General features: G+C 37.6%; 3 protein-coding genes and 1 pseudogene across 5 annotated transcripts in view; 2 read left to right on the plus strand and 2 right to left on the minus strand.

Moving 5' to 3' along the window:
• The window catches only part of LOC149834032 (large ribosomal subunit protein mL101 (rPPR4) pseudogene), a 6,485-nt pseudogene extending 6,391 nt beyond the window's left edge, over positions 1–94 (minus strand). Inside the window, exon 1 of the transcript XR_016432427.1 lies at positions 1–94. This exon is cut by the window's left edge and continues 122 nt beyond it. The product of XR_016432427.1 is annotated as a large ribosomal subunit protein mL101 (rPPR4) pseudogene (transcript).
• A 34,509-nt stretch (positions 95–34,603) lies between these two features.
• Positions 34,604–81,951, plus strand: LOC149834033 (uncharacterized). The gene is made up of 3 exons (XM_090009935.1): positions 34,604–34,934; positions 55,711–55,986; positions 80,465–81,951. The coding sequence occupies exons 1-3, from the start codon at positions 34,722–34,724 to the stop codon at positions 81,758–81,760; spliced, it is 1,785 nt and encodes a 594-aa protein (XP_089866061.1). The 5' UTR covers positions 34,604–34,721; the 3' UTR covers positions 81,761–81,951.
• Positions 81,952–88,215: 6,264 nt separating this feature from the next.
• Positions 88,216–97,561, minus strand: LOC149834034 (AP-1 complex subunit mu-2-like). The gene is made up of 11 exons (XM_090009936.1): positions 97,100–97,561; positions 95,134–95,280; positions 94,829–94,891; positions 94,054–94,230; positions 93,856–93,959; positions 93,250–93,357; positions 92,838–92,934; positions 92,657–92,754; positions 92,410–92,551; positions 92,153–92,275; positions 88,216–88,555 (listed from the first exon to the last, which is right to left on the minus strand). The coding sequence occupies exons 1-11, from the start codon at positions 97,226–97,228 to the stop codon at positions 88,457–88,459; spliced, it is 1,287 nt and encodes a 428-aa protein (XP_089866062.1). The 5' UTR covers positions 97,229–97,561; the 3' UTR covers positions 88,216–88,456.
• A 9,969-nt stretch (positions 97,562–107,530) lies between these two features.
• Positions 107,531–130,523, plus strand: LOC149834035 (Transducin/WD40 repeat-like superfamily protein). Of its 2 annotated transcripts, XM_090009937.1 has the most exons (11): positions 107,531–107,655; positions 107,760–107,837; positions 108,508–108,608; positions 109,904–110,013; positions 110,102–110,168; positions 110,250–110,349; positions 110,510–110,626; positions 110,703–110,840; positions 111,816–111,897; positions 115,506–115,555; positions 129,992–130,523. In XM_090009937.1, exons 2-11 carry the CDS (start codon positions 107,763–107,765, stop codon positions 130,151–130,153), a joined length of 1,002 nt encoding a protein of 333 aa, XP_089866063.1. In that variant the 5' UTR covers positions 107,531–107,655; positions 107,760–107,762; the 3' UTR covers positions 130,154–130,523. The 2 variants fall into 2 exon arrangements, with proteins under 2 accessions (XP_089866063.1, XP_089866064.1); XM_090009938.1 differs by lacking the exon at positions 107,531–107,655 and having other exon boundaries at positions 107,743–107,837.
• Positions 130,524–144,179: the final 13,656 nt, after the last annotated feature.

The following is a 144,179-nucleotide window of genomic DNA, read 5'->3' on the forward strand; positions in this document are numbered from 1 at the left end:
CGGCGCTCCCTTCCTTGAAAAGCCGACGGTAGAGTGCCTCCCTCACCGCCGCCGCTGCTGGCCTCGCCAGCCTCTCCGTGGCTTGTGCCGCCATGCTCAACCTCTCTCCCTGCTGACGACTGCTTATAGTTAGAAAGGAGGCGTGTCCTGTTAAACGTAAATAGAACGGCAGAGGCCAGACCATTATATTTATCGTATTTTTATCAAAAAAATATCTGGCGACATAAATAAATTAAAGATAGGAAAATATATGTAAAAGAATAAAAAAATAAATTATACTAAAATATTTAGCAATTGGTTTTTCCAGAGTTGTAGTTGATAAAGAAATCAAATCAATATATGATGATAAAAACATGATAATAAAATAACAATACTAAAAGATATATATAGTGGCAAACCAAAAGAAATGAAAGATGACGAGTGGAAAAAGCTAGACCAAAAAGTTGTTAGTTTCATTCGGCAATGGATTGATGATAGTGTTTTTCATCATATCTCAACTGAAAATTCAGCACATGGTCTTTGGACCAAACTGAAGAGTTTTTATGATAAGAAGACGACACTGAATAAAGCTTTCTTATTTTGAAAGCTTGTGAATCTCAAATATAAAGAAGGTACTTTTATTGCAGAACATTTGAATGAGATTAAGGGCATTGTGAATCAATTGGCCACCATGAAAATTACTTTTGATGATAAGTTACAAGCTTTGTTACTTCTTAATTCACTTCTTGAAAGTTGAGAAACCTTGGTGGTCACTGTTAGTAACTTCACTCTTGATGGAATGGTAACTATGATCCAAGTTACCAGCAGTCTTTTAAATGAAGAGACAAGAAGAAAATCATCAAGGGGAGATGAAGAAGTAAGAGTAGGACTCCGCACAATCGTGACAAATCTAGAAGTCATTCAAACCCGAGTTCAAAGAAAGACGTCGAGTGCTATTATTGTCATAAGAAAGGGCACATGAAACGGGAGTATAGAAAACTCAAGTTCAAACAGCAGAACAAAGAGAAAAATCAAAGAAAACGCAAAATGACACAGTTGCAGTCACAGATGATGAACTCATGATTATCTATGATGGTACTAGCATTAATTTGATTGAACAAGAGACAGATTGGGTAATTGATTCTGGAGATTCATTTCATGTTACCTCGCAAGCTGATTTCTTTACTTCTTACTCGCAAGGTGATTTCGAAAATGTTTGAATGAGAAATGAAGATGTGTAAAAAATTATTGGTATAGGTGGCATTTGCTTGGAAACAAATATTGGTTGCAAATTGTTGCTTAAAGATGTGAGGCATGTACCAGATATTTGACTAAATTTAATCTCTGCTGGAAAGTTGGATGATGAAAGCTACAACAATAATTTCAGTGATGGAAGATGAAAGCTATCCAAAGGTTATTTGGTGTTAGCAAAAGGAAAGAAAACTTGCTCTCTTTATACTATACAAGCAAGGATTTGCAAGAGTGTTGTGAATGCTGTGAAAAATGACTCATCCACTGATCTATGGCATAGAAGGCTCGGACATATGAGTGAGAAAGGATTGCAAGTTTTGTTCAAGAAAGAGCTTCTAACGAGGATAAAAGGTACGTCTTTGAGAACATGTGTTCATTGCTTTCATGATAAACAAAATAGAGTATCATTCTATAGAAACATTTCATCAAGAAAATCTTATGTTCTAGATTTGGTACACTCTAATATATGTGGTCCTTTAAAGGTTAAGACTCTTGGTGGTGCATTATATTTTGTTACTTTTATTGATGATCACTCTAGAAACGTTTATGCTTATACACTGAAAACTAAATATCAAGTTTTAAATATATTTAAGCATTTTAAACTATGGTTGAAAGAGAAACTGGTAGACAGTTGAAATGTGTTCGCTCGGATAATGGTGGTGAATACATTGAGCCATTTGATCAGTATTGCACCAATCATGACATCAGGCATGAAAAGAAAGTCAAAAAGATACCTCAACAGAATGAGGTTGCAGAGAGAATGAATCACACCATTCTTGAGAGAGTAAGATGTTTGTTATCACATTCCAAATTGCCAAGATCTTTTTGGGGTGAGGCAATGAGAACAACAATTGATCTTATCAATTTGTCTCATTCTATTCCGTTAAATGGCGATATTCTAGAGAAAGTTTGGACAGATAAAGAAGTCTCTTATGATCACTTGAGAGTATTCAGTTGTAGAGTTTTTGTTCATATTCCAAAGGATGAGAAGTTCAAGCTTGATCCTAAAGCAAAGCAGTGCATATTTATTGGCTATGGGCATGAAGAATTTGGCTATAGATTATATGATCCAATTGATAAAAAGGTTGTCAGAAGCCGAGATGTTGTTTTCTTGGAAGATCAGACTATTGAAGATATTGATAAGCTTGAGACAACTAAGTCTAGCGCTGGAGATCTTGTTGACTTAGATCCTCTTGATTCACATGTTGTTCAGAATATTAGTGAGGAGATGCAAGCATCTTATGATAATGTAGAAGAAGAAAATGTTGAGACAGAGATTGAGGGGGAGCAGTTACCCCAAGAGCCACCTCTACAGTCACCATTAAGAAGATCTACCAAAGAGAAACAACCGTCTAGAAAATACTCTTCACATGAGTATGTGATGGTAACAGATCAAGGAGAGCCAGAGACTTATCAAGAAGTTTTGGAGCATGAAAACAAAACTGAGTGGTTTAAGGCGATGAAAGAGGAAATGAAGTCATTGCATGAGAATCACACTTATGATTTAGTGAAACCACCTAAAGGAAAGAAGATTGTGAAAAACAAATGAGTCTTCAGGTAAAAAAATGATGGGAACAACTCTCAACCTAGATTCAAGGCACGATTAGTTATGAAAGGTTTTGGTCAGAAGAAGGGAATTGATTTTAATGAGATCTTATCACCAGTTGTGAAAATGTCCTCCATCCGAACTGTTCTTGGTTATAACTGCAAGTATGAATTTAGAAGTTGAGCAGCTTGATGTGAAGCCCAAATTTTTACATAGTGACTTAGAAGAAGAAATTTATATGGAGTAACATGAGGGTTTCATTGACAAGGGTAAAGATCAGTTGGTTTGCAAACTAAAGAAGAGCTTGTATGGATTGAAGCAAGCACCAAGACAGTGGTACAAAAAATTTGATTCTTTTATGACTGAGCATGGGTATTCAAGAACCACTACAGATCATTGTGTGTTCGTGAAGAAATTTCTAGATGATAATTTTACTATTCTCTTGCTTTACGTTGATGATATGCTAATTGTAGGCCAAGATATAAGCAAGATTGACAAGTTGAAGTTAGAACTGAGTAAGTCCTTTGCCATGAAGGACTAAGGTCCAGCAAGACAAATTCTTGGGATGACAATTGTTCGTGACAGATCACATGGGCTAATCTGGTTATCACAAGAGAATTATATTAAAAATGTTCTTGACAGGTTCAATATGGATAAAGCAAAATTTGTTAATTAATTGTCTACTTGCAGGCCATTTCAAACTTAGCTCAAGTCAAGGTCCTACAAGTGATAAAGAAGAAAATGAGATGCAGAAAATTTGTTATGCTTCAGCAGTTGGTTCTTTGATGTATGCTATGGTTTGTACTCTACCGGATATTGCAGTTGGGGTTGTTAGTCGATTTTTGTCAAATCCGAAAAAAGAACACTGGGCAACAGTGAAATGGATTCTAAGTTATCTTCAAGGCACTTTAAAGATGAGTTTGTGTTTTGGAAAAGGCGAGTCTATTCTTGATGGGTTCACAGATGTTGATATAACTGGTGATGTCGATAGTAGGAAATCTACTTCTGGTTATTTGATTACTTTTATAAGGGGAGCAGTTGCATGGCAATCGAGATTACAGAAATGTGTAGCTCTCTCCACCACAGAAATTGAGTTCATCGCCATCACAGAAGCAAGCAAGGAATTACTATGGTTGAAGAAATTTTTACAAGAATTTGGCTTAAAACAAGAAAGGTATGTTCTTCATTGTGATAGTCAGAGTGTAATCCACTTGAGCAAGAATTCCTCTTTTCATTCAAGATCGAAACATATTGATGTTAATTAGATACCATTGGATTCGTGATGTCTTAAATGATAAACTGTTGCAACTTGAAAAAGTTCACACTGATGATAATACTTCAGATATGTTGACTAAGGCATTGCCTAAGGACAAGGATGAGAAGTGTCTACTCTTGGCAAGAATGGTTGAGGCCTCGACATAAGTCGAGAGGGAGAGAATTGTTGGGTTTTCCTCTTTAGTGGGGCCCATTCACAAGATGAAATTGCTTTTTGATTGAGTGACATTAATAACAGTCATCGATACAACCATATGCCTTTATTACTTGAAGGATTTTCCAGGATACGACTTTGGAGGTCACTATGGTTGTTCATATTCCCTCTATTCATTAAATGTTATTGCTATCAACTCTTTAAAGAGGGAGTATGGACCATGTGCGCATACAGACGTTGCAAGCAAAGCAACAGTGTACTTTGTTTTTCTGCAATAGTGCAGAGTTTTTTAGCCGGTAGCAGAGCCATGTCGTGTGTGTGCCATGTTTTGTTGTAGAGCAGAGAGCGTTTTTGCTGCATGTCGCATGTGCGTGCCTTTTTAATAAAAACAACATAGTGTTATTCAGAAGGCAGCAGTGTGTGTGTTTTCTGTAGGAGTGCAGTACGAGAGATTCTGCTAGCACGGAGTGCTTCTTTACTTCTTTTGGATTGCTTCGGTTGGTGATTCTTCAGAACATTCAGTGAGGTCTTTCCTCTTGTTTTTCGTTACACCTTTATGTGTTTGTAAGGCTTATGTCTTTTGACATTTGTAATCTCTTGGTTGATAATAGTGGAAGGTGCTAACCTATCGGTCGCCGTGGACGTACCTCAGTTTGAGGAAACCACATAAATCTTGTGTGCATCTTTATTTTCTGTTGTCATATTTACATTTCTTTCATTGATTTATACTTGGAAAAAGACATTTTTCTCAACACCATCTCCAAGGTCCCCTTCTCCTTCCGAGGGTGTTGGTGATGAGCTTGAGTTTGAGGTGTTCTTGAGCTTTAGATGGCAAGACACAGCCAATGGCTTCTATTGGAAACTCAATGAAGCCCTCAAGCAGCGAGGAGTTTGTGCTTTCTTCGAGAAGAGAGGTTGAATAGGGAGAATATGATTGAGAAGGCGTTGTGGGCCATTGAGAGGTCGGAGATCTTCATACCCATCTTCTCTAAACAATACGGAGAGAGCACATCCTACCTTGTTGAGATGGCCAAGATGGTCGAATGCAAAAGATTAATGCTTCCTGTGTTTTATGATGTTCATCCCCGGGAAGTCGGGATTCAAAAGGGATCATTTGAAGCGGCCTTCAAGAAATATGAAGGGGATGAGCGATTGGGAGAGAAGGTGGAGGGGCAGAAAGATGGTTTGAGAGAAACAGTGGAGATCAAGGGATATGATGTGCAGAACGAGGCTGATGGTTATGCTCTCTCTCTCTCTCTCTCTCTCTCTCTCTCTCTCTCTCTCTCTCTGATATTATACTTGATCTTAGCCAAAAGCCCCGGAGCTCTCAGATTATACACACGTCTCCATCATTTACTAATCTTGAGAACGTATGGTTGCACAGAGGACTTCATATGAATAGGCTCATATACGGCTTGTTGAGAACTTGTTTTCTTCTATTTTAATTCTGTATGCTTCGTTTCACTACGCTTATTTTAAGTTGTTGGGGTTGTTTACTTTTGACAGGCAAGAGGGAAAGCTTATACAATTGATCGTTAAGAGGGTTTTAGATGGAGTCAACACAAGATCTCTTTTAATGTGCCAAAGTACCCAATTGGACTTGATTCGCGAGTGAAGCATGTGCTGAAGTTGTTGGATCTAAAAGAATATGGCGTTCGAGTGGTTGGTGTATATGGCATCGAAGGAGTTGGAAAGACGACTGTTGCTAAGGCTATTTATAATAAAATCTCTTCCAGCTTTGAAGCTCACTGTTTTCTTTCGGATATTATAAAAAAAAATCACTGGACTTGTTTCCTTGCAAAAGCAACTTAAAGTTTTTGGGTGATAAACATATATCTGTAACTGGCATCAGTGAAGGAATAAACGTGGTAAAGAGAAGACTTCATTGCAAGAGCGCGCTTATTGTTCTTGATGTCGATCACTGTGATCAGATTAAAGCATTGGCTGACAGTAGGGATTGGTTTCTGTTGAAGATCCCATTTGATCACGACGTGATCACATTACGTGTATTATCCTTATCACTTACCCTATCAGTCGGTTTCCTCATATGTCGCACACAGCGTGTGTTATCCTTATCAAGGATAAGGTGTGATAAGCTTTATTCTTATCAAAGATAAGGACTACCGATGCTCTCTTATGCCTTATATATACGTGATGTACCCTGTTGCAACATCAAGTGAATAATAAGTGTTGCTCTTTTTTCTCGTGGACGTAGGCTCAAAGCTGAATCACGTAAAAGTAAGTCTCCTCTTCTTTCCTCTTTCTCTTATTACTTTATGTTTTATTATGGTTTTGAAATCACCTTTGTCCATGCCATAGTCACCCAAAGCTTCTTTCTGCATGGGAAACTAAAAAAAGGAGGAGAAACTTTGAGAAACCTTGCTTTTAAAATATGAGAGTCGATTCTCTTTAGTGAGAAGCTCGTTTCCTTTACAATTTCCAAATCAATTTCCTTTCACTTTCTTAATGCTCTACTCTTGCTTCTCGTTCGTTACTTCACACTCACTTCTCTCTCATTTCCTACATTTATATATTTAAAAGTTATAATATTTATATAACAACCATGCATGTTGGTTTTATATCTACTTATATTTGCGGTTTTCTTGTTTGCTCCTGCCCATGTTTTCTAAATATTTTCTTTTTATTTTTTTATGCACTTACATAATAGCTTCACAGCTATATCCCGTTTCTTGCTTCACACCACTTTTTAACACTAGCTTTCCAGCTTTTGCTTCACGCATCACTTCTCGTATCTATTTTGTTTTCTCATAAATATGCAGTCAGGTTATATGTTCTTCCCCGGAACACGCACTGTAGCTACAGTGCTTGTTCTTGGGTTTCCACTGAGCGCAGCGTGGTGCTCAGTGAGGTGTAGGGGGAGTCATACACCGCTGTAAATCCTGCAGGCTGATCTCTCTGGTGTTCAATGGAGACCTAGGCACTGTAGCTACAGTGCATGTCGGGGGTGCACATGCAACACCCTCATGCCCGTCATCATCACCATTCACTGTACAAACATTGCAGCACCACGTAATAATGTTGATGCATCATTACAAAACAAATGATCGTGAAAAAGGGCATGGACGGTTTGGATTTTAAAACATAAGAAATTTGTGCTTCGATGTATAAAAAAAAGATGGTGTTTTATCACCTGATTTGGCCATTGGAAATGGAACTTGGTAGCAGATGCCAACTACCGAGTCCTCATAGTTGGAACTCCGTTTGAGAAACTGACGTCAACAATTGTTATGTTAGTTCTTTCTTTTCCATTTTTGCCCACTTCCCAAATGAGATAAAACACTAGAGCTTTTGTAACTCCTCAAGCGCCTGCCTCCCAAATGGATTCGACTGCCCGAGATTCTTCAACTCCTTTTGAAGCCAGCACCTCAAGCCAAGCAAGCATAGCTTGGGCTGTTTTGGCTTGACTGGTTAAGGATTCACTCCTGCCCAAGCTCGCTCGTGAGCTTGTCACAAGCTGAGCTATAAGCCCAAGCTCGTTATGAGCTGATCACTATGAGCCAATCATGATCTGACTCGTTTTTATAAAAAATTGTTTTTTAAGTATTTTTTAATATTTTGATAATATTATACATAATATACATATAATATTTGTATAAAAATATATAATATGCATATATAATATATACAATATATGTATAAAATATATGTAATATGTAAAACGAGCCAATACCAGTGGTGACGAGCTGAATGCATGGCAAGCTGCTCCCAAAATAATTATTAGTATTTAATAATTATTTTGATTTTGATTTTTAGGATTTTTTTGAATCTTATTAAGTAATCAGATTCGAATCTAAGTGGCTATTAGAGGGTGTAAGGAGTATTTCCGATAGTTTTACTTCATTTGAAACGGGATCCTCTTTATATAGATCTGAATCTTCTTTGATGGTTTGGAGCTTTAAATTCAAATTTTGGATCCAAGAAAACTCATTGGCCCATAGAGGAAGGGGCTGGGTCTATTGAGCCTGTAGGAGGTGACTCATCTCTTATTGACCCAAGGGCGGCAACCACCACTATTGGCCCCAATGGGGAGTGAACACTTGCCACATTGGGCCAAGGGGCCTCAACCCTAGCCCCTTCCTTCTCATGTTTTGGTCACTTTCCCCTAAATGAATGCTAAGAAAAAAAGATAAAGCAACATGTTTTTACATAGAAAAAAGGACCCAAGGGTGTGCAAGGTCTTCCCCCTCTTTTTATCAAAATCTTAGAGGTCATCTTTGGACAGAGCTGCAAGATTTTGTTTGGCCATGCAAAAATAAGTCAATGGTCCATGCGTGAGTTGAGAACCAGTAGAAGGATGCCTTTTTTGCCTTGGCCAACATCTCATCATCCAAGCTAATAGATTTGGACGTTTTCCTCTCCTTATTGATTATAGCTTGTTGAATATTGTATTTGGCTCTCATGAGAAGAATCATATTTGTAAAATTTGTTTATGAAAACTTAATAGATTGATTTTCTTGTTTAATGTAATTCAGAACCCGGTTTGGTAGAATATACTGATTGAATATATGTTGAACTTCATGTTTGATTTATAACTGTTTTAAAAATAGGATTGGTCGTCTCATATTTTCCTTCAAACCGACCTTCTTAGGTTCAGTTTGACATCCTCTTGACTGAGATCAAAATGGTTATTGTTGTTCCGAAATGAATGCATTTTATTAATATGTTTTGTTTTATGAAATTTTTTTAGTTGCACTGCTTGGATTTTGATGCAGCATTTTGTTTGTTTGGTGATGCCCCTGTTAAGGTCAATCTCTTCTAGACTCGTTCAGACAACCATGATTTTCTTTGTGCTACTTGTGTTTGTGTTCCTGAAATCTGTCTGAAAATAGATTCATAGGCGTTTTATGTTAAGCGTAAACGATGTCTAACCCTGGTTCATATTGAATTTGTTTTGTGTTAGCAGAATAAGGTTGCTGATTGGAATCTATTTTTGCTGTTGTTAATGCTTGACACACGTTTTAGCATTAACAAATTTTCTTTATTATTGTTGATGCTTCTTTCTATACTTTTTTAGCTAGTCAAACTCCATATTGAATCTGCGTTAAAACTGCATTTTTTTCTTCTTCTTTTTCTGTTAACGTCTAATAATAAATTCTACATCTGCGTAATCGTTACAGAATATATTTTTACGCACTGTTTTTAGCTAAATTTGCATTTAAATATCCCCGTTTACCTAAACTAATTGGCAGCATTTTATGTCAGCTACAGAAGTGTTTTTTTTTTTCATTTTTTTGTTCTGCGCAGAAATTGAAAATCCAAAATCTGAATGTACTGATGAATTAATCGTCTCATTATTATATTCAGTTTATGTTATTGGCCTATTCACATTTTTCGGTTTTCATTGCTGAACCGTATCAATTCGATCATAGCCCAACTCTTGAGTGTTGTTGTTTTGTGGGACGTCCACCACATGTTTGGTGTAACGTCCTAACGAGGTCAACTAGGCTGACACAACCTGGTTGCGTAAATCCTCTCTATACCGTTTGTCTTGGACTCCATTATCGTAGCCTTCTTATACCTTCGTAGATATTAGGGTCTAGGGTCACCAATAGGGTGTTCTTTAGCGACACGCGCCCATTTTCTTTTGCGTCAAAAGGAGGTTTGCCATTGGAGATGGTTAGCTACTACTACATCTAGATGGAGAATGAGAGAGTTGGATAGGTTTGGGTGCTTATAAGAAATCTCTCTCTCTCTCTCTCTCTCTCTCCCTAATAATGGTTTCTTTGATCTTTTTTTATTTTATTGGCAAGATGGGGTTAGGTAGACTCCTACCAGTACAAGAACAAGATATTACAACATAAAATGAAGGAATTTTCAGCTATTGAGGTGAATCCAAAGTTGGGAACCAGTCAGGTGGTTTCTCCTTCCCAACTCTGTGTCCATCATGCAACCCATACGGGTTAATTGTCTAGCTTAATAGTTGCTCTCTTTGTCCACCAGAACACACCTAATTTTGTTAAACCCAAGAACGAATTAATCTCATAGGCCTTCTCTCTACCATTGTGCTTTGTGGGGAAAAGGACCAGTTGTGGTGGAAGTCTACTAGAAGCCCCGATCTTCGTTTGGCACTTTCATATGATTTTATTTCAGACCCAATGGTACAATGGCTTCCAAACTGCACCTTATGGGGTATAGTCTTCCGATCAGGGCATTTTTTACTGGATGGTTGGTGGTTTTAGACAAGATTCTAACAGTGGCAAACTTGAAGAAGAGAGGTTTTTGCTTCCCTAATCGTTATTTATGTTTGGCTCACGAGGAAGACACAAACCACGTGTGTTGGGGGTGTCACTTTGTTCAATGTATTGTTAGTAATGCTTGGGGGGGGGGCAAGGACTTTCTATGGGGACCTAATGAGTCGCTTAGATCCCTACTTGTAGAGCAGGAAATAAGGGACTAGGGGTCAAAATGGTTGTTCATGTGGAGATGTTGGATTCTCACTATATGTGGAGATGGAGATGCATGTGGTTGGAAAGGAACAACAGAATTTTTGGAGCCAAGCATGTTTCTGGGGTTGCTTTGCTGCAGGTAATTAGAGGGCTGTTGCTGGAACGTGTGCAGCTCAAGTGGGCTGGTTCAAATATTAATTGGATTGGCGAAAGTCGCATTGGCCATCCTAAGAGAGCCCCACTTATTTGCCAGTTGATCCTTATACTTGTTCCTACTATTTTTCTGCTCTGTTTTTATGTTTTACCGCTATATTTGCTGATTTGTAAATGGACTTTTCATCACCCTGCCCTTATATCTATTTGCACTGTATGAATGAATGATCAACTTTCAACAAAAAGAGTCACATAATTAACGTTGAATGAAATTTCAAGACATGAAGTAGTTAGATACTGAAGTCTCCAATTAAGTTGAGATAGAAAATTAGATCCTCAAATTTGTCAGCATCCTTGTTGCTTCTCTGGATTTTTTAAACTATAGGAATAGAGATCGGCTTACGGCCCTACATATGTGCTCGTTCAAGCAGGTCACGAGCATATTGGGCATGACAAAGACATAAAGCCTTTTTCTTATAGTCAACTTGTATCCCAAAAAGAATTTGATGATAAAATTGTTAACAAGTTTGGTATTAGTGCTCGTTAAAATCATCTTGTCAAAAATAAACAAAGACAATAAGTGTCACGAGCATAGATTTTTTTTCAAACCCGCGATGTGCCAGACTGAGCAGTCTGGCCAGCCTGACAGTCAAAGGTCACGCACCAACACTTTTTCATGTGCTGAATCATTTTCATTTGTCCTGCGTACCACCTTGTGCGCAGATGCCTAATGGAAGCTAATCAAGCATATTTTCAAATGCGAATTTGATCTAATTCATGTTGCTTAGTGTATAACTGTCTCATACCAGCTATAACTTCCGAAAGAGGTACAAACTTATCTTAGCCTTGTGTGCCATGGAGCGTATTGCGACTCCATGCGCTTGCCACAGCAAAACCTCGCCACTAAAGGAACAAGGCCTTGCGGCTCCCAGTTCAAATACCAGTTGATGATTGAACACAATAGCGAAGAGCACCACCCAGACTCATTCGCCAACACTTAGGCATTCACTCGACTAGCCCCAAGTCATCGTATTCAGTTAAAATCACCTAAGGTGATCCTTGAAAGAATTAGCCCTAACCCACACGCACCCCCGTACGTCCAACCACTATGTGTGGGATACTCTTGCAAGCCGAGAGACCCTTAACCAAATCTCCAAAGGCAACATCCTCTGATCTGCTGACACAGCTTAATCACACAACGCTCTATGTCTGTGCCGCCACACAGTGATGCACTAGTGACGATATCGTTGCTTATCATGTGTCATGCTATTACCGCACGTCACCGATCAAGTCAATGCATGCCACACGTTCCTGCACTCGATGCATTTTTCACTCGGTAGAGCTCCGCTGGGACATTCTCTCTCACCCAAACCATTGTTGTCCTCGACAATGTCGATGCATGTAAGAACACAATCTTCACTGATATGACAGTTTTTCGTTGTAATTATCTTTGGTTTACTTCTTTTATTCACCCTACTCAACTTGTTCTGGTTTACATCCACTATCATCGCAACTTTTAACACGCCAAGTTGCATTTCTTAACGCGCCTCCGATCACTTAGACAACGGTCTTTCACTCCATCAATATCGAGCATTCTTTACTTGTGGGACTCTAATGTAGTCTCATATGCAAGCAGGTCATTTTCGTCTGCATGACAAACCTGTCATCTTCATGCTCAGAGCTAGGGTGCCTTCCAACCTCAGCAAAGGTAATTTCAAGCCCTTCGTGGTCCTCGCAGAGAAGGATGACCACTAATGTGTGCTATAGAGATATCAACTCCCTTAAGCACCAACTTGCGATTTTCTAACGGTCCAAACTAATCTTCAAGTGGGGGACGCCTACTTGCGTATCACCCCAAAGCGAACCTTCAAAGCGTTTTCTTGAGCATTCGTCCACACAAGGGGCAACACGGCCCAACGCTGCAACTTTCATCCATAACCAGTACGCTGCAACTCTCATTCGGAACTAACAAAACGTTCTCGCAGGAACCAAACTGACGAGACACAAACACCAACTTTTTTTGCACACATAATCCATAGAGGAATTGCCAACTCAAGGGACCAAAATAATGAGCATTCTGCTCAACGTGGGCACTCTGCTAACCCATAATATTGGGAGAGAATCTAGAAGTTTAGTTGAGTCTCTCATACCCAAAGGTACAAATCCATCCAGTCGAATCCAACGTGCATTCTCTGCATATACAAGACAAACGTCACGCTCCACCTATGAGCCTAACGCACAACTGGTAAAAATCTTTGACTTATCCATATTTCTTTAGCCAACTAAACAACAACCTTACACTTCTGCTTATCATCGACAAGATGACACATACAAACCTGCCAACATCTTGCTTCTATGCTCGGTCAACCGCACTTCAGTTGCGCAAAATTGCGTAACTAAGATAAACCATCATTGTCCTCTTCAATGTCACACACAATGAACAACAAGGTCTTCGTGAATCTTTTTGCTTTGATACCAATTTGTCATGAGTATAGAATTTTTTGCAAACTCACGACGCGCCAGACTATCCAGTCTGGTCAGCCTAACAACCAAAGGCCGCGCACCAATACTTTTCCATGTGCTGAATCATTTTCATTGGCCCTACACACCACCTCGTGCACAACTGCCTAGCACAAGCTGATCAAACACATTTTCAAATGTGAATTACATCTAGTTCATGTCACTTATTGCATAGCCATCCCATACCAGCTATCACTTTCGAAAGGATCACAAACTTGCCTTAGCCTTGCATGCCATGGAGCGTATTGCGCCCGCCACAACAAAACCTCGCCACTGAAGGAACAAGGCCTTGAGGCCCTCAGTCCGAAGACTAGTTGATGATTGAACACCATAGAAGAGCACCACCTAGACTCATTTGTCAGCGTCTAGGCATTCACTCACCTAGACCCGAGTCACCGTACTCGGTTGAAATTACCTAAGGTGATCTCTAGGGAAATTAGCCCTAACCCACACGCACTCCCGTGCATCCAACCACTACGCGTGGGACACTCTTGCAAGCCGGGAGGTCCTTAACCAAATCTCCAAAAACAACATCCTCTGATCCGCTGACACTGCTTAATCAAATAACGTTTCGTATTTGTGATGCCATACAACGATGCACTAATGACGATATCGTTGCTTATCGCATGTCATGCTATCATCGCATGTCACCAATCAAGCCAACACATGCCGTACATTCTTGCACTCTATGCATTTTCTACTTGGTAGAGCTCTGCACTGCGCATACCCCATTCTAAAAGCTCGGTCTAGGACAATAAGAGTTCCCTCCGTTAAATGATTTACATACATTAACGGGTTCATGATGCTATAGAAAACTCCAAATTTGAGCGAGAATCCAGTTAAGCAGTTGAACCAGGCTCAAGGGACCTTGATGTAAATTGGGAGGGCCTGGTTTACGAGAAACTACCAACTACGATAACTTCTATTGTAGATCTAGAAAAAAACTAAAAAAATAAGAAATAATAGGAAATTAAAATAATAAAATACTTAAATTTATCTTATGCTTAACCCTGGTCTCTACACAGGACTCATCTTTTTATAGACGAGGACTACCAAATCCCAATCCAAGAAAACTACTTAATTTGATAAACTCCTAAATTAATAAAATCTAAATATTGTATCCAAGATCCATTACAAAATTATTCAAATACTAAAAGTGATCCAAATGATAAAAAAATCCAAAAACATTAAAGTGGATCCAAACGGATCCTTATGGACCATGTCTTCTGCTCTGCCCTTGCATTATTCTTCCTGGATTAGTGAAGACTTGCCCTCAAGTCTAGATTTTGCTTGAGCTTTTTTCAATGTTGTTCCACCTTGTGGGTTATGAACCCACAATACAACACTGGATCCATGTATTGTTCCACAAATTGAGTGATCCAAACTGCTAAAATATTTGTTTGAAAGCCGAACATATTCTTCTCAAACCATCTGTAGTCATATGAGCTCGATTATGATCTGGATCAAATGATTAATGTTGGTTTAATCCAATCTGAAGAAGTCCATGGATAAAAGATTTGGACCTCTCGCTTTGTCATCTTGTATTATGTCATGCTTCCTCTTGTGAGGGGTCATCATCGAACAATGTCTTGCCAACGGGCCTCCCAAATTTGTTGATGTGATGCCAATGGTGTGTGGCTTCTTCGTTCGACTAGGAGGAGATGGAAAGAGCGGGAGCAAAGGGGTGGTCATGGGTAGCAGATGAAAAGAGGGAGAGGCGTTAGATCATTCCAGCGACCAGGGAGATTGTTGGATGACTAGGTTCAACTGGCACATGGTGGCTTAGAACTCTGTCAAATTTTGTTGTAGTTGATCCATTATTTTCAATGTCAAAGTGTTCTCTAGCGCCATTGTGGGATTGGTTGTTCTGATTGACACTAGTCCCCACGTTGAATGCTTGGAGAAATAAAAAATTCAACATGATGGTCTATCGAATAGAATCGAGTGATAATCTCTCACTCTGATAGTAAATTAATGTAAACCAGGAGTGCCCAATTTCCCAATTTACGAGAAACTAACAACTACAATTACCGCTACTGTAGATCTAGAAAAAACTAAAAAAAATAGAAAATAAAATAAAAAATTTAAAATAATGAAAACTTAAAATAATAAAATACTGAAATTTATCTCATATTCAACTTTGCTCTCTACATAGGACTATCATCATTTTATAGATGAGATCTCTCAAATCTCAATCCAAGAAAACTACCTAATTTGATAAACTCTTAAAAAATAAAACTCTTTTTAATTATCCTAATCTAATAAAATCTAAATATCAAATCCAAAATCCATTACAAAATGGTTCAAATACTAAAAATGATCCAAATGATAAAAAAATCCAAAAATATCAAAGTGGATCCAAACGGATCCTTACGAACTGGGGTCTTTTGCTCTCCCCCAGCATCAATTTTAATCAATAAAAAATAATTTTAATATTAAAATATTAAAATATTAAAATATTTTTTATTTTAATAGTATTAAATTTTACAAATATAAAAATAATGGCCACATATGTCGGTGTCGGTGCATGTTCGATCGTGCTGCCAAAATGCATGTCCCAATGACCACTACAAGGAAATGGGTCATTGAGAACAAACTTGCACCCATAGTGATCCAAAAAACCATGGCCGCTTATCCATTTGGCACCACCTCTTCCCCAACCCGCTTATCCATTAAGCTGAATCTGTGATTTAAAATATTTACCCACGGCTGGTTTTCAGCCATCGCTAAAAGTTCATGTTGTTTTCTCTTTTTGAAAGAAAAAAACCATTAAGCATTAAAAGTAGCACAATACATGCCACAACCTAAATGATGAGGTATCATCTAGGTAGTGGTAAAAGTATAGATAAGAAGAGTGTTCAGTATAGAATAAAACAAGAAAATATGTCATGGAAGATGGCCTATCCTTTGTTCCCAATCAATGTAGATCCGAAGCAGGGCACTTCAACTAAACTCTCTCCCTTTGCTCCAACTTGACTTTGTTCATCAGCGCAGCAAGGCTGAGGTGTGAGCCCCTGAACAATCTGTTATTTCTTTCAATTCAAATGCATCTCCAAGCAACTAAGATCCAACATCTCCTTAGGAACTTTCACTTCAAACCGAACTTGGTTAGTTTAAGCACAATCAGGGATCTAAGAGATTTTTGTCATCTAATGTACTCACAAACCATGCAAGGCTGGCCATTGCAATTCATGTCTATGACTCACACTGTTGAAAACAGGTTTGATGAGAAGACCTGAGTTTATAAAGATCTGTTTGGATCCACTTTGATGTTTTTGGATTTTTTTTTATTTAAATCATTTTTAGTATTTGAATAATTTTGTAATAGAATAATTAAAATTTATTTTATTTTTTTAAGAGTTTATCAGATTAGCTTGTGTGCTTGGGATTGTGATTTGAAAGACCTCGTCTATAAAAAGATGAGAGCCCTATATAAAGAGCAGAGTTGAAGATGAAATAAATCTATTATTTTAAATTTTCATTATTTCAATTTTTTTGTTATTTCCTGCTTTTTCAGTTTTTTTTAGATCTTCGGTAAAGGTCATCGTAGTTGGTAGTTTCTCGCAAATCGGGCTCTCCCGGTTTACATCAAAAATTTAAGAAACTCAATGTTCTAGTGTCTATTTTGAGAAAATTTTGTACTTGCGAGTCTAACCTGCATCACGTGTTCCTGTATACCCATGTCTCTGCCGCATAGGTTCTTCGGATGATTCTAGAATTTTCATTTTCGGATGAAACAGGGTTGTACGTACCAAATTAATCTGGATCTCAGCAGCTCAAAATAGTTAATTGCGTACATTTTCACAGATAATCAGACTTGAATTCTGTTCGAACTAGAGTTCAGATTCTGATTTGGATGTAGAACTTCATTCCGAATCTGGACCTGAATGTTAATGGATTTGGATTCAGCCAGATATCCTATTCAAATCTTAACCGTTGACATCATTCCTGCATAGCATTAACATCCTGAGTCATGACGGTTTGATGGGAGACAAATCATCCACGTCCTGATCTAGGCGTTGAAACATAAATAGCACAACGGCCCTTTTTAATGGCCATTACAAACATACGAATTAATTCAACAAAGTTACAAAACCATTGCGCTTTTATATATAAACTGCATACGCCCACATAACCAACACGAGCAGGAGAGAGAGAGAGAGAGAGAGAGAGAGAGAGAGAGAGAGAGAGAGAGAGAGAGAGAGAGAGAGAGAGATGGGTTCAAAGGGGAGTGCTGCTGTCATTGTTGCATGGCTAATGATGTCTGTGCTTGCAAACTGCAGCCAAGCATTTGAGGTCACGATACCTGTTCGAGATCCTCATTTCTTCTGTGTTAGGGATTGCGCCCCACAATGCATCGATGAGTTTCATTCAGCAAGCAGCTTTTTTGTGTTCCATTGCTACTCGCTCTGTCGCAAGCTCTGCGGTGGGGGGTTGATTGCACACCCACCACATTCGCACCGAACTCCAGCAGCACCAACAGCACCAACCCCTTCCCCAGCTTGAACTCAGTGCAGTCACTCTAGAATCAGCAGCATAGGAGCCTCCTTTTTGTTTTTTTGTTTTGTCTCTGTTTCTTGGTCACAATAAGCCCACTTGTTTCTGCATGTGTTTAGGAATGTCACTGGAACGGAATTTATCTATTATCTGACTGAATCCGGTTGCATTTGGTAAGCCAAAACCATACCTGATTATAATGGAATGGAGATATGGTTTTGATTTTTTACTACAGAATCCAATTGGTATGAGCTTTTCATGCACCATTCCAACCGAATATGTTTAATCAATATTGAAATCAGATCTGGTATTGGCTACACTCAACTTGAATCCAAACCGTTTACATAACCTGTTTCGTGTTGTGATGGTAAACTGATTGGATTATAGGCCTAATCCATAAAGTTTGAGAACACCAAGTTGGTTTGATAGGCTTTTTAGGACTGGGTTGTGTAGATGGTTTGGGTATTCCGAAAAATGGAGGCCTAGCACAATATCAAACTCAGGATTGAACTATATGAGTCCAATTGTAACGTGGTTCTGGTTGGGGATACTCAAGTCCATATACACGCACAGGCCTAATTAGCTCTTTTGTGCTTTCTGACTGGAGATAGTAGATACGTCGACCACTTTCAGTGATCGATCAGTTTAGCCTTTGATTTTTTTTCTTTTCTTTATTTTTATAACAAAGAATCCTTGTAGAGAACCGTGTCGCTTAATTGGCCCGCCCTTTGCTAGTAGGCTTCAGGTGGGATCCACGACTACCATTCCTTGCGTGGCCCACCTGTAAAAGTTATGGACACACTCATGTGCCAGCAGTCCTGTTTGGACTTTGCTTTGAAAAGGTGCCTTTTGCTTTTTTTGTTATAAAGTTGGATCTGTTTAATAATTTGATCATACAATACCCCATGGTTAAATTAGCTGATACCCAAATTAAGGTCTCTATCAGACAGTTCCAGTAAGAAGTTGGGTCCTGAAAATGTCTTTTTTAAAAGCAAGAGACTTCGTTTGGATCCTCAAGAAAAAAAATAATAATCTTAGAACAAAACTTTTACTTGTTCACACACATGCAGACCGGTGCATGAAAATACCAAATGTACAACTTTGTAGGCACTATCATGGTGAGGCCTATCCTGCAAAATGGTGGTATTGCCACGTGTCATGAGAAAAGGGTAGGCCCCAGGACGCGTGGCAGCAATCAGTTGACCCGAGTACTTTGCAAAGTCCTCTGGCCTAGTACTGGATTTGCTATACTCTAAACAAAGAAAAAGAGAACAGAAAAAAGATAAAAACTATGAAAGGTGGCTTCAGCCCCATAAGAATCGACGGATTGGCAACTCAACCTCTCTAAACCGGCAGGAGACAACTCTCTCTCTCTCTCTCTCTCTCTCTCTCTCTCTCTCTCTCTCTCTCTCTCTCAGCCATTCAAGAGGGGTGCATCTCTCTCTTCTTATTTTTTACCTGCACACATCCCTAAGGCTGGGTGATCGTGTCTTTAACCTGGAGTTTTACTTCTCAGTGAAGCAGACCCCTCGAGTGACCAGGTTCTCGACGAGGGTTCTTTAGATTTTTTTTTTTTTTATAATCCTCACAATAACAGCTTTAATCATTTTGTAGGCAAATAACATTGCAGTTTTTGATAGAATCGATCTTGTTGCGTTCTCAAGAAGCGGTACGTGGAAATGGTGGAAAGTATTTGCATGCAAAAGAGATAGCTATAGTGTACTCTCTCTCTCCAAAATAAGGCACGGTTGACGCTGCACTAGGGATGGCAGTGGGGCGGGGCGGGGGACAAGGTCTCCACCCCCGCCCCGCCTCAAGATTAGAACCTCCATCCCTGGCGGGGATGGATTTTAACATCCACCCCCTTTTCATGTCCTCCATCCCCGGTTCAAACGGGGATGAGGCAGGGCAGGGCGGGGATATTGCAAGAAAAAGTGATGGGAACGGGTTGGGGCGGAGGTGGGGATCATGGCGGGGAAAAGTGTACGTCCATCCCCACCTCCATCCCTGAACGGGGATGGATTTTAACCTTCCTCCCCACCTCCATCCCCGTTTCATACCCTTCATCCTCGGTCCAAACGGGGCGAGGCGGGGCGGAGCCCCGCTTTCCCCCGGTCCACTGCCATCCCTACGCTGCACCTCTCAGCAGCCCCAAAACCAGTGGTTAAAAGAAAAGGCCCTATAAAAACTTATAAAGCGCAATAAATTAGTGGAAGATAAGTTGGTGTAGGGTTCGGTTACTTCAACTTTTCAACCAATTTACGACGCTTTGACCAATTCAGACTTAGGCTGCTTTGAAGTCATAATCAAGTGCAAGAAAAACGCTTGACCAAGCCAACCTACTCTTGCCACATGTTGAAAACTTCAGTTCATCACAGTTATGCATATGCCAACACAAGAGCATTGGAACCATGTTGTAGGTATCTTCAAGGTACAATATTAATTAATGGGATTTAATATTCATAAAACATCTTTTAAATTGTCAGGATATGGGGATGCAGCTCGGGTTGGATGCCCGGATGATCAGAGGTCAATTAGTGGGCGGCCACCTTACCTTTCTTAGTTCCAACTTGATCTCTTGGATTTCGGCCAAGCTTGTTAAAGAAGCTGAATATAAAGCTTAGCAGTAGTTATTTTAGAAATCGTGTGGCTAAACCTATGTGCTAAAAGAGTTACAAATTCAGCAAATGAATGTCCCAGTTATATGGTGTGATAATCACGGGGCAATGTCTCTCTCAACAAATCTTGTATTTCATGCTGGGATGAAACTCAAATTTTCACTTTGTTCACAAAAAGGTAAAAAAAAAAGGAACTTGCAGTTCAATTTATTTCTTCTGAAGATCAACTGCTAGATATTCTTACAAAACCTTTACTCGGACCACGTTTTTTATAGACAAGTTATAATTTGATTTCAGCAACAGAAATTCAGAGAACAGTAGGAAAATGGTGACAAGAGGTCATCAATAATCCAAAGCAGAAAATGCAGTCAAGGAAAGCATAAAAACAACAAAAGATGCACGTCAGCCCTAGGCCACTTCAGTTTGACGGGCTCGAGAAGGAGGTGCCTAGTCGTTGAACCTCTAAAAATCCTGTAATTGCGCTCCAGCCATACCGTTTGCCATAGAACCAGCAACGCCAAAGGAAGGTTCATTTGGGCCCCAAATTCAGCACCTCAAGAGCCACGATCAAGGTTCTCAATGGGGTAGTTTGTACCCAAGAAAAATGTTTGTCGCCTCACACATTATGATACAAGAACTGCACAGCAGGGCTATTGGATTTGGAATCCACCAAAAAAATTAAAAGGATCCATATTCATGTTCACACTAAAATTTTGAAACCAAAATATAAACCGAATCTTAACGTGAAAGCATACCTAAATCTATTAGCGCTTCGGTAGATCGTTGACAGGTATGATCTTTCAAAACCTGTATACGTGACTATTTTTCTTTCTCTAAATCTTATGAGAGAGACTAATTTCTCTTGTTGTTGAAGAAGAACCTGAAAAGAATGATACTATATAAGGTTTGGGCACCATAACCTAATTTATAACCAATTAAAAGTCTATTTCCAATTCAGCCCATCATAGAATCAGAAAATGACTTATAAAGAAATAAGATGTCTCTTCACATAATAAGACCATACTATATGAAATATCATATGGCCCAATCGAATCAGATCACATAAAGTGAACCCTAAACCATAGACAACCTATAATGTGTGATTTATCATATGTAGGCCCATATAATTTTTCCAACAATTTTCCACTTTAGCCACATATGTAACCTTATAATAATACATTATAACCTTATGAGCTCAAAAACACTGTCTTATCAATTGATATCTCTACCAATCCGATCTATCGATCATGTCAACATAGAACCAAAGCGGTGTTCATTACAAATAACATAATTGAACCTATCAATGGTCGCATATGTTGATATAACTAAATAACGTTGATTAAGTATAGATGTGAAGCATGAAAATTACATGTAATGTAATCAAACATGGTTATTTCCAACTGGTCCTTTCATAAACTTTAGTGAGATCATAACAAATGAGTACAGAATGTAACCAAAACTTTAACTTTATTCTGGAGTGATAAATGAAACTTTATTATATCATAGAACATTAAAATGCAAACTCTCACTAAACTTGCATATCATAAAATGATAAAACACGCATTCGAGCAGCATGCTCATGAAAGACCTTGGATGACAAATATTTAGTAAGCGAATCTGTAATCATAAAGTTTGTGTCAATATGTTTTATCGATATCTGACCATTATGCACTCTTTCTTTAACAACAAGGAACTTAATGTCAATATGCTTTGACTTTGAGTAGCTCTTGTTGTTATTGAAATATAGCACTGCTAAATTATTGTCACAAAATAATTTTAGTTGTCGCTCAACAATGTCCAAAATCTGCAACCTTGTGACAAAATTATGTAGCCATATTTTATGATTAGATGCCTTATAGTAGGCTACGAACCCTGCTGCCATTGTGGAAGAAACAATGAGTGTCTGCTTGACACTCCTCCATGAAATAACTCTCTCAGCCAACATAAAAATATAACCTGATATGGATCTGTGACTGTCTTGACATCCAGCAAAGTCAGAATCAGATTATCCAATGATCTTTAACTGATCTGACTTCTTGTATGTGAGCATGTAACCTTTTGTTCTTTGCAAATACCACATAACCTGTTTAGTTGTTTTTCAATAATCCATACCTGAGTTACTAAGATATTTGCCTAACATCCCAACAATGTATGCGAAATTCGGACGTGTATATACCTAAGCATACATAAGACTCTCCATAACAAATGCATAAGGAATATGTTTCATATCCTTAATTTCAAACTAGTATTTGGGGTACTGAGGGAGACTAAACTTGTCTCCCTTAGCAATAGGAGTATCACCTGGTTTGCAATTCTTCATACCAAATCTATCTAGAATCCTTTTGATATAGCTCTTTTGTGATAATCCAAGAATACCCCGAGAACGGTCTCAATGTATTTGGATCTCTAATACAAAAGAGACATCATTAAGATCTTTCATTTCAAATTTCTTTGTCAGAAATATCTTGGTTTTGTGCAGTATGTCTATATCATTACTGACAAGCAATATGTTATTAACATATAAAACTAGAAAAATATATTTACACCTACTGAACTTATGGTATATGCATTCATCAACCACATTCATCTCAAAACCAAATGAGATGATAACTTGATAAAATTTATGATACCACTAATGAAAAGCCTGCTTAAGTCTATAGATGGATTTCTTTAATTTGCAAACCATTTTTTTGACATCGCCTGAGATAAAATATTCTGGTTGGACCATATATATTGTTTCATCAATGTCACTATTAAGGAATACAGTCTTAACATGCATCTGTTGTAGCTTTAAATCATTTAAAACTTTGTGTGGCTTGATGAAAGTTGATTGTATTATCTTCTCTTAGGTCAATATCACCATCATGTTCTTGTATAAAGACAATATAATCATCTGAAATTGTCTTTCTTCTCTCTCTAGTGAATTTCTATAATGACATTGGTTCTTGAGGTATTTTTTGAGGTTGATGAATTTATACTTAAGGAGTAAAAACTTGATTTTGGATAGAGAGATCTAAAACATTGCATTGATCTAGATTTGTGTGAACAATGTCAAAAATAAAAATCTGATTATTGTCAACCACAACTATAAGAAGAGAAATAGACTTTTCTTCAAAAGCAATGTCTTTTACCTTATCACTCCCCTCAAACTCAACACCTTCATTGAAATAAGTGTTTCTCATTTCAAAAAAAAGATTTATTCATAGGGTCATAAAACTATAGCCCATAGACCTTTTAGAATACCCAACAAAATAGGAGCTAACCCTTTTGAAATCTAGTTTCTATTTATGTGGCCTGTAGGCCCTAACCTCAGCTGAACATCCCCAAATATGAAAGTATTTCATACTAGGCTTTTTGTCTGTCCACAATTCATATGGGATCTTGATTACTGCATTAGATGGTAACATGTTTAATATATAAGTTGCAGTCTTTAATGCCTCTTTCTAAAGGGACTCTAGTAAGATAGAATGAAAAATCATACTCCTTACCATATTCTTAAGGGTCTTGTTTCGTCTCTCAGTAAGACCATTCATGCTAGAAGTGCTTGGCACGGTATACTGAGGGACGATCCTACATTTTTCCAAGAATTTAGCAAAGGGCCTTGGACGTTGTTCACCTGATCCTTCGTATCTACCATAGTATTCACCACCACAGTCAAATCTAATGGCCTTAATTCTTTTGTTATGTTGGTTTTCAATTTTAGTTTTAAAAGATTTGAATATATTCAGGGACTGAGACTTTTCATGAATTAAATATATGTACCCATAATGAGAATAGTTGTCTATGAACGTAATAAAATATTGTTGACCATTCCAAGAAGCCATAGAAAATAACTTACAAATATCTATATGAATTAGTTCTAAGACGTCTGTTCTCCTTTCGGCACTTAATTTTCTTATATTTGTTTATTTCCCTTTTATACACTCAACACCAACCTAAAAGTTGGTGAAATCAAGGTAATCAAGAATTTTACTTGACACAAGCCTTTTAATTCTTTGTTTAGAAATATGACCTAAACGCTTGTGTCATAATAAAGCAGAATTCTCATTTGTTAAATTTTGTTTTGTACCACGAGAACTTAAATGCAAAGTTTCATTATATGAGAAAACAATATTAAGTAAGTAAAGGTTATCAACCGTAGATGAAGAACTGATCCCAATAAGAATTGAATCAAGAAATACTTTAAATTCATTATTTTTAAATAAAAAAGAATAACCATATTGGTCTAAAGTGAAAATAGAATTCAAATTCTACCTAAAAGATGGCACAATAAATATTTCTTTCAAATATAAATAATTCTCAATCTTTAAAGTAAACTAAATGTCTCTATTGCTTCAACTTGAACTGATTTGCCATGACCCGCATAGATGAATCTTTTAGCATCAATTGGCGATCGATAACTTAGGTAACTCTGCATAGACATACTTATGTGAGTGGTAGCACCAGAATTCATCCACCAAGTGTGTTCGGGCATAGAAGTTAAATTAACTTCAAAACAAACCAAAGTAAGGAGGTTACCTTTCTTTTTACGTCAAGCATAATATTTGGTATAATCTTTCTTCATGTAACCCTCCCCTTTACAAAAAAAATAACTAGACTTTGACTCCTGATGCTTTTTGTGTTTCTTTTGTGATTGTGGGTCCACTGCAACTTTCTTATTCATTTTCCTTTTTTTAAAATTTGTCCTTAGGGACTACTACTAAATGAGCACTTTCTATCTTTTCTTACTTCACCATTTTCTCTTCTTGCACACAGTGTGAAATGAGCTCATTTATCTTTCTGACAGTTATAATTGACCTTAAACTGATTGTATTGTGTCGGAAAGAATATCAAAACTAAGTGCACGAGTAAGTCCTCGTTCAACTCTAACTTTAGTGCCTTTAGTTTCAAAGCAAGATGGGACATTTTCATAATATACTCTCTAATGTTTCCTTTACCTTTATACCTCATTGAAACAAGACTCGAAAGAAGAGTGTTTGTTTCAGCCTTTTCGTTTTTAGCAAAATGCTTTTTTATTTCTTCAAGGAACCTCTTGTCATTTACTTATTCGGACATAGTGCCCCTAAAGGATTCAGGAATTGCACATTTCATAATTATGGGACTCATACGATTTGATCGATCTCACCGCTCGGAGTCCTTTTTATCCTCAGTGAAACTCATATTCGTAAGAGTATGTAGTTGATCTTCTCGTAGTGCAAGATGTAAATCCATGTATCTAAGAACAATCATAATATTCTCTTTTCAGTTTTTGAAATTAGAACCACTCAAAACAGGAATAAAACTAATGTTTGTAGATATCAAAGAAGCAAAAGTATTAACTGAATTAAGAACAAACAAGCTCACAATTAACATACATTTTCACATTAACAAAAACTAGCATATTTAAACTGTGATAAACTCCATCATAAGATGCCCAACACAACATTGACATTTAGTCTTTGAACAAAAATGTCAACTTGTAAATGATACTCGCAAAACAGTAATCAAACATGAATAATTATTCTTGTCAAAAAACGAGTCATTGTTTGGACCGACTCATTATTCACATGAAAAATCATACCATTGTCTCATATTTATTACTGAAAATATATATTTGAGTTCGGTCAAATAGTAATCTTTCTTTGGACCGATCACTATTTGCATGAACTACAAACATATAAATATCACAATATTCCAAAACTAGCTAATATAAATAATAGATGTTACTTTAACAACATATTGATTCAATTAATTCAATTTAGAATATCAGACCCTTAATTTCGAAAAGAATACCAAGGTTCAAATATGTCAATCGATACACATGAACATAACAAAAGTGCAATATGCACGAAGCCCAAAAATAATAAAAAACTGCCCACCAAAATGACCCATGAAGCACACCAAATAGCCTTAGAATATAAAAAATCCTCATAATTTTTTTATATCTAATGCTTGTGCACGGGTCCGGCCAATCAGATATGGTCGGACCCACCCGCGGGTTCAAAATTGGTCTGACCCAAATCAGATTAAACCCAATAATCCGTAGTTGGGGACTGGCCTGTGCAGTGGGTCGGGTCTAACCAGGCTCAACCCGCATAGTGTCCCACCTAACTCGGTTCAACCCCTCAACCGAATGGGGCTGAACTAGGTCATCAGACCCTTTCACTTCTGAATGCAACCTTAACCAACCCAGCCTCTGAGTAGGTATTGAACCGGCTCAGGTTGCCGGTGAAGCCAGTACACACTGGACCAAACCGGTTTAGTGAAATATTGCCAAACTACCCTATGCCATATAGCCGATCTGGCTTGTCCTAGTATGAATCAGCCCTAGATCATAGGTTGAACCATACTAGTTTGGCCAACTGAAGGCATGTTCCGGTCCTGAAAGCCACATCGCCTTACCCAACTTGTCCGGATTGAGGGCTAAATAAGCTAAACACAGTAGCGAACAGAGTGGCTCGACCCGGGTTGGTGGATCGGGTGTATGTCAAACCAACCCCGATAGTCGATAGTCTCATATGCTACCAACAACCTAAGGCCAGAACAATGTTGATGATGATGATAGAGGAGAAATGAACCCCTATACAGCATCGTTGTCGGTCATGACCGACCCCGTATGGTCATTGGCGGTGGCTTGGAGCGAGTTGCATGCCCCAAGTCACGGTCGATCACCGAAAATCGATTGAGCCTCTCCATCCGGCAAAATGATTGGTTCCGTCGATGAGCGATCTGAATGGCGGCACATCCTCCATGGTCGGCGATCAAGAAAAGGGCAAACCCTCTATCGTCCGGTCATCAGAGAATACCCTTACACCCACCGTTCAAAAGCGAAGAGAGGACCCTCTTGCATCATTTGGCAATCTAAGAAAATAGAGGGCCCTCATACACCATCTGACCATCAGAGAGACCCAAAAAAAAATTGGTTGTCCGATCAACAAGAGGAGAAAGTCTCATCCAGCTCACAGAAAAAGAAAGAAGGGAGCCCCTTTCCTGTTGGCCAAAAAACCAAATGGCGCAAGAAGAAAAGTCGATCGATCCTCCATTGCTTGTGCCTCAAACACGATTATGACAGATTGTCACTGCCAACAACAAAAATAATATGTAAATCGAATATTTAAACGATTCATTGAGAACAAGTGCTCTGATACAAATTGTTGGATTTGAAATCCACCAAGAAAACTAAAAGGATCAATATTGATGCTCACACTAAATCGTTGAAACCAAAACATAAATCGAATCTTAATGCGGAAGTGTACCTGAATCCATTTGCGCTCTGGATCGTTGACGGGTATGATCTTCTAGAACCTGTATACGTGACCCTTTTCCTTTCTCTAAACCTTATGAGATGGACTGATTTCTTTTGTTGTTGATGAGAAGCCTAAAGAGAGGGCCACTATATAAGGTTTATGGACCATAACCTAATTTGTAACCAATTGAGAGTCTCTTTTCAATTCAGCTCATCATAGAATAAGAAAATGACATATAAGGGCATAAGAGATCTCTTTACATAATAAAACCATACCATATGAGATATCATATGGCTTAATCGAATCATATCACATAAAGTGAGCTCTAAACCATAAACAACCTATAATGTGTGATTTATCATATGTAGACCCACACAATTTTTTTTAACAAAGGCACCCCCAAAAGCAACAAAGCAAAATACACAGTGATTGGGCATATGAAAGCCCCGTTTCTTGAGGTTTGCATATGTAAGAATCTTATCCAGCAAAACGAGCCAAGCTATGAATGATGTGCACCTGAGTTGAATCTCGTTGAAGAGAAGAAGAGCTTGAAGAGGAGTGTTGAATAAGAGACTTCCTCAATGGTTCCAATGACTAAGTTAGCAAACAAGGAAAGCTCTAGAGAAGATATCGGTTGAAAGAGGAAACAGTCAAAGAAGGAAAGATGAAGGAGAGCCCAGGTCGACTTTCAAAGGCTTAGGTTCCTTGGTTATCAAGACTTCAAATTGTGCAAGGAGTTTGATTATAAAAAGGTCTCCTGATATGAACATGTCTCTTAATGTAAACCTGTCTAAAAGGCGTGTACTTGGTTGGATTATAAACATACAAGACCTCTCTTTACAAGTTAAGTTGAAAAGAGAGAGAGGTGCAGTTCTATCGTGGACTTAAGCTTGAAGTTTAGCTGAACCACGTTAAAACTTGTGCATTGTGTTTGCTTGAGAGAGTGTGTGTGATATGGCTCACGTTGAACTCTGATATTTTTCACATTGTATTAAGTTATAAGTTCACACATATTTTAATGGGATAATCATATCCTTTTTTTTTCTTTTTCTGCAGCTCGGAGGCGGCAGATATATTGTGCAATACCAGCAAAAGGTTACCTTGGTTAATTACTGAGAGGAGCCGAGCATGTGGTTCATTGAGGAAACCAACTGCTGACCTAATCACACTTGGCAGAATGATCCAAGGGAAAGATTTCTCCTTTTCCCCACTTTTTAATATTAATTTAATAGTATAATGGAAGTGCCTAGAAACAAGAGTTTAAATAATTGGTGTTTTCCTTTATGCTTGTGGCACTATTCTTGTAATAACATTTGCATGTTTAGATAATCCATGGACCTGCTGATTGTCTGTATGAAGCCCAGCTGGATTAAGTCCCACTTACTCAAGAAGCTTACAAGTTGGGTGGAAGAGACTTGATTTCTTGCCTAATAGTCTTTCTTGAAATCCTTCCAATTTAGGAACTAATTAAAGCATTGTCCCAAGTAGATCTAACTTTAGTTAAAAAAAGTAAAGCTTGGATTCTGATTTATCAAGTGGACTTCATCAAACTAATATAAAGACTTGTTTAGCGGTAGATAAATGTCTAAAAATGGCCCCTCAAGGCCAAACTAGGCCGTGGAACGCTTTGGTTTAGTTTGTTCCAGCTTGTTAGCAAATCTTTGGCAGACTGGAGCATAAAGACATGTTGAAACTTAATCAGATACTAAATAACTTGCAAGTTATAAGCATATATTATGTTGTACTCGATTAATCATCGTGCATTCTTCAAAGTTGAATTGGGCGGGTGTTTTCAGCATAGGAAGGATGTAAATTCTTGCTGCCGCTACTTGCAGCCTATTTATGTGCCTTGTTATCTTTGTTTTAATAAATTTTTGCTTCTTTTCCAAGAAAAAAATTGGATGCTAAATAATTCGATCAATGTGAATTCCTCAAGATCCTACATCTGATGGATTTAGTTCTGCCAATTAGAACCAAGACATGTTTTCTAGTAGAAAAAGGCATATCCATCCCTTATCATAGATAATTTCCAAATTTTGACCCCAGGGAGAGTCTGCCTGCCTTAATAATCACAACCTCTGCTTAATGAATTTACTGAAACATTTTTTTTCTGGATAATCCAAGGAAAAACTCCTCTCCTCCCCCCCTCCCCCAATCACCAACCGCACATTGGCTAGAACACCCTGCTTTGACCTTGCGACAAGGGACGCCACCTACGTGTTGTGAACTTGTGATGTCCCGTTAACTTGGTGACATTCACAAGTCGCTCCTACCAGATGAGTGGAACCCATGTGGGCAATTTACTGTAACATGATCATAAATACAAGCAAGATCTAGAATTACTAGCTGCAACTCGGACCCAAAACTGGACACGTGAAATATTGATATAAGCACCTAGCTTGAAGGTGTTAATGCATCTTAGAGACCTACATTGAATCTTTTTAGATCTATGTAGTGAAAAAAAATTAAATGATGCACATACTTTCATGTTATTGAGAAAACAAAAAAAAAGAGAAACCTTTTTTGTGAAATCAAATAGCATACCCATCCACAGGATGCATCGATTAGCTAGTTTGGAATAAGTCCATGAATCCTACCCAGGTTTCAGTATAGCTTTAATGCTTCTATAAGTTGAAAATCTTCTAATTTGTATGTATCTAGCACGTTTTGCTCATATATATCAATTGACTTGCATGCAATCTTGATCTGGTTGCCCATTATAGAGCCTATAGATGATCCATTGCAAGGTCCATTTTAACAAAATTGATCTGATGAGGAGCTGTTCCTAGGCAGGTTCTTCGTGATCATTAAAAAAGAAATCCATTTCAATGCTAATGTTAAGGGTTCACATCAGTCAACCATACAACTATCTTAGGAACAAGATTCTCAAGTTTTTAGTTAGAAAAGGTTCTTGGGATGATTCTAGAATTTTCATTTCTGGATGCAAGAGGGTTGTACCAGATTAATCTGGATCTGACTAGCTGAAAATAGTTGGATATACTTCTACAGATAATTACATTTGAATTCAGCCTGAACTCGAACTCAGATTTGGATTCAGATGTAGAACTTCATACCAATTCTGGATCTGATTGTTACTTGGATGGATTTTGCTGTACTGATCGAAATTAACAATATCGTTCGGATTAAGCCAGATATCAATCTAAACCGTTAACATCTCTACATAGCATTAACATCCTCAGTCATGACGGTTTGATGGAAGACAAATTATTCTCCAGTCCGGGCGTTGAAAGAGAGAGCGCAACGGCTTCTTTAAATGGCCATTATATACCTGCAAGTTACTTCACAACGTTACAAAACCATTCTGCATATATATATATAAACTGCATACAGCCACATAACCAACACAAGCAGGAGAGAGAGAGAGAGAGAGAGAGAGATGGGTTCAAAGGGGAGTGGTGCTATCATTGTTGCATGGCTGATGATGACTGTGCTTGCGAACTGCAGCCAAGCAATTGAGGTCACGATACCTGTTCGAGATCCTCATTTCTTATGTGTCAGGGATTGCGCTCCACAATGCATCGATGAGTTTCATTCAGCAAGCAGCTTCTTTGTGTTCCATTGCTACTCTCTCTGTCGCAAGCTCTGCCGTGGGGGGTTGATTGTACACCCACCACACTCGCACCGAACTCGAGCAACAGCAGCACCAACCCCTTCCCCAGCTTGAACTCAGTCAGTGCAGTCATGCTAGAATTTGGAAACCAACAAGCCTCTTCTTTTAATTTCCTCTGTTTATTGGTCACAATAAGCCCACTTTATGAGTTTCTTGCAGGCTCACTTGGCAGGAAAATATTGGCTACGTACCACACACTCTAATAGAAACATCTTGTTCCTTTCACATTTTCTTGAGTAATTTTTTATTTTGTAGATCAAGACATACTGATATAATCTATATGACTGACACCCACAAAAAATATATATAAAACGAGCAAAGCCACTTGCTTAAGAACCCCTTCCCAAGTTTGTTTAGTCATGTTTTAGATCGTTTGATTACATTGCATAAGCAGAACTTTTAAGGGCTGCAAAATTCAACGGTCGGCAATGTGCCAAAATTTTATAATTGACAAAATCATGCTGCTATGTCAAAGCCACTCTAAAGTGCATTCTTTGGACCATGTTGAATGCATTGTGGAGTTTGGTTTCATCAAATAAAGCTCAGGCCTATGTAATTTAGTTGGAGAATGTGGTACTCTATATATAGTGCAGCTAATATTTTCCTAAATGTAATAGTCACATATGTGCTTAATCATTACGTTTCTGCTTTCATGTAATTAGGGGTGTCATCGGATCGGGTTTGGTTCGAGCTCAGGTGGAACCAGACTCAAACCAGATTTTAGATGATGATGCCAGGTCCGGACCCGGGTTTAATCGGACCCACCATAAGGGAAATCATACTCGGATCATATAAGGACTGCATGAACCAGACTCGGACTATACCCGATAAAGTAATATTTTTTTATCATTTTTACATTGAATATTGCGGATCTTAATTGGAACTCATGTCGGCCTTAGGTCTGGTAAAAAAAATTCACAAACCATACCGGGCTCCATGTATTAATTGGACCCTTCGGGTCTGACCCGGATTCTAATCAGGTCTTCTCATTTATCACCAAACCCTGACCCTATAGGGTTTGGTACGGGTCGGGTCTAAGTCAAACCCAACCCATTGACACCCCTACATATAATGCCACTTTAAAGCCATTGGCCTAATCAACTCAAACATTTTAAGTTATTTACTAAAATATATGTATTCTTAAGTGTAATTTTAGTGAACATTACCTTGTGTTGGGATGTTGCAAGTTCGAATCCCAAATGGTATATATGGTTGTATAACTGGTAGGGTCTGCCTAACCCGAGCTTTTTCTATGGAAAAAAAAAGAACAAAAAATTCAAATAACCAGCAATGCTTGTATTTGGCTTTTCAAATGTCCACCAAAGAATCTCACAGTTATGGAAATGCACCCAACAGACAACCATCGGCAGCTTAATCATGAAGTTGCTATATATTGCCCTTATCTTTTCACCCAACTAAAATTACTTTTTTGCCCTTGATCACAAAATGCTTTCTTGCTTTGATGCATCACAATCATCATTTGTTGCCTTATTTATTAAGGATAAAAGTGGGTGGCAATTTTAACCAAGGTCCAAACTGGATTAAGATAATGTAAATCTGAATCTAGTACTAAACTAGAATAAATAAAGTTAGGGTCTAACCAGATCCGTGGTTGAAATCAAATAAGCAGACGCTGCATACCTAGATGGTTCTGGGTCATAATGAGGTCGAAACCCAGTCGTGTATCTTTTCCCTTAAAAATCAATTTGTTGATCCATTTTCTTGGATCAATTAATATAGTGTCCCATTTTTGGACTAGATCCTTAGTTTTACTATACGACTCAAGTTGGATTCAGATATGAAACCTAACCGACCTTTCAAAAGTTGAAATCCGTATTGGATCTATCCTAACCTGAACCACATCCATCATATTTTCAACTTTATTTTTTATGAGGGGTGCAGCTAGGTTCGGTCAGGTAGGTCTACCTAAATCAGGTATAAATACCTGTACAAAAACCTACCCAATACAAGTTGGATTTGGGCTCCTCTTTGGTATGATTTTGACATATTTAATGGGTCAAGTTTTAATTAGACCCATTTTCACATCACATTTAAAGTTAGACCCAAACAAAGCCGAATTGATTTAAAGCAGGTTTAGAGGTTAGGTGTTTTAATGCTAAGTAGGTTAAATTTCATGTCAGTTGAACCAAATCTAATCCATATACTATATATCCAAATCCATATCGAATTGGGAAAAAATATATATGGATGGGTATAGTTAAATCTTGGTCAGAATTTGGCAAAAAAAATGTGATTTGATCTAATGCTACCTATTTTACCTTTTTCGCATAAAAACAGGTACATGTTACATATTTTTAATGGGTCCAATACTTAGATTGACTCATACGATAATTAGATCCTAGATGTTTGAATATAGTGAACTAGATTCATAATCCTATCTATTCTTCAAAAACCACGTCCACTACGATCATCTTGTGGTATCAATGGGTCGGATCTTATTTGGACCAAGGTGAGTCTGAGTCCAGATTTGACTTTGAGGTGCTAGTACTGGATTTGGTCCGCTATAAGAAAGAACCATGCCCGGGTCCTCTAAGGATTACGTGAACCATATCCGATAAAATAATGTTCTGGTCATCGGATCGGACCCGAGTCTGGTATGAAATTTTACAAACTGTTGGATTTGACCTGGAACATGTTGGGTCTGACCCGGTTTCTAATTGGACCTCCTTCTTTATTACCAAACCCTAACCCTATAAGTTTTGGTGCTGGTCAGCTCTGGGACAAACCTGGCCCATTGACAGCCTCAAACCCGACCCATTGGCACTCCTAACCTATTTTCCTACCAAGCTAGCAGAGAGAGAGAGAGAGAGAGAGAGAGAGAGAGAGAGAGAGAGAGAGAGAGGTCGTGCTAAGGAGGACTGGAAAAGTTTTCTAATAACTAGGCCCTTTAATTTGGAAAAGGTGTTTGGACAAAATAATCATTCTAAATAGATAATTAACATAAATTATAGAGGTAACTGACCTTGGTGCTGTTTGCTCACATGATTTACACCAAAAAGTTTGGTGTTTTTTTGAAAATTTTCCTATCCTTAAAGTAAGATTTAAATTCTCATTATATTTGGTTTTGCCTAATCAAACATTTTTTAGATCGGTATTTTATATTGGATCTATGTTGGGTTTAGATCAAACCCTATTCTTTTACATTTTTTTCCATTGTAAAATGCTTGTTTTTACTTTTAATCTCATTTTACGGGATCTTTTTTAATCCGGATTCGAATCTAAATCTGTTGCATGCATGTCGAATCACGAGTCGGATCTAGAATATTACGGCCCGCATATGATCCATTTGCACCCATGAACTGAAAATCCAACTCAGTATCGAACTTGGTACGATCTCTCTCTCTCTCTCTCTCCACCACCACCGATCGGTCGATCGATTCTCTGTGCAAATTTGATCTCCCCACCATCATCCAATCGGATTGACGATGAATTCATCATAGTTCATGGATAAGAAGATCATGGGTCTATCGGGATTGCAGAAGGACGAATTCTTCGAGCTATTGAAGCCATCCGACGACCAGAACGGCTCGAAGAAGGACGAGGTGCCCCCCAGCTACGTTTTCCAGCCAATTCGACCGATTTCGACTGGTTATCCGGTTTCTGATCGAGCTAAGATTTGGTCCTCGGCCGATTCGAAGCCCTCGTCGTCGTATACAGTGTGTTTTTTCTTTCTTTTCTTCATCTTCGCTCCCTAGTGCCATCTTTGAGGTTTGGTCAGATGGGTGTGTTTTGAATTTGGTTCGTTTCGTGTACGGAGTTTATGGGTTTCTTAATGTTGGTGATGAGAATTCGTTGATTTGGGGCGGTCGTTCTTAAATCAAGTGAGGTTTACATTCCTTTTTCATTGATGGGTGTTAGCAAATTTAGTTGTATTGCGTAGGTAACCGATGGTTTTTAGCTTTGTTGAGGCGAATTTGTTGGTTTAGAGTGGTTGAGTCTAGATGTTATTAATGTTGTTCCTTGTTTTCTTCATTGTTGGGGCACTAATTTGTTTAGTTTAAACTTTTTTTCGAGTTTTAGCTTGAGACAAGATGCAAATTGTTGATCGGCGAGAGGGGCTGTTGTAGGGAAAATTGGTTATTTGATTTTTATTTGTCTATTCTCTCTGTGAGAGATATCGGGCAACTGAATGTGCTTTGTTTGCGAACTAAAACTTTAGTCTCTTTGGAGTTCCTACTGAAATTTCCTTATAACGATTGAAGGAATTTATTCAATTGAGTAATCTGGTGCTTTGAGAAATTCTACAGTCCATGAATTAACACATTTTTAGTTGTTAGGCATTATGAGGTTTATGTTTTTCATAATTCTTGGGTTTTATGAATAACTTCTGTTGAAAATGATAGGTTTTTTGGATCTTAGTGAGGTTGGATTGCAGTGAAATATGGCTTGCTTTCATTTAATATGTGAAAATGAGGTTTATTTTCTGTCTAGCTTGTATTTATTTATTTCGTGGCTTTAGTATGGCCCACTTCTGTTGTATTAAAGGATCAAATACGGTTTGGATTTCTTTTTCATAGATGAAATTCATAATGCATTTTTCAACAAGGACAGCTTAAGGCACAAGAAAAACTAGGGAAATTTTCTTTAAATGAGAAGTTGTGAATAAATTGATGTATTGTGGGTTGCCATGCTGTGGAATTTTAAGCAAGTATACTCTGAGAGATGAAAGGAGTTGCGCTTGATGAATGGAGGTGTTCTAAGGGAACTGTAGTCATTGAGGAAAATGTTATGAATAAGGGAGGACAGGAGACTGTTAGAATTATAAGTGTATAGTTATCTTTTGTACATACTTATATGCTTGACAGTATATATATATATATATATATATATATATATGTATATATATATATATATACACACACACACACACACTTCATACTTCATTTATGCAAGAGTATGTCTCTCTCTCTCTCTATATATATATATATGTATATATATATATGTATATATATATATATATTGTCAAATATATTTCATATATAGGTATTTGCATTTGTATTTTTTTAGTTTTAGTTTTTTTTGAGGTACTTTGACCAGGCTGACTAGCTGTTGGGCAGCTCCCAACGGCTCTATTTGGAGCCTTTGGAGGCTGGCCCAACGGTTAGCCAGCCACCTCTTTGTGTATATATTGAGGGCTGATGCCCCCTTGTAAGTAATGCTTTTTCTAAGCATTTTTTTAATACAAATTGATATTTTTAAGTGTGTGCCTTAGTGCATTTTGTGAGATTTATGTGCTTTAGTGCACTTTGTGAGATTTATGTGCTTTAGTGCACTTTGTGAGTGATTGTTCTTATCAAGTCCATAGTAGATTTGATTGTTGCCCATATTTGAGGGCTTCTTTTCATGGTATCAGAGCGGTGGGGCTGTTTGTTTGTGTTTACTCATGGCGGCTACCTCGTAAAGCGTGTTGGTGATATATTTTTTGCCATTCTTTGGAGCATGGTTTCTTCTTCTTTGCTTTAACATGGCTGAATTCTCGACACACAACTCAAACAACTCTAACTTTGTTCATCCATTCAAACTTGATGGTAGCAACTACATCATTTAGGAGGGACACTTGGAGATGTTAATAAAAGGTCAAGGATTATGAGGTATGTTAGAGGTACTATCTTCGAACCTACTCCTAAAATTACTATATGCGAAAATGGTGTCGAAACAAATCTTGAAGGAAAAGAGAGAGAAAAAGCAATGGAGCAATATTATAAAAAGTTAGATGAATAGAACATGAAAAATGCTAAAATCTTATCTTGGATGCTAAGTGGGATTGAGACCAAAATTGCTTCAAATCTTTTATGCTACAAAAAGGCAAGTGAGGCATGAGAATATCTTAAAGGTATGTTCACTGAAAAAGATATGGCTTATAAATATTATCTTCAAGAGAAAGCTAGAAACATCAAACAAGGAGATAAGATTGTTAGAGACTACTTCATGGAGTTGTCTTCCGTTTGGACTCAACTTGCTCAATTTGAACCAAAATGGAAAGTAAAGTTTATTGAGATGAGGAGGGATCAAGTTGAAGAAGATAGATTTTTTGCTTTCCTTTATGGTTTGAGACCCGAATTTAAACAAACTAGGGCCTCTTTTCTATCTTCCTCGTCACCTCCTCCTATTCATGAAATCTTCACTAAGCTTAGTGGAGAATAAACTAGGCTTAATATGAGAAAAAGTGATAGTGTTCTTGCTACGCCTAGTAACAATCAAGGAGATGATTGTGCTCTTGCCGCTTCAAAACCAGAAAATTATATTAAGCCTTATAGGCCTCCTCACTTCAACAAAAATCAAAATAGAGGGAAATACAAAGTGATTTGTCACAATTGTCATGAGCTTGGTTACATTAAACCTCAATGTCCTATATTCAAAAAGGACTATAGACCTTATAAAAAAAGGGTTGTCATAGCTCCATCAAAGCAAGAAGAAGACATCATGAGCCTCAAGGATCTCTCCAAATCATTGTTACAATTGACGGAGGCATTACAACCATTGCTCAAAGGATATAAATCGGGGGCGGCCATTGCATCTTCCTCAACTCCCGGTATGTGTTCTTGGCTTCTAGATTCCGGAGCTTCATTTCATATGACCCCACATAAGTTTATTCTATCCGAACGTCAACCTAACTCAAATGCATCTTTTGTTTCTACTGCCGATGGAACTTCTTTGGAAATAAAAGGTGTTGGAAATTTTAAAAACGATTTGACAAATCACAAGTTTTAAATTCCAAAAGTTGGATTTATACGGAAATTAAATCTTAACTTACTTTCCATCTCTCAAATCTCGGATCACGGCTGTGATATCGTATTCTCATCAAACAAATGTTGGGTGCATGATCGCCGGTTTGGAAAATTGATTGGGGAAGGTTCTAGGCAAGAAAATCTTTATTATATGAACTCCTTTTGTATTCCAAAAGAATCTTTTTGTAATATTGTTCAAACAAAAGATATCAAAGTTTAACATCATAGACTTGGTCATCTAAATGTAATGAAATTAAATTTTGTGCCTATTACTAAGGACCTTTGCAAAGACAATTTCGAATGCATACTTGGAAAAATGATATTTTTACCTTTTGGACAAAGGACATTTTACTCCTCTATGCCTTTTGAGTTGGTTCATTCGGATGTGTGGGGTCCCGCTCCTATTGTTTCCAAAGCAGGCTTCTCCTACTATGTTGTATTCATTGATGATTATATTAAATATTGTTGGATTTATTTTCCTAAGTTTAAATCCGATGTGTTTACATCCTTCAAAATCTATCATAACATGATCAAAACTCAATTTGAAAGTAAGATTAAGATCTTGAGAATGGACTCTCGGAGAAAATATTTATCAAATGATTTCAAACAATTCTTAGAAAATGAAGGGATTTTTCACTAGAGATAGAACACCATAACAAAATAGAATTTCAGAAAGGAAACATAGACATATTATAGAGACTACAAGGACACTACTTATTTCTAGGATTGTTTCCAAAAAAATTTTGGGCCGAAGTTGCTCTAACTTCAGTATATTTTATAAATAGGATGCCTTCAAAATCTTTATCAAATGAAATACCTTTGAAAAACTATTTAAGTATGAACCTGATTATCAAAGACTTAGAATTTTTTGTTGTAAGTGTTATGTTTTGAATGATAAAGGACACAAACTATCTTCCAAGGTTATTCCTTGTGCTTTCATTGGTTATTCTGAATCATAAAAAGGGTATAAATGTTATGATGTCAAAAATGATAAACTCCTTGTTTCAAGAAATGTTAACTTTGTTGAATGAAAGTGGATTTGAAGGATATAAGTGACAAGATGCAAATGTTGATTACTCTTTCTTATTTAAATTACTTTCTAATTATGGTTGTGATGATCATTATGATAATCAAGAAACTTCTATGGAGTCTTCTATTGAGGGTGTAACATCGGTTGAACCAATAGTGTACACTAGAAGAAATAGGAATGTAACGACCCCAACTCCTACCTTTGAAAAATGCGGAATATTTTTTTTTCTAAGAGTCGCGAAAAACTTCCCAGAGACCTGGGGTCCCTACAGTTCCAATTTCAGTTGGATAACCACACACCACAAAGCAACTTACATTTATCAATCATAACCAATCCACTGAATTCTTTTATTAATGAATCAATAAGAGTAATATGTTCCATGTCAGAAGTGAAATATCAAATTGCAGGAAATTAAAAGAACTAAAAGAAAATGACAGTAAAGCCACTCTGTCCGTAAGTGAAGCCGTCTGAAACAAATGTGACCCTCGTATCCCTCTAAAGCTAGTCGACTTCACTGATCACCTGTGCCTGGGAAAAACCAATAAAATAAGAGGGTCAGAAATCCGAAGAATTCTGCGTACAGGTTTCCCTAATGAATCAAATAAGGAAAAGAGCATAAATAAGATTCAGGTAATATTTTAGGAAGTTACAACTATAATCAAATTATAAGGCAATTAACCAGTTATGCATAATAAAATAAACATTTAGCATGAGGGAACGCTAAGTAATTAACATTAATTACAACTTAATCACAAAGGAAAATTAAATGCAACAAAGATCAACATCATGCAATGATCAACGTATAGCAACCAAGTGAACAGGTAAACATGCATGAACTAATGCAGAGTAAGAATATGCATGATTTATGTACAATGCATTAACCCATATTATCTTTCATTTAAGCCCCCCTCTTTCCATATGTATGTCCTATTTAATGCACACGTCCTTAAGTTCCTTTTTTTAATTACAGTGGCCCGCGGATACACCAAACGGGTACAATCCCCGAGGTCAAGTAGGGTTCCTGGGGTAGCTTCACACACAATTTATATTTTATTACCGGGTTCCAAACTTAGCCCTCGACCGATATCAGGAAACAGCACCATCCATCGGAACCTTGGAAAACAACATCCAAAGTCGGGGACACCAGGGAAAACAGCATCCACTGGCGCCACTTTCTTGGTATATCAAAATAAACTCACAGCTGTGACTAACACACCACTCCCGGGTAAAGTGGCGGATTCTCTCTAAAACCGTGGTCAGGAGAAGAACCTCAATATCGGGTTCAGGGGCAACAAAACGCACACGGAGTTTTTGTATCCTCACGGTTTCCCCTAAACCGCAATATCCAAGATTCCCACGCTAAAGCAGGGACATCAAGGAAAAAGTGAATTACACTGTTCTTTATTTTCTTTTATCTGGTTATTAATTCATTTCTTTTACATTTGCAAATTTACATGCAGAATTAATAACATAAGCTTGCACATCAGCATGCTAAGCTTTTTCACGGGACCACAGCCCGTGATCACATAGAACAGTGTGGTAGAACAATAATATCACCTTTGATTTGTTGCAATGCATTAAAATTAACTAAAATAGAGAACAACTGGTTCTCGAGGCTCACCCAGCCCCTGATGATCCAATTGACCATCAATGCCTTCATAAGCAAAAATCATCAAGAGTATGTCACTTAGGCATTCTTATCACACACTTTTCAATGCACATTCTTCTGCGACCAAAATCAATAATATTTTAATACATGAGCACGAGTTTCCACACCAACAATGCAATGCATACCTTCATTCATTGCACAATCCCTGCCAATTGCATGATTTCATTAATGAATTATTTCAGTTAAAACGTACGAACACTCATGCTATTTTGATCTTGCAAAAGCACCTAAATTTCGTATATGTACCTGCACAAGTAAGCCTACTTGCAACAACAATTTTGAATAAGTATCATACAACAAGTTCATTCACATAAGGAAAAACACCCCTTTTGTATGCATATGATTAAGCTCAATACACTTAACATAATCTGAAATATTTGCAGGCATAGCCTAACCAATTCATTTTTCATAAACAGAGAATTTGGGCCTGTCCAATACCAAACTGCATATATATATTATATATATATATACATATGTGTATATATATATGCTTTTAAAAAGGGAGACTGCTCCAGCACCCAGCTGACAAACAGTCGGCTGGGACTCGGCTCTAGCCCAGCTGACTCGGTCGGCTGAGCTTGGCAGTCACCATACACACCCAGCTGGGCCAGTGAGCACACTGCCAAGGCCTGGCAGAATGTTGCCCAGCTTGCACCAGTCCAACCGAGCTGGACTAAGCCCAGAGCCGGACCTGTAAAGAGGCCAATGAGGCTTGGGCCTCAGGGCCCCTGGGCCCAAAAAAATTTTAGGGGCCCATTTTTAAGGCCAATGAGTATTGTTTAGGTATTTATATAAATAATTTATATATTTTTATTTAATATAATATAAATATTTGGAATATTATATTTATTTAATGTGAATGCAAATTTTATTGTTATTTTGATTCTTTAAAAAAAATTCGGGAGGCGCTGCCCCCCGAACTCTTACTATTAATAGGGGGCCCATTTTTTCCCTCCGCCTCAGGCCCCATAAAACACAGGTACGGCTCTGACTAAGCCTGACAGGGCCTGGCATGCCCCAACCGACCACTCGGCTGGGCTGCCAGGTGTCCAGCTGGTACGGAGATGTGTCTGGTTCAGCCTGACCAGCATCCATCCTATGATGTTCAAGGAAGGGATTTAAGTTAACAACGAATAAGTATGAATCATAAAAAAAATGCTATATGTCTAGAGAAATAATGCAACTTAGCCTTTGATATTAATGTACAAAACAAGTTCAAGAAACAAAATTAGAAAAATATGAGACCACCAAATAAAATAGGAAATGACCATGCTAATTGAATAAAATAAACATGTAGAGATAAATTCCTGACTCAAACAAAACAAAAGATTGTGAATAACATAAACTGGGAAGATGCACTATAAAACCGATGGAAATAAGTATCAGTGCCAGGTCAGTCCTGCACAATAGATCAACCCATTTGTTTCCAAAACTGCTACCTTTTAATATGTGATCTAAAACGAAGTGCTCCAATGACATTCACCATGACAAATCATGCACATCTGACACGAAACCATGACAACTGTTGTGGGTTCACTTCATAACCCCACAGGCTTACATAGGCCTTTGAATCCAAACTTTTTCTACAAGTACTCCAAAGAGAAAATAAACATTCCACTTAATACAATTGTTCTCAATTATAAAACACGGACAAGATTTCTGGTTTACCCAGGAAATAGCTTACACTAATATGGTTTTACCCACATGCATAAATCAGAACACACAGGTTTTCTTCTTATTATGTATCTATACAAGTAATCAAAAATCTGGAATACATTTCATGAATCTCTAAGCTAAAATTCCATGCTCCTGTATGTATCTTAGCAAGTATGCATGCTAATGCTCATTCTTGCATCATACACCCACGATCTTACATATTCTAAAACTGGACCTGATTTGCGTATGAAAATAAAATGTGAAGCTATCCTGATTTAGGGATCCACGAACAAGATCCTCACAAGTATATATTCTTCCCAAAATATAGTTCAAAAGATAGGGCTATCAAACTCTTATAAGAGTAAGTACTCAACTTACTTCTCTCTGGAAATCTTCTTCTAAAATATTGCACAGAATACAAATATGTGCTTCTCACCCTATTCGAAATAAAAGGAGAACCCGTACCTATTTAAGAAATTTTCGGCGATCAACGACTGCAATCGTGTGGGTAGGGCCGGCTGGAATCGCCCCTTGCGGCAGCTGTGACGAGGGCACCTATCGTGGCTGCGGTAGCTGCGGCTGTCCGGCGACCTCCACCTCCCCAACACACGTCCACACGAGGGAGAGAGAGAGAAACGAGGGTAGAGAGAGATGAGGGAAGGGAGAAACGAGGGCGACGAGGGAAGAGATCCCCTCTCCACTCCCTCTTATCGGTAGATCCCCCCCCCTTTTCCAGCCGAGATGGGTGGGGATCGGTTACGCCAGCCGACCCCCCCCCCCTCCCTTACCATCCTTTCCTCCTTTAGAAAGGGCAGGAATCGTGCCCTAGGCACGATTCATGCTCTTTCCTTCTTTTAAAACAAAACAACCCGATATAGGGTTTTAAAAACCCTATCGGGTTACGGATCCGGGTCGGGTCCGACCCGGGTCCAAGAGCTTCTTGCATTTTAAATTAAATTTTTAAAATTTTCTTTTAACGAGAGGGTCGGGTCCGGGTCTGCGACCTGCGGCTCAGGATCCAAACCCGACCGGACCCTTGCCTCCCACTTGGTATGGATCCATGGATTGGTTCCAAATGGATCCAATCGTGGATCCCCCTAAAAATTCTCATATAATATATATTTTTATATATATTTAATCAGGTATACGAATATATAGGGTATTTTACCTATATCCAAATGGATCCTATCTGGGTATCGGATCCGAAATGTGGATCCCACGCCCATACATACATTATATACGTAGTTATCTCTTAAATAATTCGCCAAATTGAAAATTTTTGCACTTATGTAATTACATATATGTTTTACGAGATAAATACATATATAAAGACCCCTTTATGGATCCCGGATCCGCGACTTGGATCCTGGGCCCAAATCACATTGTTAAGAAATATATATCATAATATATTTAAATAAAAACCTAAAAATTAAGGTTATTACAAGGAACATATCCACTGAAAATCTAAATCAAGGTGTTCACGAATCATTAGAACCTCCCACTGAACAACCTGTCATTCGTAGATCTGAGCGAACTACAAGGATTCCTGATAGATTTGTTTATTATGACTCTTTCTCTCCTAAACATAGAGCTTGTCTTTTAGCCATCCATTATTACTTTGAACCCTCCTGTTACAATGAAGTCAAAGGTCTATTTGAATGAAAAAAAACCATGCGTATGGAACTAGATGCCCTTCTGGTTTGACACGTTTAGCAATGTTATTACTGAATATGGTTTCAAACCATGTTATACTGACACGGCTTTGTTTGTCAAGAATTCTTCTGCAGGAATTGTAATATTTCTTCTATATGCTGATTACAGGGAGTGACAAAGGAGGCATTAAAAAAGTAAAACAACTTTTGAAATGACCGATCTTGGTTTTCTAACATATTTTCTTGGAATAGAAGTGTCATATTCTACCAAAGGATATATATTGTCACAAACAAAGTTTGCTTTAGACATCATTGATAGGTCAGGACTGACAGATAACAAAGTTGTTGATACTCCTGAGATTGTTGGAACGAAGATGAAAGCTGATTATGGGGTTCCTTTGGACAATCAAGCTCCCTTCAGACAACTGGTTGGATCTCTTATGTATTTAAGTATTACGAGACCTGATATAGCTCATACTGTCCACGTGGCTAGTCAGTTTCAGCATGCTCTTATATCAGCTCATATGTGTGCAGTCATGAGAATCATCAAATACATTAAAAGCACCATCAATAAGGGAGTATATCCTCTTCCTCTGTCTCATAGTTTACTCAGATGTTGATTGGGGAGGGGATCCAAATAACATACACTCAACAACTGGTTTTTGTATATTTCTAGGTGAATCTTTGATTTCGTGGAAGTGCAAAAAGCAACAAAAAGTGTCTTTGTCATCTACAAAAACTGAGTATAGAGTGATGGCCACTACTATCATGGAGATCGTGTGGCTCAAACAACTTATTTCAGATATGGGAATTCATCTTCAGAATCTTACAAGATTATGTTGTGATAACAAGAGTTCCATATACATAGATCGGAATCACACTTTTCAGGAACAAACTAAGCATATAGAAATGGACTGCCACTTTGTTCGTGAAGAGTACTTAAAGAAGACTATAGATCTTCCCTACGTGACATCAGAATATCAACTTGTTGATTTCTTTACGAAGTCTCTGTGTTCGCCAAGGTTCAATTTTCTTCTTGACAAGCTTTTGGTGATTGCACCATAAGTTTGAGGGGGAGTGTTAGAATTATAAGTGTATAGTTTTCTTTTGTACATACGTATATGCTTGACAGTATATATATATATATATATATATATATATATATATATATATATATATATTTCGTATATAGGTTTTTGTATTTTTAGTTTTAGTTTTTTTTTTGAGGTACTTTGACCAGGCTGACTAGCCTTTGGGCAGCTCCCAACGGCTCTATTTGGAGCCGCTGGAGGCTGGCCCAACGGCTAGCCAGCCACCTCTTTGTGTATATATTGAGGGCTGATGCCCGATGCCCCCTTGTAAGTAATGCTTTTTCTAAACATTTTTGTAATACAAATTGATATTTTTAAGTGTGTGCCTTAGTGCATTTTGTGAGATTTATGTGTTTTAGTGCACCTTGTGAGTGATTGTTCTTATCAAGTCCATACTAGACTTGATTGTTGCCCATATTTGAGGGCTTCTTTTCAGAGACATGTTTTCATATTGGTTTGAAATATTATTTCCATAACACTACAAACTGTTTGCACCTTCTTGTTTATATACCTCCCCATCTTTCCTTTTTTTCTGTGAAGTTGGTGATATTATCAATTTTCAGTAATAAAGATCACTGCTTAGACTTGATTTTACAGTAATAGTTTGATCTTTTAAATCTAAGTTTTGTGACCTCACTACTATTGGGTGTGAGATATTTCTTATTATACTAAATTCATATTTAATACTCTTCCTCAAACATTTATGGGAGCTGTAATTTTCCCTAACCCTCATACGGGAAAGTTTTACAAGGGGGTGTAGAAATCCATGGGGAGCACCGCCAGCTTGCCTTTCATCAGAAAAAAGGGGCATGGGTTTGACAAACTTTCTGGACTTGAACTTTATTCGGATTGTATTTTTGAGTCATTTTGGACCATTTTGGCCATGGAGAGTATATTGCATCTGCAATGTGGTAAGTTTGAACTTGGTGACAACTTTCTGAAGAGAATAGTAGTTTTACTATTGCAAATAGTTCCTTAATGATCATGAAATGTGAGATTGCTTTAAAGCAAAACTCATACTATGTAAATGAGTGGTGAGACTACTTTCTAGGATAAAACGCTATGCTTTTGAAGATCATGAACTATATTCATTGGACGATCTTCAAACTTGAGGACATGAATGAATTACAGGATTTATAGCTGGAAAAGTTTGTGTTTGATGTTAAATCAAGACATTAGAATGAAAATAGAGTGAAGTTTAATAAGAAGGTTAGTGAAGAGGATGTGCAGTTAAGATAAATAACTTTACAATACAACCATACAAGAAATCTCAATTATAAGTTATATTATATGACAAGATGGTTGGTTTGATGAAGGCATCAATCTATGCTGGTTAGTTGAAGTAGAGACAAACTGGTAGGGCATTATGTGATAAGTCAGTCTATCTACAATTAAGGGGATACAATGTGATATGACCAAGCCATCATTCTTATAAAGTGCTAATGTTGGGCAATTAAAGCACACCAAGAAGACAAAGTGCATACTCGCAAAATTTTCATGGATATACAAAATACCAAAGAAGGATAAAATTAAAAATAACATATTGTTGGACATTTGTGAGGAGGGCCAAAGATAACAGAAGGGAAATCAGTGTCTCTACAGTGGTTTGGATATGGTTGACAAAGAGTCAAAGACCTATGGCACCACTAGTAAAAACGGTTGACAAGACACTGATAGAAGGAATTAGGAAAGTGATAGAACCCGACTCTCAGAGGATCGGTTCAGGCCTAGCGGAGCACGAATCCAAGCTCGATAAGGAGCAAAGCCTTGCGGCTAGGGCTGGGCTGGTTCTGGGGCTGTCACGCGGTTGCCGCAGCAGCAGCGGAGGTGAAGGTGCAGCAGCAGCAGCTGCTGCGCAGGAAGCTGTGGCATGTCCGGGTCAGTCGCACACGCAGCAACCTATGTAATACAGACTCTTCTAATAGGGCACTGCACCCATGTCGCAGCCGCGCCCATACGGGTGCAACACTTGGATACGACTTCCTTTGTGACAGGTGAAGTCAACCACACTGAGGTTTATTTCTATGCAAAAGTAGATACAAAATTCTAACCAAATCCAGTTTTATCTATATTATATATATAAATCATAGTCACAGATATTGCCAATATTTTGAAAATATTGCGATATTAATGCTAGAAATTGAACAAACGATATTAACAACAAAATATCACGATATTTTCAAACCAATAATATCCTGATATTATACCTCGCCGAGATATAGCCGATATCGATATTTGTGGCTATGATATAAATACTTAAATGCACACACATATACTCTAGTGTTAGACAAAAAACATCTCGATAAAAAATTGGGTGTCTACAAATAGATATATGTGTGTGATCATGGTATTGTACCCAACAACTAAATTGAAAGATTGACCTTCGATCTGGGTATCATTAACTCAAGATCAAGGATGACAACATTCCAAAGACAACTTTTCGAATGAAATATGGGTACTATGAGTTCGTGGTGATGCCTTTCGGACTCACTAATATTGCCAACAACATTTATGGATTTGATGAACCAGGTATTTCGGTGAACTCTCTTGTAGATTCCCACTTGGAGTTGGACTCAAGCTGGGCGGCTCCTCGAGTGGAATGGATCCAAATGGGGGTGGATTCCCTGGGTCAGACCTAGAGCAAAAAAGGGTTTATAACAATCCACCCCTCTCAAACGCACCTTGTCCTCAAGGCGAGAACTCGGGGTAACATCTCTATAATCAATCTCTCCTCCTGGATCAAACACCTGAGTAGGATTTTCTTCTTTCACCATAAGTCAGTCATCTAAATGGCAACTCAAATGGTACCCAAATAATTGGTTGTCAGCTGTACCAAATGTCACCTTGAATACATAGCGTGCATAAGATTGTTGTAACCTTACCAACGACTTGCATAGTGATGACCCACAACTATGGTAGGAGCAACAATCGACAAGGTCATATCAACACTCATTTTGCCCACAACTGAATTGAGCTCTTGTTGCGCTTCAATGTACCCACAATGAGCATTGGGGTGTTGTGCTTCAAACCTGCCTTCTTCTATCCCTTCATTCGAATCTCCATCGGACGTGGTCGTCCTTGCAATGGTTGATGCATAGTCACTCTCAACAACTATGGGAACTAGAGTGTCCAGTTTTGAGTATTTTGCGCACAATACAGGCCAAATTTGAGGTTGCGGCTTGCGTGGTCGGTTAGGAAATTTAATTGTGAATCGAATGCAACAAATCGTGTCACAAAATTCCTCACAGATTGACTAGAATCGTGATTCTAATGTGCTAGACTGGGTACCTTGCTACAGTACTGCGGGAGGGCTGATTGCAATGCACATCGACCCACATCATGAGTGAGGGAGCTCATGATTGAAGTTGGGTACCCCGTATCTCTACCATGGTGATGCACATTCAGCTGCAAGGGATGCTCCAAGGACTCCTTATGCGCAACTGAACTCAAGTGGCATGCGGTCCCACCCTGCTGGCCTAATTCTAACATTACATCAGACACGTGACAGTTGACGGTGTTCTGCCCTTCAGACCAATCTTTGCCACCCGACTTCAGCTATCTTGGATCTCTTGGAGTTGCATAGGAAGCAACCTCATCTAGTTAAGACATTTCACCGAACAATTTGGAGGCAGTCCCTTTTGGCTCAGGTTTGGCTGCCTTGAGTTGGGATTTTGCATCAACGAGCCCACATACAATGTTGGGAGTGCATTTCTTAATTTGGTTAGTCATTTGCATCATCTCAACAAGCTTCTTCTTGAACCTTTCATCCTCCTTGAAGCATTCGCGATACTCCTTTATGTAATTAATGGGTTGGAGTATTTTGGCATACCTGGTCTGAAGTCCTGACACCATTCCTGGTGCTCCTTGGTATCTATGGTTGTACACCTCTAGTTGGGACTGCGTTACATTGTGTTTCACGTACGCTGAAGAGCCAAATCATATAATCAATGCACGTATGAACGGTTTCCTAGTTGGTACGTCGAGGCTCTGTTCGAACCAGTGGTATCAATATGCTGCATCTTCCTCCAGATTTTTCTATTTTCGGGGTCTAATCACCGGAAATAATGCTCGACCTAGAATATCCAGATGGTTGGATCCTTGCTGGCGAAGGTGAAAAATTTGATACGGGGGGCTTCATGACTCCAAGTCAAGTGTTGTCTTGCAGGACAGACTGCTATTGGTCTGAAGTTCGAATGGCGCAAAGGGTTATGCTAGATTTAAGGTTGGCTTTGGGCTTAGTCGACTGGTAAGAGGTCTTAGGTACGTAAAATAGATTTTTTTAAGAATTTTTAGGGGTTTTAGAAGGTCAAAAATAATTAATTTTCGGGATTGGTCAGGTTGTTACAGGTTCAATCTAGGATTCAGGCTTTGACAAGTTCCAAAGATTTGATTGGATCTTAGTGGTTCGGATGAATTTTTTGGATCTATAAATTGGGTCTAAAAGCTAACAAGTGTACGCTCTTACTGTTAAATTTTTAGGATTTTTTGCTATGGGACTTGGCCTAGGGAATTTTTGAAAGTAGTCAGTCGGAAACCGGTCAGGATCCAAGTGAGGTCTGGTAAAAATACGATATCTACAAATCGAAAATTGATTTTCATGATCTGTAAGTTGGGTTCAGTCTAGGACAGGTAGGACTAGATAAGAAGGTTCGGTGCATACCTGCAACCCAATCCGATTTTAAAAATTCATGTTTTTGTAGTTAAACAACCTTAAAAATCCTCCTGAAAATAGGCAAAATGAGGTCTGTCTTCTGGACGTCGGATCAAGAGGATCCAATATCGGATTCTAACGAATAAATACTTGATTTAGAAGTATAAAATCTAAAGAATTTGTTACTGAAAGTACATATACAACACTGATCTCATGAGATCACTCGGAGGGGAGATCCAGACGCTGGTAGCCGCGGTTGGTGATGATCACCTTTAATGGCGGCTGCATCGGACTGGCAGATATGTGAAGGGCTTGGGCCCTTGTTGCAAAAGTTGAGCGTCATCTCCGGTGTCCGAGGAGGACCTGCTTTGATAACAATTGATAGAACCTGACTCCCAGAAGATCAGTTTTATCAGTCTTGACCTAATGGAGCGCAAATCCAAGCTCGGGAAGGAGCAGGACCTTGCGGCTAGGTTAGGCTGGTTCTAGGGCTGTCACGGGGTTGCTGCATCAGCGGAGGCGAAGGTGAAGCAACAACAATTCTAGTGCAGGAGGCTGCAGCATATCCGGGTCAGAGTTTGACACGTTGCAAGCAGCAGACGTGTGGCCAGGTAGGATACGACCAGTATTGTGAGAGGCATACGCCTCGGTACCTGAAGCGTACGCCTCTGAGGCGAAGCTTAAGCAAAAAGTACCGAGGCGCTGTAGTGAGGCGTTCGAGTCTCGAAGCGCACGCTTCGCATGGGTGAAGCGTACGCCTCGCGTCGAAGCACGCTTCGCATCTAAGGCGTACGCATCATGTTCACTAGCCAGAAGGGAACCTCGCCATCGATGATGTTGCTCTGAAGGTCGAGGACTTGCAGCGAGCTTGCGACCCCGCCGGTCGCATTGTTCTCTGGCGGAGCGATGCCGGTGAGCTTGTTAAACTCAAAATGCAGGATTCTGAGCAGTGGCGGTGAGGAGCCGGAGGCGTTGAAGAAAAGCGAGGACGGGAGCACGCCGGAGAGGTTGTAGTGCGAGAGAGAGAGCACCTGAAGGTTCGGAAGCCGGCCAATCCCTCCCGGAATCTCACCGCTAAGGTCGTTGTCCCGGACGCTGAGGTGGCGAAGAAGGGAGCAATTGGCAAGGGACATCGGAATGGTTCCTTGAAGTAGGTTTTCGTCAAGCCACTCTCTCCAAAACTCGCTGGAATCTCCCCGATCAGCTGGTTGAACGAAAGGTTGAGCAGATGCAGCACGAAGGCAGACACATTGGCCGGAATCTCTCCGGAGAGCGAGTTAGACGAGAGATCGAGGAACCGGAGGCTCGCCGGAAGGTCTCCAAAGGGGATTCTCCCTGTCAAGAGGTTTTGGGCGACATTGAGGATCTGCAACTCGGTGAGGTTGAAGATTTCTGACGGGAGCATCCCGGAGAGGGCATTGGATTGGAGGATTATGGCACGGAGGATGGAGCACCAGCACCGGCCGATAGAGGGGGGAATGGTTCCGTTGAGGAGGTTGGAACGGAGGCTGAGCTTCCGGAGGCCGGAGAGGAGGCCAAGCTGAGGGGAGAGGGGGTTCCTGGAGGCAAAGGCGAGGGAGGTGGAGCTCGGTGACGCGGTCGGAGATGCAGACGACGCATGATGCCTCCGCCAATCGCAGGGCGTCAGCGAGGAGGAGGCGTTCCAGTTGGAGAGCACACCGAGGGGGTCCTGGAGGCTTCGAGGCTTACGCCTCGCTTCATAACAGGCTCAATGCCTCGCTTCGCCTCATCGCATTTAACAACCTTGGATGCGACCACAGGGAGAACTGTAGGGGGAAGGAGGACTGGGCGTGTCTCAGGGTTGGGACATGTCCAGAGAGGGAATCTGACAAAGAGAAGGGGATGACTCACTTGATGGGCGCAGGGATTGTGGCGGAGGAGAATGTGTTGGTTGGAAGGGAGAAATCCGTTCTCGACTAGCCAACGGTGGATGGGGATGAACGGGCGATTAAGGGAGCAAGATCTTTCTTTCAAAGAGCAAGCACACAAGTACAAGAATGAAACTCAAATGTTGAACTCAATAAATCTCATTAAAAAAACTAAACTATACATGCCTATTTATAGAATACAGAAGGAAAAGATAAGTTACAAATAAGTTACACAAGAACACTCCCACCCCAGATGTGAGTCTGGAGGTGTAACGACCCCAACTCATCCCCTTTAAAATTGCGATTTTTTTTAAAACAGTGCAGAAAACTTCCCAGAGACCCGGTGTCCTCACAGTTTCAACTCCAGCTGGATAGTCAAACACCACAAACGAACTTGCAATCATCATCCATAAAAACCAAACCAATTTATTTATTCAAGAGTTAAGAATTAATCTCAAAGTCAATGTTCTACTCAACAGAAAGTAACGTAACCACTGACGGAAATAAGTAAATGAAAAGAACATTAAACTGAAGGACCAAAAAGAAAGAGCAACTCTGTCCACCAATGAAGCTGTCAAAAACTCAGTGTGACTCTCGCGCCCTTCCAGTAGCTGTCGACTTCACTGATCACCTATTCCTGCGAAAAACCAATAAAGTAGGGTATCAGAATCGAAATTCTGAGTACAGTTACTTCTTAATGAAACATGTGAGAAAAAAAGGTTAAGATAAGATATCATGCAACATTTGAGGAAAATACATACAGGACCATTAATAGCATTTAGAAAATTTCTCATGTAACAGTTATAAATACTAAGCATGCGCAAACAGTAAAGCAGTAGCAGATAATAATTTGATTCAATCAATGCATGTCTGTACGTACCCATCATTAACGCTGATATACATGCATTCAGGAAAGATTTCTATTTGTCAGTACTTCAACATCCATCCCATGTCCAGCCAACACCCGATTGGTTATGGCAGTGTGTACACAGTCCCCAGTCCGGGCCTGTGTAGCCTGTCGAGGCTAGACAGCATAACAGCAACATAGGAACTTATCAGAAATATTTAAACTCTATACATATCTCACCTTATATATATATATATATATATATATATATATATATTTCCTCTTATTTCCTTTTTAATTTATGCAACTACAGACCTATACCCAGGCTCGGCCTGTCAGGCCAACCGAGCCCAACTCGACTGGTCTGACAGCTAGCCGAACCCTGGGTATAAAAAAAAAACTTATTTTATCTTTTTTTTTTAAGGTATGACGCCCAGTCCAGCCGACCCTGTCGGCTGGGTTCAACAACATATACACAGGCTCATTTTGGGCCTGTGTACTACTGTAAAAAAAAGAAGAATAACCAGCAGATTAACATATTTTTTTTTAAAGTACACACTCAGTCCAGCCGACCCTGTCGGCTGGGTTCAACAGCATATACACAGGCCCAGTTTGAGCTTGTGTATGCTGTCAAAAACGACAACATAAGTGTTTACGCAAAAACTGTTTGATATTTATTATTATATACCCTTTTTTTTGTTAAGAAACAATAAAAATACAGAATATACGAATGGGTAACAGTGGAAATCGTGGGTCCACTGTTCCTCCATGGATTTCCATCAAAAGATGCATGAAAATCCAATCTCCACCTGATGCCTCATCCAAATCAAGAAGAGGTACCTGTACCTTGACCAAGAATGTGATAATGGATGTTGTAAAAGGCTTGGGCTGAAGATCAATGGCCTCCTCTTGTACCTCTCCTTCTCTCCCTTTCTTTCTCCCCTCTCTCTCTCTCTCCTTTCTCTCTTTTCTTTCTTTTTCCTGTTTTTTTTTTCTAAAAGCCAAATGAGGGAGAAGGGTTGTCGTGCTCCCCCCTCTTCTCTTAAATAGACTGGAAACTCTCTAGAGAGAGTTTCCAGAATTTCTCTCTCTCTAGGGGAGTTTCCAATTTTTTTTTTTACTCCTTTCCTTTTTTTTTGACTTTTGACCCTTTTTAAAAGATATGGAAACCTCTAGACCCCTATTAATTAGGGAAGAGGGTTAACCCTAAACCCTCTTAACCCAAATCCTGAAATTAATAAAAATTAATAAAAATTAATAAACTAATAAATTTATTTTTTTTAATTTACTTATTCTTAAATATTCAAAGGCTTCCAAAATTGGTCATGTTGACCATGGAGATTTTTTTACATGAGATTAACCTCAATTTAAAGCCCCTAGCTGAATTTAAAGTCATAAAAACGTTGGGCTTGAATTTGGATATGGATCCAGATCTAAGATCCAAATCCATACCCATACCCATCAAAAATTTGGAGCAAGACCCAGATCAAGTCCAGATTTTTATAGGACTTAATTAGGACCCAGATCCATAAAAATTTGGATCCTAGGCCTTGGATCCAATCCGACCCAGTTCCGGACCCGTTTCAACAAACTGCTAAAATTTTAGAAAAACGCGATTTTTGGGTCAACCAGAACTTGAATTTAGAAAAGTAAAATACCATTGCGCTCAGAATTTTGAGACGCATCCAATGATATATTACACGAATATGAAATTTCGAATTTCACTCGAAAATAACTCAAATTTCGCTCGAATTTCGCTTGAATTTAAAAGTCAAAATTAAAACTCTTTGCCACGCTTCGATTGGCTCGCCTAGACCTTGTCGATGAGACTTGAGTCAAACCCAAACTCTAAGACATCGGTCTAAAACTCGAGCCTCAAACGATTTTCCTACCAGACTTAGCGAAATTTTGAAAGTTTCATGAATGGACTAAGGACCAAAAACACATGATCTTACAGGGGCGGGGGGGGGGGGGTGCATCCCACCATAGTCCCAACCTGGGTAGGACTCCAGGCTGGTCTGGATTCTGATAAATCCAGTAGAGTCTAATAAATCTCATAGAGTCCCACTTGGAGTTGGACTCAGGCTGGGTGGCTCCTCTGGCGGAATGGATCCAACTGGGGTGGATTCCCTGGGTCGAACATGGAACAGAAAAGGGTCTGTAACAGAAAGACAAAAGGACTGACAAAGACTACGAGGGAGCTTGTGGGTGCAGTATGAAGGACTGAAGGGTGGTTGAAGCTCTACCTTGGATGGGATGGAAAAACAAGACCAATAAAGAAAACCTTATTTTGTTAGAACTGATGACAATAATATGATTGTGATGATATTATACCAGAATACCTTATTATGGTTTACTCTTCACTTGAAGTAACTATTATGACATATGGCATAGCATACTACAATTTTCATTTGTTAAGGTTGACTCCACTGATAATTTGGGTGTTGTCTTGGTTATGGAAAGTTGGAAACATTAGTCTAGGATAGATGGTTTATTTGTGATGCTCTTGAAAAATCATAAAGCTTTTTGGCTATGATATAACATGTTAGAACATATTGAAGGAGTCAAATATAGCTCACTGATGGGTCTATGGAAACAAGAAAGCTTGCTAAATTACCACTGTAACATAGCATAGTCAGTATCATTATCATATATAGTGTTGCCAGCAAGCATCAGTGCATCAGTTATATGGGTGCTTATGCAACTCTTTATGATGAGAATTCAAATATTTGATTCATTACTTGGTCACAGATCCCTGATGAATTTGTAACTGGTCATAGATATTGGCTCCCACGCTGAGTTGTGGCATATCAAGCACAGATGTTAACTGTTTTTATTATTTTTGTTAGAGAATTAGTAAGACATAAATATTCAAATTATGATCAATTTTGTTCTGTTTTTTTTTATGACAACTCATTTTACAGTAACATATCAGAAGTTTGTTCAGGGCAAAGTTAGTTGGACATTTGTTTCTTGAGGTCGCTTCTTTATGTCACAATAAACATCTTCCACCGGACAAAAATGCATTAAGTACTATTGTCTAGTGTTTAAGTTTCAAGTAAATGATAAATGAACCTAGTCATTTATGTGGTACATCCCATAAAGATATGCAAAATAAGTGGGACTTGGCTAATTATTTTGGAATATATTATTTGGATTCTGCTGTTTTATGACATTCACCCTGTTTGTCCTAAAATCTTCTTTGTTGACGTTTTACAGAATTACAGCTTGGAGCATGATAAACCAATGAAAGCCTCTCAAGAATGGGATAAGGATGTTTATGATAAATCTGCAGTATCTGAGGTTGACCGAACGATGAAAAAACATGCTGATAACCTTCTTTATGCTCTGGAGAGTATCAGTGCACGTCTGACACAGCTGGAAAGCAGAACTCGCCATCTTGAGGTCTCAGTAGATGAGGTGAAGGTATCAGTTCAGAATCATCATGAGCACACTGATGGAAAAGTGATACAGCTGGAAAACATTTTTAGAGAGGTGTTTTGGCTTTTTCTATGCATTTATCACCATTGGTCCATTTACATTGCCTTGTTTAGTTTAGTTAAAGTTTTCCAATGTTTGTCACATTGTCTTAATAGGTGATTTCATGTTTCCTCCGACTAGGTTTGGAAAAACTTGAAAACTTTCCATTACCTTCCATTGGTTGTTTACTCCTGGTTTTCTGCATCTCATCTGTACTTGTGAATGTGTTTTTCCTCCCAAGTCATTGTGTGTTTCATAGTTCAAGTGTTGTGTGTGAAATAGCCCTCACATTTTTCATGATGGAGTGCTCTCAGGTGTCTTCTGCTTTTTCGTGCATTTCACTGATCAATTGCTTGCACCTATTCGGAAAAGAAAATAGATAAAGCATTAAAGTTGGAAATTTTGGTTGATGGTATTTGTTGAATGTTGTACTGTTTCTGTTTGTCATGCCAAAAAATCACTCCTTTACTTTCTTGATCTTCATTCCCCGTTTTCTTGCAGGCAATTTTTTTAGTATGGTGGTAGTTTCATTCGATGCATGGAGTTGTGGTAACAACCTTTGGAGTTGATGATACTTCCTATTAGCTTGTTACCTGATGCAGGAGTGTTTTCATCATCAATGCTTTTATCTTTCATCATGGATAACACTATTTGCTTTTATTCTGGAACCCTTTGGTTCCTTTTGGCCATGTGATTTTTCAAAATATATGCTAATAACAATCAGAATTGCTAAAGTTCAGTTCATTAGCACCGTGGGTTTGTAATGTGCCTAAGTACCCAAATATAGTTGTCACCCTTCCATCAATTATCATCATAGAATATGAATACAAATTATGAATGACAGAGGAACCAGGTTTTTATAGAGAGATGAATTGATTGACTTAGGAGTGATAAAAAAAACAACTCCGTGCAGGTTGACCAGGAACTGGTTTAATGTACGTGCAAGTTTTGTGAAGTTATGTTTTTTCTTTCCTATCTAATCAAATGAAGGCATGCATTTCTTAATCCCAAACCAACCCATATCACGATCCATGTGGTCTAGTAAGTGCAACTCAAATCTTGTTTCTAATCTAACCCTCCATGTCCAGTTAACATGCATCTGACTACACCCAGATTCAACCAATCAGGATAAGGCATGTATGGATCCACCTTCCTAGCTCAAACTAATTTAGGTTCAAATTGCATCCACCCAGTTGCACTTGCTCCATAATGGCCATGCTACTCCAACTGAAGGACCCATGGAATTCCAAGAGAAGTCCTAATTTAACCTGGTTCTGACCAAGCTGGGTCTGATGTTAGCCCTTGTGGTGCTTATCCTAATTGATCCTTGGTGAAACTAAAGTTCACAGTACCAGTACTGGGGTTTCATTTATACCAGGCCATCTGAGAAACTTAGATGTAGTAATTTCTAGTACTTGGCCATGACGTTTATAAGGAAAGGTAGTAGGATGTTTCCCTCTGACTGATTTAGTTTATCTGTCATGAAGCATTTATGCTAGAGTAGTATAACAGCTATTTAGTCTTCAAGAAATTCTAATTCTTTATTTTACTAGAAGAATTCTTTTGTCACGGCCTAAAAGCAAAGGCTTCCATGACGTGTCCCAATGTACCCCAACACTGGAACGGCCTTTCAAGCGCACTACGAAAATCGAGCTAATTGTTGCTCGTCAAGCACGCGGGTGCAGTCGCACAAGCACGTGCACTTATAATCACATAAAGAGAGCGGGAGGCAAGAGAATAAAAAAAGGCAAGAAAGCAGATACTTCTATTAGCAAAGTTAATGAGTCCAGAAGGACCCCGAAATTCACCTTGTACTTAAGGGTTCTTAAGTGAAAGGCCATTACAAGCACTAAAAGAGAACAAAGTAAAAAGCTTGGCGGTCTGGAACACGCTCCCCCGCTTAAGTTGGCGCCATCTTCGACGACAATCATGAGTGGTACTCCTCCACAAGTTGATGGTGCTTCCTTATACTGGTGGCTTTCTCCCAAGTAGCTTCACTCTCTGGTAGACGTTTTCACTACACTGGGTATTTCTTCATTTTACCAAGATAGTTGTTGGAGTGGTTAATGATGACTTTTGGTTCTCTGCCTGGAATGTTGATTGTTGAAGGCGTGCGTTGTGGGATATGAGCACGTTGAGATGTGCTCCGTTGTGGATCTCCTTCATATTCATGGAATGGCTTCAGGTTGAATACATGAAAGACTGGATGCACTTGAAAATCTACAGGCAAGTCCAATTTGTACGCCAAGTTCCCAACACGCTTTGTGATAGTGAAGGGGTTGTCATATTTGCAAATGAGGCCTCGATGGTGTCCCCGAAATATGGCAGTACGCTCGAGGAAGAGCTTCACTAACACCTTCTCTCCAACGCAAAACTCTGCAAGTCGATGCTTTCCCACGCACATTTCTTCATGCACTTCCGCCTTGTTCAGATATACCCTAGCCAATCTGCCTGGTCTTGCTAGTTTCTAACAAACTGGTATGCATATGGTCTTCTCACATCCTCAGGAAGCAAGAGAGTGTAGAGTGTGCGGTTGTTGTCCAGTCACAACTTCAAACGGATTGTGGTCGGATGACTCTCTTTTGGAGGTTGTAGCATAATTGAGCGACATCAAGCAAGTCCACCCAATCTCTTTGGTTGACATTCACAAAGTGTCGAAGATACTCCTATAACATGTCATGGATCCGCTCGGTTTGCCCCATCAGTCAGGAGATAAAAACTGGTATTGAAATGTAAGTTTGTCCCCATCAATCGGGATACTTTACACCAAAAAATTTTAGTGAAACGAGCATCTCGATCATTGACAATGCTCTCTAGGATTCCTCAATATTTTACCACATACCGCTTGAACAGCTTCGCAGGGGCAGGTATGAAGATAGCATACTTTAAAAACATGTCCACAACTACAAGAATTGAATTGCAACCTTGTGCCTTCGGCAGACTGACAATGAAGTCCATGGTGATACACTCCCACGAACGACTCGACATGGGTAGTGGCTCCAACAATCTTCTCAGTCTCTGGTTGACGACTTTGTCTTGTTGGCAGATCAAACAAGTTTGCACATATTTATCTACGTCGTCACACATCTGCAGCCAATAATATGCACACTCAGTGGTGCGGAGCAAATCATTTTCAAACCAGAATCTCCAGGTCTTTCCTTCGTCGATGTGATAATTTCTTGAGCCATCAAATCATTCTTCAATCCTTCTTGAACTTGCTCGAAAAGATCACCCATCAGTTACCTAGTGTTGCCTTCCCCTTCATGCAATGTTGTGAGTTCTGCCTTCTGACTCAAAGCATCAACAACGACATTGGTCTTGTCAGGCTTATACTCAAGGACCATATCAAATTCCACAAGGAATTTCTACCAACGAGCTTGCTTTGGACCTAACTTCTATTATGTGAACTGTTTCAACATAGATGTTTTTTTATGCTCTCATAAAGGTCTTTCTATCATCATATGAATGTGTTATTCCATGAATGTTGAGTGATATTGCTTTATAACTTATTAAGATTATCTTCAAATTAGTGACTTCTGTTGGATTAAAGAATTCTGTTGGATTAAAGAATTTTTGGTATATGCCTCAAAGTAGTCCTTATGATTATTATTGAATGACATAAGCATGGTTTGTCATCATGTACTCAAACGCATATGTTAATAATATGAATTGTGTTTCTCTATTATGTGTTGTATCTTTCTCTTAGTAGATTCTTGTTTTTATGCTTTCTCTTGAGCATTGTTAAAACTTATTTTTAAAAGATTCGTGTATGCTTGTTGTTTATGTTAGAATGCTATGATCTCCAGGTTCACCTTTGCAAGAAAAGTGAAAACACGATAATGAAAAGAGGCTGCAGAAAAACAACACGTTAAAGTGTGCTCATTGTATTAGGGTATGAGTATTTAACTAATACATACTTTTAGGGTACAAAAATACCCTTTAATAACAGATAGAATTACAACACTATGTTTGGATCTGATCTAGTACAAAGGTCTGGTCTAGTCACTTCTTTTCAGCCTCCCTCAAGTTGTGCATGGTCTTGAACCATGAACAACTTGCTTTTCAGAAACCAGAATTTGTCCTTTGTGAGCCCTTTGGTGAAAATATCCGCAACTTGCTCATTGGTTCGCACAAACATAGGCTCAATCTCCTCCAGATACTGACCGTCGTTCATCTGGGTCACCCGCTTAATCAACATCAGCATAAATAATGATTTCATGGCCATTTTGATTTGATTCACTTTTCCTGTATACCAGGTCATCACCATCTGTACCTTTTAGATACCGTAGTATTCGCTTAACTGCCTCCATGTGCAGTGTATGAGGTTCATGCATAAACTGAGATACCTGATTAACCGAATACACGATATCAGGTCTAGTAAAAGTTAGGTATTGCAGCATGCCAACTATGCTGTGATACTTAGTGGGATCCTCATATAAATCTCCTTCTTTAGAACTCAGTTTCTGATGGATGATACTGGGAGTTGCTAATGGCTTACAATCTTTCATGCCTACCCTACTAAGAATATCCATGGTGTATTTGTGTTGAGTAAGAGTAAGGGTATCACATGTCTTATCAACTTCCACCTCGAGAAAATATCGCAGATCTCCCAGATCCTTCATTTTGAATCTCTTATTTAATTTCTTTACTTCCTCAATATGACCTCTACAGTTCCCTGTGATAATAATATCATCTACGTATATCAATAGAAGAGTGGTAACATTTTGTTCATTGTGAATAAATAATGAGTGATCTAGAAGAGATCGAGAGAAATCGTGCTTCTGTATTTCCAGTGAAAAACTCTCAAACCATGACCGAGAAGCTTGTTTCAATCCATAAAGTGCTCTTTTCAACTTGCATACATACCGATTGGCATCTTTTTCTGCGTAACCAGTGGGTTGATCCATATAAACTTCCTCCTTTAGGTCCCCATGTAAAAAGGCATTTTTTACATCTAGTTGACTCAATGTCCATCCATGTTCAATGGCTAGACTCAAGACAATACGAATGGTCCCCATCTTAACAACAGGACTGAAAGTTTCATCAAAGTCCTGTCCTTGTTCTTGTGTGAACCCTTTAGCTACAAGTCTAGCTTTATACCTTTCAATGCTCCCATCTGGTTTATATTTTATCTTGTACACCCACTTCGATCCAACCACATTTCTATTTAGTGGTCTAGGCACAACTTCCCATGTACCACATTCATGTAAGACTTCCATTTCTTCATTCATCGCTTCGATCCATCTTTTGGAACTCGCAGCTTGATAGAATGTGAGAGGCTCATCTTCTTTATTTATGGACATTAGGAACAGTTGAAAATCCAAAGAAAAATTTTTATAGCTTACCCACCTGACAAGCGGATGTCGGGTCCGGGTGGATCTCCTGACGTCCAACATCTGTGGAGCGGAAGTAGAAGGACCAACATCAGTGCCAGGGATGGATGAGGGGCCTTTCTCATGCCAGGTGTAGACAATACCCTTATACCTTACTGGCTCAAAGTTTTGTGTAGTAACCTTTTCTGGTTGAGAGTCATCTGCTGATTCCCCACATACCTCTTCCTAACTGCAACCTGTAGGACAATCATCCCTAGTATTGGAGAAGAGTTCTGAATTTAACCATGGATAGTACACCTCAACACTGGGACTAGGACTAGCAACATGAAGGTTTGAATTAGCAGGTGTATTGTCAAAATTCATCTCGTCAAACACGACATTTCTTGATATTTTGACACGTTTGCTTAATGGATCATAGCACCTATACCCCTTGTAGTCTTCAGCATATCCCAAGAACCTGCACTTTAAGGCTTTGTCCTGAAACTTATGTCTCAATGAACCATCAATGTGAACATAGCAAACCGATCCAAACACAGGTAATTCATGATAGTCAGGATGAACGCCAAATAAAGAGAAGAATGGTGACTTATTTTCTAAAATAGTCATGGGCAGTCGATTTATCACATGGACTGTGGAGTGAAAAGCTTCTGTCCATGGGGTGATAGGGAGATTACTTGCATGCATCATGCTCATTGCACTTTCAACAATATGTCGATGCTTCCTCTCAGCAATCCCATTTTTTTGAGGTGTATGTGGGCAAGACACTCTTCTCTTTATCCCATTATGCTGAAGGAAACTAACAAAATCATTAGAAGAGAATTCACCTCCTCCATCACATTGGAAATTTAGAATGTTTGTAGAGAAATGATTTCTGACAAAGGGGTGAAACTTTTGGAACAATCCAAAAACTTTTGATTTGTGTTTCATAAAAAATATCCAAGTATAGCGTGAATAGCTATCAATGAAAATAAGGTAATATTTAATGTCAGAAATAGAAGCAATTGGGGCAGGACCCCAGACATCAGAACATATGACCTCAAAGGGCATTGAAGCTCTCTTATTGATTGAATTGAAAGGCAAAACATGACTCTTACATAAGTGACAACTAGGACACTTTGTATCACTGGCTTCTGGACTCAGACTGGATTTAGGAATGAAATTATTCAAGACAAGTTTTTCAATAAAATGACGACCACAATGACCCAAACGACTATGCCAAAGAGTTGGCTTATTATATTCAGAAATGGCAAACACATAATCGGAAGAAACAAAAAATGGATGTTGATAACGCTTTAATGATGAACAGGCAGAATGAACTGAGAATGAGGGATCTTCTTGGAAGATGTACATGTTGCCTCGTCTCTTTCCCTCAGCGAATGCCTCCCTCGTGCGAAGATCTTTGACATAAACAGAAGGAGTAAATTCAACTGAGGCATTAACATCATCAACAAGTTTTGAGACAAAAACAATATTCTTCTGAATATTAGGAGCATGAATAACATTTGAAAGATTAAGAGAAGATTTGGACATGGGTATAATGGCATTTCCAATATGTGAGATGGAGTGATGAGAACCATCTCCTGTGACTATGCTATTTTTTCCAACATAAGGAGTAAGATTCAAGAGCTTACTCACATCACCCGAAACGTGGGTTGCGGCTCCCGAGTCAACGGACCAAATACCTTTGTCATTTTGTTTCATGTTCAAGCCTGCCAATAGCAACTCCTTTACTTCTCCATCCCTCTTAACCTCTGTTTGTGGGGGTTTTCCCTTATTTTGAGGGTTGAACCAACAATTTGCTTTAATATGCCCTTTCTTATTGCATAGGAAGCAAGTAGGAATGGGCCTTTGTCCCTGTATATTAGGCGTTGGAAGTAAACCACGACCTCTAAAAGCATTCCTCCCTTGTCCTCCCCTTCCCCGAAAAGAATTTCCTCTACCTCTACCATAAGTCAGTCCGGTCGCCAGCACATCCTAAGTCCCTGAATGCGTATGGGTACAACAACAACAACTACGCCTTCATCCCAAAACAATTGGGGTCAGTGATATGAACCAAAAAAAGAAATTCAATTTGGGTCTTCCATATGAATCCTTTTCCTCCAATCATTTCTATCCAATGCCATGTCCTCGGTGAGGTTCAAAGCATTCATATCCTTTCCTATCATCTCCATCCAAGTCTTCCTAGGCCTACCCCGACCTCTTTTAACTAATATATTTTCCCATTTCTCCAACCTTCTAACTGGAGCATCATTAGGCCTTCGCCGAATATGTCCAAACCACCATAAACGATTCTCTCGCATCTTATTTTCAATGGGTGCAACACCTACCTTCTTACGTATCTCCTCGTTCTGAATCTTATCTTTTATTGTATTTCCACACATCCATCTAAGCATCCGCATCTCAGCTACACTCATTTTTTGAATATGATGTCTCTTGGCAGCCCAACATTCCGTACCATATAGTAAAGCGGGCCTAATAGTCGTCCTATAAAACTTTCCCTTCAACCGCAATGGCATTCTACGATCGCACAACACTCAAGTTGCACTTTTCCATTTCATCCACCCAACCTTTATCCTATGATTTACATCTCCATCAATTTCTTCATACTTTTGAATGATGGATCCCAAATATTTGAAATAATCATTCACCGGTATTTCTTGCTCACCAAGCTTCACTACACTCCCATCACTACTTCGTTGCTTACTAAACCGACATTCCATATATTCAGTCTTACTCTTACTCAACTTAAAACCTCTAGCTTCCAATGTCTGTCTCCATAATTCTAACTTAGCATTAACCCCAGCTCTAGACTCATTAATCAAAACAATATCATCAGCAAACAACATACACCACGGTACATTTTCTTGAATTGATCTCGTAAGCTCATCCATCACTATCGCAAATAGAAAAGGGCTTAAAGCAGATCCTTGATGTAACCCAACCGTTATCGGAAAATTAGTTGTCACCCCTCCACAAGTGCGGACATTGGTTACTACTCCTTCATACATATCTTTAATTATACTAATGTACTTGAGAGAAACACCTTTATTCATCAATGTCCACCAGAGAACGTCCCTAGGTACTCTATCGTATCTCCTCTCCAAATCAATAAAAACCATATGCAAATCTCTGTTCCTCTCTCTGTTTCTCTTAATAAGTTGTCTAAGAAGATGTATAGCTTCCATAGTTGATCTTTCAGACATAAAATCAAATTGATTCTCCGATATCATGACAACCTTCCTCAACCTAGACTCAATCAGCCTCTCCCAAAGTTTCATAGTATGACTCATGAGTTTTATACCATGATAGTTTGTGCAATCTTGTATATCATCCTTATTCTTTCTTAAGTTGATATTTTAGAAATTTAACATTTGTTGCATTGTGATAAAATTTCTTGTATAACATATGTGCGTTCATGATTAGAGATAATTATGTATTTTATTAAACTTTAATATGTAGATCTTTATGAATCTCTACATGTTTTCCTTCAAGTGTCTCATAGTAGACTTATAATTTAGATTTAACATCTTAAAAGTCTATTATTCTTTTCTCTTTATTGATTTCTATTAGATCTTTGTGCTTTGGTGCACGTGTTTCTTAATTGATGGATTTGTGATTACATCATCTCTTGAAAGTGTAGAAATTCCAATGAGATGCACAGGAACTGAGAGAGAGAGAGAGAGAGAGAAGACGGCAGTGAGATGAGAAACTCATTATTTTTTATTAGGGCTAATCTCTAAGTTAAATAGAGAGAGGCCAATATAAAAAATTACATACAAGTCCCTTATTAAACAAGAAATATCAAATAACCTACTTTTACGAAACCTTAAACTTAAAACCTCTTAATCTCAACACTCCCCCTCAAGCTGGAGCATAGATATCAATCATGCTCAGCTTGTCACAACATTTTGTGAAATTTGGTCTAGCAAGCGGCTTTGTAAACATATCTGCAACTTCGTCCTCAGACTTTAGATATTTTGTAGTGATATGACAAGCTTGAACCATATCTCTTACATAGTGACAATCAACCTCAATATGCTTTGTCCTCTCATGAAAGACATGATTGTTCGCTATATATGTGGCAGCCTTGTTATCACACATCATGGTCATAGGAGAGGAAACCTTCACCTGAAGATCAATTGTAACAGTACGAACCCACATTAATTCAGCAACTGTTTGGGCCATAGCCCTATATTCTGATTTTGCACTCGACCTAGCAACCACATTTTGCTTCTTACTTCTCTATGAAATTAGGTTATCTCCCAAAAACACACAGAATCCTGTGGTAGATTTTCTATCCACTACAGATCCTGCATAGTCAGCATCAGAGTAAGCCACTATCTCCAGAGTTCCACCTTTCTTGAATAATAACCCTTTCCAAGAGAAGATTTTAAATACCTGAGAATCATTATAGCTGCATTCAAGTGTACCTCAATTGGTTTGTCCATAAATTGACTAACTTTGCTTACTGCTAGAGCAATATCAGGCCTGGTCACTGTTACATATAGTAGCTTCCCTACTAGTGAGCGATAACTTTTGCTATTTCGACCCTTCTTCAAATAACTGAACTTTATGATCCATGGGGATATTAGCTTGTTTAACTCCCAGCATTCCAGTTTCCTTTAATAAGTCAAGAACATACTTTCGTTGGGACAAAACCATCCCTTCACGGCTCCTGGCAACTTCTATACCCATAAAATATCTAAGTGAGACAAGGTCTTTTGTAACAAAGTGTTTTTGAAGATGAGCCTTTATGGCTTCAATATCTTTCACATCATCTCCTGTAAGAATGATGTCATCCACATATACCACCATAACAACTATGCCTGAGTTGGTTTTCTTGATAAATAATGTATGATCTGCCGCTGACCTATTAAAGCCAAAACTTGACATCACTTCAAACAACTTTTGAAACCATGCACACGGACTTTGTTTCAAGCCATATATCGCTTTTCTCAATCTACACACCTTCTGACACTCCCCCTCAACTTCGAATCCAAGAGGTTGTTGCATGTAAACTGTCTCAGATAGATCCCCATATAGAAATGCATTTTTCACATCTAATTGACACAAACTCCAACCATGATGAACAGTTACTGAGAGAACAAGACGAATAGTGTCCATCCGTGCAACAGGAGAAAAAGTTTCTAAGAAATCAATACCATAAGTCTGAGTATACCTTTTTGCTACTAATCTGGCCTTGTACCTTTCAATAGAACCATCCGACTTGTACTTTATTGTATATACCCATTTGCATCCAACAATGTCAGCATCCACTGGGGAATCAACTAGATCCCATGTATGCTGAGACAATAAAGCAGTCATTTCTTCTTGCATGGCCAACTTCTACCTGTTATCTAGCTCTGCCTGTTGATAGTTCAGAGGGATAGTTTCAGCAGATAAGGCTAAAATAAAAGTTTTCATCTGATTTCCAATTCTGACATCGGACAAAAAATGAGATATGGGATATAAGGTACATTGTTGTGTCCCCTTTCATAGAGCAATTGGCCTGTTATCATCATCATGAAGATCACTGTTGTCAGTAGTACTTACCTCAGGAGAAGAAGAAGATGAAGGCACTGGAGGAGGTGGGGCTCTACGCACATATACCAATGGAGGATTATTAAATCGTGAAGAGGATGAAGTTTGGTTCGGTAATGAGGGCACAAATTCCAAAGGAAAATGAGGTATAGGTAATGGAAAAGACTCAGCTGGATCAACTTGCATCTAGGAACCAGTACTAGAGTAATATGGAATGGATTCCAAGAAAGATACATCCGCACTGACATACTCTCGGCGAGAAATTGGATCATAACATCGATATCCCTTTTGATTTTTTGGATAACCTATAAATATGTATTTTGTAGCTTGAGCAACTAATTTATCACGGTCAGGGCCAAGTTTATGTACAAAACAAACACATTCAAAAAATTTAGGTGAGAAAGAGAAGAGTGGGGCATTAGGTTTTAGGATATGTAATGGAATTTGATCTCCCATAGAAGATGAAGGCATGCGGTTGATCAGATAACAAGCAGTGATAATCGCATCACCCCAATATAACGCAGGAACATTGGATTGTATCATAAGGGTTCGTGCAACATCAAGCAGGTGCCTGTGTTTTTGCTCAACCACACCATTTTGTTGAGATGAATAAGCAGAGGTAGTTTGGGGTTGAATGCCATGATCTTGGTAAAATTGTAACAGGGCTTTTGATTTAAAGTTTAAACTCAAGAGCATTATCAGTGCGAACAATCTTGACAATAGATTCAAACTGAGTTTTTATTTCAAGAATTAAGGATTTGATAATATTTGAAACTTCAGATCTTTCTTTTATTAAGAACACCCACGACAACTTAGAATAGTCATCAACAATAACAAGATAATATCGACATTGAGTCCTAGTAGGAATCTTACTAGGACCCCATACATCTGCATGAAGAAGTTCAAAAACTTTATGACTGGACGGACTCTGACTCGAAAGAAACAAACTTCGATGATGCTTACCCAACTGGCAGGCTTTACACTGAAATGATGTAGTAGTAGGACTTTGAGGAAAGACATAATGAAGCTTTGACAATGAAGGATGACCAAGACGACGATGCCACTGAACATGACTGGAGAAGTGGTCCACTGCAGCATAAACATTACCCACTGGATGATGTAGGTAGTAGACTCCATTTTCTTCATAGCCTCCACCAATCTTCTTCCCCGTCAATAAATCCTGAAAATGACAACCCATCGGATCAAATATCACTCTACAATTTAGTTCTTTGGTAAGACAACTAACAGAGAGTAAACTTTGAGGAAAATTGGGAGCATAAAGAACATTTTTCAACTCTAAGGAGGAAGATATAAAAACATTTCCCTGACCAACAACTGGTGAGGAACTCCCATCCGCTAATGAGACTCCTCGATGAACATTAATATCCTTTAGATCTGAATAGAAAAGCGAATTTCCACACAAATGTCTGGATGCACCAGAGTCAATAATCCACTTACTATCATTCCCTGTTGAGTAGGCAACACCAGCTACAGGAGCAGAGGAGCTCGAAGGGCGAAGAGCTATCAACTCATCATATTCTGCTCGACTGAGGGTGATACTGTCACTTGCAGAGGTATTATCATGTGCATTTGTTGCCTCTAGTATAGTAACATTTGCTTTTGGAGCATTTGACTTTGATGAAGAAGAAGTTGCTCGGTCATGCTTATCTCAGCAGCGATCTTCTAAATGTCCAGATTTTCCACAGAATGTACATTGAAGTTTTTCTCTGTCTCCCATACCTCTGTCATGACCTCGTCCTCTGATATTCTGAATATTTTCACGCCCATAACCAGATGAGACAGCGAGAGTAGATGACTGGGATACAGAATGAGATTGTGGAAGAGAGATTGCAAGTCTACTAAGACGATTGTATGCATCAGCAAGAGTAGGTACATCGGATCCAGTCAGCATTTGGACTTTTGCAACAGAGAATTCTGAAGATAAACCTGTGAGAAACCGAGCAACCATAGTCTGTTCTTGATGATCCTTTTGCTTCGAACAACAAAGAGGCCTGTGAGCATTGAGTCTTTCAAACGCAGCTTTGACGGAGGCATAGTACTGGGCCAAGGTTTGATCTCCCTGCTGCAAATTATATATCTCCTGTTCGACTTGCAGGATACAACTCACATTAGTCTCTTGTGAGTACGTATCTCGAAGATTGTCCTACATCTGTTTGGCTGTATTATAGTAAATTAGACCATCTGCAATATGAGGTTCGATGTTATTCATGATCCATGACATAACAATGTCATTATCTTCGTCCCAAGTAAAATATTTTCCCACCTTTTCATTTGGTTCAGTTTTCAACAAAATATGTTTTCTACGATGTCCAGATACCGACATCATAAAAGTTCTGGACCACCTGACATAGTTTGTTTCATTCAATCTCACAGAAGAACCATACGCAAAGGGATTTGCAAATGCCTTATATTCCCCAATATGCTCATTTTTGGAATCAAATTTCAAAATGTCACCCATAATGAATAATACTAACAGGGTGTGAGAGATATTTGATGCTAATACTGCTGCAAAAAAAAAAAAAACAGATCCACTCTCTTAATCACTTAGGATTAAAAACTGGGATGTTCATCAACCACACGTCAGCTAACACAGGAGCAACATATTTCATGATCTTGCGTCAGTCAATTTCCACGACCACCCAAAGTTGTTCAATCCATATCAGGGAGAAAATCACGCCAGTAAAAAAAATGTATTTCACCCTCATACGACAGCCTCTTTCACGACTACATAGGGTTATTCAACCCAAATCAGAAACGATGATAGATCAGATCAAGAAATGAGATCTGAGACAAAACAGAACCACGTCGAACTCGGCATCCAGGTTCACGACCAAAGATAATATGAGTACAAAAAAAAACACGACAGAAATCATGACAGCTGCTCCCCGACACAGAAATCACGACAGCTTCATAAAAAAATTCCACAACACAGAAATCACGACAGCTGCTCCCCGACACAGAAATCACGACAACTTCATAAAAAAATTCCACAACACAGAAATCACGACAACTGCTCCCCACAACACAGGATTTACGGCAAGACACCAACTTTCAATATCCAGATCCATATCTGCTACTTATCAATATAGGTTTTCTTTACTTCCACAAAAAAAAAAATCCTTTGTTTCTTCTGCACACCATTCAACTCTGCCATATCCCGATCCTTTTGACACGCAGTCACAGTGTCCTTTAGATCTGATTACAGATTTGTGTCATGACATTAGTCAGACACCAAATCTGTTATCAGATCTATGCAATAAAAAAATTTGTGCACACCTGTTTCCAACCTTTTTGTTTTCAGCCTTTTGTTGGTGTAGATCGATCACGATCGATCACGTGCTCACGCTCCCGAGATCTACCGCTTTAATACCATATAGAAATTCCAATGAGATGCACAGGAACTGAGGCAGAGAGAGAGAGGGAGAGAGAGAGAAGACGACAATGAGATGAGAAACTCGTTATTTTTTATTAGGGATAATCTCTAAGTTAAATAGAGAGGCCAATATAAAAAATTACATACAAGTCCCTTATTAAACAAGAAATATCAAATAACCTACTTTTAAGAAACCTTAAACTTAAAACCTCTTAATCTCAACATAAAGGTACTCCAAAAATTTAATCTCCTCTATGTTGATTGATTAATTTGGGCATAATCCTTGTTCATCATTTGCTTGTTTAAATTTGTGAAAAATGGTCATGAGACTGTTAAAACATATGTAATAATACCATAATACCCGATAGGGGTATTATGGTCATTTCACAAAGTACCCCATAGGGGTACTTATTTTGTTTCTCGTATTTCACTATTTTTTAATTTTCTTTTTATTTTTATTTTTGTATTTTTTGGATACCGAAAAGGGGCCCCACAATGGAGTCGTTGGGGCCCCCAACGGTCACATATGTGACCGTTGGGGGCTCCCAACGACTCTATTGGGAGCCCCTTTGGTCTCCTCTTCTTATAAATAGGGGGAACCCCCCATGTATGTGGTATTGCTCTTGAGAGCTCCTCTTCAATAATAGTGATATTATTTTTCATGTGTGTAGCCTTTTTATAAGGCCCTTTGTATATCCCTTAGTGGATTTTCTCTCTTGTGCTTGTTGCATTTGTCCGTGTGGGACATAGTGAATGCTTTAGCATTCTTGGTTTCTTCCGCTTATTTCCTTACATGGTATCAGAGCCATAAGATCTTCTAAAGGTAAAATCTTGTCTCTCTCTACTTCCTTTCTTTCTCACATCTTCCTTGTGTAGCAATGGAAGTCAAGATCGATCTATCATTCAAACTCAATGGAAAAAATTACATGATGTGGGCATCCGCAATGGAGAATAATCTCAAAGGCAAGAAGCTTTGGGGTTATGTAATGGGAACCGTTCCGGAACCCCAACTTAAGCTCACAAAGATGGAAGGAGATCAAGAGAAAGCACTTGAAGGCGATGCTCGTCTCAAGGCCATTGAAGATTATAATCATCAAATGGAAGATTGGGAGAGCAACCATGCAAAAATCCTTGCATGGTTTATGAATAATGTCGAACTTAAGGTATGTGCAAATATTGCAAAATTCCGCCGGGCAAATGAAGCTTGGTTTTTTATGAAGGGTATGTTTACCCAAAAGGATCTTGCAAGAGCTTATTTCTTGCAAGAAAAAGTAAGAACCACAAAACAAGGCGACATGAGCATACAAGATTACTATAGTGCTCTAAATCCTTTGTGGGATGAATTGGCTCTTTTAGAGCCTAAATGGGTATCTATGGAGGATGTGGTTCTAAGACAAAAACAAATGGAACAAGATAGATTGTTTCAATTTTTATTTGGACTTCGTCCCGAATTTGAACAAGTGAGATCCTCACTTCTCCATAGATCCACGTTTCCTCCCTTAGAAGAAGCTATTGCCGAGATTACTCAAGAAGAGACTAGGCATAGCATGGGTAAAAGCATAGAGGAAGTTCTTGCCGTATCTAAACCCGGCAATCATGTTAAAACATACAAACCACCTCATTTTGGTAAGCAAGGGAGTGGTGGAAGAAAAATGATTATATGTCACCATTGTTATAAGCCGGGACATATTAAACCCGTTTGCCCAAAGCTAAATGGGGCATTCAAGCCAAAGGTGGCTTCCGTTGAAGAATCCACCACCAAAGAAGATGACGGCAAGAACGGGGATCTCAAAGACACTCTTGGACAAATCTCCTTGGCTCTTCAACAAATCTTAAAGGTCACTTCTTCCACCTCCGGTGCCGCCATTGCCTCATCATCACCTCCCGGTACGTACTCTTGGATTTTAGATTCCGGAGCTTCTTTTCACATGACCCCTCATGAAAATGCATTAACCAATGTGCACACCAATTCAAAAATGTCTTGTGTCTCTACGGCCGATGGAACTTTTCTCAAAATAAATGGTGTTGGAACTCTTGATTCTAAAAATGTTCAAAATTTCCTTGTTCCAAAAGTTAGAATAGTTCCAAAATTAAATCTTAACCTCTTTTCCGTTTCTCAAATAGCCGACCATGGATGTGAAATATTTTTCTCATCCCAAGGGTGCTTTGTGCAGGATCTCCGGTCCGGGAAGCGGATTGGGCAAGGCCATAGGAAGGGAGACCTTTATTTTATGGATAATTTAATGCTTCCAAATACCTCATTTTGTACTTATGTCCAAGACAAAAATATTGAAACTTGGCATAAAAGGCTTGGACATCCAAGTTACTCTAAAATGTATCTTTTTCCTTTTGGACACAAGTTTTGTAAAGAAAAAGATATCAATTGCAAAGATTGCATTTTTGGCAAAATGAAGTCTACTCCTTTTCCTATTAGATCCTTTGTGACAACAAGACCTTTTGAATTGGTGCATTCCGATGTTTGGGGGCCATCTCCGGTTCTATCTAAAGGTGGTTATTCATATTATGTTACTTTTATTGATGATTATACTAGATATGTATGGATTTATTTTCTTAACTTTAAATCGGAAGTTTTTAACTTCTTTAAAGAATTTCATGCAAAAATTCAAAATCAATTTCAAAGTCAAATATCCATTCTTAGATCCGATTCGGGTGGAGAATACTTATCAAATGATTTTCAAGCATATCTAAAACAACATGGCATTTGTCATCAAAAATCTTGCCCAAGAACTCCTCAACAAAACGGTCTAGCGGAAAGAAAACATAGGCATATTTTGGAAACCACTAGATCCTTACTCATTTCTAAAACTATTCCTAAAAATTTTTGGGCCGAAGCCGTGTTAACCTCCACCTATTTAATCAATAGGATGCCATCTTCAAAATTGAATAATATCTCTCCGTATGAAAAACTTTTTAATGACACCCGACTACAATCGTCTTCGGATTTTTGGGTGTAAATGCTTTGTTCTTTTACATAAAAGAGATAAATTGTCACCTAAAGCAATAGAATGTGTATTTTTAGGATATGGTGAAAATCAAAAAGGCTATAGATGCTTTGATCATAAAAACAATAAGTTATTTGTCTCCAAAGATGTAACCTTTTTAGAAGATGAAAATGGATTTGACATATTGGAAAAATCAAATGAAATTGATTATATGTTTATCAATGATCTTTTAGAAGATTCAAATGATGACTCTTTGAGTCATCCGGAAATTTTAGAAAATACTCATGATTCTCATGATGATGATGTATCACCAACTAATGGTGACAATCTCCAAGTATACACTCGGCGTGAGGAAGCCCAACCTATTAGTGCTTTAGAAAAATTCTTGCGGCTTAATGAACCCCTAGAAGAAACCTCCCTTAGGCGTTCTTCTAGAGAATCAATTCCACCTAATAGGTTTGTCTCATATGAAACTCTTTCACCAAAATATAGAGCTTGTCTAATAGCCTTGCATTCTTACTATGAACCCTCCCATTATAATCAAGCAAAAAGTATACCTCATTGGGTTGAAGCAATGAAAGTTGAACTAGATGCTTTAAATAAAGCTAAAACTTGGGAAATAGTTCACCTTCCTCCAAATAAGAAAGCTATAGGATGTCGATGGGTCTACAAAGTCAAAACAAAAAGTGATGGTTCCCTAGAGCGCTATAAAGCTAGATTAGTTGCTAAGGGATACTCACAAGAATATGGCATCGATTATGAGGAGACTTTTGCTCCCGTGGCTCGCATGACAAGCGTTAGAACTTTAATTGCGGTAGCATCATCTAAGAAATGGCCTATATTCCAATTAGATGTTAAAAATGCATTTCTTAATGGTCAGTTGAATGAAGAAGTATATATGGATCCTCCGCCGGGAATCAGTGTTAACCAAGGTCAAACCCTTCGGTTATTAAAAGCCTTATATGGTCTTAAACAAGCCCCTAAGGCTTGGTATGATAGATTTAGTGCTATCATGTTACAATTGGGATTTCGCTCATGTTATACTGACACTGCTCTTTTTGTTAAAAATGCAGGTAATAGTATCATCATCCTTCTGCTTTATGTTGATGATATGATCATCACTGGCAATGATGAAAGCGGTATTCTTAAAGTTAAAAATATGTTAAAACATAATTTTGATATGTCTGATCTGGGTTTTCTCAGGTACTTTCTTGGCATAGAAGTTGCATACTCTCCTCGAGGGTATATACTGTCACAGATGAAGCTTGCTGCAGACATATGTTCCAAATCTGGGATTTCAGATGATAAAAAGGTGGAGACTCCCGAGGTTATCAATGCTAAACTACGACTGGAGGATGGAGTTCTGCTGGACGATCCTACGCCCTACAGGCAACTCATAGGCTCCCTCACCTATCTGACTATCACCAGGCCCGATATTGCTCATGCCGTGCACTCTGCAAGCCAATTTCAGCATGCTCCTACATCTGTGCATATGAGTGCTGTGCTCCGGATCATTCGATATATTAAAAATACTTTGACTAAAGGGCTATTCCTATCCTCAATCTCTTCCTTAGATTTACTAGCTTATACTGATGCTGACTGGGGAGGAAACCCAAATGATCGAATCTCAACTACTGGCTTTTGTGTATTCCTAGGAGATTCGCTAATTACTTGGAGGTGCAAGAAACAGCAGAAAGTCTCATTGTCTTCTACTGAAGCAGAATACAGGGCTATGGCAACCACTACAATGGAGCTGGTGTGGCTTCGAAGTCTTCTTCAAGATATGGGAGTCGAAATTACCGGGGCTTCGAAGCTTTGTTGTGACAACAAAAGTGCTATCTACATTGCCAGCAACCACACTTTCCATGAGAGGACAAAACATATTGAAATGGATTGTCATTATGTACGTGATGAATATCTTCGTGGGACAGTAACACTGCCATATGTCACTTCAGAATATCAACTTGCTGATTTCTTCACCAAAGCCCTGCCTGCTCCTCGCTTCTTGTTCCTCCTTGGCAAACTTTCGGTCATTCCCCCGTAAAGTTTGAGGGGGGGTGTTAAAACATATGTAATAATACCATAATACCCGATAGGGGTATTATGGTCATTTCACAAAGTACCCCATAGGGGTACTTATTTTGTTTCTCGTATTTCACTATTTTTTAATTTTCTTTTTATTTTTATTTTTGTATTTTTTGGATACCGAAAAGGGGCCCCACAATGGAGTCGTTGGGGCCCCCAACGGTCACATATGTGACCGTTGGGGGCTCCCAACGACTCTATTGGGAGCCCCTTTGGTCTCCTCTTCTTATAAATAGGGGGAACCCCCCATGTATGTGGTATTGCTCTTGAGAGCTCCTCTTCAATAATAGTGATATTATTTTTCATGTGTGTAGCCTTTTTATAAGGCCCTTTGTATATCCCTTAGTGGATTTTCTCTCTTGTGCTTGTTGCATTTGTCCGTGTGGGACATAGTGAATGCTTTAGCATTCTTGGTTTCTTCCGCTTATTTCCTTACAGAGACATCATATATTGCATATAATTGCATATAATTGCATCAATTGACATATTATTGTGCATATAATTGCACTATGCTCATTCTAAGTTTTCATCTACCTTTATTTAAGTTGATTTAAAACTGTCTTTTCAAATTGATTATTTGATATGAACTCACTTATTTGAAAATTGATTTCTGTGGGTATTTATTGCCTTCTTATGGCATTGTTTTTAACCATCACAGAATTTTATATAATGCATCATTTCTCTTGGCCTTGTTATTATTGAATAAGAGATGTTTGTTGGGGTGAGTTGTGTACACCTTATTCTATGTCAGTTTAGATTGTCAACTTGTAGTTTGAATCTAACTAGCAGTAGTTTGATCTTTGATTTTGTGAGTATACCGGTGGATGATTCTTTCAAATATTTGGGATCTATCATTCAAAAGTATGGAGAAATTGATGGAGATGTAAATCATAGGATAAAGGTTGGGTGGATGAAATGGAAGAGTGCAACTGGAGTGTTGTGCGATCGTAGAATGCCATTGCGGTTGAAGGGAAAGTTTTATAGGACGACTATTAGGCCTGCTTTACTATATAGTACGGAATGTTGGGCTGCCAAGAGACATCATATTCAAAAAATGAGTGTAGCTGAGATGCGTATGCTGAGATGGATGTGTGGAAATACAATAAAAGATAAGATTCGGAACGAGGAGATACATAAGAAGGTAGGTGTTGCACCCATTGAAAATAAGATGAGAGAGAATCGTTTACGGTGGTTTGGACATATTCGACGAAGGCCTAATGATGCTCCAGTTAGAAGGATGGAGAAATGGGAAAATATATTAGTTAAAAGAGGTCGGGGTAGGCCTAGGAAGACATGGATGGAGGTGATAAGAAAGGATATGAATGCTTTGAACCTCACCGAGGACATGGCATTTGATAGAAATGAATGGAGGAGAAGGATTCATGTGGAAGACCCATAATGATTTTCTTTGTTGGTTCATATCGCCGACCCCAATTGTTTTGGGATGAAGGCGTAGTTGTTGTTGTTGTTGTTGTATCACTCATTTGATTTTTACCATTGTCTTTATTATAGATGCTTATAATTATGTTTATCTGTGATGGCTATCTATTTTTGAAATCATGGTGTTTTGAAAGATTGTTAAAATTAATATTCTTATTGATGCCATTAGTTTGTTTCCATTACAAGCTCTCGTACCTCGGGTGTCTTCTCTTTGTTATGCCTCTTATCTAAGTGTTATTATATTTAAACAAGTGGTGTTTTTCAATGTGGTGAGTTATGTATACCCATTGGTTATACTCTTGATATAGTCGTTGATACACTTGTTTTGAGTATCATTATATGTAGTCAAGAGATATTTGTTCACACCTTCATGTGTGTTTTTAGCTCATTAGTGACATTATGATTATGCTCTTGTTCTAGTCGTTGATACACTTATTTTTAGTGTCATCATGTGTAAACAAGAGACGGTGATACACTTGTTTTTAGTGTAATTATATGTGGACAATTGATGTTTATTCAAACTTTTTGTGTGGCTTTAGCCCTTTAGTGGCATTATGTTTATGCTTTTGTTTTAGTCGTTGATACACTTGATTTGAGGACTAGTGAGATGACGGCTTGTGGTGGTCAAACTGGTGTTAAGATTTGCAAATATCATTCATTGTGTTATATGTGATTTTTAAATCTCTTCGTAAATTTTTTAAACTTATTTTCTCTTTTATAGGAAATGGTTATTGAATCATTTTTATGAATTGTGCATTGAATATGCTATAATTGCATGATTAAGGATTCTTCAAACTTTGTTTCATGATTGGTTGCCTTGTGTGTGTTTGCATATGTATTGATATTTGAGAAATATCATTTCTTGATACTTGTGGGAGTTTAAATCTCGTCATATTTCTTGTAAGATGTTATCTATGGAAAGTTTTCTATTATTAGTCAATAAGTGACTTTTTTATTTGTTTTAAACTATTGCAAGATCATTCATATATGCATTAGTTGCATGGTTCATATTGTTTCTAAAATACAATAGTTAATTGATCTATGCTTATTTCTTCTTAAATCCTTATTGAATGAATTGAATCATTTGTTATATTTTTCGCTTTGTAAAAATGATTTGCTCTTAAAAGAAAATCTATCTTTTTGTAGTTTACTCTCCTTTGTAGGATTTTTGTGTTTAAAACTCTTTTTATGAGTTATGTATTTATGGAATTGATGTTATTTAAAAATCCATGCCTTTTTATACATTAATGTGCATTTTGTGATAGATATATGTATGTATTGATTTTAAAGTGACTTTTAATGCTTGTGATTTAAAATTCTTCTTACCCTAAATGATTTTGAAAATAATAAAGTATCTTATTAAATATTTTCTATATATATTGTATTATTGGCGTGCTTGACCATACTCTCTCCGCTCTCTCCGTGTGTATATATATATGGTTATTTCTAGTTAGATTTCTATGTTGCTCTATTTACAGGTTTTCAAAGTATTGGCATTATTGATGATTCTAGAAACCTTTCGAGCACATTAAGGATCTAGAAGCCCCTTCAAAAATTTGTATTATAGAAGAACATGATATTTTATGTAATGGTTATTTGTTTGTATTTGCAAACTTACATAGAGTCGCTGAAACTTTGAGGGGGGGGAGGGGTGTTAAGATTAATGTATCCTTATATCTATATATATATATATATATATTATAAATATATATGTATAGGGATTAAGTCGAGCAAGTTGGCTTAATCCCAACGACTAAAATTTTAGCCGTTTGGAGGTCCCTCCCTCGGTTCTTAAGAGGACTTCTATGCTCTAAACAACAAGTTTTAGCAATGATCAAGAGGAAGCATAAACACAAGAATCTACTAAGAGAAAGATACAACATATAATAGAGAAACAATTAATATTATTAACATATGCATTCGAGTAGACGATGACAAGCCATGCTTATGTCATTCAATAATAATTATAAAGACTACTTTGAGGCATATGTGAAGAATTCCTTCACACACACATGCATAATACTAAAGTCCTCTCAAGAACCAAGGGAGGGACCTCCCAACGGCTAGAAGCTTAGTCAAACAAGTTTGACTAGGTCCCAACGGCTAAAATTCTAGCTGTTGGGACTTAGTCCATATATATATATATATATATATATATATATATATATATATATATATATATATATATATATATATGTATGCAAAAGGATATATTAATCTTAACAAAAGCTACAAAAAAATATGGCCCTTCTAGACCAACTCAGGGGCGCATCGCGAACAACCCATTAGATAGACTTGTCTTTGGAGTTTAACGCCTTCATCTAACTCTCTTTCTTTTCCTAGTGTAGCCCTAATTTCTCCACCTCTTCAAGAGAAACGAAGTTGTGTGTGACACCCGTGTTAACCAATGCCTTGGTGAATCTCTCGTTAAGGACTTTCAAGTATATCAGCTCTTTATTCATGGGTGGTTCAGCGGTAGGTGTCACCTTCACCACTTTCATATGTATTGATCCCACAATGGACGGTTCTATGGCGGCATGCCCATCTTCAGCTTGGACGGCGTTCTCTGCTCGGGGCTCACGGTTATCTCCATTTTCCTTGACCATGATTCCTGTTAGGACACTAATTTGTCAGTGATCACCATGACATATATAACAATCATGACGACAATAATTTCGCCCTCGATAGTTGTTGTTCCTTTGTTGTTCTGTCCATCGTGTTGGCCATGATTATGCTAGTTATCACCCTAATGGTTCCTATTACCAACATTATTTTCTTGGTCATTCCTTCGATTGTCCCGCTGATTGTTGTTATTATGGTCGTTCTCGAATTGTCTCCCTCGAAATGTTGTATTATGCCTATCGATCTTAGTAAGCTTCTCAACAGTAGCAAGCGCCGGAACGAGAGTTGGAGGGTCCTATCAGTTGAACTCTTAGCAAAAGCACGTGCACACACAATCACATAAAGTGAGCGGGGAGGTAAGAGAATAGAAGAAGGCAAGAAAACAGACTTCCTTTAACCAAGTTAACAAGTACAGAGGATCCCCGAAATTCACCGTGTACCCAGGGGTTCTTAGGCTAAAGGTCATTACAAGCACTAAAAGAAAGCAAAAGAAGTATTTATATCAAGTAACAAAAGTAAAAGGCTTGGTTGTCCGGAACAACTTTACTATTATACGATTACAATCAAGTCATTACCTAAAGTTGGTCATCCTCTAAACATTTTCTTCCTTGTCAATTAAAACGGCAGATTGGGAAACTAATTCACACCAGCAGAATTAGTAGTCTTCAGCTGCAACAGTGCAACTGCAGCTATTATACAATTTGATTGTTTTGTTTGGATTTGGTGATTGTTAGTCTCCAAATGAGTTTTCAGAGTCGCAAATTTTTAACCAGACAACTCCATTTACTGCCAACTGTGAACCACTCATGACTATGGAGGCACAGTTAAAGCAAAACCTCTTGCTGAAGTGAAATGCTTGAAAGCTTGAATTTTCATAGGCGATTTGACCTGATTAATACAAGTCCTAGTCTGATCAACCCTGCATGCTAATGGCACCCTATTTCTCTGTCCCAAGTATTTTTTTATGTATGTGACCAGGAGTTTTATAGTAGTTGATTACTCAATGACGTAGAAATCATGTAGTCCAGTAACAATTGCTCTGTGTTTGGTTTACAATTTCTGTTCATTTCTCAAACTAGCTTCATCTATGAGTTACTTGACACTTAAAAATGCAGACAAGTACTGGTGTACAGGTGCTGCGAGACAATAAGGAAATTGCAGAAGCACACTTGCAGCATGCAAAGCTGCAACTATCAAAGGCTGAGTCTCATGCACCAGAAACCCCTAAATCCACTCAAGCAAAAGCTCTCCAACAGCTTCCAGTAGTGCCTCCAGCTCCACATCTTCAAGCACCTCTGCAGCCACCTCATCTCCCTGCTCTCCCTCCACCTCTAAATGCTCCTCCACCAAATGCTCCGCCACCTCCCCAGCAACAAATGCCACCTCCTATTCAGGCTTCCCCACCCCAATTATCACCAAGCCAACCTCCTTTCTACTCACCACCGCCTGCTCCTCACACTGAGCCACCACATTCACAGTATCAGTTGCCACCTCTAAATGCTCCTCCACCGAATGCTCTGCCACCTCCCCAGCAACAAATGCCACCTCCTATTCAGGCTTCCCCACCCCAATTACCACCAAGCCAGCCTCCTTTCTACTCACCACCGCCTGCTCCTCAGACCGAGCCACCACATCCACAGTATCAGTTGCCACCTCAGCCACAAGAGCCTCAACAACAGCAATATCAGTTACCATCTCAGCAGTCAGTCCAGTCTCAGCACTATCAAATGGCACCTCCTCTGAGTGGAAACCCTCTTCCACAATACCATCAGCAACCCCAACAGCATCAAATGAAACCCTCATCTTTAAACCCTCCACCTCCGCCATCACATCACCCGGTGGAAACGGTTTCTTACATGCCTCCCCAGCCCTACCCTCCAAGTTCTTGCCAACAGGCTATGATGCCTCTGCCACCAGCTGTTCCACCTGCAGCTCAGCCCTTCTATGGGTCCTCTCACATGTATGAACCACCTTCAAGCAGGACTGGTTCTGGGCAGGTTCCATATCCTTCTGGGTATGGCCCTCCCTCTGGACCTAATTTCAGTGATTCATATGGCTACTCAGTGTCACCTTCTCGGTATGATGGCCCTCCAGTGAAGCCATCACAGCTCCCTTCCTCTGCTCCAACTGGTGAAAGTGGTTACCCACGTCTACCTACAGCCCAGGTGTTGCCTCAAGCGCTACCAACTGCTTCTGGTGCTGTGGGAAGCTCAAGTTCTGGGACAGGAAACCGTGTTCCCATTGACGATGTGGTTGAAAAAGTTGCTACAATGGGGTTCTCAAGAGACCAAGTGCATGCTGCAGTTCGGACACTGACAGAGAATGAACAGTCGGTTGATCTGAATGCAGTACTCGATAAACTGATGAATGATAGAGAAATACAACCACTGAGAGGTTGGTTTGGCCGATGAGGTGATATCTTGGAACCCCTCTAATTCATTGTGTAAAGTATCATGATATCCTCTGGTACATAGGGTTATTTTGAGAACTTGGTTTTTCTGGCAATATTTTACCCTTTCTTCTTTATTGGATCTTGGCAAGGGATCCTGTTAAATTTGAACAGTTTCCTTAAAGAGTTTAAGAGGTCCTTTTGTTCCTTCTTTCAGTCGTTATATTGGCTGGTTCTACTGTGTGTTGTCATCTACATGAAAAAGCAGAACATATTACTGGGATTCACTTCAATATTTGCTAGATATTAGCCTTTCTTGTGACCGTTAGCAGAAGGATTCTTTTTAACCAAGATGCTTTTCCCTCCAAGTATTCTTTGGGCACTCTTGTCATGTATGTAGTCCTTATGTAGGTTGTGGATGCATAGGCTTACCATTTAGAAAAAAGTGGAAATCTGAATATTTCTTTTTGCTACTTTATGCATTATCCCATATTTATCTGAGTTTTGTGCAGAAATTGCCCCATTGAGATGCTGTCTTAGTCGCACCATGGTTGTAGAAAACCTGCATCCAGTGGCCCAACCAGGTGTTGAAAGGAGTCATCTTGCCTAGGTTCATGCCAACTCGTAGGGAACTTGGTGATATACTCGGTAAACCGAATTATTCTTCAGTCAGTTGCAGTTCCTTGGGTGGTCTCATGATCGTGATATGTTGAGCGGATCACTTTGCTCTTTCTTGCCCTATCAGTTGTAAGCTTCTTATCTGGGAGCATGTTGAGATCTTGATTTTGGTGAAGTTGCTAGCTAATGGGTTGCCCAACCTCCTTGGTTTCCCAAAACTGGGATGAGTTGATGTCTTGCGTTTTGAACCTCAAAGCTTTATCCCAATTTATCCCACATTTTCTATGTATGCTTGGATGTGGATAAGTCGAAATGGAAATAAAAATGGTTTGTGAATCCATTGATTGAAGAACCAAATGGTTTGCCAGCTAAAATGGTAATGATATCAAATTGAAAATTTTGGACCACTTCTCAAATACCATCACTCATGTAGGCTAACTAGCTTTCCTTCAATTTTTCTGTTCTTTATTTTTTGTGAAGGAACTAGCTTTGCTTAGCTAACCTCTCAAATTGATATGATCAATGAAATGAAAGGCCCGTGTCCAAATTTTAAAAAGCCAAATTCAGTATAAATTACAGTCTCTGGGTCCATACCTATTTGATCGGACCTCTATTTGGACGAGATTCAGGTCTTATATTGGGTTAATTATGCTATTTGGGCAAGTTGGTCAAGCTTAGATGATCGTTTTGAGTCTAAACTATCCTTCCCTAACTGTAACCAGATCCAAAGTTTTCATTAGGATCAATATGTTGGATTGTGGATCCAATCTAAGCCATTGATTCAAACCAACGGTGCATATTATATACATCCGTTTTGGTCAAGAATAAAAACAGATTGGGTATGATGTGGGTTTGGATAATGATCAGATCCGGTACATATATAGAATTATTTGGGTAGGGTATGAAACAAAGTTCGGGTACATATCAGGTTGGAGTTCAGGTTCGGTCAGTTTGGATATAAATTGCATAGAACCCTTTGGTTCCGGTATAAGTGGGTCTGACCAATCAGGTTCAAGTCTATATTTTCCATACTCAAGTCTAAAGTTTAGGCAATACAGGAAACCATGGATCTATCAAGATCCGGCCATATCCATGCCTAGTTAGGGATGTAAACTGGCCAAACTTGGGTTGGATCTAGGCATTACCGAGTTTGAATTAATCAAACCTGGCATAATCATATCCCAATCCGAATCCAGATTCAAAGTCAGATGTGGATTGGCCAAAACTGAATCTGGATCTGACTTGCTTAAAATCCGACATTAATTTACATGTACTTGGATTCGGATTTTACTCTCTCTCTCTCTCTCTCTCTCTCTCTCTCTCTCTCTCTCTCTCCCTCTCTCTCTCTCTCTCTCTCTCGTGTGTGACGGGGGCACTATAATAGAAGTCTTATCACAATTTTAATAATGACATTTACACCTAGAATAACCTGTATGTCATTTTTAAGAAGTTTATAAAACAAAACATTTTTTCACTCCAATGCCCCCTGTTCTGTCATTAAGAAGTAGTAGTAGTATAAATTATAGACCCCATCCATTTTACATCTAAACTAAACCCAAATCAACTGGTTAAGGGCTTGACGTGATATTTATCAAACAAAATTATGACTAATCCAGTATATACCTCAGCCTTATGTTAAAATTAAAAATATAGTTACGAGGAAGCAAAATGGATACAAGAAGCCATGTATGAAGCACGGAAACGAGGAAATGAGTGTTAAGAAAAGTAAAGCGTGAAGCGGGATTAGTTTTGGAAGCGATTATGACAGGGAACATGAAGAAAACGAGTGGGAAATGAGAGAAGTGAAAAAATAATAATAACATGAAGAATACAAAAAACAAGAAAGAAGCGAGTGGGAAGCGAGTGAAAAGCGAAGAAGAAATGAGTGAGAAACGAAAAGGATGCATTTCTCCCATGCTTCCCGCTTCCGATAACAATGATTAAAAATGTGTGTCACGTGAATATGGTACCCAAAGCGAGACCGGATCCACTATATATCAGGTTAATTTGGGTCTATTTTCCAGGGACCAATTCGACGTGAAACTCAGCTAGCAATGGTCCTCGAATACACTCGTACATGATCATGAGTTGAACATGATACGGATTGTGATCAGTTGGACCTTTATTGCATTAGCTAGTTGCACTCGCCTACCCCCAGATCATATAGCCTGCCCATACCCAGTTTTGGTTTTTGCTCACCACAATTGGAGAGTTAAGGTCAGGGTGGGCAGTTCCCACACTAACTCAGTGAAAGTTGGGTCAGACCCTGACCCGGCTGCTCACCCAATGAGAGATCCAGTCTGGGTGGGCACCACCTGATCTGACTTCTTTTTCGTGCCAGAATAATGAGTGGGAGAGTTTTTCATGCCAGAATAACCATTTTAAATCCAGATTCTACTTTGTCATCTCAGATCTAGTTCAGATTTGGGTCCAGTCTCAGATATACTGCACAATGTTCAGATCTAGACTAAGGCATGATATTGTCATCTTGTTAAAAGAACTTCATTCCATTCTGGATACCTGACATGATTAGTATGAACTTTAGATCTAGGGTCAAGTTGGGGTCCAAAAACTGCACCGAGACTATCATTTGGTTGGAGCAGGTTGTAAAGGGGTCAGACCTGTTCATTCCATAGGTTCAACCCACTTAAAAGTGCCCTGATGAGGTCTTGTTGTCAAGATCTGACCAAAATATGGTTGACCAGAGTACTGCCTAACTTGATCATAGCAGACTAGATCCAAACGGTGTAAATCCAACTGGAAGCATACGTGCATGGGTTGGATCAAGGGTTTGGACCATGACTCTACTAGCATATGCTTGATCTGCATTCAACCTGTTGGATCTGGTTCAGATTTATTCACTAGATCCTGAAGCAAAACTTAACGCGGTCAGAATATGTGACCAATAATAGCAATTTTGTGCATTGATAAGTGGGAGGTAGGTAGTATGAAGAGTAGGCCTTCTACCGATAGTGGCATTTTCATTATATTTGGAAAAGTGTGGTGCATTTAATTTGCTTTTCTAGAATTCAAATTGGGGAAGCTTGTCTCAATTAGCATATTTATCGATGATGTTTGTTATGATTTAATTAGTGTTTTGATTTAGTTTTTTTATTATGACATAAATGTTTGTTTAGTTATAATTTTAGATTTTTATATTTTTTTAATTACTATTAGGCATGAATTCATGAATAATGAATGCTTGATTTTTAGTGAAATATTAGGGGCTTCATTTTTTTATCAATTAGCATAAATACAAAATTTATGATGTTTGCGGGAATTGGAGTTTATAAATTATAATGAACATTTAATTATGGTTTTAGGGTTTATATATGTTTTTATTTTTCAATTAGCATTAAACATGAGAATCCATGAATAATAAATGCTTGATTTTGGTTAGACATTTTTTTATCAATTAGAATATATGAGCCTTCCATGATTTTTATCAGTTGATACTTTTTTAATGAGTTAGCAATGAATCAATTATGAATTGTTTTACCAAAGGGGGGGGGGGCTCAGCGTGGTTGGTAAGAGCTGTCAGTGCACCTCTCCTTGTGGTGGAACGTTGAAGGTTCAAAACCCAAATGGTACGATTGAATAATAACTAGTGGGGGTGTGCCTAACCCCAGCTTGCCTTTCAAAAAAAAAAATTATAAATTGTTTTCTAAATATGGAAAATCAATTGTAAAAGTACACTTTAGATAACTATTTAATTTTTTTAAACATATTATTATAGTTCATTAATCATTACCTTTTCTCTTTTAATGTATATTTGTGCCCACCCTAGTTTAGATTCTTGTGTGGCTGTATGCAGTTTTATTGTAACTTTGGGAGTTAACTTCATGTAATGGCCATTTACAAATAGACGTTTTGCTCTGTTTCAACCGAGAGCATGATTTATGTCTCAAATTAAATCGTCATCATTAAGGATTTTAATGCCATGTATAAATGCACGTGAATGGCACAGCTAGGGGTGGGCATTAGGCTGGCCGGTCACGGCCCATGCCCGTTTAGAGCTCGGCTCATCAGGTTTTAAATGCGACCCAGTTCATAATTAATGGGCTCGAGTTTGAAGAGCAGACCATGATCCGGCCCAATGGGACAATGTCCAACAGGTCAATCCAGCCCGGCCCAAACCCATTTGTAGGTTATTTTTGAATGAAATTCATAAAGTAATTCCTAAATACCAAAAGCAATGAATTATACTAAAAGATTAATGCACCCATCTAATTATATTTCTATTTTTCATATAATCAATGCAACTAATTATGTAAATAGCAATAGTTATCAAGTTACTATGAAACCAGCTACTAAAAATTTAATTAGGTAGCTCACACCCATCAGGTCAGCCTTGTAGCCCGTGGGCCGACCAGGGTCCAGCCCATCTATATAACAGGTCAGGATTCAGCCTGGTGTAGCTAACGGGTCAGGGCCTAAAATATTGACCCAAACCTTGCCATGGTGGGCCGGGCCACTCGGCTCATTGCCCGCTACTTGGTACAGCCAAGGTATCGAACTCTTGACCTCCTTTAACTTGAAAGCCTTAAGCCGACCTACCTAGCCAGGGAGCCTTGTGAGCACCAAAGCTATTTAATTGGTTTCAGTAGAGCAAAGTGCATCCAATTAACAATCAGATTCACAATAGATATGCAGTTCTACATCTGAATTAAAATCTGAGTCCGAACTGAATACTAATCAATGTACATCTGATTAATTATTTTAAGCTAGTTAGATCTGGTACTTTTGGTACTACCCTCTTCCATCTCAATCTGAATCCACCTCAGAGTCCGATTAGGTTGGGTTCAATAAAGCCTACATCCAAAGCAAACGCCACCCATTTATGTCTGGTTGGGGATAAGCCCTCATATATGTCTGTTAGCTGAACAGTTGGCTTTTCGTGGGAGTTTAATTTGTGGATGAAGGGTTTGGTTTTTATTGGAGTTTGTGAAGTGTAGGTAACATGGAGAAACCACCATTATGGTTCGGACATCCCATACATGCAAATATCCAAATCTAGTTTTTGATTTATGAGTAGAAGGTCATGGTCTGGGGTGCAAATGAATCAGGTTTAGGTTTGAATCCAACAGGTTATATGTAAAGATGGATCCTTAGCTAAGATCTGAATATGGATTCAGATTGAATTTGTATCTGCTTAGTTAACATTGAGACCAATCTTAGGTGTTGGATCCATATTCTGGTGCAAAACCATTTTTGCATGTAATAAGATTGTTTCTAGTCCTCCTTTACAGGATCCAGCATTGCCATATATTTCTTTCTTTTTTTTTAGGCAAGCTGGGGTTAGGCAGACCCACACCAGTTATTATTCATCGTACCACTGGGATTTGAACCTGTAACGTCCCACCACAAGGAGACGTGCACTGACAGCTCCTACCAACCACGTGGAGCCCGTGTTGGCCTTTCCTACAGGATCCAGAACTGCCACCATATCTTCTGGATCTGGATTCAATCATCTGCACTCAGATTCGGATAATTGCATGGATTTCCAGGTTTAGATTCAAATTTGTTGTGATATGACCATATCCAATACAGCTACACCCCCTACTGATGGGCCGCTTGCCAGCCAGTACTTTAGCCAGGTTGGGGATAGTTTTTTGGCCTGGACCTAATAAGATGAGGGCTTAAACTCAGTTTGATATATATTCCTCGCTGGACAAAAAAGGGCCATCAGGTGGCCCCTTTTCTGGGCACCCTTCTAACCAATAGAATCTACAAGACTCTCATATCGAATGAAAGAGGCCAGTTTAAAGGCAAGTCACATTTTATTTACTATCTCATACATGTCTTCTCTAAAAGCCAGTTGTGTTCTACCCCATCATGCTTATGAAATGTGGACAAAGTGAAAATTCAAACTCTTAGCGCATAACTTTAGCTATCGAAAAAATTGGACAATCTTTTGGGTGACCAATGCACCCTTACAGCATACAATGTTATAAGAAACAAAAACAAGAGAGAAAAAACAAAGGAAAACAGAAGGAAATGCAAGGAAGCACTAGAGAAGGCTATTAATGAATAAGATAGAAAGGTCAAAAACAATTTGCACTGGAAAATTAAGAATGTGGAGTGGAGGTTGAGAAGCATATCACACGAGCCTCAGTTCATATTCACCAGCCATTGTTATGTATCTCACCCAGGGAAGGGCTTGATATCCACTCTTTTCGATGATTTTAAGGTACCGAACCTGCAAGATTAGGAGACAAATGAATTCAGCATGCCCCAGAGCAAAAGCAGCAAGTCAGAACTTAATCAGTTGTTCATGCATCTGAACAAAATTTAGCAGGTCCTTCAGCTCCAAAACCGCCAACTTTTCTCTCAGACTGGTTTTGATGCTTTATACTGGTATTCAACAGAGTTTCCAGATGAACGTGTCCCATTTTATGCTTCCATCAGAAAGTTTGCCATGAGGTTCATGGTGGCAAATATTATTCCCACATCAGGTTAGGAGTATCCATGTAGATTTGCACATCGGCAGAGGCATGGTATAAATTTTTTTATCAAAAAGAATGATTATTCTTCACACTTTTAGATTTCCCTTTTTTTGCGGATGGCCAAGATGGGGTCAAGGGCCCCTTTATTAAGATAGATCCAGGTATCAACGTTTAATTGGATTCTTAGAAAGTTAAAACAAAATTATACAAGAATGTGAGTCTTTAAAGGGGTGGAATAGATGGAAACGGGTATGTGAAATCTGCATAATATTGAATTTTCCCAATGTTGGAAAGGATATATACTATTAGAAGTCAACAGTGTCACATGGTAATATGTGATTTTTGTGCAAGAGTTTGTTGGTTTACATGTTAAGATAACAGAGACAAAGAACTGTTGTAACAACGCACTCTTTAATTGATTTCTCATTGTTTCTTTTAAGGTCCTGAATGTACCAAACTACAGTTGTTTAGACAGCACATAAATTGCAGAAAGCAAGTCATATGGGCTTCAAACACAGGCTCTATTTATTTGGCATTTTCACTTTGAATTTTATATATTTACCAGTTTTGCAAGCAATATATTCAACACTATCCATCAATGATGTTAATTTCCAAAAGTTGTTGGAAGTCATAGATAGTATGCCCAGAATCAACAGTATTTTCTTTCCAACTATTCTGGTCAAGCCTTCTTAGTTTTCGCTATTTCAAGAGAATCATCTATGACAGTTGTATTCCCAAGTGAGTATATTCTTAGCCAAAAAACAGAAATGAAGTTGTTAAGAGAGAAATTGTACATTGTTGAATTTACCTTAACCACATCCCTTACATAAACATTATGCATTGATGGCAGAAAGGAAGCAGATTGTTAAAAAGTGGCTGAGTTTTTCAAAGAGGTTGAAATGTAATCTTGGGAATACAAGATCCGTATCAGGGATTCCTTTTAACTAGATGCAAGAGGTACACAGAGTATGACTGGCGTCTCCCTTCATAGAGGAAGTAAAAAATTCAGCATGGTAGAACTAAAGGCCAGGCTGAAATGGATTTACCGATGGAGCTTTGCAAACACTTCAGGTCAGGGATTATGCAAGGTGAGATGGAATTTTCTAGTTATAGCAGTTATCCCTTTCCTTTCAGAAGAGGATGGCAACAAAATGATCCTATCTCACCTCTTTTATTTGATATTGTCTGCAAAGGGCCCCAACAAGGTTTTATAATTTTATCTCATTACCAAGTATCACCACTTTAATGCAAATGATATGCCGACTTTTAGGGTCAGCTAGTAAAAATCAGATGTAGAAAACATGGTTGTTGTTGAAACATGTTGCCTTAGTGTCAATTGTTAATATCAATAAAAGCAAATTTGAGCTAGTGATGGTTAACATTGAGTACAACATGGGCATTGATATTTTAAGTTGCAAGCTGTCACATGGACACACACAAAAGGACACAGTACATCATCTCTCTGCAGTTTTCCATTAAGAATAGTACGAAAGGGGACACAAAATGAGCATAAGTTGAAGTCTCCTTGTGATGGATTACAAGCTGGATCCCATGAAGTACGTTGATTTGAACATTCATAGGGAAATTTCTAGAGTGGTGAAGGGCAGTGGAGAACAGGATCAAGAAGAGATTGCAGGCATTGTCCTCTACATACTCGACTTTAGGAGGCAGAATTATCTTGATTAAGCATGTGCTGTTGAAAATGCCTTCTCAACTCCTGCCTTTATACATGTTGCCAAGAAGCACTAAGAGGACACTAAAGAGGATTTTTGCCTTCTGCCTTTTGAATGGGCTTGCCAATGATAAGCATGCATTTGATGGACTTGTGATCAAAAGTGACAAAAACATTAGATCGTTTAAACAAGTCCTTTATGATGAAATGTTAGTCCAACTATTTCACGAAAATAATTGATGGGCTACATTACTAAGAGAAAACTATGGAGTCAAGGGATTACCATGAAGCTGGAAAAGATTGATTGTGGAAAGATAGCGAAAGCATTTGGAAAGGTTGGTGTAAGCTATGTCACAAGGACACGGTTAAGGGACATGAGATGCAGTGCTCTTGTGTACCTTTCCATTGAGAATAGAATATAAGTAGACATGACAGGAAAAAGTTGTAGCATCCTTGTGACAGGATGTAAGGTGTGACCTTTGGACAACACCAAAATCCATGCATTAATTTGGTACCAGTCAAGTGCAACACCAAATCATATTTGACCACAGACCTCAGAATGAATAAGGATGGCGTGGTTGCTTACTCTTGGATGGCTGGAGGAGCTTGAGATATTACTCAAGGGAGATGGAGGAATAGCTCTTTCTCAACCAAGAGCCCACTGGTTTTACTGTTTGCAAAGTACAGGATGATATTATTTAATGATGTGAAAAGTCAAGTTTGTTGAACTCAGCAGAGCCTTTCTCCCATAGTGGATCCTAACCCAAAACCTAGAGCATTGTCTTCGTGTGGCTGCTATTGATGGATAAGGTCCCAAACCACTCTCACCTAACAAAGAGGGTCTTTCACCTTGCTAGTTGCAGTTATTCACGCAGTATTCAGGAGGAACCCACATGGCATCTTGTTTTGGACTTGTGTGGCTGATATTTATACATAGGGTCCCAACCTATATTCGCTTACAAAGGGGGTTTTCATGTTTCTAGTCTCTGTTACTTGTGTGGTGTTGAGGAGGAATTCACATTTGTATTTGTTCTGGACTTGTCATTCCTTCAGAAATCTTGTCACCCTTGCTTGGCCAGAGTGGAAATGGGATCATCTGCACATACGGTCTTAGTGCTTATTGGGCTAGGAAGGATAAGAGGTGGTGGCAGGTGTGGAAATGGTGGGTTTTCCTTGCGTTATACATGGCAGGAAGAAAATAGAAATGTCTTCGATATAAGAAAGAAGAAATTATCTTTCATATTTCCTTTTTCCAGGGACAGTTCTGATATTAGATGGATTGATACAAGTACCAACAGATACTGTATGCCAACTTTCTATTTTCTCTCTTTTCTTTATAGGTCTTTTCCAGTTATTGTATCTGTTTCTGGTGACTACTTGTCACCTGCTTTTAATGAAAAGTGTTATCCTTTTCTGTCAAAAAAAGTTTAGATATCACAAAACTTCTAAGTAAATTCATGTTTCTGAGATAATAATATCATAAGGGAGGAGTTGAATGGGATAGCTAGATGCTAGGTCTGACTAATGCTTGACCTTACGCCACCATCTTTGTTCTTATCATTACAAAAATGACAAAAAATCCTTCAGAGCTGTGCTCATGGAACATTGTCCATGGCACACGAGGTAAACAAGTAACAAACTTCAAAGAGAAGAAACATAGATGGGACAAGAAAATAACCTGTATTCCTGATACTGTAAAGTATGGAATTTCAAACTTTACACGAATAGGAGCCTTCTTCTCAGGGGTTGCTTCTTCTGAAATTATGCTTGGCAGACTGAAATGTGCCCTCAACATATACTCCTATACAAAATGGTCAATCATGACTATTAAAAAAAATTACAGTGCACATCATTGATCACCTGTAAAAATTCACTAGTTACTTCCCATGAGAATCAAGAAGAACGAGGTAGAACAATATTAAACTCCATACATACCTTTCCACCAGGAAATGACTTTATTTTCCATACTAATGCATCATTTTCAGGAGCATATGCAGCAGAACCCATAGAAGTCCGTACATTAGGGTTTGTGGCATCTGGGGGCACAGGAAGCTCAATTTCCACATTTGTCGCAGTGCTGTAACATAGTACCAATAATACCACAAAACAATCAGGATTGGATATTGGAACCAAAACAATGGATTGACGAACTCAAGTTATCCAAGAAGAAAAAAGCACCCACCTACGTTCCTTGAATTGACTCCTGGCCTTGACCATGAACTCTATACGACTTCTTGAATGCCTTTCAACTTGAACTTCCACCCATATCAAAGGTTTTACCTAGAAGAATTAACAAATGTAGGCTGCATATGCAGAGAGAGAGAGAGAGAGAAAGAGAGAGAGAGAGAGAGAGAGAGAGAGACCTGAGTGCTCAGTCTGTATGTCATCAGATCAAAAGATCCATCAGGGGGTATAAATGATATGGTACGGTCATTCTCAAAACGGGCCAAGCGCACACATCTGAAACAAAGATGATTTAATCAGAAACCTAAGTTCCTCATAAACAATTGGAACAACATTCTTTTTTTTCTTTTTTTCTTTTTTCTTTTTGAAACGCAAGCTGGGGTTAGGCAGACCCCCACCAGTTATTAATCAAAGTACCACTGGGTTTTTTGAACCTGCAACGTCCAACCACAAGGTGACGTGCACTGACAGCTCCTACCAACCACACGGAGCCCCCCGTTGGTTGTAACAACATTCTTTTATTTGCAATGTTCATGAGCTAAAATAAATATTTGGACCAGGAGAGAGAGAGAGAGCAGATTGATTATGTACTGGTAAAACTTTATGTCATCCAGATCAATTGCTTTGCCCTTTGTTGATCGACCTTGAGCCTCCAAGAGTACCCGATCATTCAGCCCTAGCTTACACTCTGGCATTCCACTGGAAAAAAAAAAGGATACATTAGTTCTAAGAATTTGTTCCAAGATTGCAAGGGAAAGAGAGAAACATGACAACTATGAAATGCTGAACATTTGGCTAAATCCTTCACCTTGATTTTCTAGATATACCTATCCATCTATCTACCCCTTTAAGCCACATGTGCGTACATGCAAACACATATACACGTCCACCTTTGGTTACTACACCTGATAAAGACAACATTCTTCAGGACCTGGCTCTTTCCACACACACACACACACACAGGCCTCGTGTGCATGTGCACATATGTGTGTAATGATATACTTTTGGAGAAATATTCGTAACATCATTCACTGGTGTCTGGTTATAGAAGCGCTATTGTTTATTGAACAAATGGATGGAGGAAGTTAGAAGGCCTGGGGTTTCAGTGCACTAGGCCTCAATTATGAAACATCACAAACCCCAAATTAGAAAGAAAAAGACACAATGCCATGCACAAACAAAGGGAATATGGCATACCTCAAATACGTTCTCATTTTCAATGCACCAACTACATCAGATCGAATAATCTGGCCATTGCTATTTACAAGTATGTTGACACTTTCCACCACATCCAAAAACACCTGAGAAAAAAAATGCATGCTCTAAGTACCCACAATAAGATGTTATTGAAAAAAATTTAAGAAAACTTTTGCGAGAGAAAAAAACTGGACCTACTTCATTTTTCTTGTATCGTATTCCTTCACTACGCCATGATACTGCATTTGTTACAGCCATGGGAGGGCGCTGTGTGACTTCCATCCTATAAGCATCTGTTTTAATAAACTCACTGAGAATTTTTGCCTCAGTATACTGAGGATAGCCAAAGTCCATCATTTCATCAAGCAATTCGTACTGCAAGAGCAACTAAAAATCAGTACAGGAGAACAATAATGGAGTAAATAATCTTGTTTAGGAAACAAATGGGGCCTCAATTATGTGCACTATTTATGAATGTAATCTTAAACCTAAGTCACACAGACTCGGCTAAAAGGTCGACATGCCCAGACACGGGTGCAGCTTCGGACACGGGGCAAACACGGTCAACTAAGTGTCGGACTCGGTCAACGCACCGGGGCTGAGTCCGTCCACATTTTGGACTCGGTCAACTTTGACTGAGTCTATTTTTGTCCATTTATTTTGGTAAGTTTGTGTTGTTACTTCAATAGAATTACTTTTTTATTTTTGCTTAAAAAATTACAATCTTATTATTATTATTATATATATATATATAGCCGTGTCCCCATGTCCAAAAATTTTGAAATTGCTTCGCACCCGTGTCGCACCCGTACCCGCACCCATGTGACATAGTCTTAAACTTGAAATGCAGATGAAACTTGAGCATTCACGCATACACAAACAAGCCAAAATTCTTACCAAGAATCTAAATCATGAACCAAGTATTTTGCACAATATAGATAACAATAAAGAAAGCTAAAAAAAATCATCTTACCACAACAACAAAATTATCTCTAAGAGATTCTTCTTCTAATTCTTCAAAATAATGCTTAAAGACCTGCCACAGCACAAACATATCCAGATATATCAAAATAATTACATAATTATCAAGCAAAACATACACTAAATACTTAAATGTGATACCAAATTTTTGCAAGGATATTTGTTAAACTGGATTTCAATAATAGCTTGTCCTTTGAAGCAACCTTAATGAGATATAACAATGTGGAGAACAGACTGTGATGCACAAACAACGCAAAGAGTATCCAAAGAAAGGTTATTTGTACTAAGAAACCTTACATCAACAACTCGGTGCAGAAACAGGAGAAGACTAGCAGCATTACAGTTCTGTCTGGCAGCTATCATGAGATAAACATTGTTGTGTTGAATGAACATGTATGTCACACCATTGTCATACACAACTGGATTTTGAGAGTCGGGATCCCCCTATCATATGTAATTGAAAGAATTCAATATAGCACATCAACATACAATTAAAATTGCCACTTTTACAATTGAACCTAATAGTCAGTTTATTTTCAGAAAGAACCTAAACAATGAAACCCAACTGGAAAATAAATAGGAAAATTTACTATATTTTTTTTTAAGATGAACCAGATCTTTTCTGCAAGAAAAGTGAAAAAGACAGAGAACCTTAACTACAAATAAATAAACTAAGAAGATCAGTAGAATGAGAGGAGTTAAAAAATGTGTGCTTGTGCTTGTGCTTGTGCTTGTGTCAAATTGTCAATAGCTAACATGCTTGTGTAAAAGTTGATGAAATTACTTTAAAGGTGTATTTGGATGCAGGTGATGCAGCGGAATTGGATCCAATTCCACTAAAATTCTTCTATGCGGCTGGAGAAAGGCCAAATAATTTAGTGGATGCGGATTCCAATTCCACCAAATTCCCTTAATCCAAACACAGCCTAAAGAACACAGCAAGTTAGTTGTAAGCATATCCACACATCCATACTTCATCAGATCGCAAGTACCACCAAATAGAGTGCTGTATATACAGGCACACATATGAAGACTTTAAGAAAGGTATTTTTTCAGGAAATTTTGGAGCAATCGTATAAAATTTTCATGGAAGCATCACATTAGAGATAACAAGGGCCAGAAAGCAGATACAGAATTCAACAAATGGTGTGACGCTTATTACACATATATATCATGCTACACAAGTTTTAGCATCATTCCATATTCAATACTTGAAAGGAACCATGACTTCTAATATAGGAAGTCTGATACCAGGCTACAAGTTCCTTAGTTGGAAACTAAGATTTGCAGAAATGCAAACACAAGAATGCCACATCTGGAAGAAAATAGAGTTGTGGTCTTTATAACATGTGCTGCTAGGGAGATGGTCTATGAGTTTGCAGGGAAGTTTGCATTACTATGGCTCAAATATGCACTACACTAAAATTGGGCTTGTGGGGTGGGGGTGGGGGCGGGGTAGAGAGGGTCAATGCAAACCCTGTTGAATTTGTCTATGATGAGGAACTCACTAGATCTCAAAGTACACAAAAGCAAATTCTATCTGAAACCGAGGATACCTAAGCTGGACAGAATCTACAAATATAATGAGTAGTAGTGGCAAAAAATATTGCTATACAAAGAAGTAGAAAAAAAAAATCTCCTTCAGAAACTATGAAAACAAACAAAAAAGTAATTAATCTCAAATAGGTAAAAAAAAAAGTCACAATAACCAGTGAAATTTCATTAACATTCTGCAATTGGTTTTGCATTCTAACTAAACTAACGATATGATGATGGTAGAAGATAGTCCAATACCAAAACAAGAAACCACGTTTTACTGAAAAGACGGGAAGATAAAACGGATCTGTAGTAGAAAGGAAGCCTATATCAGAAGCGGGCAATCAAACTAAACCCAGCTGAAAGCAAAAACTCTCCAAATAAAGACAAAATAGATCAGCATTGGAAAACCACATATTTAAGCAACAAAATATCCAAATTCAGCATCAGAATCAGCGCTCAAAATCATGAAAATACAAAAATCAAGACAGCAAAAAAAAAAAAACGGAGACGCAATCAACCCCAATTCTGACCACATTGCATTCAATTCAGAAAAAAACATAGTTCCAACGGAAAATACAGACCAAATCCCACCAACCAGCAACGCAAATTAGCAAAGAAACACCGTAAATCGAAGCAAATCTGCACAATCTTGCGTCAATCCAATTGAAAAAAAAATTTACGGAAACTTTTAGACAAAGAATGGCAAAACAGGCATAAAACTCACCTCCATATCGATGAGCTTCATGAAGAAACGCTCCGCCTGCGTCGCCGAGACATCCCCGCGGTAGTCGCGCCACACCAACACCCGCCCCTTTATGTCGAGAAGGAAGAGAGCCGAGGCGGCCCCGGCCATAGATTCCCAGCTCTCTCTCTCTCTCTCTCTCTCTCTCTCTCTCTCTCTCTCTCTCTCTCTCTCTCTCTTCACTCCCTTCTTCTACTTCTCCGGAGATCAGATCCAAGAGGAAGATGCAAAGAAACCCAACTCCTTCTGAACGCAAGATCGTTACCACCAGGCAATTCAAGGGGCACCACCATCATAAGAATGTTCCCTCGTTCAATCCCGAGCCCCGGTTCTCTACAAAAACGGAGGAACGATAGAAGAATCAGAGAGGGAGAGCAACTCACAATCTTCGTTTGGTCTGAGCGCGCGAGAGAGAGAGAGAGATGGAAATGAGTAAAAGAACATGTATTTTTTTTATAAAGAACAGTGTTTTTTTCATCGAATAATTTTTATTATGACGTATTTCTCCAACCGAGCTGGTAATGGGTCATCGACACCTAAGCCCTTTTTCAATAAATGATTACTATGTCTTCTCTTTCTTGATTAGCAAGATGGAGTTAGACAGTCACCTGCCAGTTACAATTATAAAATCTTTCACTACGTATGAAAAATTACCATGTTGTTATCTCATGTAAATTGTTTGGAACTTTGGACAGAAGATTGTAGCATCTAGGTGTTGTTTGGACTGATAGACAATGCATTTCACGTGTAGTTAAAAGGTCCGGACTTGGTCAAAGCCTTCTATTTCCAAATAGAAATTGAAACACATCCAGTAATAGCTTTTCTCTTTTTTTTGTTGAAAGGAGTAGTAGCTTTTCTCTTATTAGGCCAATCCGATAATATTAGATTTGATAATGCAATCTATTCACATCTGCGTATAGGGAAGGACTTCAGCTTGATACCACATGGAATTTCATGTTGCAAGCTGGATCAAGTCATTAGGTTTGGTAAGCCCTAGTTTCATTTGGGTTTTGAGTTTCACTTTCAATCCTGCCATGGTGCTCCCACCTACTTGTTAGGCTTTTATGGTTTTCAATTGGTGAATATTACTTATTCGAATTTGTTTTTGAGGCAACGATTTATCAACCAAAGGTTGGAAAACCATGAGCTAAATGGTAAGCCAAATGGCTAAAGATTGCCCACAAGCAAATCAAGGTGGTGCATCACTAATGGCTTCGCATGAGCACTCAATGAATTTTTTTGTTCAAGAAAATTCCCTATTTTCCATATGTGTGATTGGATTCATCAATCAATGTGCTGGCAAAACCCTTTGTGAAAAGAACAGATACCTCCAAATTGTAGATCAATTGGTATAGAAGAGACTTGTTTTTCACTCAAATAAGAGAATTTCAGTCAAGAGGATAGACTTTTGGTCACACTAGGACTTTGTGCATAAGTTGCACATGTTCATGCTAAAATTAGTCATGGATCTAACTCCTCTTGCATAACTACACGAGAAAATTTCTTGGTTTCCTGTATAAAGCTTTATGTATTTATTGATTTTACTTTTGTCATTTATCGTTATACTCGTTCTTATAATTATTGTTGTTAGTTGGTTCTACTGTTATTTTACTATTGATGTTGCTGCTGCCACTGCTACTACTACATTACTGGTTTAATGTGATCCTTTTCATGTTTTTAATGGTAGTTGTATGACTTCCCAAACAATGAATGTGATATTATAGTATACTCAAGTTTAATGATTCACCTTAACTTCGTTGAACTAAAAAATGTAGGAACAGAAAAAAGAGGAAGAATAATTATGATTATGGTTTTATAGGAACTTTGATGCAAGGCTTCAAAGTAGAATTAGAAAACACACACACATATGCGCACACCCACTACAATCCATGTCTATTATAGGCTAACAAGTGCCACACCCAAAATCAAATAAAATTCATAGAAATTAAAGAAATCACTACAAATAATCAGTCTTTCCCATAAATGGCTATTTATGAAGAAAATACCCTAATTCTATGGATTTGAGATTATCTAATATCAAACTAGAACTACAATTTAAACTCAACGGTAAAACTCTACATAAAAATGGATTTAAATTGATCCCCTAGATTCCTGGCACATCTTGCTTCAAATCAGTGTTATCCTCCTTGGGTTGGAAGATGACTTGTCCTCGAGTTTGGATCATCTGCTTATGCTTTTTTTAGTTTCTCTCAACCCAACAAACCATTGAATAGAAACTGCTTTTTGTGAATATAGATATAATATGCATAGATTAGGAAGATATAGTAGTGGTGGATTCAATCTACAGAAGTCCCAAGCATGAGAAGTATAATATCCAAACCGTTGACGGCTGATGTAAAAAAGGCAGTAAATGAATCTACATATGATAATTGAGCTTGATTAGAAAGATCCAACTTAAGATGCTTCTAGATTCAACTATATTTTGTTGATCTGAGATGACCATGTTTAAGTCTAGGTTTTGGTTGCAATCAGGTTTATTTTGAATTGGGATAGTGGGGTATAAACTAGTTTTAGGGAGATCGAGTACAATGGACTTGAATTTGTGACGAACAATAGATTCAAATAATTTTCTACTAGATCGAAGCACCTAACAGATTTTGGTATAACATGGGATAGTTTCAAATGTTTGTTTGGGAGTTAGGTATAAATGGGCCTTGATGTGTTTAGTAGTGTATTTTAGTTCAGATGGGTCTTGATTTGGAGAGCACCTCATGTGATTTTCAGTAAGAACGGAATATGTGATTTGGAATCACATGTGATTCAACATGAGATGCAACCAAACATGCCCTAGATGTTTCCTACAGATTTTACACTTTTCAGGAAAAGATCAGATTTGGGTTTGGGATTTAACAAAAGTCGGAGTCTCAAACGGAAAAGTACCTTAAATAATTTTATGAAAAATAATTGTATTGTACATGTAATTTGAGTTGTTTCCCTAAAAACCTTATAATTTTTTATATTCTCTTAATGTCTAAAATCGCAAATATCCAACATCGTTAGGATCCTTTTACCCTTCGCAAGTGCGAATTTAGGGCTTTTTGCAATAAAATTGTACCGCCCATCAGTTATGTCCAAACACCCACTTAAATCCAAAGTCGCAGGTTTTTTATGTGAAAACTCACAAACTCGCATAAATTTATTTGCGAAATTTTGGTGAAACTGAAACCACCAAAATTGCAAATATTCTACTATTTCGCATATAATAAAAAATTGTGCATAAAAATATTTGCGCAACACCTCTCGCAAATATAATATTGTTTTGCATATATTTTGAAATTGCATAAATTTATGTGTGAAACACTAGTTTTGAAAGGAACTAAGAAATTCACAAATATAATACTTAAATATTTGTGAAATTTTTATGATATGCAATTTTTTTAATAGTTGTGATTTTGTTAAATCATATATATACTCATTTTTGTTTGAGGGTTTCTTGTTCTCGTTTGTGTCTGTAAAGAACTTCTCTGTAGAACACTTGTGGTGATTTCTACATTCTGAAAAGGTTGTGGTATCATCATTGTGATCTACTTCCACATCTATAGGTTTAAAATATGAGTTTTATATAATATAGGTGTGAGTAGCCTCATGCGTATTTATATTTAATATGACAGCCTACAATCAGGGATGTGAATGGATCCAACTCATGATAATTAAATATCTTCATGCATATTTGTGTTTGGTTGTTGCTATAGATATTTTTTGTACGTTTTCTTATGTTGTCATCAATGTCCCCAGTTGTCGGATTTAACGTTTGGGGTTTAATATGTTTATGGTTTTTTGCATAGAAATTTATATATTATTGTAGATGATTTATGATTGTTTGTTTGTCATTTAGTTAATTTTTGTTGTTCTCGTATTGGTGCAATGGAGCTAGGGTTCACTGTGCACAAGTATTGAAAGTGCTAAAGTATATTATCATGATTGTTGTAGGTAGTCAATAATGGCATCTGAAAGGGCTAAAGTACACTATCGTAGGAGTGATTATACTAATTGAAAATCTTTACTGGTCTTCAAAAATATTACCTTTAAAGAATTTGCGACTTTGATGTCTCATAAAATCAGATATATGATAGACTTATTGAGCCTTCGATATAGTTATTTTATAAAAAACCAATAAATGTGGATAGATATTGAGGAGGAGGATGTAGAATCGATGTTAACCAGTAGTGACGTTTACTTGAAAGTATCTAAAGTTAATGAATGAACAGTTAAACAAGAAGTAGTTGATCAATGGAATGATGCGAATCTCGTGAAGAATGTGAATGTATCTCAAGCACCATCTATGAAGCTAAGTCCTTTATTGATTATCCAATTATCCCAAATAGTAGATGATATTGATTTTGTACATGAACGATAAATTATTATAAAGGATATGAAACCACGTATCTCAAACAATGAGAAAAGAAGTGTTGTGATCTTCATCGCAATAATTTAAATGACGTGCAGTCTTCTCGGGCATACAACAATGCTAGGTACAAGTTATAATTTTGATGTAATTTATAGTTGAGATATAGTTGTAATGATGAATGTGATATTTTGATGGTTAATCTTGAATATTAGAAATGCAAGAATGATGCATGCATCAAAGCAAATGAAGTGCTAGATATAATAAATTTTGATTTAGTTGGTGCAACTGAACAGTCAATTAGTGATATCATCGATCATGTTGACAATGCAAAATCAAATGATATTAATGATGATTAGTATATCATATCGACAAGAGATGACAAAAACATTGATGACATTGGACAAATAAGGGTGGGTGAAAGTGATGCACCAATAGCATTGGAGAATGCAAAGACTTGATTCTCGTTCAACGGATTCTCATACAATAAAGAGCAATTAAAAATCATTAAAGCAGAGACATTTGATTTGTATGAGCAATTGTGTAATGAAAGACTTAATGATTGTGAAAAATTTCAATGGCTATCAATACGCTCAAATGATCGAGAATTGTTTTGGGCAAAAGGTTTAATAATCTTCAGCATTGCAGCAAGTTTTTAAAAGATCATGTGATCAAGAATAATTATAAAGCGAAATTATTAAAAAGATGCAATAACGGAGTCATTGTCGTATGCATGAAGAAGAACACTCATATAACATTTGATTTCCCTTGAAAGATTCATTGCACAAAGGTATGCAAAGCTAGTTTCTTTCAAGTGAAAAGATATGGTAGCGAGCATACATGTGGTGGATCATTGGATAACCTTTTAGTAGAGAAAGTGTCTTTCAAGTATTATTTACAAACACATGCACGATAACCCAAAGATAACTCCAACATGAATCATGAATGACATCAGTCACGATGAAGGTGTGGAGGTTACTTACAAACAAGCATGGCGTAGACGAGAACACACTAAAGTTACATTATATGGTTTATTCGAACAGTCCTTCAAGATGTTTGATGCCTATTTGGATCATCTGATGAATGTTAATCGAGGATCATTACAATATATTAAGACTGACCAGTAAAATTAATTTAAGTATATGTTTTTATCCTTTTAGCCAAGCATTGATGGGTTTTTGAATTGATGCCCTCAAGTTCTTATGGTAGATGATACATTTCTAAAAGAAAGATACATGGGTATATTATTGTCGGCTCATAGTATTGATCCTTTTAGTAGAAAATTTTTTGTAGCATTTTCAGTTGTTGATAAGGAGTCCAAAGATTCATAAGCATGATTTTTAGAGGTATTAAAGCACAAATTCATATATTTCGATGAGTTTAGAGAGAGAAGTATTGACAGTTATCTCAGATAGACATCCAGGTTTAAAGTATATTGTCCCCCACACATGACCTAGATGTCATGTCAGATTTTGCATGGAGCATTTGATGGAGAACTTTTCGAAAACATTTGGTTCACCACTCAATACACTTTGGTGGAGTGTAACTCGAGCAACCATAAAACAACAATGCAAATAGTTTCTTGACAAAATTAAAGAACAAAGTACAAACACATAATTATATTCTTACGGACATAGATTCGAAACATTGGGCTAACTATCATGTTGAACGAAAAGATATAACATATAATATAGTGGAGAGCTTCAATTCATGAATTCTTGCCATACGCGACAAGCCCCTAATTTTACTTATTGAAAAGCTTCATCTTATGCTGGTGAAACTGTTTAAAAAAAAAAGATTGTGGGGCAACATTTGACAAGCATTGTGGTGGCAAAGTTAAAAAAAAAAGCTAGAGGAACTAAAAAAAAGGCACAACAAATATGTGTGCAAGTAGTGCATTGCCTTCGACAATAGTACAAAGCCTACGACCAATCTCACGGTTATAGTGTTGATCTTCAAAGGCGCTTATGCTCTTGTGAAGAGTGACAGGTTGGCGAGATTCCTTGCGAATTGCATGCATTTTGCATGAAAGTAACCTATTAGGGGGTTAATGCGATAAGTTATTCATAGTTGAATCATATCAAACTATATATAATCAATATTCATTCTTCCTTATAATGGATAATGTCTCACACATTGCTCCACCTACTCTTATAGTTTCCTATTTACCAAAAGTGATTCGCAAAGCAGAATGACTTAAGGTTAATAGATAAAGAACAAAATATAGGGATGTTGAGACATACAAGTGCAATATATGTGGTGAGGTTGGCAACAACAGTCATCACCATGAATAACAATATGTATATATATACAGTTTTGTTTAATAAATTGTTTCTTTGTGTGTATATCTAATATTTTTTAATGAATTATTTCTTTATGTGTATATTTAGGCAGTTCGAGATGTATAGTTCTACACGTTTTTAAAAAAAAAATTAAGGGTTGTGAGTTTCGAAGAGCAAAAAATAGTCGATCATATATAAGTTATAAGCAATATCCTGAATCATATGTGTATATTTGATATTAATCATATATAATTTATTTTGTTATTAAGAGCAAGTTAATGAGAAAGGAAAAACTATATAAGAGAACACTCCAGAGCCAAAAGAGTATGAGTTTGACAAAAAAACTCTCTTGACAAGTGACATAAATGTTAGTTTTGTATGTTAATTTATTTATTTTATTACATTTGCACATAATTTTGTTTATTCTTTTGTTACCATATTGGATTTACTATGTAGCATCTAGAAGATTCGTAGAAAGACTCTAAGTGGCTCACAACAAGGATAAGAAAAGAGACAACTTGCCGAATACCCTTTACCTTACCCCGGGTTTCTCTGTGAGTTATAAAAATGATGTTTATATTGTTTTACTATCGATTAATAAAAACTAGTAGGTAAACATTATTTGTTCACAACAAATAATGTCAAATAAATGACAAAAAGGTGGAACAACTAATTGCTTGGAGAGCAACAACTTGACATATCATTTTCTTGAATGCTGACAAGATATGTTTTTACACAACTTTGCATACTTACAAATAAAATTTTCATATGTACAATTTGGTTATACTAGATTTATGTTGCAACTCTTAATTTCTTTCAACTAGGGCAACAAACACTAGGTTATTTGAGAAATGGACATGAATAAAAAGGACTTCAGGTTGTACAATTTTATGCCGAACACATATTTAGCAGATAAAAATCTCAAACAAATAGTACGATAACTTAACTTATTCAATAATATACTCATTTTTTTGTGTATATTTGTTGTCTCCTTTTTATGCATATATGTTGTAGATTTATTTTTTTAGCGTAATTTGGGTTTGACTGTTACAAGGATTATACGACACAAAGGTTAAAGGGCATTCCTCAACAAAAGAACAAGTAATTACTTTGCATTTTTTGTTAACTCATTTCGTACATGTACTTTTTTTTTACTTAGAATTTTCTCATTTTATAGGTATGACTGTGGTATATTTGTTATATAGTATATACAATTTTTGGGCAGAAACTAAACATTAAACTTCACGTAGGTATATATTTATATGTTAGTTATTCATTAGTTTGAAATATTTGTTGTAGTTAGTTGTTTGTTAATAAATGATTATTTTCAACAAGATGTCACAAATATAAGAAATCGTATGATCAAGTTCGACAAGCATATAAAAGAAATGACTTCCAAAGATGCAAAAGATATTGAAAAGGTGAAGACATCAGTTGGAGAGGTACCAGAAGAGCCTATCCAGCTAGGTGAGATGTGGATAATTATACACCGTTATAATAGATCAAGTTAAACTTATATTTATAATTGAATAGATCAATTTAAACTTTATAATTGAATGAATCAAGTTAAACTTTGACTATAACTTTGTAATGAAACTCATGTATTGAATGTAACTCTATAATTGTTAAATTTCAAGTTATCTGATTTCGTGTAAACCAATTGTATTTAGTTCAATGTTAATCATATTGACTTGTCTATATATGGAGAAACAATTTTGCAAAACTGTCTGATTTTTACCGATCAATATGATTTTTGCAAATATATTTCACGAGATTTCGGAACATATATGTGAACAAGTATGATATACGCAAATAAGTTGAAAATAGTTGTCGGAAGTTAAGCAGGACCACTGGTTTGGGAGAAAAAAAGTTCTAGATTATACAAAAATAAGTAGGTTGGAAACCACAACGGGTTTATATATGATTTGAGACATTTGTAAAAAATAAGAAATATCGCATATTTGTCATAATTTTACAAATATTTAAGTACAATATTTATGATATATGGAGATTCACAAATAACTTCATGTGAGTATGCAATATATGCAAAAAAGTAAGCCACTTGCGAAATTAGTGGGTTTATATATGATTCAAGAAATTCATAAAAAATAAAAAACATCACATATTTGTTATAATTTTATAAATATTTAAGTACGATGTTTGCAATATCTAAAGTTTCACACATAAATTTATGCGATTTTGGAAAGAATATGTGAAAAAGTAGGATATTTGTAAATATATTTATGTGAAATATTTACATATATGTGAAAGCGTAGGATATTTGAGATTTTGGTGGTTTCAGTTTCACCAAAATTTCGTAAATAAATTTATGCGAGTTCATGAGTTTTCACATAAAAAATCTGCGTTTTTGGATTTAAGTGGGTGTTGAACATAGCTGACGGACGATACAATTTTATCGTAAAAAAGCCTAAATTCGCAGTTATGAAGGGTAAAATGGTTATAACAATGTCAGATATTTGCGATTTTAGACATTGAAAGAATATAAAAAAATATAAGTTTTTTAGGAAATTGGGTCAAATTACTCGTTCAGTATGGTCATTTTACATGAACTAAAAGGTGGACGTGTAGACTGTTTTTTGTCTGGTTAAAAACAAACTTAAGCCACCGAAAATTTTGCACTCTTGAAGGAGATATTTTGAAGGTGGGAAATGGAAACCTGCAAAATGGGCACAAAGGTAAATGAAATATGATATTAGATTTTAAATGTTTTTTTTTTAAATTTTGACCACATAGATATGTGTTCGTCATGATTGATTTACTAGAAATCAACACTTGGATTATACATTTTAGATGAAAAAACCGCATTTGGAGCGACAAAAAATTACGAAAATTATAGGCCGTTCATTTTTTAAACCTTATAAAAACCTATCCATGCATTGGAATGAAATGCCCAAAAAAGTGATTCCTATAAAAACGAGCATACAAATCACATATGTAGCTTCAGAATTGAAAAAAAAAAACAGAATAGCATGTTTCATTTAGCACCATGCTCATTTTGTAGGTTTCCATTTGCTTTTTGAAGGCTGTCACATATTCAAACAAAACAAATGAGACATGTGATATTGCATTGAAAAACATAATGAAATATCCAATCAAGTTTACTCATTTATCTTTTATTTTCACATATATAATTTCCATGAAAGTTTTTCATATGAACTTCAAACACTAGACAGATTTTCCTGAAAGTATTCCAACCAAATTCTCATGTCCACGCAAAGAAGAAAACACTTTTCATAGACAGGTTTTGACAACTTTCCTATGACATTTTTTCACATTTCCAAACATGGTCTAAAGAGGGCATGCTATGATCCCTTGGAAAGAGTAAAAATCCCTTAAAAATAACATCAAACAAACAGAAAATAGTAGTCCTTAAAGAGGGCATGTGGGTGACAAAGCTGTAGGGATGTCAACAGTCGGTTTCGGGTCAGATCTAACATTTATCGAATATGACTTATTCAGGATTCGGATTCGGATTCAGATGGAAAAACTCAAAACCTAATCCTGATCCGACTAGCTTAAAACCTGATATTTACACTTAATTGGTCTTGGGTTTTAGTCGGATTTCAATGCAAAACTGAATACCAAACCCGATTCTGATTTTTAATCGGATCTGGATTTGGCTACCAAATCTGACAATTTGGATTTGGATTCGGGTCGGATGTCGGGTTAATCCGACCCGTTGCGGTTTCCGTTTTATGGAAAAAAGGGTCTCTCTCTCTCTCTCTTAAAGCCAAAGAAACCCCTCAAAAACCTGTAACTCAATTACAAAATAGGCTTCTTTTACTCCAACACCAACATCGACCGCCATTCCTTAATCTCGTTATTTATCCATCTTCAACATAAAAATCCTTTAATTTGCAGAAATTCATGTAACCCACCTGTTTCTCTCTCTCTCTCTCCGAGTAATTCTTTCTCCCGAATTGATATGGTGGTGGGTTGTTGATGTTGGGTTTTTGTTAATGTGGAAGTGTAGGTGATGAATATGGCTGTCACAGAATTGAATGATGACATGGTGAGAAGTATGGCTGTTGGAGCGGTCTTCTCTGACTATGTAAGTTTTTCCTTTTTCTCTGCATTTTCCGATAATTTGAAGCCGATGTTTTTTTTTTCTTTGATTTTATTTAGGTGAATAAGATGGGAAATTCCATATAGAAGAAAGATTTTGTACAACAATGATAATTGTCTGGGAACTGCTAAACTACATATAGCTAGGAAAAGAGAGAACATACTGCAAAATTGTAGAACTCAAATCTTCACATTCAGTTCTTGTTATACACACTGTCTGATTAATCTTTTGTGATCTAACTGTAGTTTTTGAAGTATTAATGGTATTAAGCATGGACCTTTTTTTTTCTGAGAGAACGAGAAGCTCCTCCTGGCCTACATCAGTGGCTCAAGTTTGGAACAAAATCGCCAGGATGGTAAATGGTGTAAAATTATGTCCTTGAGAAGCCTTTTCAGAATAATTTCCGATTAACTACAGATTGATCACAGACTAGTTGACCCAATTTTCCTTTTCTATTTTAGTGGAAGTTTGGGTTTGTGTACCATATCTATTAAGCAAATATGCATTGATCATGAGTTAAATGACTTGTATTTCCTTTTTATTATGGTTTTAAAGAAAATGGCTATTGTTTTCATTTTTCTTTCCCTGATGGTTTCCTCATGCTTTTATTTATTAAAGTTTGTGTTTTTGTTTATTGCTGTTTCATGTTTTACAGGTTGGAAAGATTAGCTCAGTTGATTTTCATCGGACTGAGGACCTATTGGTTACAGCTAGCGAGGATGATTCGGTGCGGCTCTATGATATTGCAAATGCTACGTGAGTGATTGACTGTGTAACTGTATTTTCGTTAGCAATTGCCCAACTCTTAGCAATTGCTCATCTTTATTTATTTGTTTGTTTATCAACCTTTCGACTGCTGTTCCTAGATTGTGCATGGTTGGATGCTGTGAGGGAAGTTCTTTGTGACTCTGAGGAGAAGCTTAATCATGCTAAGTTGCATAGCTTCTCTACTTTTTGTCAATCATACTTGTAGGAAAAATCATTCTCATAAGCTATCCTTAAAAGATAAAGATCTTAAAGTAATTTTAGTTCTAGGGACAAATGGAGAGAAACTATATGTGATGATGTCATCAGACACTTGGATTGATTGCTTAGTGCATTAATGCATCATATTGTCTGAAAATTTAATGAAAAATGTACACTAATTGGAGAGGGATGCCACTTTGTTGTCAGGGCCTCAGTGAGAAAGCTTCCTGTCTGTTGTTTCACAGAGTTGTTCGAGAATTATGTGCCTTCTAGGAAGGTTAATATGAAAAAAAATGACAATTTCCTATGTATAAGTAATATCCTTATAAAAAATCCTTTTCATGGTTAAATGGTTATAAGTTATCAACCATAACAATCGAGGAGGAAACATCTCTAATAGGAGACCAAATATCTAAACCACTACAAAGAAAAGCTTGGATTCCGGCTTCTATGATTCCATGAAAAGAGTACTCAAAAGCCCTTGAAAAAACATCAAACAAACAGAAAATATTTGTCTTTAACCATCAATCACCACAGACTGATAATACTGGTAAAAATATTATCACGTAATTTTTTGGCAGATATTCTCTGTTGAAGAGCCTTTGCCCTGTGATTAAAATCGCATCCATCAACACTTCCATTTTTTATTTTTCTAAGAATGATTCTTGCCTTCTTGAGGAGAATGTGCCTGCAAAACTTATCTTCATGAACATGTTACCCTTCTACATATAGAAGGCCTCTTTTAGTTTTCCCTCCTCACTCACTTAGCATTCTTTGCTGCTAAATCCAAGGTGGTCATCTTGTGAAAATGTTGGCTGTGGGGACCCATAGGAATGCACCATTTTATCTTTCTCAAGTGTATTCAGATTTGCTCATTACTGAGCAGCATCATGCCCTGTAACATATATGACCCAATGAAAAGCATATTCAACTGAAATTATATATATATATATATGTTTATATATATATATACATGTTTGTGTGTATGTATTATGTATACATGTATAAAGCCTACATGACATGGGATCTATTTTCATGAGGGTATGGAACCATTGATCCCATATGCTTCTAATTGAAATATCCAGGTTGCTGAAGATGACATACAACAAAAGGCATGGTGTTGATCGAATATGCTTCACACATCACCCAAACTCTATTATATGCTCTTCAAGATACAATTTGGGTGCAACAAATGGTAAGCCTCAGAAAATAGTAGTTTATGATATAGAATCTGCTTAATTTTATGTTATATGGACTAAGGACATTTTTTTTTTCTGAACTAGAATCTCTGCGTTATCTTTCTCTGTACGATAATCGATGCTTGCGTAATTTCAAAGGCCACAGAGAGAGGTGATTATGCCGGAGAGCCTTCATTAGTTTCATAACAATAGTGTTTTTTTTGTCATTGTTATTTATTCTTTCTGGCTGTAGGGTGGTTTCTCTCTGCATGTCACCTGTCAATGATAGCTTCATGTCAAGTTCACTTGATCACACTGTGCGATTGTGGGACCTTCGTGTAAATGCTTGCCAGGTTAATGTTTTATTGCTTTCTTTCTGTTTCATATGGAACATCTGTGATAATCATCTTTGACTCTTCTGAAGTTTGATGGGAAGAACACCCTTTTGATTTGGCTATCTAAATATTTACATATTATCTGATTGTTATTCATGGATTCTGCTATAGCATGCAGGGACTTCTGCGCTTGCGTGGTCGACCTACTGTTGCCTATGATCAACAAGGACTTGTATTTGCGGTAGCTATGGAAGGGGGGGCTATCAAGTTATTTGATTCACGTTCTTATGACAAGGTTTGTGACCAGATTGCATGAATTGCCGATTTCACATGTTATGTTCCGTATTTCATATTAATTTCTTATATCACAGGGCCCATTTGATACCTTTCTTGTTGGTGGAGATACATCAGAAGTTTGCGACATTAAATTCAGCAATGATGGCAAGTCGATGCTCCTGACAACAACAAACAATCACATTTATGTTCTTGATGCATATGGTGGGGAGAAGGTTAGTTTACATTTGAATCCAATAAATGACATTTGATTATATTGTTTAACTGAAACTTATTTACTTTTCTGCACACATCACATACTAATGTTATTTTTTTCTTGGGAATCATAACCTTGGAAAATGTGCCCTTATGTGATGTCTGATAGAGAAGATAAGAACGAATAGGAGACTATTCTTGGCTACAAAGCGACTCATTGCTTAGGAAACACCCTAATTATCCCCTTTGTATAATACATGTTGTCTTAGATAAATGCCCTTACAATATAACAATATTGATGCTAAATCTAATACATATTACAATGGATAGAAATGCCCTTGATGCCAAGCATAAATGCTTATGCATGTATTCTAAATACTCTCCATCAATTGTGCATGGTGACAACTATAAGAAGTTTTGCTTTTCAGCAGCCAATGATGAGCTGATGGTAAGGGCTTTGTGAAGAGGTCTGCAATTTGATTCTCTCTTGAAATGAACAAAGGCTGAACTTTTTTGGTCTTCTATCGTTTCTCGCACAAAATTTTGGTCTAGTTCAGCATGTTCCATTTTCCCATGTTGAATTGTGTTGGCTACAATTGCATCTGCACTGCAATTACCATAATATATCACTGATTGGTCTATTTTCTTGCCCAAAGCCACAAGAAGGTGAGGAATGTATAAATCTGAGCTCTAACAGCTGCCATTTCCCTATACTAATCTTTAGTGCTTGATCGTGCCACTGTTCTTTAATGCTTACTTCACCACGAGATCAAGTGTTGTTCTAAATGTACTCCATAACCCATCAAAAGACCTTCATGTTGATGGATCTCGATCCCAATCTGCGTTAGTCCCTTTAATGTATTTCCAGATCTTTTTTACTGCTTCTATATGACTGTGTCTAGGCGCATGCTGAAACTGTAGCACTTGATTTGCTGAATCACTGCATATACATGTTCTGGAATGAAGTTTTTCTAATAGTTTATTTCTATTTCCAGAAATGTGGATTCAATTTAGAATTATGTCGTGATTCCACAGTAGAAGCAACCTTTACTCCAGATGGGCGCTATGTTGTTTCAGGTAGCCTATGAATCCAATTTTGAGTTCATCACTGTTGACATTGTTATTATTATAGAGGTGTTCTCTTCTGTGTAGAATTTTTTCTCTGCCTTTAACTATGTGCCATGAAGAGTATTGTTTGGTTACCTGCTAAATAAATTGGATAGACATTCAGCGCTTAATAAATTGAGGAATAATTTTACTATTCTATTTTAGGTTTTTATCAACCATACTACCTGAGGTATGATATCCTCATTGATTATACTTTTCTCACATTTTTCCGACCAGATATGGTTAACTGTTGTAGCATTGTATTGTATGATTTGTTTTTCCCATGCTTTTAGCATAATAACTGTTTCAAATTTCAACCATATCAGAAACTTGTGTTTGGCTGTCTTTATTAGTGTGACATTTAGTAAGAATTACATGGAACATTTGGCTTAATGTTATATGGTTAGGTTGGCAGTTTCTTGTTTCCCATGACTGTCTTGCTTGTATCTGCAGTTTTACATCTGTGGCTGATCATAAGAACAATAAATGAGAAAATGAAAATAAATTTTCACTGGCTCTATATTCTGATAATTGCTTTTCGTATCCCAAAAGTTTGGAGGAGATTGCAGGGGGACTTGCACATTTAATACACCAATGAATACCCAAATGTCTAGGACATATATATATATATATATATATATATTATAATAGCTAGATAGATATAACACACACAGTCAATATTTAGTCATGTCATTAGTACCATATTATCTGGTGGGAAATCGTAGATTCTAGCTTTTGTTGCTTAATCTGACCACATAGATGAGTTCAGCATGGTTCATTTATGGTGTAGTTATTTGTTATATTTTCTTTTGAAATGTCTTTGGTTACATGTATAAAGTTTATGGGTTAATATTTATTTATCGAGAACTTTTGATAGTCATAGCATATAATTTTTCTATTTATTTTCATGCAAAAAAGTTAGAAAACATTATTTGAAAAAGCTAATAGCTTCATGATCAATTAGTGTGATTATCACAGTAAGAAAGGCACTGCCTTTGGTGCCTCAAGGCACACTACTGGTGCACAAGGCACCTTAAGGCGTGCACCTCATGGGCCTTGGCGATGCTTTAGGGCAAGGCGCGCCTGGGCCTTGAGGTGCATGCCTTGTTCTTTTCTTCTTTTTAAAAGAAAAAGAGGGAGGCCCCATAGGGCCCTCCCCCCCTCTCTCTGGCTAGCTTGCTTGACAGAAGAAGAAGAAGATCAACAGAGGAAGAAGAAAGAAAAAGAAGAAGAAGATTGGCATGTACATACCTCTCTCTCTCTCTCTCTCCTTCTTCGTCTCTTCTTCTCTTTCTTCCTTTGCCGATCTTCTTCTTCATCTTCTTTTATTCTCCTCCTCATCCTTCTTCTTCTTCTTCTTCCTCTGCCGATCCTTTTCTTCTTATGTTCTTCTCCTCCTCCTTCTTCTTCCTCCTCTGCCGATCTTCTCCTTCTTCGTCTCTTCTTCTGTTCCTCTTATGCTCCTCCTCCTCTTTATTCTTCTTCTTCCTCTGCCGATCTTCTTCTTCTCCTTGCATTGTAGTCGTTGCTCGGAATTTGTTTTATAATTTAGTTTAGATTCCTCACTTAATATCCAATTATTCATTAATAGTACATAAATGCTGCATCTTTATTTTTGTTTTATTATTTGCTCAATTTTTTAATATTTTTTGTGAAGCTTATGCCTCGAGGCTTATGCCTTGCTTCATGAGCGGGTCTTACGCCTTGCTACGCTTCAATGCTATTTACACCATTGGTGAGAAAGGATCTTATATGTTCTTGCATAAGTAATAAACAATGCAATGGCTGAGTTATAGCTAGGCTTGTAAGACATGTTATTTTAGCAAGGGATCATCTTGAATTGTCATCAGGTGTTGTCCCCCAACATGCTGATGAAAAGAAACAGAAAGCCATTAGTCAGTGAGAAGAAAAATGACGAGTGCCCTAAGTAGATAGTCCTTGAGCCTAATGTCTTTGGCCTCAGTTAATACTACCAAGGTTGGCATTTTTTTAGAATTCTTTTAAACATTTTATAGTGACAAGTCTAATTTCAGTTCTTTTGCATGTGGAGGTAATAAAATTATTAGTTGATTCTTTCTTTACTGTTGACTAGTAATGTGCACGTGCATTGCACAAGCGTGTGCACAAGTGCACACAAGAAAAAGTCATTTGCTGCACTTATGTAATAACATGACAATCAATGGAATTGGTTTTTGCATATTAAACTTTTATTAGGCCCATCTAACGTGAATGGAGTTATAATGGACTGCAAAAAATCCAGTCATTAGCTAAATAGAACCGAGCCATGTTTGAGTGTGCATGAGCCACTGAAGCCATCAATGGCCTTGGTGATGCTCTACTCTACTTAATATCAGCCCAATAGCAATGTATGAGTGCTATGCATGAAGTCTTTGCCCAAGTGGCCATAAGAATGCCAAATGATAATTCACTTGGCATGATATGTTTAAAGATAAGTAGAACATTTAACAATTTTAAAAGCTACATTATTTCTAAAATGGTAGTTTATATGCACTTACTTTTGATGGTGTATCATAAACAAAAATATGTTAGGCATACAGAAGTGAATGAATTAGAATCAGTTATCTCTCCTTGATTTTGCATTTTTTTCTGGATATAAGTTTAAGACTTGAATAGCAATGTGGCTATATCATTTTTGTGCACCCAAAATCTTAAGAATAAAATGAGAGGTTCATGTTGTTGAAAGAAGAAAGAGAACTCTTCAGTTTCTAAGATAAATTTGGGGGAGAGAGAGACTCATGGAAATGAATCAACCCGCCATTAACACTGCCAGCCATTCACAAAGAAAGACCAAATCAGTCAAAAGGTTAACATAAAAAACATAATCAGGAAAATGAGATTACTAGTTTGTTACATTAGGAATGTGTCACCGTTTGGTCAGAGGCTGTAGTCAAATCTCAAATGCCAACATGAACCATCAATTCATGGATTTTGGAGTGCACCAACCTGCTCTCTTTGAGACACTTTCATACGCATGCTTTGGAACGGAGGGTTCTTCCTTTCTTCAAGAAATCCATCAATGCCTGCTTCATAATCCTCCTTTTCCATTGCTAGAGAAAAAGTGAACATAAAGGGGAGAAACAGTTTTCACGTAGAGTTAAGGGCACATGCCTTCATAGTCACCAAGTAGTATGATGTTCAAGAAGAGAGAGAGAGAGAGAGAGAGAGAGAGAGAGAGAGAGAGAGAGAGAGAGAGAGAGAGAGAGAGAGAGAGAGAGAGAGAGAGAGGTGGGGGGGGGGTTGAACTTTGAAGTAGTGGTAGACGTGGCCAATGTTGTGTGTGTGAGAGCGAGAAAGGAGGTATTTGTTAACCATTTCTTTCAAACTTTTTGTTTAAAATATTTGGAGAATTAATAAAAGAACATAAAATAGGATTGGCTCCTTGAAAAAGGGGTGAATTTACATTGGCTAACTCTTTGTGGTTTTATGTATAGTAGTTAGATTAAATTTGTCTGGAACTTGCATGAAGTTTGCTTTTTGGAGGCTTTATTTAAAGTTATAGCAACTATTTCAATTTTTTTGTTTCTAATCTTAAATGCTACTGCCCGTACATGCTGCAGGATCTGGAGATGGAATGCTTCGTGCATGGAGCATTGACATGAGAAATGAGGTAAATAGAAAATAGACTTTTCCAAGGGCTTAAAACTTTCTTACAGTAGAAATAGTTCAAGGGGCACCAAGGCTCTGATACCATGTAATGTTCTAGAACACAATTGAGATAGGCAGCCAATGTTCATGAGACATGGTTTCTGCCTGACTGGTAAATGTAGGGTCCTGATTACATGGACCATTGATTGGCTGCTATTATGACTGCTGGGGAGGCTGTTAGACTCCTGTAGCAGCTGTTGCATTGTTCCCTGTTCAACCCAATTGTTGCAATTAGAGGAATATTCTCATCTTGTGCCTGTGAAGCCCAGGATGTCGTACAGGAAGAAATTGGAGATATTCCAATTATACAACATAGTATAATACACGATATATCATAGAAAGTGTATCAAATTCATTGCTGGTGGTGCAGAAGTGTCATTATTTTAGCCAGTGCCTCTTGAGAGTTCAAATTTAACTGTCATCTACCATGCTTATATAATAAAGTGTCTCTTTGTGGTGAGCTTGCTAAGTTGTATCATATATATATATGTATGTATATAATCATATATATATATATGATTATATACATACATATATATATATGATTATATACATACATATATATATATATATATATATATGTATGTATATAATCATATATATATATATATGATACATATGTTCATATCATTGTAATAGGTAATACCCAATAAGGGTATTTCAGTCTTTCCACAGTATAGGCTGTGCCCACCAGGGGCACTAGTGTCTTTGTATATTTTTTGTTTCCTTTATTTTTTTCTGTTTTATAAATTCCTGTTTTTGTAATGGGAAATATTGTCATTGCCCAAATATAGTTGTTGGGAGATCCCAATATAGCCCTTTGTGCATATATAGGGGTGCTTCCCCTTAGATGGGTATTGCTTTCTCAAGCACCCAATCTCTCAATAATATTCATTATTTTTACTTGTGATTCAAGCCTATAAGTGGCTTATGTGTATGAGTTTTGTATTGACCCATAAGTGGTCATTGTGTTCTTGTAAGCGGATAAGAGGCATCTATTTGTATTTTTTGCTCTTTCATTACATGGTATCAGAGCCTTAGTGCTCCTTGATTGTTCTTTGTATTTGAAGATAGCATGGTAGACCATGAAGATCGTAGGAGCGTCGGTTTGTTGCTTCGAAAAGCGTGCCATCAACAATCTTTATCTCTTTTTTTCTCCCTTTTCTTTTCTCTCTTCTATTCCCTTTTCCTCCATGGCAGACAAGGAGTCGTAACCGTTGTTTCCATCAAATTCAATGGGACTAGCTACAACATGTGGGCCACCGCGGTGAAAAGAATATTAGTAGGGAAAGAATCGTGGCATTTCGTTGATGGTTCCACTTTGGAACCTCAACCTATACTTACCAAAGTTGTGGTGGAAGAAGATGAAACATCGAAAGAAGAGATCCCCAAAGGAAATGAGAGAGATAAAGCTATCTTGGATTACAAAAATAGCTATAAAGCATGGGAAGTAGGCCATGCTAAAGTGCTCTCATTCTTCATGAGAAGCATATGTGTGAAGCCATGTGAGAACATTTTGGAATTTGAAAGTCGGGATGAAGCTTAGATTTTTATCAAGCAAACGTTTACCCATAGAGATGCCACTCACAAACTATGTCACAGGGATTCGGCTAGCAGGGTGCCGCACCCGCGTCGATGCGACTCGACGCGGGTGCGGGTGCGGCACCGGGTGCGGTCAACCCGATCCTGGGTGCGTTGACCGCACCCAGGATCATTTAGGTCCTTTTTTTTATTTTTTTTTAAAATTTGCCCTATGAAATGGGCTGCGAATTTTTTTTAAAAAAAATTCTGCTGACAACAGCTGTCTGTCAGGGCTGACAGCTGTTGTCTGTCAAGGCTGCGAATTTTGTTTTAAAAAAAATTCTGCTGACAGCAGCTGTCAGCAGAAAAACCTGGGGGGAAACAACGATCCCCTTTTTATATATATATATATATATATTTTTACATTTTTGCCCCTGCCGCACCCCCACACCCGGGTTTTTTGGAAGTGCCGAATCCCCGCACCCGCACCCGCACCCGCACCCGCGCTCGCACCCGCACCCGCACCCATGTGACATAGCTCACAAATGAAAAATAAGTAACAAGATCCATTGATGCACACAAGGTGACCAATTTTTTCAATTTATGCAAGGCTTAGGACCCGAATTTGAATATGTGAGGGTCACCATTACTTATCGTGAGAAAGATGAGCCTCCACTTTTTCATGATTTTTTGGCCGAAGTATGTATGGAAGATAATAGGTTGAAGACCATGACCGAGTCCAAAGAATCCAAAGATATTGTGTTGGCGGTCCAAAGACCTAGGGCCAACACTAACACTTACAAGCCTCATCACTTCACAAGACCCAACTTTGGGAGGGAACGTAATGATGGAGGAAGAGAAAAGATCATATGCCATAATTGTGGATAACTAGGGAACATTAAACCTTATTGCCCCAAATTTAAAGGAAAGGATGAACGAAAACCGGCAAACGTAAATGCATCGTATGAGGATAAGAATGAAACCAATGAAGATTCCAAATCTGTTGGAACCATGTCATTGTCCCAATTAATGGAGCCCTATAATTGCTTCTCAAAGGTTCATTTTCTTTCATCACGAGAGTCATGGTATCCTTTTCTTCTCTTCCAAGTAAATTTTTTTGGCTATTGGACTTCGGTGCTTCTTTTCATATGATCTCCCATGATCATTTACTTTTCGAATGTAGAAATAATTTAAGTAGATCTAATGTTTTCACCACCCTGACTCCTCTCTTGATATAAAAGGATTTGGTGTCTTTAAAAATTCTTTAAATTTTTATATACCAAAAATTAGATTTGTCCCAAAACTCAATTTAAATCTTCTTTCCATTTATCAAATTGCCGATCATGGTTGTAGAATCTTCTTTTCATCGAATTAATGTTTGGTGCAAGATCTCTAGTTCGAGATGCAGGTTAGGGAATGCCATAGAGAAGAATGTTTCTATTATATGGATCAATTGGTAATTCCCCAAAATACTTTTTGTTATAATGTACATGATTTGGATATTATGTTGTGGCATCAAAGGCTAGGTCATCCTAGCATATCTAAATTGTCCAATATACCTCATTTGAGGAAATTTTATAGTGAAAATTTTGATTGCACTTATTGTATTCTTGGTAAAATGAAGGTCATTCTCTTTCAAGAGAGAACTTTTTTTGCTACTAAACCACTTGAATTAATACATTCAGATATATGGGGTCCGACACCAATTGTATCTAAGGGTGGTTATGCTTATTATGTAATCTTTGTTGATGATTATTCTCGTTGCACTTAGATTTACTTTCTTAGGCACATACATGAAGTATTTGAAAATTTTAAATCCTTTCATAACTCAGTAAAACATCTATTTTAGTCTAATATAATTATTTTTTGTTCTGATTCAAGGGAGAGTTTATGTCAAATGATTTTAAAAAATATTTGGAACTAAATGGAATTGTTCAACAAAGATCTTGTGCTTATACCCCTCAAAAAAATGACTTGGCTGAAAGAAAACATAGGCATATCATAGAAACTACTAGAATCCTTTTTATTTTAAAAAATGTCCCAAAGGAATTTTGGGCCGAAGCCGCCCTTACCACTGTTTATCTCATAAATCGTATTCTCTCTATAAAGTTTCAAAACATTACCCCTCTTGAAAGTTTTTATAAAACCTCCCCTGATTTTTCTAGACTAAGAACTTTTGGATGTAAATGCTTTGTTCGTACCAATAAAAATGATAAATTGTCTCATGCAAATTCTTGTGTTTTTCTCATATACAGAAAAACCCAAAAAGGATTTAGATGTTTTGATGTTCATGATGATAAGCTATATCTCTCGAAATGTGACTTTTTTGAAAAAAGAAAGTTTTTTTTATCAAAATGTGCCTAAGAAAGCTAGAAATTACTCTTTCTTGTTTGAATTACTTCCTAAAGATAAGATTCTTTAAGTATTGATAATGGAAACGAAGAACCTCAAGTAAATACTCCTTTTGATGTTCGTGATATAGATAGAGACAACCATCTTTTTCTTCAACACAGGAGAAGGGGCAATGGTACTCAACCTAATGCTTTAGATATATATTTTAGCTTTGAGTCACAAGAATCTGGTACCCTTAGGAGATCTGCTAGTCTAGACTCCCAAATAGATTTGTATCCTCTGAGTTTTTTTCCCTCAATATAGAGCTTGCCTAGCCAAAATCTTTTTTTTATTTTAAATCCAATTCTTATAAGCAAGCCAAAACCCATCTTCAATGGATTGAATCCATTAACATAGAAGTTGATGCTTTAGAAAAATCTAACACAGTAAATAATAGAGTTACCTAAAAGAAAAAAAGTCTATAGGTTGTAGATGGGTATATAAGGTTAAAACCAAGAGTGATGACTCCCTTGAATGGTATAAGGCTAGGTTAGTTGCCAAGGGTTATTCCTAAGAATATAAAATAAACTACGATGAAACATTTGCACCAGTAGCTAGGATCACCTCTGTTAAAACTCTTATAGTTGTTGTCATTAGGAATTGCCCATCTATCAGATGGATGTCAAAAATGTCTTTTTGAATGGGAAATTAAAAGAAATATATATGGATATTCCACTAGCATATGAAATTGCAGCAGGAAAGGTTATTTTACTTAAAGCTTTGTATGGTTTGAAATAGTCTCGTAAGGCCTGATATGATAGATTTAGCTATGTTATGATTAAACTTAGTTTTAAGCAAGGTTGTATGTATCATATAGCAACCCATATCGTTCGAGCCCAAAATAAGATACGTATCGTATCGTAAAAAACCATAAATTTTGATTTTTTTTTTTTAAATTCTAAAAAAAATCGTCAAATATCAGAAAAATTACCCAAAATTCTAAAAAATCATGACACACAAAATAATGATGAAATGCACAAAATGCAACCATAAAATCACATGTGAAGCATTTATGTAAGAACATGCCACAAGATTCATCAAAAAACAAAAAAATCAAGTTTATGAATACTTAACAGTTATAAATTGTAATATGTAACCAAGTTTCTAAGAAGTATATAATCAATCACCATCATTATCTTCTTCATCTTCTTCTTCTCCTCCTTCGACATTCAAATCATCTCCAATATACGTGGGGGTCTTCGTCATCTACATCTTGATCTCCCTCCACGTTTATCCATTGAATGTCTTCTTCATTCAAGAGGTCTGCTTCTTAAACCCCTTTATTCAATGCATAGAAGTTCTTTAAACTGATAGGATCAAACTGTTCTTTGTGCCTCCTTGATGACAACTTTTGTATATGCCTAAAAAAATAACATGAAAATTTAAAATTAGTTTAGTTTTGTATGCATAAAAAACTATTAAATAACACATGAATATGACAAATAAACTTCATAATTTTAAAATTGTCTTTGCTTCAGTCGTAGGTTGTAGTGAACGTACACGAGGTCATTAAGTCTTTTGTGCTCTAATTTGTTTCTTCGCTTTGTATGAATCTGCTCAAAGACGCTTCAATTTCTTTCGCATTCACTTACACTGCATGTTTGACTTAGGATGCGAATAACAAAAGCTCTTAGGTTTTGAACATCACTTCCAAACCTAGTCCATCACATGTCTGAAAAAAACAAGAAAATGAGAAATCAATAAGAGGTTGATGAAGCTTCCAAACCTAGTCCATCTTAAATGTAGGGGAGTATCTAAATACAAGATTTAAATAATACACTACAGCATGAAGAAGTTGATGAAGCTGCCCAGTCCACCTATGGTCAATGATGTTTCATATAGAAAAATACAAACTTTTTCTTTCTATTTAAATTATCTCTAATGACCTCTTTTGCTTTATCTATGGTCTTATAGAGATAACCCATAGTTGGTTTGTTTTCGTTGTCAACCAATCGAAGTATCTTCACCAAAGGTATACTTATTTTCAATAACTTAACACATGAATCCCAAAATTCACTTCTAAATACGAAATCTACAATTTCTCTTGGCTTTATTTTTTGGGAACGGGGATATGCATTCCACTTATATGAAGAAAACATCTTTTTAAGTGCATTTCTATTCTTTACAAGACTCTTCACTGCCACGTAGCAAATTTGGTAACTGCACTATGAATCAACCCAACACCACTAGTATACTTCCTCATTAAGCTCAAAACCCATGAATGATTATAAATAAATTTTGTAATTTCTTGGCAACATTCAACTGTATGTCGTATCTCATTCATGCTGGCAATGTTCTCATGCATGAGGTCTATGCAATGGGCAACACACAGGGTTAAAAAAAATGACCCATAATTTTCTACCAGGTCTTTATCTATTGTCCTATAATTCGTTGCATTATCAGTAATGAGCTGTATAATGTTTTGAGGTTGAACCTCTTCCATAACCTGTTAAAAAACCCTCAACAATAATCTGTTGTCTTGGGCGTATCAGACAAATCAATTGATTTTAAAAACATGATTCTTTTGGGGCAATAAACAAGAAAATTTATCAAAGTTCTCGACTTTCTGTCTGTCCACCCATCTGTCGTGATGCTACACCCAGTCTCTCTCCATGACTGCCTCATCTCATCATAGTAAGTCTTCACTTCATTCACATTATCATATAAAATCTTTCCTCTCAAAGCATGATACAAAGACATCTTATATCCAGGCCCAATACTGGTTATGACATCTGCCATGGCATGAAAATAAAATGAATTTGCCACATTAAAAGGAATGCATGCATCATAAAACCATCTCCCAACTGCGGCATTCGCCTGCTGGACTAAATGCTGATGAGTCATAGCAGTACGAATGTCGGGTTGCGCCCTAGGAGCAATTGTAGGAGGAAAAAAACTTCTAATGAAGCCTTTAGCTCTACCTCTTGAAGAACTCCCTCATACTTCTCTTTTTTTGTGTCCGCGATACTACTACTAGCACTAACTACACTTTTCCCCTTCATTGCAGAACTTTCTACTTCTGATGCTACGCTAGGGGCTGTAGGATCGGAAGTAGAGAGCTCATCTTCGTCCTCTCAGGGCTGCATATACTCCATTTCTACCCCACTCATCTCTTTTTCTTGTCTTTTCTCAAACCAGTAAGTAATTGTTGGCATTGGCATTTCATAGCATCCGACAAAGTCCTTGATGTGGAGGCCACAACATTTAGATGTGTCCCAGCTAAATGATGTTTCAACTGAGAGATACCACCCAAAATAATAGTATAAAAATAGTTGCACTTAATTTTTGATCGGTTTTCACTTATTATTTGAGTGCCCTATTGCTATCTTGCCCCAAAAAGCTCAATAAGAAGCAAAAAATAGTGTTTTTATTACCTTAACTCACTTCCTTTGAGTGGAAAATAGTGAAAGTGCTCTCTTGATGAAATCGCAAACGTTTTTTTTCTTTGTTCATGGATCGACTCCCAAATCGCTCTCACGAGTCATAGGGTGTGTAAATACCTCTCTAATGGCTTGTATACAAATGAGGGTGTCGACCCTCAAGAGGTCTTTAAAACCCAAAAATGAAAAAATTATGTTTCGGCCCCTTTTTAAGTGTGCCACACATGTATCCTACGATACACCCTATATCGTACGATACATGCTTGTATTGTGCGATACATATGATACACACTCATAAATCAATTTTCTTCATATTTATGATACATATTGTACAATATGATATGATACATACAACCTTGATTTTAAATCTTGTTATACTCACACTGTTATGTTTGTTAAGAACTCTAATGCAGGTGTTGTTATTCTTCTTCTCTACATTGATGATATGATCATTATTGAAGGAGATAAACAAAGAGTTAATTATATAAAAAATGTTTTGAAACGACAAATCCAAGGTTCTTTAGATAAATTTTAGGGATTTAGGACATATTTTGCTCATGGTTATTTTCTAACTCAATCCAAGTTTACCACTGAGATTATTGACAGGTCTAGTATTATAGATGAAAAGAGGGTGAGTACTCTTGAAGTTATCAACACAAAGATGAAAATCGATGATGGGATACCCTTAGAAGACCCCACTATTTATCGACAGATGATGGAGCCCTTACCTATTTATCTCATGCAATGCATATAAAAAACCAGGTTCAACATTCTCCTATAACTGTGTACATGAGTGCTGATATGCACATTATAAGATATTTACAAAATTCTGTTTTGAAAAGAATTTTTTTGTCTAGGATTTTTTTTGTCCTTCTTTTCTCCACTTGAATTAATTGTATATATTGATTCTGACTCGGAAGTAGACCCTAATGATAAACGCTCAACTATCGGCTTTTGTGTGTTTGTGGGTGATTCGTTGATGTCCTGAAAGTGTAAGAAATAATAGAAGCTGTCTATCGTCAATAAAAGCTGAGTATCACGCCATGACCATCACGATATATGAAATCATGTGGTTGCGAAGATTAATGGAGAACATGGGGATGCATCTGCAACCATCTTAAAGGTTGTGTTGTGACAACAAAAGTATCATCTACATAGCTGGCATTCTATGAATGTACCGAGTAGATCGAGATGGATTGCCACTATGTTCATGAAGAATATCTTAAGAAGACTATTATCCTGCTCTATGTAGCATCCAAATTCCAGGTAGCTGCTTCTTCACAAAATCACTTTCATCTCCCCGGTTTCACTTCTTACTTGACAAACTTTCGGTGGTTACACCATGAGTTTGATGGAGAGTGTTAAGTTGTATTATATATATGTATATACATATAAATATATATGATACATATGTTCATATCGTTGTAATAGGTAATACCTAATGGGGGTATTTCAGTCTTTTCATGGTATAGGTTGTGCCCATTAAGAACACTAGTGTCTTTGTATATATTTTGTTTCATTTATTTATTTTTCTGTTTTGTAAATTCCTGTTTTGGTAATGGGCAATATTGTCATTGAGCTATATTGGCTCTCCTTTGTGTATATATTGTTAAAATACATGTAATTCATATATATATATGTTTATATATATATATGTATGGTCTAAAATACCCAATAGGGGTATTTTAGACATTTCACAAGTACCCGATAGGGGTACTTGTTTCTTTTCATTTATTTTTTGTAAATTCTTTTTTTTTTTTTCTTTTTTGTATTTTTTGCTCACTAAAAAGGGGCTCCACCATGGAGTCGATGGGGCCCCCAACGGTCACATTTGTGACCGTTGGGGGCTCCCAACGACTCCATGGGGAGCCCCTAGGTGGCTCTCCTTTTTAGGCCATAAGGCCATTCCTCCTCTCCTTCTTTTGTGTATAAATAGGGGTGAACCCCTCTTGTATTTTTCACTCTTGAGAGCCCTCTCTCTTTTTCAGTAAGAGACATTTATATTTTTATGTTGTGTTGTCTCTTGTGGGTTTGGGTGTTACCTCTTTTGTTTGTTCATTAGTGGGCATTGTAAGTGCTTATCGCACTCTTTGTTTTTCCGCATATTTCATTACATGGTATCAGAGCCTTGTGTATGCTCTTCTTCTTAATATAGCTAGTTGAGTAGTTATATTATTGTTTTTTTGTATCTCTCTTCGTTTGTTCTTGTGTGAGTAATTAAATGGAAGGGGAACAAAAGATTGATCTCTCCTTCAAGCTCAATGGCTCCAACTACATGATGTTGGCCGCCGCCATGGAGAACAACCTCAAAGGAAAAAAACTTTGGGGATACGTTATGGGCACCATTCCGGAACCACAACTCCAACTCACTAAGATGGATGGTGAATGGTGATCAAGAGAAAGCTCTTGAAGGAAATGCACGCATGAAGGCCATTGAAGATCACCAATCTAAAGTGGAAGATTGGGAAAGTAAGCATGCGAAGATTCTTGCTTGGTTCATGAACAATGTGGAGCTCAAGATTTGCGCCAATATTGCTAAGGTTCGGATGGCTAATGAAGCATGGTTCTTTATGAAAGGTATGTTTACTCAAAAAGACCTTGCTCGTCAATTCTTTCTTTAAGAAAAAATCCGGACTATCAAGCAAGGAGAAATGAGTGTAAGGGATTACTATAGCACTCTTGGACCCTTATGGGATGAGCTATCTTTACTAGAACCAAAGTGGGTTTCTAGTGTGGATGTGGAACTAAGAAGTGAACAAATGGAAAAAGAACACTTTTTCCAATTTCTATATGGGCTTAGGCCCGAATATGAACAAGTTAGATCTTCCCTTCTTCATAGATCTAAGCATCTTCCCTTGAAAGATGCCATAGCCGAAATATGCCAAGAAGAAACTCGTCTTGGCATGATTAAAGGAGGAGATGATGTTTTGGCCGTATCTAAACCCGACAACCATGTAAAAGCCTATAAGCCTCCACACTTTGGAAGGCAAAATAATTATAATGGCAACTATAGAAAAGTCATTTGCCATCATTGCCAAGAATCGGATCACATAAGACCTAATTTCCCTAAGTTGAATGAAGCACCTAAAAAAAAGGTTGCCTCCGTTGAAGAAACTACTCAAAAGAAGGAGGAAACTATCAAAGGGAAGGAGTCTTTTTTTCTTGCTCAACTATCAGAAGCACTTTAAACTGTACTCAAGATTCCATCAACCTCAGGTGTCGCCATAGCTTCTTCCTCTCCTCCAGGTATGTCTTCTTGGATCCTTGATTCTGGAGCTTCCTTTCATATGACCCCTCTTGAAAATGAGCTTTCCGATTTGTGTAATAACTCTAAAAACTCCTATGTTTCAACTGCCGATGGTACATCTTTACAAGTAAAAAGTTTTGGAACCTTAAATTTTTCCAAAGATTTCTTTGTGCCAAACGTGAGAGTGATACCTCAACTTAATTTAAATCTCCTCTTTGTTGCTCAAATATGTGATCATGGATGTGAAATTTCCTTCTCAACTATGGATTGCTTTATACAGGATCTCCGGTCCGGGAAGCATATTGGGCAAGGCCATAGGAGGGGAGATCTCTATTACATGAGCAACTTGAAACTTCCCACTAACTCTTTTTGTAACCATGTCCAAGATAAAAATCTTGAAATTTGGCATCAAAGACTTGGACATCTAAGTTTCTAAAAAATGTACTCCTTTCCATTTGGAAAGAAATTTTGTAATGAGAAACATTTTGTTTGCAAGAGTTGTATTTTTGGAAAAATGAAATCCACCCCTTTTCCAAATCGAACATTTGTGTTCAAAAGACCTTTTGAGTTAGTCCATTCAGACGTTTGGGGTCCTTCCCCAGTCATATCTAAAGGAGGATACTCCTATTACGTTACTTTCATTGATGACTACACTAGATATGTGTGGATCTACTTTCTCAATTTAAAATCCGAAGTCTTTGACTTCTTTAAGAAATTTCATATGATAGTCAAAAATCAATTTTCAAGTAATATCTCTACTCTTAGATCCGATTCAGGTGAAGAATATCTATCAAATGAATTTCAAAATTATTTAGAAATAAATGGAATTTGTCATCAAATATCGTGTCCTAGGACTCCTCAACAAAATGGTTTAGCCGAAAGAAAGCATAGACACATCATGGAAGCGGCCTTAACCTCAACTTACTTGATAAATAGAATGATATCTTCATCCTTACAGAATACATCTTCATATGAAAAACTATTTGAAAGAACACCCGATTTCAATAGATTAAGAATTTTTGGGTGTAAATGTTTTGTCCTTACACATAAAAGAGACAAATTATCTCCTAAAGCTATTGAATGTGTCTTCTTAGGATATGGAGAAAATCAAAAGGGTTTTAGATGTTTTGACTTGAAAAACAACAAACTCTATGTATCCAAAGATGTAACCTTTTTGGAAAATGAAAATGGTTTTATGAAAACTAAAGATATCGATGAAAGTGAATATGCTTTCTTATTTGATCTTCTCTCCCAAGAAGATGAGACTCCTCAAGAAGAGGAAATCTCTAATGAGTCGTTGAATGACCTAGAGGATATTCCTCTTGACAATGTTGAAGATGAAAGTGATAGACCAATCCAAATCTATGTTCGGCGTGGTCAACAAGCTCAAATGAGCGCCTTAGAAAAATACTCTCAAGGGTCCAACATAGAAGAAACTTCTTTAAGGAGATCCGGCCGAATCTCCAATCCTCCTAATAGGTTCGTTTCCTATGAGTCTCTAACTCCAAGGTATAGAGCATGTCTAATTGCATTACACTCATTTCATGAACCTTCACATTATAATGAAGCAAAAAACATTCCCCAATGGGTTGAAGCCATGAACTTAGAACTTAGTGCCCTTGAAAAGGCAAAAACTTGGGAAATAACTTCATTACCTACTGGAAAGAGATCGATTAGACGTAGATGGGTCTTCAAAATTAAAACTAAAAGTGATGGTTCATTAGAACGCTATAAAGCTCGATTAGTAGCAAAAGGATATGCTCAGGAATACGGTATAGATTATGAAGAAACTTTTGCACCCGTAGCTAGGATGACCAGCGTTAGGACTCTTATCGCCGTGGCGTCAGTCAAAAAATGGCCTATCTATCAACTAGATGTTAAGAATGCATTCCTAAATGGTGAATTAAATGAAGAAGTTTACATGGATCCTCCACCAGGAGTATGTATTGGTAAAGATAAAATTGTCAAACTTAAAAAGGCATTATATGGTTTGAAACAAGCCCCAAAGGCTTGGCATGATAGATTTAGTAATGTAATGATAAGTTTGAATTTTCGTTCATGTTATACTGACACTGCTTTGTTTGTGAAAAGTGCAGGGTCTTCAGTAGTTATTCTACTACTTTATGTTGATGATATGAGCATCAATGGAAGTGATGAGCAAGGAATTTATGATATTAAGAAAGTTTTAAAAGAACATTTTGACATGTCTGACCTTGGTTTCTTAAGATATTTTTTAGGGATTGAAGTGACGTACTCTCCTCGAGGGTACATTCTCCCTCAGATGAAACTTGCTGCTGACATTTGTTCCAAATCTGGTATCTTCGATGATAAGAAGACAGAAACCCCTGAAGTCATCAATGCAAAATTAAGGTTGGAAGATGGAACACCTCTCGAGGATCCTACTCCCTACCGGCAACTTGTTGGGTCTCTAACCTACTTATCCATCACTCGGCCAGACATAGCTCATGCCGTCCACTCTGTCAGTCAGTTTCAACATGCACTTACAACCGTGCATATGAGTGCAGTTTTAAGGATCGTCAGATATATCAAAAACACAATAACTAAGGGAGTTTTTTTTTCCTCCTCCTCATCACTTGGTTTAATTGCTTATACTGATGCTTATTGGGGAGAAAATCCCAATGACCGAGTCTCGACTACGGGATTTTGTGTTTTCTTAGGTGACTCTATGATTTCTTGGAGATGCAAGAAGCAGCACAAAGTATCCTTGTTCTCAACGGAAGCAGAATATCGTGCTATGGCCACTACAACCATGAAACTTGTATGGCTAAGAAGTCTCCTCAGTGATATGGGCATTGTCATCTCTACCCCTTCGAAGATGTGTTGTGACAACAAAAGTGCAATTTATATTGCAAGCAATCACACCTTCCATGAGCGTACTAAGCATATTGAGATGGACTGCCATTACGTACGTGATGAATACCTAAGAGGAACCATAACACTACCTTACGTCACATCTGAGTACCAGTTGGCGAACTTCTTCACTAAGGCCCTTGATGCTCCTCGTTTTTTGTTTCTTCTTAACAAGCTTTCGGTTGTATCCCCGTAAAGCTTGAGGGAGGGTGTTAAAATACATGTAATTCATATATATATATATGTTTATATATATATATATATATATATGTATGGTCTAAAATACCCAATAGGGGTATTTTAGACATTTCACAAGTACCCGATAGGGGTACTTGTTTCTTTTCATTTATTTTTTGTAATTTTTTTTTTCTTTTTTGTATTTTTTGCTCACTAAAAAGGGGCCCCACCATGGAGTTGTTGGGGCCCCCAACGGTCACATTTGTGACTGTTGGGGGCCCCAACGACTCCATGGGGAGCCCCTAGGTGGCTCTCCTTTTTAGGCCATAAGGCCATTCCTCCTCTCCTTCTTTTGTGTATAAATAGGGGTGAACCCCTCTTGTATTTTTCACTCTTGAGAGCCCTCTCTCTTTTTCAATAAGAGACATTTATATTTTTATGTTGTGTTGTCTCTTGTGGGTTTGGGTGTTACCTCTTTTGTTTGTTCATTAGTGGGCATTGTAAGTGCTTATCACACTCTTTGTTTTTCCGCATATTTCATTACATATATAGGGGTGCTTCCCCTTAGATGGGTATTGTTTTTTCAAGCACCTAATCTCTCAATAATATTCATTATTTTTACTTGTGATTGAAGCCCATAAGTGGCTAATGTGTGAGTTTTGTATTGACCCCTAAGCGGTCATTGTGTTCTTGTAAGCCCATAAGGGGCATCTATTTATATTTTTTGCTCTTTCATTACAGAGCTTAGAACCAATCCCATGCCTGTATACAACAACCATGAATATCATGCACTCTTTTGTTTTCTTTGCAGGTGGCATGCTGGAACAATCATATTGGTGCGACACCTTGTGTGAAGTGGGCACCTCGCCGGGTCATGTTTGTCACGGCGTCTACAATATTGGCTTTCTGGATTCCTGATCAATCCAAGATGAACTCTGGACCGACCAACAATGATGCTGACAATAGAGGATGATTCTTATTTCCTCTAACATGTCACAGATGCATGGCCCTATCAGAAGAAAAGTGACAAGGGCAAGCAGAAAGTTGCTGCAGGCATTGGTTGGTTCTGCGCAGCTGTTTCCAAGAGCGAGTGGCATGTGACTAAGGTACGGGTGGGTGAGCAGATGTTCTTACTAAACTGATGGAGCTACTTTTGGTTTCTTGTCAAGCATGTGTTGGTCATTGAAAAAAATGAACGGGGCACATTCATCTCCTTTTCGGTTATTTTGGCATTTCTGAACTGCCATTCGTTGTGCAGAGCTGTAGTCCAAGCAGAAAGCTTGGACTTATTGTGAATGATTCAACTATGCATATTCATCGGCTACATTTCTCATTGCCATGCATTATCTGTCATGTGCCACCATTTGATCACCATTATCATCTGCATCATCTATCATGTGCCACCCGTCCGCCGAGAGTGAGATATCTGTTCAATGGTGGTGTTTCGGTATGGATGATAGGGTTCTCTTGGATTGTGTTCATGGATTGGTTTTGGGTTCTTAATTATTCCAGAATGGAGTTGATGCAAACGTGATGTGATTTGAATATTACCATCCTTGTCTTGTACAACCAAATTTTGGTACAGGAGGGTTGATATCCTTGCTTGTGAATTTATGAATTGTTTTGGAATTTGGCATTTTTTCTACTTGGGGCATGTTTGAAATTGTGATTGTGATTGTCAGCTATGATTGTTTCTGCCTTAAATCTTGTGAAAGTTAGACCATAATCACAGCTTCTACTTTCTCAGCTGTTGTTGCTTATCCCCATCTGTGTCCAAAACAAGCATGCCCTTAGTTTTGCTATGATCAATTTGAAATTTCGACCATTTCTTTTGAGTTCTAGATTATGCATGGACATGTTTCGGTTAAAGTATAATCAAAGATAGATCAGATTTAAAAGATAAATTGACGAATTGGAAGAGTTTAAAGAAACAAACTTTGCCACCAAAGCATTTTGCCATGTAGGAGTATGAAGGTAATTTTATTTGGTAGATGATAGTTTCAATCATCTGACATTAGCCGAGAGGTCATTTGAAATTAACTTAATTCACCTTTCACTTCCATCCAAAATAAAAGCTTTCTTAATCCCGTCCGTTAGATGTAATTTCTCAAATTAAATGTGTGGGTAATAAGGTATTCATGTTTTTTAAAATTGATTGAATTTTTGGTTATTTAATAAAAATATGTGGATCATTTTTGGGGCTCTTATAAAAATGATATATATTTGCTACGGCCAATTACACCTATAATCTAGTTGAAATCTCTAGATGCAAGTTGTTTTGGCTCAATCTAACCACAGAGATATGTTTAGTATGGTCGATTTAGTAGGAATCAATTCTCGGATTATGTTTTTTCAACGAAAAAATGTTTTTTTGAGTTGGAAAAATCGGTATATTAAGAGCTATTGATTTTTGCATCACCAAAAAAACCTGTACATTGGTTGGATTCTGCATAGAAGAGCCTGTACACAGGATGAATTCTAGTGTTTTAAAAAGGCGGTGTGGATCAGATCTACAAAGTCAGATTTAACCAGAAAAGAAAGGGGCTTTGCTAAGTTGACTGTAAATATAATGATTCCTAGCAAAATTTTATCCTTGAAAAAATAGGCATCTATTTGAAAATTTACAGTAAAAGGGACTGTTGCTAGTTGACAAATTACCGAAATAAAAATATTTTCTTATCGCTTTCGTTAGTTATTTAGTTAGTAAGGAATGAAATGGTTTGTGCCTTGGTTTCTTTGCAACCAACAAGAAGGGAAAAACTCTAAGTTAGTTTTGAGGATATGCCTGGATTCTTCTGTGTTTGGAGACTTGTAGTTGGGACGGGAGTTGAGGCCTTGGGGGTTTAAATGTAATCAAACTACTATGGTGGTTGTTTGGGTCAATGACTTTGATCAGGTAGTTTTATGAAAATGAGCAAGTAAGCCGGTCCTTCCTTGGTATTTGCACTCAACTGTGGATCTGGTAAGTATCCCTTCTTAGAGGCAACTCATAAACACCCTTCAACTTCCAGTTTCCACCCAGAGTGGTTTTGTTTGGGAACTGGTAGCTGGAATTAGAATTTATTCATTTTGCAAAAACCTGATCCAACCTTGATGATGGTTGTTTGGAAACTTGCAGCTGGTATGAGAGTTCATGCATTCGGGAAAGGAAGTGAGACCGTCTTCCTTTTGTATTTGCACCAAATCCTATATTTGGCAACTCCCGTTTTTCCAAATGCAAACTCCCTCACTACCATCTTTCAACCAGATTTAACCTCCCCCCCACCCTTTTCCATGGCATGCAAACAGGCCCTTGGTGTAGAATTTAATCCATCCCGGCCCAATTGTATATCGACTCGTACTTTTGAGATAAGTCTTAGATCCTATCATCGGGGCTTGATTACGTCCATCGGGCATCTGGACCAACTCAGATGATGGTTCAGGCCAAGCTTCCAGCTTGGTTGTTGGTTGGGGAAATAATGTATGGGTTTAGTAGTAGAGGTGGATATCCAGGTGCGGAGAGGCATGAACAAGGGATCAGGCCGAGTATTTTGCTAAGTGCTTGGCCCATTGGTTGAAGGGAAGGGGGGATCAGGTGCAACGTGATTGCAGGATTTAAGTGTGCTGCTGCACCTGGGTGAAGGTGGGCTCAATGCGAGGCCACGTGGCAGACCCCCCCAGAACATTTGGCAGCCACGTGGGAAGGTGTTTGCAGCCCTCCAGTGCATGTAGCAGCCCTAACTGGAGGCCCAGTACTTTGCTAAGCTGGCATTCACCAGGGTAAGAGCTAAACCTGCAGCCAAGGTACTGATGGTTCTATTGTATTGCTTGATAAAGAAGATGATCAAGACCGGTGTGTGGGCTGGGGGTATCCTCCAATGGACTCACATAGTTTCAAGATAGATCAATAATCCAAGATGAATCAAGAGTCTCACCTCAATAAGGACTCACTCACCTCATCAATCAAAAAGACTCCAAGAAAAAAAAAAACTTATTCAAATCTTGAAAGTCAAGACCATCCGAATAGAAAAGGTTCAAGAAAGATATTCTGTCTTGTAACCAAATGAGCATTATAAATAAACCTCTTATCTTTCAAGAAAAAACTTTGAACAGAGAGAGGAAGAGAGATTACCATGGAGTTAGGCATGCCTGGTCGAATCATGTAAAACCGTTTGTGCATGTGTTTGAGTTCTTGTGTTTCAGTTTACGTCAGATCTAATCCAACGTCAGATCCATTCTCTAACATCGTAAATGCTGAGATAGTCAACTTCTTGTTGCTTTCCTGGTTGGATCCTCGTCAAGGGCAGGCTTTGTCAGGTGAGTCCTGCTTGTCGGCTATAGCAAACCTAATATGGACTCAGACCTGTTGAATAGGTATTGGGGTTCAAATTTAGTCTACTATGGCCCAATCAGAGGGAGGTGGCCCGGTGTGGCCTGATAACAGCCTGTGGCTGGGCCAGGCCTGAACCATACTCTGTCCTGAGCCCAGGCCAGTTTAATTACAATGGGGCTTGGGCCAGGTTTGTCAGGCTCTACTGAATTTGCAAATTCGTCGGGCTCATTTTAGGCTGGGCGGACCCATAATTAACCGGTTGGGAACATGGTCGGGTATCCACCCATAGAAGTGGAGGGAGGGGAAAAGTAGGAGGGATTCGACTCTTAGGTCCCATTTTGAGCGGGATGCAAGAGTGCCCTGTTTGATGCAAGACTTGGGACCAGCCTCAATTGTCCCTTTGCCAGCGGTCACTTACAGATGGACTGGAAGCATCTCCTCTTTGCTTGATCCTTGAGGCCGGGGATGCACATCCATCCGAGGCTGGATCGAGTGCAATTACATTGCACAAATGCTATGTGCTGCAGCACCTGATCATCCTTCATACGCTGTTATACAGCCTGTCAGGGGCCTAACAGCAGATGGAGGGTGATCAGGTGCAGCGGCAAATTGCATTTTGGCAATGTGATTGCACCTGCTCCCAATTTCATCCTGAGTATCGAACTTGAGAAATCTTTCAACTTGGAGTGCCTTCAGCCAGCCCACTTAGCTAGGTATGCATAGCCTTGCCCCATTTTGTTGTTATAACCACACCAGCATCATCAGTCATCACCATCGCTATGAACATCTCCTGCTTAACAAGAGAAAGATGAATGAACAGAAAACATAAATACATCATTAATCAGTCATGCTGAGGCTGAGGCTGTTATCTTAGCATCTCCTTTTTTTTTTCTTTAACCAGTTATCTTAGTATCACTTACACACAAGCAGAATTCATGAATGGTACTGCATATTTCTCCCTGCTGAGTTCCAATTTATTCGATGTGGATCAGGTCAGAGGATGATAATCCATTAGAGCTGCCTCTTTTATTGCTCATCCTGTGGATGAACGGCTTCTAAACACAGCGTGTTTTGTTTATTCTACTTTGCATACTATAGCATCTAGAGCATCAATGGCTCCAAAAAATGTGAGACCCATCTAAGATACACAGAACCCGATGATGGTGTTTTGATACGCCATTCATCTTGTACATGAACGGTACCAGTGAGAGCTCTGACGGATTACTGTCAGAGCTGCCTCTGACCTGATTTTTTATTCCAACACTGTACCCGTAAGGTGATCATCTGATTCTCGTAACCAACAATGATTAGGATGTCACGATGACACGGCAAAAGGGACACAGTAAACACTGGTTGTAGAATTCTCTATTAAAAATAATATAAAAGGGAACAACAAACAAGAGTAAACCCTATGACAGTGATTACACAGCCAAAAAAATCAGTTTCAAATCTAGTTCAGATAGTGTTATTCTGCTTCTGATCACTGGCATATTTGAATGTCAAACCTTCTTTTTTTGGATTATTCAGATGGTCCCACCTGTGACAACAAACAAGTCTTTATTGGCTTGGGAGGCGAAGATGGGCCCACCTCCCCTACCGTATTATTGATTAGGGGTGATGATGGGACCCCCGGTTCATGACCAATGGAATATCTCTTTGAAGCCATGATCTGCACACAACTGTGGTCCTGCAAATACCAATCTACGTTACTGTTGACATGTCATCCCTTGGGACCTACAAATCTTCTCCGGTTAATTAAGGTGTCCCTTATCTCTTATCTCTGCAGTTCTCAGCGAGTCTCGTATGCGATTTGTCTCTTGTATTCCTTTTTGCTCAATTCTGTAGTGTAGGCCCAACCAGCAGATACTACCTCGTGAAACCATCATGGTTTTGAATGTCCACTTTGTTTTTCCATGTTTTTTCTTCATTTTCCTTGTGCTTAGCCCAAATTTAAAAAAAAACGTGTTCAAGTGTCCCATTTTTCAAACTTTCATGTCGAATATATATATATATATATATATATATATATATATATATATATATATATATATATATATATATAGTGCATGCTAAACACATGAGTTGAGATCTATCATAAAACACTTAAAACCTATGGGGGGCAAAATGAAAAATGGGGCCTAATATGTTCACTTATATATATATATATATATATATATATATATATAAAGAAAACCATACTCTCTTCCATTGGAGAGAGGCGAGATGGAATATCGTGTATTTTCATACTTAGTTAAATATTGAGATTTTTGAAATTTGGTTAAGTATTATAGAAATATAGGTAAAACCATCGATATATATTAGGGTGTGATAATTGAGTCTGGGCTTGGTCCAAGTCTCAGCGATAGGACCTAAATGAGCCAAATAAGATACGATAAAAACTTTTAATTCTAACTTTTAAAATCAAGCAAAAATCGAGCAGAATTCAGGTTAAATTTAGGTAAATTTCAAAGGTAAAATTTGAATTATATATTGTTAGATGTGCCTCAAAATTCTAAGTTCAACGGTATTTACTTTTCTGAATTCAGGCTACGGTTGACCCAAAAATCATATTTTTTCAAAAAAGGCTTGTCTCGATGGGACATGGTTTGGATTGAATGAGACTGGATTCTTCGATCCATATGATCTAAATTAATATGGAGTTCGACCCAGTCCAAGACTCATATTAATTAGGATCTGATGCAGCTTAAAATCCAAATAGATTTTGGATTTGGATTTGAATCTTGGATACAGATTCAGATTTAAAATCCAGATACAATAAAAATAAACCTTTAAATTTAAAATACAGGTTTAAATTAAGTAAACGTAAGGTTTAAAAGACTCTCAGAGGGATAAGGTACCCTCTATTTATTTGAGAATTTAATAAATAATATTAACTATTTTATTATTAAAATAAGTAAATTCTGAAATTTATTGAAAAGAGATAGTTAGCTGATTAGGGTTTTTAGGACCCAATAGCTAATTAGAAAAAAACAAGATAAACAAAAAAAGAAAGTAAAAAAAAAGGAAAGAGGTTTGAAAAAGCCAAACAAAAATCTCATAGGATATGCAAAGAAAGTTGAAGATAGAATCTCATATGAAAACTTTTATATCCAGCCATATTAGAAAACCCTAGAGGCCCTCATTATATAAACTCAAAAAAAGAAAAAAATAAAGAAAGAAAGAAAAGAAAGGAAAAAAGAGAAAGAGAGAGAGAGAGAAGAAAAAAAAATGAGGAGGAGATCTACTCTCTTCTCTGGGCATTTGATGTTTTCCTCCAATCTTTTTGAACTCTAAACAAAGGTATGGGTTCTTTCTTTTGTTTCAAATGGTAAAAAAGACCCTAAATTAGATTTAGGTGATATGTTTAGAGAATCCATAAATTTGATTCGGTTATGCATGTTCAACTTATGAAAAATTGATATATGCATAAAATAAAGGGACAAAAGAACATATTGTACATGTTCTTAACTTTGGATATGTCATGTGTATGGGTGGAGGACAGATCTGTCTGGCAGTACTGATGGACAAATATGGACAGATCTGTCGATATTCACATGGGTGCAGATCTGGTCTAGATCTGCTGGTTTTAAACTGTCATCAAATCATGTTTAAAACTGTCATCAAAACATTTTTTTCCCATGCTATGATTCGGATAAATCTTTTTTGCATTTGAATATATGTTGTCTAAATTTTTATATTGCTGATAACATTTTTCTACCATACCTATGCAAACAGCTGTTTAGTGTGATATAGTTTAAATTGATTTTTTTTCTCTGAGTTGAATTGAAAATCATCATGGGGGACGTTAGGATCAAGAGTATGTATCTATATCTGACTTTTCAGCAAAATGGATATATACATTTGGTCTGGGTTTTATTAAATCAAAAAAAAATTCTGTATAGGCCACTGTTGTCATTAAAATTCTGTTTTCATGTTAGTTTGCATATTCTTGGGATAGTAACTGTTAATGTTAATGATCTAATATCACAAGTTTGTGCCCAATTTTTTTGATGATAAATTGCAAGTATGGGTTGGAAACCTATCTTCCTTTTTAGTCTGTGTTCATATGATTTTTTTTGGGTTTGATAGAGGTATACGTTGGACCTGGCAGAATGGATTTCATGCAAGGCTGATTAATCAGCATTAGAACTCAGGTTGTCCAAGTTTTTGATGGAATTCTGGAATGGAACCAGACCCTGAAAAGTTTTTATTTATCTTGAAAAGAATCAGTAATCTCCCAGTCTATTCACCATTTAAAAATTGTCAAAACGAAGGTGAATTGTGTTAGTCTACCAGTAAATGAACAGAACAAATTTTGTTATTAGTCACAGTTCGGGTGATGCAATCCAAAAATTAAGAGATAATGCTTATGAGCAGCAATAATAAATGGATAATCTAGAGTTGGTGTCCAAATTCCTCTACAGAGGATTGCTGGGACCTTGCAAACCAGCTTGGCCAAGTCCTAGTGGCTTGGTTCTTGGGCTGCCTTATTCCAATTGCCAGTCACAAGATTTAATGCATTTGCAGAAGGAGAAGAAATATACCTGACGATAAAATTCAAAAGATAAAACATGAATATTATCTGTCTGATGGTGAAAGTGTCTAAAAGATGAGAACTCATATTCATTAATACACATAAAGCCACCTGAAAGACTAAAAACATGAGCTCAATTGCAAGTATAAATTGTAGGCACAAGTAGCCTACATCAAATGAAACATGTTCGGGTGGTCTGGTTATATCATGCAGCTGTTGTATTTCTATTGTTGTACCATATCCCCTTTAGCAATATTCATAAACTCCATAAGAATGGCTGAATCTTGTATCCACAACGATATCTATGTGACAACTGTTCAAATGAGTCAACCATGGCTTAATCTGGATTAGGATGAACCCAACAGATGTAGGCTGGTCTGAATTTTCTTGTAGCAACCCTATGATTAGGATTTATTGGTTACTGCAGTTACCTTTAAGTTCTAAGTGTTTTTCTAAAACTAAGTACCATTGAAATGTTTCCTTGATTCAAATGAACTTGGTTTGGATTTTAAACAAAACCTGGGCAAATGTTAAATTTCTGTCAAGCCCCAACTGATTATATTGGCTGAGCAATGTTATATCTTGCTAAGCCATAGCTGACCTGCAGTTTGGCTGCGCAGATTCACACCCTACTGTACCCAACCGATTGCATTGGTTGGGCAACTTTCAAAAAAAAAAAAAGAGAATATGTGTTCTCATGTCCTAATCCTTCAAAAAAGTGTGTATTGTGTTTGTATTGAATTAGTCCATGTACTTGTTCATGTGACACGGGCTGAACAAAACCTTGCATTCCTATTGGTTATGATGGTCAAAGGAATATCCTTAATATGTGTAATTAGATGCTCTACAAGATAATCATAAACTCTTAGTTCCGTCAATCCATGCTCGAGGTGAGTAGGAAAATTGTCAATTTTCAAGGTTGGTAATTTTCCTGTGATTTGTCTAGTCTTGACTCTCATAAAAGTTTTCTGAGTCCAAAATTGTGAGCATATGCATGTAAACTAGAGAGTACAAACAAGAGATACTGTTGCTATTTGAAGAGTGCCACTACTTGAAGAGTTATACTGTTGCTATTGCAACCAAAGGGGTCTTCACTTGTTTGGTAGGAGTCTACTTTGCATGCTCATCATGTTAATGTAATTGAATCTTCTTTTTGCAAATTTATTATTGGAGGGTCTCACTTGCAATATGACTTTGTTGATTTGGTCTGAGCAGATTTACATTAGTAAGCCTAGTTGAATGTCATTAGTTGAGTAGTTTTAAAAAAAAGGATGAGCTATATATATATATACATGTTAAAAGTTCAAATTTACACATGTTAAGTGTTTGAATTTATACATGTCACCTATGCTAATTTTTACATGTTAAATAATCAAATTTTTACTTGATTACATGTTTATATTTTTGACATGACAAACATGCAGATTTATGCACGTTGAATGTACAACTTTATGCATGTTGAAAATTCAGATTCATGTATTACCCCATGTCTAGATTATGTATGCTTATGTGTGATTGGATTGTCATGTATGCTTTCATGCGACCAATATGCATGTCTTCGTGTAAATTGTTAGGCATGCATCTATGTAGCAATATAACAAAAAATATTATGTGTGCTGCCACGATTGGACTGAACATGTATGCGTTTCACATGGGCTATTTTTATGCTAATAAGTATGTTTTCGATTGTGACTATTCGTGGGTTGTTGTGAGTGGTACATCACTACATCTTTTTGTGCAGTATTGTTTGTTGCCCAACACTAGTTGGCCGCATATCTATATATGAGAAATATGCTGCCAATAGTGTCTTAGTGCTATTCCGAGTGCAAGCATCATGACTTGGACTCAGTAGGTATGTGTGGTACCCAAGCTTACCCGAAATGGCTAAAAGAATTATTGGTTATGCATGCTTATGACATTTAATGTGTTGTTTCCTTATATATACATATATTAAACATGTGCAATCCTAAAATTTATATTGTTGTTGCACTTGCATGATCACACGAATATTGGCATATTGTGCATGAGCTGAATCATTAAAATAAAGATGTATTTTAGAATCATGTGATCATATGCATATATGAAATGGTCATACATGTACATTCTCATTGTGGTTGCGTGAATGTGCATTTGTGAGCATGATGAATGATTTTATATGTGCATGCTCATGGTGGTTTTTGCATAAGGTGCATCACTGGTTAAAAGTAAATTGTTGTAGGTCATGTGAGCCACAAGCAGGTGTTGCTCCATATTGAGTTTTTGTGCATCACAAAAATCAATTTGACATTTATTGAATTTCTGAATTAATTACACAGTTTCATGTTGTAACCAGTTGAGGTCCAGTGATGAGTTTCACATGTTGATTTGCGAAACGAATGTTGTATTTTGCATATTGATTTGCAAAACTGGTATTGTGAAATAAATCATTCTTATGATAGAAAGATAAAAAGAAAAAATATTATAATTAATGGTTTGTCTAGATGTCTCTTCCATAGTGTGGAATCTTGTACTGTGGTTTTAGAAAACCGTGGTGATACTAAAATTTTGTGTGCATTTGAGCCCTTCAACTCAACTAGGTGGTTCACCTCTCAGCCATGATTTTAGGGAGATTCTGCCACTTTGTCTGGGGGTGGTGTGTAGACACAACCGTTGTTATTGATATACCAAAAAAGTGACATTAGTGGATGTTAATTTTTCTAGTGTTTCGACATTAGATGTTAATTTCTAATATTTTGATGGATGGTGTTGATTTTTTATATCGGTCGAGTGCCAAGTGTGGAACACAATAATAAAATACAAATTATGTGTTAAGCTACAACTGAGAACCTAACTTGAACTCGAGCATTTATTATGATTATTTTTTAGTATCCGTGGGTTTTAATGAAAGTAGAATTAAAAATATGCACATTTAATAGAGACATGCATATAAAAAAACTCTGATAATAACTTAATAAGTTATTCATGCATGCACATTGATTCCATGCATATTTACTGCTTGACATTAGATCATGCATCTTTACTGCTTTCCTACTTGTGATATAATGTATTGCATGATTATTGCTCATAAATGCATAAATGATTATTCAGATTATGTGCTGATGTTATATTTTCTCTAAAATATTGTTTGAATTTAATTTATGCTTTTTTTACTTATTTGAATTATTAGAAGAATTCATACGCATGATCTATGATTCTAACACTTTACTTTTTATGTTTTTCACAATCGCTGAGAATCAGTGATGGGACCTGCTGCTTCAGGAAGTTACAAGGTCTACACGACTGCTTGACAAATTTTACTTTGGACAAAGAGGCTTCACTTTTGAACTTGTTTTTTATTCATATTCATTATTTCTAGACATTATGGTTTTAATGAGTAAGGTTATTTTGGTTTCGTTGATGGTAGTGTAAGATCCCTTATGATTGTAGATGTGGTTACGACTGTAAGACCTCAGATCTCTGAGCTTGTTTATGCAATTGTTTAAAAAAAAAATCTATTTTTCAATGGGTATGAGTTGAGGTCATTACACGAGAAGGGCTTTCTCTACCTCTCTTCCTCCCTGTCTGCTTGGGTTTGACCCGAACACGACCCATACCAAACTTTATAAGGTTAGGGTTTGGTGATAAATAAGAAGGTTTGATTAAAATCTGAGTTGGACCTAAAGGGTTTGATTAATATATGAACTCAAGTATGGTTTGTGAAATTTTATACCCAACCTAGGCATGAACCGAGTTCCAATTAAGATCCACAACATTTTAATGTAAAGATAATAAAAAATAATATTTTACCGGGTATGGTCTGGGTTTGATTCATGTAATCCTTATAAGATCCAGTCAGTGGATCCTATTAGACAGGAATTCGTACCTAGTACCATCATCTCAGATCAGGTTTAGGTCTGGTTTAACTTGTGTCCGAACCAAACCCTACACCCAATGTGTTTCTTGAGATAAACCCTCAGCCTTGCTCACTAGGAGTACATCCAACTTCAGTCTCGCAGCAGCAAGCACATAGCCATCAAGTTGGTCCGTACCAGATCAGCCCTCGTACAACAACCTATAAGGTAAATGACTGCAATGAAGTAAGAGAGAAACATGTCAAATATGGGTCAGAGATTATATTAGATTTGGATTTGAATCAAAAAGTTATGCAACATCTCTGAGTGAAGATCTGAATCTGAGTATAGCATAGTCAAATCCAGATATGAATTGCATCCAACAAAAGAGGGTTAGAAACAATGGTTTTACATGCAAAAAGTTCAAAGAGGTTGGATTTTATTCAGACTATGTGATTTACATTCTGATTTATTTTAAGATCTACTAGTAGGACAGCCCGTCCAAGAGGACAAGCTGTACTGAAAAAAATTTAGATAGGGAACCATACATAAGGAAAAGATACACAGACACACACGTTGAATATTATATTTGCTTAAATATAAACATTAACCTAATATTATTATTTTGTTAAATTTTAGAGAGAGCTTTGTAGTTGTAACTTTCTAATATGAGACGGCCGAATAGAGATTGTGATGAGAGAGAGAGAGATAATTATTTAAAGTAAATATGAGATCTGCTTTGATATGGATACCGTGAGAGAAAGAGTTACCTAAAATTGTTATTTTCTTAAAAATTACAAGTATGCCATGTAAGTAACATAATTTTTGAGAAAAAGTTGCATTTCTCAAACAAATTAACACTGACACTCAAAGATCACATGACAGTGACATCATTAAAAAAATGTTATGAAGACTCAAATCTTTTGCGGGACTACCCTTGCTTTGCTTTTATAAGATTATATAGAGATTAGAGAAAGAGATAGAGAAATGCTCAAGTAATATGTTTTTTTTGGCTGGAAGACTTAATCTGATCCATCCAAGATCCATTTGCACCTCTAGCCAAAAGGGCAGGTATACCAAAACGCTGCAATGAAATGATTTCTTTCTCAAGTTATTTTTAGATACAAGTCATGCTGTAATCATAGTAAAAACATATTGCCAATGTTTTAAAAATATTGTAATTTTCTTTCGACTTTCAAAAGCCAATACAATTACAAAGAAAATCACTTGTTTTTTTTTAAAAAGTTATGATTATGATGACATCCCTCTAAAATGAATTTCTTTCGACATCTAAAACCTTCAAGTTCTCCTTACAAAAGCTAGACCTAGCCTTCCACTTCGAATTCTCAACCCAACTCCAAGGCCAACCATTCAGACCAGAGCGAATATGCGAGAAATGGGTCATACATGGCAAGCTAACACCTCTATACATGCCAGTGAAGATAGCTAAGTACTTCCGTTGCCAAAATAAAAAGGAGAGAGAGTGAGTTGCCATGTCGAAGCCTCTTCTTTGGCTTGAAGAAAGGTCTTTGTTGGCCGTTTATATATGCACACAGAAACTGAGGAGTCCAAAATTTCTTTAATCTATATCACCCACTTGGCTCTCACTCCCACCATTCGTAAGACTTTTAAAAGAAAATCTTAACTTGATGAGTTGAAAGCCTTGTGAAGATCCAACTTAAGCAAAAAAGATCATTTTTTAGAGTTGTGTATTGCGTGAGCTGCCTCATGCGCAAGAAGTACAACCCTCATGAATCCTTCTCTTGGGTACGAATGCACATTAGGTGTACTACCTACTTAAGATGCATTTTCAAGACACAAGTAATAACTTTAAGCCGGGTATACCCAACAAAGAAATAGACCTAAACTTGTTAATTTTATTCGGTCCTTGCTCTTTAAGGATTAACACCAACAGGGACTCCCCCTGGCAAATATGCATAGTGTAGAAATCATTAAAGACTATCATGAATTCTTATCTACATGCAACCTCAGGGCCTTAACCATCCGAAGAACTGCCCATGAGGCTTCTTGTGTCTCAGGCCATCATTGCCTAATTCTTCCAACAAGACCTTGATCATGCAGTCACCATAGTTCTAACCTAAATTTACACCCATTGTTTCTGTGGATCTGCCGTTCAAGAGTAATGAGTGCATGGTCTAAAATTGTAATAAGCCACATAAAGGTCTGAAATTCTAACAGGCCCCATAAAAGCCTGGCCTTCATGCAACCTTTCTTACCATTCCCTCTTAACTATAAATCTGTTTAACTTAGGCAAACATGGGTTGGTTCTGTTGTTGGATCATGTAAATAGTCCACCCGATAT

Source organism: Nuphar pumila, chromosome 6 (assembly GCF_984573655.1).
Source record: "Nuphar pumila chromosome 6, dmNupPumi1.hap1.1, whole genome shotgun sequence".
In the NCBI taxonomy this organism is placed as follows: domain Eukaryota; kingdom Viridiplantae; phylum Streptophyta; class Magnoliopsida; order Nymphaeales; family Nymphaeaceae; genus Nuphar; species Nuphar pumila.

Excerpts from the sequence above, each read along its gene's own strand:
- LOC149834033 (XM_090009935.1), top strand. The coding sequence starts at position 34,722 with ATGGATAAGAAGATCATGGGTCTATCGGGATTGCAGAAGGACGAATTC. Across the intron at positions 34,935-55,710 it reads AGCCCTCGTCGTCGTATACA|AATTACAGCTTGGAGCATGA; the intron begins GTGTGTTTTTTC and ends GACGTTTTACAG. Across the intron at positions 55,987-80,464 it reads TGGAAAACATTTTTAGAGAG|ACAAGTACTGGTGTACAGGT; the intron begins GTGTTTTGGCTT and ends TTAAAAATGCAG.
- LOC149834034 (XM_090009936.1), bottom strand. The coding sequence starts at position 97,228 with ATGGCCGGGGCCGCCTCGGCTCTCTTCCTTCTCGACATAAAGGGGCGG. Across the intron at positions 94,892-95,133 it reads TTCTGCACCGAGTTGTTGAT|GTCTTTAAGCATTATTTTGA; the intron begins GTAAGGTTTCTT and ends GTGCTGTGGCAG. Across the intron at positions 92,552-92,656 it reads AGTCAATTCAAGGAACGTAG|CACTGCGACAAATGTGGAAA; the intron begins GTGGGTGCTTTT and ends ACTATGTTACAG.
- LOC149834035 (XM_090009937.1), top strand. The coding sequence starts at position 107,763 with ATGAATATGGCTGTCACAGAATTGAATGATGACATGGTGAGAAGTATG. Across the intron at positions 110,014-110,101 it reads CAATTTGGGTGCAACAAATG|AATCTCTGCGTTATCTTTCT; the intron begins GTAAGCCTCAGA and ends TTTCTGAACTAG. Across the intron at positions 115,556-129,991 it reads GCATTGACATGAGAAATGAG|GTGGCATGCTGGAACAATCA; the intron begins GTAAATAGAAAA and ends TTTTCTTTGCAG.